This window comes from Pan paniscus, chromosome 20 (assembly GCF_029289425.2).
Source record: "Pan paniscus chromosome 20, NHGRI_mPanPan1-v2.0_pri, whole genome shotgun sequence".
In the NCBI taxonomy this organism is placed as follows: domain Eukaryota; kingdom Metazoa; phylum Chordata; class Mammalia; order Primates; family Hominidae; genus Pan; species Pan paniscus.
This window is the reverse complement of record NC_073269.2, coordinates 59192439-59336617: the sequence shown is the minus strand read 5'-3', so window position 1 is coordinate 59336617 and position 144179 is coordinate 59192439. Positions and strand designations below refer to the sequence as shown.

The 144179-nt window shown below is 43.1% G+C and overlaps 9 protein-coding genes and 1 pseudogene across 12 annotated transcripts; 6 read left to right on the top strand and 4 right to left on the bottom strand.

The window, feature by feature from the left end:
• The first annotated feature begins 9182 nt into the window (after window positions 1-9182).
• Window positions 9183-13111, top strand: LOC103786706 (protein FAM90A27P-like). The gene is given in 5 exon segments (XM_008975581.4): window positions 9183-9227; window positions 9229-9303; window positions 9757-9956; window positions 10446-10554; window positions 11331-13111. Coding segments are annotated over 5 exon segments (1377 nt in total). The 3' UTR covers window positions 12279-13111.
• Window positions 13112-20140: 7029 nt separating this feature from the next.
• On the top strand, window positions 20141-22977 carry LOC100971253 (E3 ubiquitin-protein ligase XIAP). The gene is given in 2 exon segments (XM_055102869.2): window positions 20141-20283; window positions 20285-22977. Coding segments are annotated over 2 exon segments (1479 nt in total). The 3' UTR covers window positions 21621-22977.
• A 2954-nt stretch (window positions 22978-25931) lies between these two features.
• Window positions 25932-33611, bottom strand: LOC100974478 (protein FAM90A27P). Its single transcript, XM_034944561.3, has 7 exons — window positions 33402-33611; window positions 31197-31301; window positions 30244-30416; window positions 29295-29472; window positions 28649-28848; window positions 28058-28166; window positions 25932-26970 (listed from the first exon to the last, which is right to left on the bottom strand). Exons 2-7 carry the CDS (start codon window positions 31266-31268, stop codon window positions 26023-26025), a joined length of 1680 nt encoding a protein of 559 aa, XP_034800452.3. The 5' UTR covers window positions 31269-31301; window positions 33402-33611; the 3' UTR covers window positions 25932-26022.
• Window positions 33612-41636: 8025 nt separating this feature from the next.
• LOC100971599 (vomeronasal type-1 receptor 4) lies at window positions 41637-42544 on the top strand. Its single transcript, XM_008975609.3, is given in 2 exon segments — window positions 41637-42399; window positions 42402-42544. Coding segments are annotated over 2 exon segments (906 nt in total).
• Window positions 42545-51105: 8561 nt separating this feature from the next.
• Window positions 51106-52416, bottom strand: LOC100971933 (vomeronasal type-1 receptor 2). The gene has a single exon (XM_024926667.4). It carries the CDS (start codon window positions 52330-52332, stop codon window positions 51145-51147), a length of 1188 nt encoding a protein of 395 aa, XP_024782435.3. The 5' UTR covers window positions 52333-52416; the 3' UTR covers window positions 51106-51144.
• A 3328-nt stretch (window positions 52417-55744) lies between these two features.
• On the top strand, window positions 55745-80659 carry ZNF677 (zinc finger protein 677). 4 transcript variants are annotated; one of them, XM_003805841.5, is made up of 5 exons: window positions 55745-55887; window positions 57562-57635; window positions 59111-59181; window positions 66827-66980; window positions 72180-80659. In XM_003805841.5, exons 3-5 carry the CDS (start codon window positions 59167-59169, stop codon window positions 73766-73768), a joined length of 1758 nt encoding a protein of 585 aa, XP_003805889.3. In that variant the 5' UTR covers window positions 55745-55887; window positions 57562-57635; window positions 59111-59166; the 3' UTR covers window positions 73769-80659. The 4 variants fall into 4 exon arrangements, with proteins under 4 accessions (XP_003805889.3, XP_008973869.3, XP_008973881.3 ...); XM_008975621.7 differs by having other exon boundaries at window positions 55868-56122; XM_008975633.6 differs by lacking the exon at window positions 55745-55887 and adding an exon at window positions 55898-56091.
• Window positions 80660-85651: 4992 nt separating this feature from the next.
• LOC100974806 (NADH dehydrogenase [ubiquinone] flavoprotein 2, mitochondrial-like) lies at window positions 85652-86810 on the top strand (annotated as a pseudogene).
• Window positions 86811-93156: 6346 nt separating this feature from the next.
• On the bottom strand, window positions 93157-113252 carry LOC100969194 (zinc finger protein 665-like). The gene is made up of 5 exons (XM_024926668.4): window positions 112918-113252; window positions 109459-109538; window positions 105692-105818; window positions 95597-98789; window positions 93157-95153 (listed from the first exon to the last, which is right to left on the bottom strand). The coding sequence occupies exons 2-4, from the start codon at window positions 109471-109473 to the stop codon at window positions 96757-96759; spliced, it is 2175 nt and encodes a 724-aa protein (XP_024782436.4). The 5' UTR covers window positions 109474-109538; window positions 112918-113252; the 3' UTR covers window positions 93157-95153; window positions 95597-96756.
• LOC134729647 (putative zinc finger protein 818) lies at window positions 95870-96376 on the bottom strand. The gene has a single exon (XM_063600624.1). It carries the CDS (start codon window positions 96374-96376, stop codon window positions 95870-95872), a length of 507 nt encoding a protein of 168 aa, XP_063456694.1.
• Window positions 113253-114307: 1055 nt separating the features above from the next.
• LOC100969543 (zinc finger protein 665) lies at window positions 114308-143284 on the top strand. Its single transcript, XM_055103871.2, is given in 6 exon segments — window positions 114308-117078; window positions 124666-124725; window positions 132022-132148; window positions 132960-133043; window positions 133046-133078; window positions 141242-143284. Coding segments are annotated over 5 exon segments (2274 nt in total). The 5' UTR covers window positions 114308-117078; window positions 124666-124710; the 3' UTR covers window positions 143257-143284.
• Window positions 143285-144179: the final 895 nt, after the last annotated feature.

The window sequence follows — 144179 nt, the reverse complement described above, 5'->3', positions numbered from 1 at the left end:
GGAAGTCATGGCTTAGAGGGAAGAGGGGGATTTCACAGGCGCTGCTGGCTCTGAAGAGGATAGGCAGGTAGAAATCATGAGAAGAAAAGCAGATTTGTCAGCCGCCTAAATGATTGTGGAAGCAGATTCTCCCCCGAGCTTGGAGAGAAAAGCCCAGGCAGCTGACCCCAGGATTCGGTCCTTGTGAGAGCCTGAGCGGAGGACACAGCCAAGCACTGTGGGCTTCTGACCTATGGGGAGAAAATAAATGGGTGCTGTTGTAAGGCGCTGACGTTGTGTAATGGTGGAGTCGTGGGAAACGGATATGTACAGGATCCAATTTAATGATAAAATGTTTAAACAGTTAAGTAAAGTGAGGTATAAATACCCCAGCAAAGATACAAGGCTGATCCCAGGCATAACAATTGTTACCAGTTTGAGGTGTATCCTCCTTTATATATTGATATCTCTGTATAAATAAATACATCTCTCTATGTAGATACATGTACAAAGATCTTATATATAGACAGATATAGATCTATATCTTCATATCTATATCTAAATGTAGAGTTACAGAGACACAGATCTATAGAGATAGACATAGATACAAATATAGACAAATCTCTATGTAGACACACATATATGTTTGCATAGATGGACATATAGACATAGGTCTATTTGTATATACACATACACATATACATGATTAAGGCATTTTGTCTTCCTTCAAAATTCATATAAATATGTTCATGTTGGAGTCATTGTTCGTGTTGCTTCACCCAGTCAGTGATGAGTGTGTAAGATGTTTCTATACCTCCTTCTTGGAAACACTGCATCCTATTTCCTGGTGCGTATGAATGAAGCATGTCACTGAATCGCTCCTGTTTACCCCTGTACAGAGTCGCATGTGCTTGTCTGTCTCCTGCTGTGAAACGCAGCAGGGAGTGTAGGTGGCTGAACACACTGATGTGCGAACATGCAGATTATTGGGTGGTTCTGACACGTGTACTGCTGCTCCACCGTGATTGCACGTTGTTTCTTTCTTTCTTTCTTTTCTTCTTCTTTTTTTTTTTAGATGGAGTCTTGCTCTGTCGCTCAGGCTGGAGTGCAGTGACACAATCTCGGCTCACTTCAACCTCCGCCTCTAGGGTTCAAGTGATTCATCGGCCTCAGCCTCCTGAGTAGCAGGGACTACAGGCGCCCACCACCATGCCCGGCTAATTTTTGTGTGTATTTTTTTTTCTTTGTTTTTGTTTTTGAGACAGAGTCTCGCTCTGTCGCCCAGGCTGGAGTACAATGGGGCGACCTCTGCTCACTGCAACCTCTGCCTCCTGGGTTCAAGCGATTCTTCTGCCTCAGCCTCCTGAGTAGCTGGGATTACAGGTGCGCACCACCACGCCTGGCTAATTTTTGTATTTTTTAGTAGAGACGGGGTTTCACCATGTTGGTCATGCTGGTCTTGAATTCCTGACCTCCTGATCCGCCTGCCTTGGCCTCCCAAAGTGTTGGGATTACAGGCAAGAGCCACCGCAGCCGGTCATTTTTGTGTTTTTAGTAGACATGGGGTTTCACCATGTTGGCCAGGCTGGCCTCGAACTCCTGACCTCGTGATCCGCCCACTCCGGCCTCCCGAACTGCTGGGATTACAGGCGTGAGCCACCGTGCCCGGCCGATTGCACGTTACTTCTATGGTTGGATAATTGCTAAATTGCCTTCGCCAACGGCTGTAAAACCTAATATCCCAACCAATGTGTGGCGCGGTTCTCCCACCTTTCTTTTTTTGATCTCTTTGCTCTTTCAGCGCATCAACTCGGATATTGCGGGACGTAAGGAATCTGGGAAACTCAGGTTGCAGGGGCGGGGATGAGAGGGACAGCTAACAGGATGAGTTCTGTCTTTAACGGCGCTTCTCGCGCACACCCGCACGTGGGTGCCAGACACAGGCCCAGACCTGCAGCCCTGGAGACCAGCCGTTAGGGCAACGCTTCCCACAGCGCCTGCACCGCACGAGGTCCCGCCCCAAACCCGCCCTGTGTATCTGTGTCCTACATGCATATGCAAAAATAAATGCTGTTCTAGAAATGTGGATATCGCTGAAAGCACACTCACTCATTTTCCAGTGTGCTTCTCCAGCCCCAGGAGCTGAAGTGCTGAGGAAATATTCAATGAATGACTTTGGAGTCAAGAAATTAAAAAAAATAATAATAACGGTTTCAAACTGGAGTGAAAGAGACAAAAAATTTTAACATTTACTGCATACTGGATATCATTCTAAATGCGTTTCACATATGAATGCATAAAATCACAAAAGATTATCTACATCTATCTTTGCTTTTCAAGTGAGCCCGCCACCTGGAATAAAACTCGTAAGTATTTTTTAAACACTCAGGCATGAACATCAGAGGTAAAGAAAGGGTTTTCCAGTTCTAAGAATGTGCTGGTGTTGAGTTCGCAGCCGTGGCTGCACTGCCTCCAACTCTGGGAGTTCCAGTCCAAGGAGAAGAGGGGTAAACAGGGCGTCCAACCAGGGTCATGCACCGCCCACCCCAGGAAATCGACAGGGTGCAAATCCACGCTGGGAAGCAGCCAGGAAGCCGCCGCTACAAACGCCGGGCAGGAGCGCCCTCTCCCGGAGCGGGAAGGAACCTCCTGGTCCCCGCGGGACTCCGCTCTCGGTGAACTGGGACTTGGTTAGAAATCCACCGAACTCCTCATTGGCGGCGCCTGGTGCAAGAAGTTGCTTAGGACATCTAAGCAGACCCGCGCTTCCAGAGCAGGGCTGTCGGTGCTCTGCAGGGGGTAAGTGCAGAGGATCTAAGTGGGGCTTTTGAAGTCACCGACCCCGTGCAGTCCACGCCACGTGGCTCAGTACTGCCGGGAGACGCCTCCAGAGGGCCCAGGCTGGGGAGCGCGCCTAGGAACCCACCGTGTTGTGCTCCATGGCACTGCAGAATGGCTATCGTTACCAATAACGCAGGGTTTCCAGTAGCTAGAGGGAGGAGAGGGAAAGTCCCCAACACAGAGACATGACGCAGGCTTGAGATGATGGACATGTTAATCACCCTAATCTAATCACCACGCATTAAACCTATCCTAAGGACGCCACGGACCCGTGAGTATGCATAAGAACTATTTGTCAATTAAAAGTAAATTAAATATACTTAATAAGAGACGCCTTAAAATCCTTTTTGAATCTATGAAATATTTGCAATAAAAAACAATCCACTGTAATTGGAAACATCTTTGTTTAAAAAAATACTCTTTTTCCCGTAATTGATAGTGCTAGACATGAGATTTTATTTTTGCATAGGGTCACACAGTATGTAGTGTATGATTGGGGGTGAAAGAATTGGGTGCAGAAATCAGCTACTGGCCATTTTTCCATTTTCATTTGTGTGTGAATTTAAAAAACAAATTTAATTGATAAATAATAATTGTATATATTTATGGGGTGTATTGCAGTAATTTGATAGATGTATATGCTGTGGAAATTTTAAGTCAATCAAATTAATATCTCAATTCCTCACATACTTTTTTGGTGAGGACAATTGAAATTCACTCTCTTTCTAATTTTGCATGTTAATAATATACCTTATTGTTAACCATAGTCACAATGCTATACCGTATCTCAAATAATTATTCCTCCCGTCTAACTGAATCATTGTATGTGGATTTTTAGTATAAATGTGGGGGAGGTAAATTATTAATGCAAATAAAAATGTGTCAGGAAACAAGTTCCAGCAGTTCTGCTTCATGTGGGTGAGAAACCCACCCGAATGGGATAGAGGGACCCCACATCCTGATATCGCTGTGAGAATTCTTGGGACCACTCCTGTATCAGCCTGTTCTTGCACTGCTATAAAGAAATACCTGAGGCTGGGTCATTTATAAAGAAAAGAGGATTAACTGGCTCACAGTTCGGCAGGCTGCACAGGAAGCATGGCAGCTTTTGCTTCTGAGAGGCCTCAGGAAGCTTTTACTCATGGTGGAAGGCAAAGAGGGATTAGACATTTCACATGGCAAAAGCAGGGACAAGAGAGTGAGGAGGCAGCTGCTGGACACTGTTAAATGACCAGATCTCATGAGAACTCACTCACTCTGGAAAGGACACAACCACAGGGGAGGAGCCTAAACCATTCATGAGAAAACCGCCCCCACGATCCAATCATCTCCCACCAGACCCCAGGTCTAACACTGGGGATGACAGTTCAACAGGAGATTAGGGGACACACATCCAGACTATATCAACTCCCACGTCCTGACTCAGCCCCCTCATCTAGCAGAGAGGTGAGTCTACACTCCACCCTCAATAACCAGGTGCTATCTAGACCTCAGGATCTCTTAATCCCACTCAGTCGCTGAGCTCCTGTCCACACCCTGGAGGCCTCCTTGCCTTCCTGTTCCCGTCAGGGATAAAAAAGCAAGAGCCACTGACTTTCCAGGAGCTGTCGCTGAAACTGAGCTGTTGGCTTGTTACAGTTCTCCCCGTCTGAGACTTTGGGTGACCCATCCCCTACGGCCATACAGCACAACCTCGTCTATTCCCCGACACATAGTGAACCAGGCTGTTCTTAGACCACTTATCTTTGGCCCCACAAAGGCCAGAATCTCCAGTACACATTGCCACTGAGCTCCCTGCCATGGGGAGACCGAGCTGCCCACCTCGGTGCAAAACGCAGAATGAGGCAGCCAGGCTGTTGATGTATGCCTCAATATTTGAAACAGGCAGAAAGTAGTTTGTGTTGTTCAAACCATATGCTTCTATGTTAAACTTTAAAATTTTATGAGATGAGCATACAGCAAATTATTTGTTTTAGATGTATACATCTGTGATAAAACAAAAGTGCTAGGAACAGGATCACCAAGTAAATCAAGAGAGGGAGAGGTAATTAGATCACATCGCGATTAGGTTAGCCAGGGGGAGTGGCTGCGGGGCTCTGGAGCAGTATAAATGCCAGCAGAAGGGACCTTCCCCTCAGTGAGCTTTGTTTCCTTCACCGTGGAAGCCCCAGCGTAAGGAGTGAAGTTTGCCCTGGGTCCACTTACCTGAGTTGCTGCTGGTAGGCAAGAAGAACAGGTTAGTCCATTACTATTTCGGGCGTTCATTTATCCCAATGGGAGAAATAGAATAGTGGGAAAACCCTTTAGCATGCGGTTTTAGATGTTGAGGTAAAGAATACTTAATTGTTTAACAGTATTTCTTTTTTCCTTTTGAGACAGAGTCTCGCTCTGTCACCCAGGCTGGAGTGCAGTGGCACAATCTCGGCTCACTGCAACCTCTGCCTTCCCGGTTCAAGTGATTCTCACGCCTCAGCCTCCGGAGTGGCTGGGATTACAGGCGTGAGCCACTGCGCCCAGCCATTTAACAGTATTTCTTAGGACATAGCCAGATTCAAAAAATATTTCAGAAATCCTAATGATTACATAAAGGTCAACATTTGCAAAGAATGTTCACCCAGCACCCTGAATTGTGTGGGTGCTGGATGATCAGTTATGGAGACCTGGTGCCTTTGACGAAGAAGCTATTAGATAAGAGATTTCTTCACTTATCTTTTATTCCAGTATACTCATTGACCTTTGCTAGGAGCTAGTATAAATTCAGGGCCCTGAGCCTCTACCCAAAGATTAAGGCATTCAAGACTTAAGCTGTGAGTGCCTAGTCTATAATGGTGGTGTAAAGAATGATCCTACTTAAATACGTAGTTAAAAATGCTTCTTCACTTCTCAATTTTGATTTTGAAAAGGAACGCGCACTTTATTCTAGATTTCTCAAGTGCGTTTGCTCCAGATAGCATTCCTTGATCATTTTTTTTTCTATTTTCATGGCATTATTGCCTTTTCTTTTCCCTGATATGATCTATTAAGATAAATTTTATTATCTTTCTGTGGTAACCCATGGTAATGTATCCTACCACTGCTCTCAAAGAAAGAGTACGTTTTCCTGCTGTATTCTATTTATTTTTTCATTAGCTCCAATTTATTGTTTGATTTACCATTTCCATCTTTTTATTTCTTTTGCAATCTTTCGTTGTTCTGTCTGTAAGCTGTCTCCATAGGCCTGAGTGCTTCCCCCAAATTTTATCTTTTTTCAATCATGTTGTTGTGGAAAAAAAAGAGGCCCGATCCAGACCCTGAGGGAGGGTTCTTGGATCTCATGCAGGAAGGAATTCCAGGCAAATTGCAGAGAGCAGTGTGAAGAGAGTTTATTGACAGCTACTATATTACAGAGTAGGGTGACCTCAGAACGCAACTGGAAGAATGCACCGTCTTTAAGTTTTTCTGATATAGGGGTTTTGTCCACATGAAGATTCAACTAAGCTGTGTCTACATGTGGTGGGCTGACAGCATGACAATGTTTAGTATTCTGTTGATTTAAAGAAAACTCTCCTTGACATTCTAGTGTGTAGCTCAGGAAGCATAGCTATCATTATCTTGAAGGTATCTATTGCTTTGGATATGGGGCATCTGGACATTTTGCTTTCATAGGAGTCTGTCCATCCAGGCATTGCTAAGCTGCTTCCTCAGCCACAAACGTCTTAGGACCAGGGTGGTGACTGGCCGGGACTGTGCCTCACTAGTTTTCAGATGGAGTTGATTTCTAAATGGTGTCGCCCTCACTCTCCTATGCTCCTGTTTCCCTAGCACTGTGGTCATTTAGCCAAAGACATTTCCCCTGAACCCACATTTTGCACTGCTCATCAGTTTGGACATAAAAGTGCTTTATTTTGTATTTTCTTAGCACTTGATGGTTTCCCTTGAATATCTTGTTTGATCTCAAGGAGTTTGATTTCAGAAAGTTCAAGGAATGTGCTTCATAGTTTAAAACGTCCTTAATATTAGAAAGAACTTATAAAATGTAGGTATATCTAGTTTTGACAAGGAGGGTGTACAGATGGTTAAAATATCCAGTTTTCTAATATATTGAATTTTCTTTGAGGCCAATTCCACAATCAATTTTTCCAGATGTTTGATGGTATACTATGAGGGTCTCTAGAGGAGGGACCTGCATTGCATACATATCAAACACGCTAAGTCCAGTGAACAATTCTTTTAATGGATCACCTGCTTTTCTCATTCACATTGGTGTCATGTCACTGGCAGAGGAAGGATGCGTCCATGTAGTTTGAATGACAGGATGTGTGAGTTTACTCCTAGGGACATGGTGGGCACAGCAGAGAGATGGGGCTGACTGCAGCCTGCACCTGGGAGAGTCCAGGGATAGGAAGGAACCACTGTCTCATTTTCTACCCTCCACAGGGAAAGAGAATCCCTCGGGCAGAACCAGCAGTGATGGACCCCAACACTCTCTCCATGGAACAGGGGAAGCAGTTCTTAAAGCAGTGCGGGATCCCACAAAGAGATGTGAGTACGGGAGCTGCGGGGTCACCTGGGAGGCAGGTGGAATGGGTGGAGTCCAAGTCTAGGGGGAAGGCTGAAGCAGGCTCCCCGTCCGTGACCGGCTCATATTCAGAGTTTCACACCCTCCATACACGGGCACTGACCCATTAAAATCGATACGTAATTCCTCAAAGGGACATGGGAAAATGCCACCACCACGGCCCCTTAGTTCCCACCTGGGAACAGCAGCACTTCCCAATACCCTGGGCTGTCGCTCTTGGTGCCATTTGAAGGTCATCAGCAAACTCCTCACCAGCTCTGGAGTAAAGAACTGTGAGATTGCCTTTGCATCCTCATAGCTTAGCTCCCGCACATGAGTGAGAACATAAGGTGTTTGCTTTTGCATTCCTGACTTATTCACAGAGAATAATAGTCTCCAATCCCATCCAGGTTGCTGTGAAGGCCATTAATTTCTTCCTTTTATGGCTGAGTAGTATTCCATCAGATAGATAGATATATAGATAGATAGATAGATAGATAGATAGATAGATAGATAGATAGATAGACAGACAGACAGACAGACAGACAGATAGATAGATACACACACACCATAGTCCCTTTATCCACTCGTTGATTAATGGGCATTTGGGCTGGTTCCATATTTTTGCAATTGCGAATTGTGCTGCTGTAAACATGCGTGTACAAGTATCTTTTTCACATAACGACTTCTTTAAAAAAAAGAAAAGAAAAAAAAACACCGAAATGTGAGCCTGCCCAGCATTCCCTTTAAAATCTCAGGAAGATGGGAGTTCCTCTCCTCTGCCAAGGCTTCCTCCTGCCTGCAGAACTCAGGTTGCCTCTCCATTCTCCTTTCTCTGCATTAGATTGACTTGATGACAGAGAAATGGGTTGTTCTCGCCTCTGTGGAGGTTCTTCTGCGATTTCCTCTGAAGCCAGGAGAGGATCCGACCGCCCGCTGTGTCTCAAATAAAAAGTGCCAGGCTTCAGTGGACCAGCCCCTCACAATTTCACAGAGACCTTGATACCAAGAGGAGAGGTAAGATAAGTATTAGGGAGTAAGGTAGGGACGGCATGGGGGACTCCGAAGCACACTGTGGGCTCGAGGTTTCTGCTGAACACGCCTGGAGGTTTCCGTCTTGCGTGTCCCCCCATGACACGGGCAGTGATGTGTGCGAAGCCTGGCGTGAATATGCACATACGTGTCAGCGTCGCAGGATCCTCAGAGGGCCGGTCCTCGCTTGGCTTTGTGCCTGCCTCTGTGTGAAGAGTGGCGTGTGGTCACAGGGGTCTCACGTGAAACGTCACGAGTGTCCATAGGTTGAATATGAAAACTTTGCAAAGCTTTGAGCTTCTGGTTGGTTTTCTGAGTGAGAAGCTATTCTATGAAAATAGTGGGTTTTCTGGAACTAGCTGGAAAAATATCAGTAGTTGTTGGCTGTTCATGTCTTGGCTTTGATAAATATTGTCAGAGGGTTTCAGCTCTGAGGCACTGACTGTACACAAACTGAGAGCCCAGAAAACTTTTATGCAAGGCTGCAAATCTCACTTCACCCTCTAGAAATCAAGCAGCCTTTGGTTTATAAAATCTGTGTCCTGTTCTGGGAGTAGGTCAGGCTGGGAGAGAGTCACAAAATAGCACAACTGGGACCTGGGTTCAGAGAGGACCAAGTTACAGTGGGCATGACTCAGTGGCCAGTGCATCCCTCCATCCCTACTTGGGTAAACAGGGGTAGGAGGGACTTTCGTCTGGTGTCTGTGTAATGTTTTCTCTTTTTCTTATGACTAGGAAATCCAACAACCATTTAATGAAGAAGACTGATCATAAGCTCAAGGACCTGCCACAGATGGCCGGTCATTCCGTCCATCATCAGGCTCAGAGGCCCCCCCGGAGCCAAGAACCCACAGGAGCAGCAGAGGAGACCCATGGGGCAGACGACTCCTCCAGCAGAGCCGGAGGAATCCAGGGTCAGTGGGGGCTTGAAAATGTTGGTAACCAAGGTGTCTGCATGGGCCCCAAAGAGTGGGCTTGAACATGGGAACCATGATTATGACTTAGGTGTTCCCACTGGACTCAGGCTGACAGGTCTGTGCTCTCCTCCCTAGCAGATTGGCCCATTCGGAGTCTCTGAGGAGCAGCCTCATTCTCTGTCCAGTGTCACGTCCAGCCTGGTGTTTGCCGAGTCCTCAACACTGGTTCATTATCTTCACTCTCAGACACAAGCGTCCTTCCTCCTGGGATCCCTGTTAAATGGGCTCTGGGAAGGACGATAATATCTTGAATTTCCTGGCAACCAACAGCCCATGGGCGTATGTCCCGCTTCTAAAATAATCCATCTCCAAAACCCAGGCCTTGTGTGAACCTTGCAGGTGCCTGTGATTGCTGTTGACTCACTGCTCTGTGTCCTCCTCCACCTGCAGGTGAAATGCAAGAACTGCGGGGCCTTTGGGCACTCAGCCAGGAGCAAGACCTGCCCCATTAAGAGCTGGAGTGGGGCCCTTCCTCTGCAGGCCCTGGGCTCACACAAGGAGAAGGAGAACCTGAAACCAGCAAAGGCCCAGCTACCCCAGGCTCCAGGGCCCTTTATGAGGAATGATAGAGAAAAGGAGCGAAGTCCAAGGTAAGGATTTTGCAGGGTCAAGGACGATCCGTGAGGTCGGCGCCTCAGGAGCTGCTGTCTCCCCTAGTCTTTCTGTGCAGCCTTCTCTAAGCACACAAGGAAAGCTCCAAATGGAGGTGGACGGAGGCCCCTGCCTGCCAGGGTCCGTACTGGAGCTTATTCCAGCGCTGAGAGTCTCTAGAGGGCAGGGGCTGTGGGAGACCCAGGGATGTTACCCGAAGCAGGCAGAGCAGTACCAGGGCCTGAAAGAACTTAGGGAACCTGGGGCCATGGCGTGGGTGGGGGGTGGGGGGTGGAGCTTCCTGGAAGTGGGGCTGCTTCTGAGATGAGAGAAGGGGCCATCTTGGCAGAGTTCACAGAGGCCTGAATGCCTCCCTCACCCAAAGCAAGGGCTAGGGCTGGGCTCTGGGAGGGTGCTTGGTTCCCAGTCACTGGTGTGGACAAGGAGGGTCAGGCAGGTCCAGACAGTGAACGTGATTTCTTGTGCAGTCCCCAGCAGCAGCAGAGCGAAGCTCCAAAGCAGACATTTCCCAGAACTCCCCAAGAGAAAACGCAGGAAGCCTGGAAGGAGCCAGCGGAAGCCTGTTCATTCCTGAGGGTGAGTATTCCCCCTGCCCCTGCTCTGTTTCTCCTCTGGGTCCCCTGATTCCTTCACTTCTGTGCCCCTCATGGGTGGGGGTCATGTTAAGACCTAGGCTGCCCTGCAGGAGAACTGCGCTACCCGAGGACTTCGCATACTCCAGTTTCCAGCTTCTTTGTTAAAACATTGGTTTCTGTACCTTTATTTGCAAGTTGGCCAGCAAATGCGGCTGGGCGCATTTCAGTGCCTGTGGGGACTGACTGATCAGATGCCTTCGGGATACTGGCTGCAGATAAAGCATCTCCTTCATTTTTATACATGATCTTACAACTGCTTTCAAAAGGAGCTGTGACATTTCCAGTCTCCACGTTGTGTGGGGAATTGATACTCCCTTGATATTAACAACAGACAACATAAAGACGGTTTTAATTTTCATATGTGATAGTCGCAGCAAACAGAATGGTAGGTTATCTTTCCCCAACACTATTCCTGAAGTGACAATTCTGCATATATTCAGTGACCATGTGTACGTCCTTTTCTGTGACGTTTAATTTCCTATGTCCTGTCTCTTTTGGAGGGTCTTCCCTATATTTGATCCTGATTTAGACGCAATCCCAGTGCGTGTTATTCTCCTCTGTTTCTCATGTCAGCCTGTCCCTTTTCCTCTGTCCTAGCTTGCTTCTCATTTTCACACAGTGTCTGTTGTGATGTGATTTTGCATGTGAGTTCCCTGCTTCATAGAGTTTGGAAATTCTACTGCTGAGCTGTCTCATGTGGGATGTTTTCTCCCGTAGCATCCTACCATGCCACTGCCTGTCCACACCACCAAGAAGCGATCTGTCCTGGGCCCTGTGTCCACAGGTCCACCGCCTGTCAACAAACCTGAGATGAGATTACTCTGCCCTTCGGGTCACAACGATGGACCTCAACTGAGCACCTGTGGACCCACCAAGGGACACGGCGGGGACGTTACTGCCTCCCTGCTCCCTGTTCTGCAGAGCTCCCACCAGACCCCCACTCTCAGTGCCAGGCTGCCAGCCAACAGGCCCGACGTGTCCTCCCATGGTGCTCTCCAGCCTGCCATGAAGGCACTTGCCCTGGGTCCTGGCCTTAAATCCCAGGCAGAAATCAAACATCCCGACGCAGATGCAAAGCCCAGACCACAGCAAGTCAGACAACAGCGTGGCCAGGACTCCAGAACCCAGGCACCAGACAAGGAGCCTGCCCCCGTGCCCACCCAGACTTTCCAGAACCCCACAAAGAAAGCAAGATTCAGCTCCTTCCAGACCCCTGCACTGAGAACTCAGCTCCCGGATGTGGGCGCTGTGCAGACACCCCAGCCTCCCCGCACTGCAACTGGACTTGGATCCAAACAGGCACCCGAGGCGACCACAGAGACAGCAGCCACCAAGACAGCAACCCTGCAGCCCAGAGTCAACCTCCAGCCCGCACCCAGCTCACCTTTCCTGGGCCCAGCCCAGGGCTGCCCCGTCCTCCAGCCTGGACCACCCACTCATGTTCCAGGGAGGCCCGGCAGTGTCACCTTCATGAGAGGGGACGAGGGAGAGAAGAGCCCCAGGTTCAGAACGCCTCCCACATCCCATCCTCCTGAAAACTCTGCTTCCGCTCAGAGCCCTCGCTTCTCAAGGCAGCCTGAGGGGCGGGGTCCCCAGGTCTCAACGAGTGTCCTCTATGAGGACCTTCTGGTCACTTCCTCCTCTGAGGACAGTGACAGTGACTGAGGCCCCCAAGGCAAGAAGACCCAGCTTCAAGCCCATGCGACTTGGAAGTGGCTGAAAGGCTGAGAAGGGGAGAGGCAGGAAGCAGCCCTGTGCGGGGTCAGCCCCTCCCTGGCAGCGGTGTCTGTTCAAACGTGGACCCCAGATACTATCGGGGATCAACGAACCCTGCCTATTTACATTATGTAAATTTAACCTGTATTAAAATGAGGCTGTTGAAAGTGTCCTATAGATTTCTTTTTCAATTACATATAATTATATGAGAAACTGAGTCAACATAAGCAAACAATGCTCCACTAGTGTCAATAGAAAGCTCTGAAACTCATCTGAGGGAGGGAGCAAACCACTGAAATTTGAGTAATTCTGGGCAAAGGGCCCTTCGATGCTAGTGGCAAACGTCAGTATCTTCTGACTCAAGAATATTTGACTGTGAAGGAGAGTTGTAGTGAGAAACGCTTAGCCTTGGAAAAATGGGAAATTTTTTTTTTCTTGGAAGAATGTGTTTTTTTTAAATCAGTGAATTCAAACATTTAAGAAACTGTTCTTTTTTATACGGTATACATTTTTCCAGGACATCAAACAAGGGAAATACTCCATTTATTTTATGAAGCTACCTAGACTCTGATTTCCACTGTGGTAGAGAGGGCATCTCAGCTAGCGCATGTGTAAAGTTGAGGTACCAATATTCTTAATATTGGAATTATTCAGTGGATTCAATAAGTTACGCAAAGTACGTCATGAATGGCACATGGTAAAATATATTTTACTATTATTATTATCATACCACAAGTAAACAATAGAGTAAATTCAAGTTTGTGAATGAATTTCATTTATAATGATGTACTCTATTAGCCTTGGAACTTTTGTTATTAAATGTCATTGTAAAATTCTGTTTGGTTAATTTCTTTCCATATGAATAAAATTCTTTGAACTATGACACGTCTTACTGGTGTTTTGAGTTTTCCTTTTCATCTCAGGCCAATTTCTTTACATTTCAATCATCGTGTTTCATTTACTTGAGCAAAGAGGACTGGGTGCCCAGAGTGTCACCTGCAGACCCGTAGCTTCTGAGAAACACAGACCCTCAGGCACAGCCCCACCCCCACCTGCTCAATCAGTAGCTGCAGTTGAATAACAACCCCAGGTGTTTCACATGTGGGTTAAAGTGGGAGAGGCACGAACATAGACTGACTCTCAACTTGGTTGCACATCGGAATCTCCTGGTGAGCTTCCCCCGCTGGCTGGGTCCCACCCTTGGAGAGAGTCATGTTCTAAGTCCCGTGTGAGGCTGGATATAGGGATGGGTGGACCCTTTGTGGTTAAGTCAAAATGGGTCAAGGTTAGGAAACACTGGAGGGAGAGGGCGAAGACAATGCTTCCCTAACCCGCCTCCTCCCGTTTTCACCTTGGGAGGAAACTCTCCTGAATCCAGAAAGATCAGAAGGCTCTGAGGGTGGGATTTCAGTCTCAGGAGATCGTCCCTGTCTCTCTAGGACCTGGTCCCTAAAAAGCAGTGGATGGAAGTCTCCAGGCTGCCTCGTGGATGGGGGCGGAAGCCATGAAATATAAAGAGTGATCTGGAAGCTCAGGTTGAACTCCTCCAGCGTGCTTTAGTAAGGTAATTTTTAAATATACGTTACGTGAGAGCCATCTCTTCAACTCCGGCCACCCAATTTGCTGTACAAACAGTTTCCCTGATAGAGAAATTACAGTCTAGCAGGCTGCACCACAGGATCCCAGGCAGCCTGTGGGAAATGCGGGGGTGTAGATGGGGTGAGCATGGGGCCTGCCAGGGTAGAGGGAGGTTTCATCTTTTGTTTCTTCACACTAAGTTCTGCGAAGCTTCCTTCTTCTGCTTGTACGTTCAGCAACCAGGGAGGGCCAGATACGGAGCCTTTCTTTTTCTGCCCACGCGTGCACCCATGACCCATGCTTATCCCCGGGGACTTTCAGCCTCCCCCGCACCTAGCCCACCCTCCCTGCATTGCACCACAGAGGCCAGAATGGAAACAGGGGCATGCATATCCAGCAGAGCTGTAGAAGTTTGAGTTCCCCACTTACAACAAATTCCAAGAATATTTAGTTTCTTCTTTAATGTTGACGAAGTCAGGATAGGGACAGAGGAAGAAACTGGGGTGCAGAGCAGGAGAGTGTCTGCGCTGGTACGGAAGGCAGCAGCAAAGCTCGACCCTCCCAGTGCCACCTGCCTGCTGGCTGCTTAAGGCTCAAATACAGAAGCTAGAATGCTTTCAAGTCACCCTTGAATCTTCACTGTTCTGCCAGGAGAAGAATGAATAGTAAGCAAAGCACATTCAGTTGCTTGTTTAAATCCTTCTTCCCTTACATGAGCTTCACTAGCATGGAAGAGCAGGGAGGCTTCCTATTCCTCCTTGTTTCCAGCTTAATGAACACATTTACTCCATGACCACGTGCCTTCTCTTATCCCTCAACCCGTTCTTTCCTTTTCCAGAAAATCATTTTTCTCTCAGCATCCCGCCATCATCAAGACTGTCATGAAATATGTAGGGCCTTCAAGCAGGAGGCAGAATCTTTGTTACATGGTCATGTCTGTCTTTTACCCCCAATGATGACAGTGTCAACATCTCTTAGAATGATTTCTTATACAACAATCCTTGAAAGGGTGCTTTGGAACAGGAGTGGACAAATGATGTCAAAAACATGAGGGCTACTCAAGGAAAATGACTCAAAAAGGTACACTTAGGCCGGGCGCGGTGGCTCACGCCTGTAATCCCAGCACTTTGGGAGGCCAAGGCAGGCAGATCACAGAACAGGCAGGACTATTACTTTCACTGGAAAGCTAAGGAACACGTAGATGGATAAAGCTACTGATTTGTCAAAATCCAAAATTTTAGAGCAAAGAGGGGGCTTGACCTTGGCAGGGTTGGTAAAGAGTGGTGGAGTTAAACTCTATGCAAAGGAGAATTTAACTGTCTTCTTCAAGTAATGCAGATGTATATAGAGTCATTTTAAGTCCTGTCCTCTTATTGTAGATTGGTGTTATTTTATTTCGTAACTTTGTAACAAGTTTACATTCATGGATAAAGATTTATAGAATATGCCAATACAAACTTCAAATAAAATTGAGATATCTTAACATAACATAGACGCAGAATGACCTTATAATTAAAGAATGCACAATTGCCTCTATCTTGAGATGGCAGCAGACATAAGATTTTGCTTTTATGCCAGAAATAAATTGGAATCTATCACAGAAATCACTGAACACTATGTCTTGCTCTAAACTATGGGAAATGAAACACCAATATGTGATAAAATCATACAAGGTAGAAACCTAATGTTAGTAATTTCAAATTATATACTTATCTCTATATTCATAATTGATACAAGTAAAAGTAATAGCAATAAAGCATGATTTCTGAAACATATTAAGTGGAAGCCTCTTGTACAAATGAAATCTTTAACATGTTAAATTTTGTGTATTTTACAAATCAAAATTGTACTGTGGAAATTAAAAGTTCCTCTTCAAAACTTCCCTTTTTGTTAAGAATATTAAGTTCTAAGAATGATAGTCCCACTTAAAAGCTTCTTTCAAGTTTCCTTCATGTTTCATACTATTAACAAATCTTTTACCCTACTAATAACTCTTTGTTGTGCCCCGGGCAGTTGGTAAACACAGTAAAGAAATAAGTAATCCTATATCCCTGTACTGTAAACCAAGAGGCCTAACCCATATGTTTCCTGGCCTGTCCGGACAGGCCTAGACATGCCCAGGCATGTCCCAGCTTGCAGCCCAGGCTTCTTTCCTTATTTGGAAATGTTATTGTTTTCCTAGTTTCCCACAACCAACCCCATCCCTTTCTTTGTTCCCCATTGTGCCTTTACCTATTTAGTAAAGTTTTAAGTTTTTGGCCAATCGGTATCAGTCTAGATTGTGCAGTCCAGCTCCAGCCAACAGAGATAGGACACAGCAGTAGGGGCCCAATGCGTTAGGAATAAGAATCCCTGCTTTCCTTTGTTTGGGGTGCTCTCATGGCAATCAGGCTTATAGGCAGCACCCTTCTGCAGAAGTAAAATTGCCTTGCTGAGAAAACTTTTGTTCAAGTACTCATTTTCTTTGCGACTCCCAGCTTTCATTTCCAGCAGTACACTGTGGGATTCATATGAGACTATGCTTAAACCAGAGAATACATCATTAGAAACTTTTGTGCCCAAGGGCTGCTCTCTGAAACCCAGTTTGTACTGTTACCACTTCCTTAAATGCTGATTCTTTAACTAGAAGATGGAAAACAATCTGTCAGTATGAAGAGACTATGGATGTTTTCAGGAGGAGACAATCAGTTTCCACTAAGCATTCATGCACTAAGGATGAGAGAAAACATTCATATTCCAGCAACTGCCATTTGGAGACACCCTTTCTGCACAGGATTAGGTGATTCCTCTTGACCTCTCCTATCTCTTTGAGAAGCACGGTGGTCTTGTAGTGCACTCTTAATAATTCTGAAAATTGAGTCTATAATTCTCCTAGGGTGGACTGAACAGTAGATTAATTTTGGAGCTAAAGTCCTTAAGCACATTACAAGTCAGTTTTCATTATCATTTGGATTAAACACCAACAATCAATGTCACTGTGGATTACACTAAATTGCATTATGTAACATCAGGGATTGGTGTAGGGTGTCCAAGGGAGAGGATAGAGTCCTGGGTCCTTAGTTTGTTTCTGGTTGGGCCAGTAAAGTCCCTTCCTCAACCCTCTTTTCTGCTTATCACTAGAGACGGGGTTTCACTGCATTAGCCAGGGTGGTCTTGATCTCCTGATCTCGTGATCTGCCCGCCTCGGCCTCCCAAAGTGCTGGGATTACAGGCACGAGCCACCATGCCTGGTCCATTATTTTATTTTTTTTATTTTTTGCAACAGAGTCTCGCTCTATCGCCCAGGCTGGAGTACAGTGGTGCCACCTCAATTCACTACAGCCTTCGCCTCCCAGGCTCAAGGGATTCTCCTGCCTCAGCCTCCCAAGTAGTTGGGATTCCAGGTCAGTGCCCTCACATCCAGCTAATTTTGTATTTTTGGTAGAGATAGGATTTCACCATATTGGCCAGGCTGGTCTCAAACGCCTGGCCTCAAGTCATCCACACACCTCAGCCTTCCAAAGTGCTGGGATTATAGCCGTGAGCCACCGCACCCTGCCCCCACTATTTTAAAGTGGATCGCAAGAAAATCTTCCTAACTTTTGCCTCAGTGGAAGGCATTATCTTTGTTATATTGTTCAAATAATTTATCTATCTTGTAACGCCTATGAAGACAGTACCACCATCTTTCAAGGCTGTTTTTTACACAAAATCTTTAGAGAGTCTGGAGCAGAAGCTGATAAAAGACGTAGGAAACATAAGGAATGCATGGGGAAAATATCTCTAAACACAGTGGACTTCTCCCTTTAGAATATGAAAATAGGCCGGATGCAGTGGCTCATGCCTGTAATCCCAGGACTTTGGGAAGCCAAGGCAGGTGGATCACCTGAGGTCGAGAGTTCAACACCAGCCTGACCAACATGGAAAAACCCCATCTCTACTGAAAATACAAAATTAGCCAGGCGTGGTGGCGCATGCCTGTAATCCCAGCTATTCAGGAGAGTAGGTGGGGTTATTTTGTTTTATTTTATTTTATTTGTAAAATGAATAAGCAGGAGAATAACTTGAACCTCGGGGGCGGTGGTGGGGGAGGTTGTGGTGAGCCGAGACCACACCATTGCACTCCAGCCTGGGCAACAAGAGCAAAACTTTGTCTCAAAATATATATAATATATATGAAAATAATTGATACTTTGAGAAAAAAGGCCCATTAAAGATTCTGGACGCAAAGCTTTGTTTTGTAGTGCTGTGGGATTGCTAACATGTCCAGTAGGCAGGAAGAAGGGAGAGAATGACCACAAGGCTTTACAGAAATGTGAGCTCCAGTGGTGATGAGAGAAAGAGTAGAAACCGTAATGAAACATTATGGTTTCCATCTAGTAAAAGTCATGAGGCTTAACTGAACATAGTATCAATTGTTAGTGCAATGCAACAACTTAATTCTGAATGGATATCTGATTTAAATTGTAAAGATGACTAATGAAATTTATAGAATAGATCAAAGGAGAACAAAATGATTTCTCACACAGCCCGAAAAGCATTAATGTGAAGTATAAAAGGAGAAATGACAATTCAGTTTATAAAAAATTTAAGAGCTGATATTAATAAAAAGATAAGAAAGATAGAACAAAAACCAAGGAATTACTTGTTTCCAGCATATATAGTGTACTCAAATCAATAAGAAAAAGTCAATACAACTGAAAAAAATATTATCTATCTATATGTATGCACACTCATATATGCACAAACACACACACGCACACACACACATATATCCAAAATATGTAAGGAACTCATACAACTTGATACCAAAAACATGAATAACTCATCCTAAAATGGGCAAAGGACCTAAATAGACACATCTCACAAGAAGAAATCCAAATAGTCAACAGACATGAAAAAGAGACAGCATCTCTAATCATCAGGAAATGTAAAATAAAACTGTAATGAGCTACCACTTCACACTTGATAGGATGGCTATTATCAAAAAGACAAAGATAAGTGTCAGTGAGGATGTGGGAAATCCTTACACATTGTTGATGGGAATGTAAACTGGTATAGCCATTGTGGAAACTACTATGGAGGTATCTCAAAAAACATAAAAATAGAACTGCCATTTCATCCAACAATCACATGTCTGGGTAAATATCCAAAGGAGGCAGGGGGCGGTGGTTCACACCTGTAATCCCAGCACTTTGGGAGGCCGAGGCGGGCAGATCACTTGAGGTCAGGAGTTCGAGACCAGCCTGGCCAGCATGGAGAAACCCCATCCCTACCCAAAATACAAAAATTAGCTGGGAGTGGTGCAGGCACCTGTAATCCCAGCTACTGGTGAGGCTGAGGCAGGAGAATTCCTTGAACCCGGGAGGTGGAGGTTGCAGTGAGCTGAGATCGCACCACTGCACTCCACCCTGGGTGACAGAGCAAGACTCTGCCCCCCCAAAAATATATGTATATATAATATATATTTATTTAATATATATTTATAAAAATATATTTTATAACATTTGGTATAATTTATATAATTTTATAATTTATATAATTATATTTATATGAAAAATATATATTTATACACACACATATATATAAAATCTCCAAAGGAATTTAAAACACAATCCCCAAAATATATCTTGAATTCCCATGTTTATTGGAGCATTATACAGAATAACCAAGATACGGAAATAACCTCAATGTGCTTGAACAGATAAATGGATAAAGACTTCGTGAGATACACATACAACACACACACTATATATACATATAGTGCCATGCAACCTACACACGTGTGTGTGTGCGTGTGTATAAAACACCGTGTCCTAATACTCAGCCTTTAAAAAAAATGCCACTTGCAACAACGTAGATGGAGCTGGACGATATTATGCTAAAATTATGCAAAGTGAAATAAGCACAAAAAAGAACGAGACACGGGCGTGGGGCACGAGGTGCTCACTGCGCAAGCGCCCGCTCCACCGCGTGGTTTCCAGCTGGAGGCTGGGAGCGTTCGTGGCTTCCTCTTTTCTTGCTGACCCTTCGGAGCTCTGGGAAGTGGCTGCACCTTGGCGGCTCCCCAGAGGGCGCGGTGCTAATCGTGGGTCGTCAGCCTGGGTGGCTGGGCCCGGCTTAGGGCAGGGTTTGGCATTTCCAATGGTAGGGGGCTCGGACCGTCCCTCCGCGGGACCCTCCCGTTGGGACAAGGCCGATCGCCTGGGCGGTTGGAGCCGCTATCCTGGCGCGAGACGGTGGACAAGTCCTATATGCAAGAGAAGATAACTTTGGACAGTTTCGAAGGATCTAAAACGTATTTGTCTGCAGACATCAATGAGGATGAAGAATTAGTAGAAGAGATTAATAGATCAAAAACGCTTGCTGGCTTTGCAGGTGGTGGGCCTGCCTGGGCACCGGCGCGATGGAGGAGATGCCCTGGGGGGCCTTAGCTGCCCTGAAGCGGTAGACAGGTGGCAACGTGGAGGCTCAGCAGTTGACAGACACAAGAAAGCAGCGCCGAACTGCAGGTTTATCCGCAGCTTTTATTTTGAAAACAGTGCCACGAAACCTGCAAATCCTGGTGTCCCAAATAGTCAATACCAAGTTGAAAACCATCTGGGAGAGGAAAAGCGTTGTGCTTTAGACAGGCCGTCTGAGACTCGTGCAGACCGGCTTTTGAGAGCTGGACAGGTGGTGGATAGATCAGACTCCATACACCCGAGGAGCCCCGCCATGCATAGTGAAGAAGCTAGATTACAGTCGTTTCACAACTGGCCAGCCTCTGCCCACTTGACCCCGAGAGAGCTGGCCAGTGCTGGGTTGTACTACACAGGCACTGATGACCAAGTGCAGTGCTTCTGCTGTGGCGGAAAACTGAAAAACTGGGAACCTGGTGATCGTGCCTGGTCCGAACACAGGAGACATTTTCCTAATTGCTTCTTTATTTTGGGCCACAACGTTAATATTCGAGGTGAATCTGACGTTGCGAGTTCTGATAGGAATTTCTCAAATTCAACAGGTTCTCCAAGAAATCCATCCATGACGGGTTATGAAGCCCGGCTCATTACTTTTGGGACATGGATGTACTTCGTTAACAAAGAGCAGCTTGCAAGAGCTGGATTTTATGCTATAGGTCAAGAGGATAAAGTACAGTGCTTTCACTGTGGAGGAGGGCTAGCCAACTGGAAGCCCAAGGAAGATCCTTGGGAACAACATGCTAAATGGTATCCAGGTTGCAAATATCTGCTAGAAGAGAAGGGACATGAATATATAAACAACATTCATTTAACCCGTTCACTTGAGGGAGCTCTGGTACAAACTACCAAGAAAACACCATCACTAACTAAAAGAATCAATGATACCATCTTCCCTAATCCTATGCTACAAGAAGCTATACGAATGGGATTTGATTTCAAGGACGTTAAGAAAATAATGGAGGAAAGAATTCAAACATCTGGGAGCAACTATAAAACGCTTGAGGTTCTTGTTGCAGATCTGGTGAGCGCTCAGAAAGATACTACAGAAAATGAATCGAATCAGACTTCATTGCAGAGAGAAATCAGCCCTGAAGAGCCGCTAAGGCGTCTGCAAGACGAGAAGCTTTGTAAAATCTGCATGGACAGACATATCGCTGTTGTTTTTATTCCTTGCGGACATCTGGTCACTTGTAAACAATGTGCTGAAGCAGTTGACAGATGTCCCATGTGCAGCGCAGTCATTGATTTCAAGCAAAGAGTTTTTATGTCTTAATGTAACTCTACAGTGGGTGTGCTATGTTCTTATTACCCTGATTAAATGTGTGATGTGAACCAACTTTAAGTAGTCCGCACTGAATTCCATCAGCATTTGCTGCCAAGTAGAAAAAAAAAAATGCAAGCCAGGCGTGGTGGCTCACACTTGTAATCCCAGCACTTTGGGAGGCCGAGGTGGGATCATCCTGGCCAACATGGTGAAACCCCATCTCTGCTAAAAATACAAAAATTAGCTGGGAGTGGTGGCACGTGCCTGTAGTCCCAGCTACTTGGGAGGCTGTAGCAGGGGAATCGCTTGAACCCCGGAGGCAGAGGTTGCAGTGAGCCGAGTTTGCACCACTGCACTTGACAAGAGTGAGACTCCGTCTCAAAAAAAAAAAAAAAAAAAAAGCAAAAGGAAGTGCTTTATTTGGCAAGCTAAACTTTGAATTTTTTGCATTTTTTCAGGGTATTAGCTGTAGTATTTATTCATTTTTTTCTGTTGTTTAATTGAAACCCTAGGCCAAGAAATATTGTATTATAACTGATCACAATATATATTTGTGGTATACTGACTTAGTTTCTAAGTGTAAGTGAATTAATCATCTGAATTTTTTATTCTTTTCAGAGAGGTTTAACAAATGGAGCATTCTGTATAAACATGGAGATTGGAGTTAATGCACCAATCATATAACTGATTTTGTGTGAAAAAGGAATGAACTGTTCCATACTGGTGGAAAGATACATGTTAAATTTAGATGTTTGTGTTTTAGAATTCTGTCCATTTTCTTTTAAAATTATAAACATGTACTTGCGTGAATGAATTTTTAAACGTGAAGAATAATTGTTTAGGCCAGGCTTGGTGGCTCACACCTATAATCCCAGCACTTTGAGAGGCTGAGTTGGGCAGATCACTTGAACTCAGGAGTTCAAGACCAACCTGAGTAACATAGTGAAACCCCTGTCTCTACTAAAAATACAAAACAAAACAAAAAAATTAGCCAGGTGTGGTAGCGCATATCGGTGGTCCCAGCAACTGGAGAGGCTGAGATGGGAGGATCCCATGAGCCGGGGAGGTGAAGGCTGCAGTGAGCTGAGATTACAACACTGCACTCCAGCCTGGGTAACAGAGTGAGACCTTGTCTAAAAAAATAAATAAATAAAATAAAAAAGAAGTTGTTTAAATACAATTAAAAAGAGTCAAAAATGGGTAAAACTGGAAGTTTAAAAATGCTTCATAGAACCCTCAGGGTTCACATTTCAAGATTCTCAAAACAGATGTATTGCAGATGTGAGTTACTACAGAGAATAGTTTGAAAGTCAAACTGTTAACAATTATATTTTTGTTGTATTTTCTAACAGAAAGAGTATTTTTATGGTCTCCTAAACTCTGTTGATTACTAAGTAGTAACCAACAAAGTTGATGTAAACGAATAAGTAATACTCGTTTAAAGCACTGCAAATTTAAATGAGAGTTTTAAAAATTAAATTATAACTGCCTTGTTCCTATTTTACTATGCAAATCCTTAACTCTTCACCTTAGCACTGTCTGCCACTTCAGTGTGGTTATATAAAATTGCATTTGACCTGTAATATTCAACATTTTAAAATCTTAATTTAAAGCACCCTACAAGGGAAGAAAAGAGTGACAATTTTTAAAATATGTTTTCCAGGGCACTTCAGCTCCAAGTCAGATCAGTAGTTCAATCTAGCTGTTAGCCAAGGAATCAATAATTGAATTGTTTTAACGTAAGTGTTTTCCTCTTTGGGGAACCTCCATTCAGTAAAATTTATTTTTTAAAAAGAGAAATACTGAATGATCTTACTTATGTATAGAATGCAAAATAGTCGCACTCATAGAATCAGAGAGTGGGATGGTGGTTGCCAGGGGCAGTAGGGGAGAGAAATGGGAGTAAGTTGGTCAAAGGATACAAAGAGTAATGTATGCAAGATTAATAATTTCTGGAGATCTAATGTACAGTTTAGGAATGACTGTTTAAAAATACTATATTGTTATGTGTGAAATTTTCTAAGAGGATAGATCTTAAATTTCATCTTCTCACCCCCCACACGAAGATGGTAACTATGATGAGGTGATAGGTATGTTAATGAACTGGAATATAGTAATCATTCCACAATATACCCTATGAAAACATCAAGTTCTTCTTCTTCCGTATAGGCAGTTTTGTTCATCAATGATGTCTCAATAAAACTGTTCTAAAAAAATCATCTCCCAAATTGCAGGAAGTCATTTGTTTGAAGAACATCTAAAAGAAAATATTGTGGCTGGGTGCAGTGGCTCACGCCTGTAATCCCAGCACTTTGGGAGGCCAAGGCGGGCGGATTGCTTAAGGTCAGGAGTTTGTGACCAGCCTGGCCAATATGGTGAAACCCCTTCTCTACTAAAAATACAAAAAAAAAAAAAAATGAGCCGAGCATGGTGGCGTACGCCTGTAGTCCCAGCTACTTGGGAGGCTGAGGCAAGAGAATTGCTTGAACTCAGGAAGCAGAGGTTGCACTGAGATGAGATCACGCCATTGCACTCCAGCCTGGGCGACAGAGCGAGACTCCTCAAAAACAAAGAAACAAACAAAAAAAAAAACAGTGCAGTTTCTTCAGTTCAGATCAGCACGGAGCTCATAGACAAACCAGAGTGTACTAAACACAACGTGCTGGAGTGTAACTTCTGTATCCGGGAAACCCTTTGTACAGCAAATTGGTTGCCCAACGTTGAAGAAATGACTCTCATATAACACATTTTAAAAAATCACCCCCACTAAAGCACGCTGGAGGAGTTCAACCTGAGCTTCCAGATCACTCTTTATATTTCATGGCTTCCGCCCCCATCCACGAGGCAGCCTGGAGACTTCCATCCACTGCTTTTTAGGGACCAGGTCCTAGGGAGACAGGGATGCTCTCCTGAGACTGAAATCCCACCCTCAGAGCCTTCTGATCTTTCTGAATTCAGCAGAGTTTCCTCAGGAGGCGGGTTAGGGAAGCATTGTCTTCGCCCTCTCCCTCCAGTGTTTCCTAACCTTGACCCATGTTTGACTTAACCTCAAAGGGTCCACCCATCCCTATATCCAGCCTCACACGGGACTTAGAACATGACTCTCTCCAAGGGTGGGACCCAGCCAGCGGGGGAAGCTCACCAGGAGATTCCAACGTGCAACCAAGTTGAGAGTCAGTCTATGTTCGTGCTTCTCCCACTTTAACCCACATGTGAAACACCTGGGGTTGTTATTCAACTGCAGATACTGATTTGAGCAGGTGGGGGTGGGGCTGTGCCTGAGGGTCTGTGTTTCTCAGAAGCTACAGGTCTGCGGGTGACACTCTGGGCACCCAGTCCTCTTTGCTCAAGTAAATGAAACACGATGATTGAAACGTAAAGAAATTGGCCTGAGATGAAAAGGAAAACTCAAAACACCAGTAAGACGTGTCATAGTTCAAAGAATTTTATTCATATGGAAAGAAATTAACCAAACAGAATTTTACAATGACATTTAATAACAAAAGTTCCAAGGCTAGTAGAATACATCCTTATAAGTGAAATTCGTTTCAAAACTTCAAGTTACTCTATTGTTTACTTGTGGTATGATAATAATAATAGTAAAATATATTTTATCATGTGCCATTCATGACGTGCTTTGCGTAACTTATTGAATCCACTGAATAACTCCAACATTGAGAATATTGGTACCTCAACTTTACACATGCGCTAGCTGAGATGCCCTCTCTACCACAGTGGAAATCAGAGTCTAGGTAGCTTCATAAAATAAATGGGGTATTTCCCTTGTTTTATATCCTGGAAAAATGTAGAGGGTATGAAGAACAGTTTATTACATATTTGAATGGACTGATAAAAAAAACTATAGGGTATGAAAAACAGTTTCTTAAATATTTGAATTCACTGATTTTTAAAAAAATTCTTGCAAGGCAAAAAAATATTTCCCATTTTCCAAGGCTAAGCGTTTCTCACTACAACTCTCCTTCACAGTCAAACATTCTTGACTCAGGAGACATTGATGTTTTCCACTACCACTGAAGGGCCGTTTGCCCAGAATTACTCAAATTTCAGTGGTTTGCTCCCTCCCTCAGATGAGTTTCAGAGCTTTCTATTGACACTAGTGGAGCATTGTTTGCTTATGTTGACTCAGTTTCTCATATAATTATATGTAATTGAAAAAGAAATCTATAGGACACTTTCAACAGCCCCATTTTAATACAGGTTAAATTTACATAATGTAAATAGGCAGGGTTCGTTGATCCCCGATAGTATCTGGGGTCCATGTTTGAACAGACACCACTGCCAGGGAAGGGCTGACCCCGCACAGGGCTGCTTCCTGCCTCTCCCCTTCTCAGCCTTTCAGCCACTTCCAAGTCGCATGGGCTTGAAGCTGGGTCTTCTTGCCTTGGGGGCCTCAGTCACTGTCACTGTCCTCAGAGGAGGAAGTGACCAGAAGGTCCTCAAAGAGGACACTCGTTGAGACCTGGGGACCCCGCCCCTCAGGCTGCCTTGAGAAGCAAGGGCTCTGAGCAGAAGCAGAGTTTTCAGGAGGATGGGATGTGGGAGGCGTTCTGAACCTGGGGCTCTTCTCTCCCTCGTCCCCTCTCATGAAGGTGACACTGCCGGGCCTCCCTGGAACATGAGTGGGTGGTCCAGGCTGGAGGACGGGGCAGCCCTGGGCTGGGCCCAGGAAAGGTGAGCTGGGTGCGGGCTGGAAGTTGACTCTGGGCTGCAGGGTTGCTGTCTTGGTGGCTGCTGTCTCTGTGGTCGCCTCGGGTGCCTGTTTGGATCCAAGTCCAGTTGCAGTGCCGGGAGGCTGGAGTGTCTGCACAGCGCCCACATCCGGGAGCTGAGTTCTCAGTGCAGGGGTCTGGAAGGAGCTGAATCTTGCTTTCTTTGCGGGGTTCTGGAAAGTCTGGGTGGGCACGGGGGCAGGCTCCTTGTCTGGTGCCTGGGTTCTGGAGTCCTGGCCACACTGTTGTCTGACTTGCTGTGGTCTGGGCTTTGCATCTGTGTCGGGATGTTTGATTTCTGCCTGGGATTTAAGGTCAGGACCCAGGGCAAATGCCTTCATGGCAGGCTGGAGAGCACCGTGGGAGGACACGTCGGGCCTGTTGGCTGGCAGCCTGGCACTGAGAGTGGGGGTCTGGTGGGAGCTCTGCAGAACAGGGAGCAGGGAGGCAGTAACGTCCCCGCCGTGTCCCTTGGTGGGTCCACAGGTGCTCAGTTGAGGTCCATCGTTGTGACCCGAAGGGCAGAGTAATCTCGTCTCGGGTTTGTTGACAGGCGGTGGACCTGTGGACACAGGGCCCAGGACAGGTCGCTTCTTGGTGGTGTGGACAGGCAGTGGCATGGTAGGATGCTATGGGAGAAAACATCCCACATGAGACAGCTCAGCAGTAGAATTTCCAAACTCTATGAAGCAGGGAACTCACATGCAAAATCACATCACAACAGACACTGTGTGAAAATGAGAAGCAAGCTAGGACAGAGGAAAAGGGACAGGCTGACATGAGAAACAGAGGAGAATAACACGCACTGGGATTGCGTCTAAATCAGGATCAAATATAGGGAAGACCCTCCAAAAGAGACAGGACATAGGAAATTAAACGTCACAGAAAAGGACGTACACATGGTCACTGAATATATGCAGAATTGTCACTTCAGGAATAGTGTTGGGGAAAGATAGCCTACCATTCTGTTTGCTGTGACTATCACATATGAAAATTAAAACTCTTTATGTTCTCTATTGTTAATATCAAAGGAATATCAATTCCCCACACAACGTGGAGACTGGAAATGGCACAGCTCCTTTTGAAAGCAGATGTAAGATCATGTATAAAAATGAAGGAGACGCCTTATCTGCAGCCAGTATCCCGAAGGCATCTGATCAGTCACTCCCCACAGGCACTGAAATGCGCCCAGCCGCATTTGCTGGCCAACTTGCAAATAAAGGTACAGAAACCAACTTTCAAATAAAGAACCTGAGACCGGGCGCGGTGGCTCACGCCTGTAATCCCAGCACTTTGGGAGGCCGAGACGGGCGGATCCCGAGGTGAGGAGATCGAGACCATCCTGGCTAACACGGTGAAACCCCGTCTCTACCAAAAATACTAAAAGTTAGCAGAGCGTGGTGGCGGGCGCCTGTGGTCCCAGCTACTCGGGAGGCTGAAGCAGGAGAATGGTGTGAACCCGGGAGGCGGAGCTTGCAGTGAGCCGAGATCGCGCCACTGCACTCCAGCCTGGGCGACAGAGCGAGACTCCATCTCAAAAAAAAAAAAGAAGAAGACAAAGAAGCTGGAAACTGGAGTATGCGAAGTCCTCGGGTAGCGCAGTTCTCCTGCAGGGCAGCCTAGGTCTAAAAATGACCCCCACCCATGAGGGGCACAGAAGTGAAGGAATCAGGGGACCCAGAGGAGAAACAGAGCAGGGGCCGGGGGAATACGCACCCTCAGGAACAAACAGTCTTCTGCTGGCTCCTTCCAGGCTTCCTGCGTTTTCTCTTGGGGAGTTCTGGGAAATGTCTGCGTCGGAGCTTCGCTCTGCTGCTGCTGGGGACTGCACAAGAAATCACGTTCACTGTCTGGACCCGCCTGATCCTCCAGCTCACACCAGTGACTGGGAACCAAGCACCCTCCCGGAACCCAGCCCTAGCCCTTGCTTTGGGTGAGGGAGGCATTCAGGCCTCTGTGAACTTTGCCAAGACGGCCCCTTCTCTCATCTCAGAAGCAGCCCCACTTCCAGGAAGCTCCGCCCCCCACCCCCACCATGGCCCCAGGTTCCCTAAGTTCTTTCAGGCCCTGGAACTGCTCTGCCTGCCTCGGGTAACATCCCCAGGTCTCCCACAGCCCCTGCCCTCTAGAGACTCTCAGCGCTGGAATAAGCTCGGAGTGCGGACCCTGGCAGGCAGGGGCCTCCGTCCACCTCCATTTGGAGCTTTCCTTGTGTGCTTAGAGAAGGCTGCACAGAAAGACTAGGGGAGACAGCAGCTCCTGAGGCGCCGACCTCACGGATCTTCCTTGACCCTGCAAAATCCTTACCTTGGACTTCGCTCCTTTTCTCTGTCATTCCTCATAAAGGGCCCTGGAGCCTGGGGTAGCTGGGCCTTTGCTGGTTTCAGGTTCTCCTTCTCCTTGTGTGAGCCCAGGGCCTGCAGAGGAAGGGCCCCACTCCAGCTCTTAATGGGGCAGGTCTTGCTCCTGGCTGAGTGCCCAAAGGCCCCGCAGTTCTTGCATTTCACCTGCAGGTGGAGGAGGACACAGAGCAGTGAGTCAACAGCAATCACAGGCACCTGCAAGGTTCACACAAGGCCTGGGTTTTGGAGATGGATTATTTTAGAAGCGGGACATACGCCCATGGGCTGTTGGTTGCCAGGAAATTCAAGATATTATCGTCCTTCCCAGAGCCCGTTTAACAGGGATCCCAGGAGGAAGGACGCTTGTGTCTGAGAGTGAAGATAATGAACCAGTGTTGCGGACTCGGCAAACACCAGGCTGGACATGACACTGGACGGAGAATGAGGCTGCTCCTCAGAGACTCCGAATGAGCCAATCTGCCAAGACAGGAGGCTGACCGATGTGGTCAGACTGAGACCAGTGGGAACTCTTAATTCATAATCACGGGTCCCATGTTCAAGCCCACTCTCTGGTGTCCATAGGTTACCAACATTTTCAAGCCCCCACTGACCCTGGATTCCTCCTGCTCTGCTGAGGGAGTCGTCCGCCCCATGGGTCTCCTCTGCTGCTCCTGTGGGTTTTTGGCTCTGGGGGGCCTCTGAGCCTGATGATGGACGGAATGACGGGCCATCTGTGGCAGGTCCTTGAACTTCTGATCAGTCTTCTTCATTAAATGGTTGTTGGATATCCTAGTCATAAGAAAAAGAGAAAACATTACACAGACACCAGACGAAAGTCCCTCCTACCCCTATTTACCCAAGTAGGGATGGAGGGATGCACTGGCCACTGAGTCATGCCCACTGTAACTTGGTCCTCTCTGAACCCAGGTCCCAGTTGTGCTATTTTGTGACTCTCTCCCAGCCTGGCCTACTCCCAGAACAGGACACAGATTTTATAAACCAAAGGCTGCTTGATTTCTAGAGGGCGAGGTGAGATTTGCAGCCTTGCATAAAAGTTTTCTGGGCTCTCAGTTTGTGTACAGTCAGTGCCTCAGAGCTGAAACGCTCTGACAATACTTGTCAAAGCCAAGAGATGAACAGCCAACAACTACTGATATTTTTCCAGCTACTTCCAGAAAACCCACTATTTTCATAGAATAGCTTCTCACTCAGAAAACCAACCAGAAGCTCAAAGCTTTGCAAAGTTTTCATATTCAACCTATGGACACTCGTGAGGTTTCACATGAGACCCCTGTGACCACACGCCACTCTTCACACAGAGGCAGGCACAAAGCCAAGCGAGGACCAGCCCTCTGAGGATCCTGCGACGCTGACACGTATGTGCATATTCACGCCAGGCTTCGCACACATCACTGCCCGTGTCATGGGGGGACACGCAAGACAGAAGCCTCCAGGCGTGTTCAGCAGAAACCTTGAGCCCACAACAGGAATACAACAGGAAAACAGTGCTTGGGGAGTCCCCCAGGCTGTCCCTAGCTTATTCCCTAATACTTGTCTTACCACTTGTCTTGGTATCCACGTCTCTGTGAAATTGTGGGGGGCCGGTCCACTGAAGCCTGGCATTTTTTATTCGAGACACAGCGGGCGGTTGGATCCTCTCCTGGCTTCAGAGGAAATCGCAGAAGAACCTCCACAGAGGCGAGAACAACCCATTTCTCTGTCATCAAGTCAATCTAATGCAGAGAAAGGAGAATGGAGAGGCAACCTGAGTTCTGCAGGCAGGAGGAAGCCTTGGCAGAGGAGAGGAACTCCCATCTTCCTGAGATTTTAAAGGGAATGCTGGGCAGGCTCACATTTCGGTGTTTTTTTTTTTTCTTTTCTTTTCTTTTTTTTAAAGAAGTCGTTATGTGAAAAAGATACTTGTACACGCATGTTTACAGCAGCACAATTCGCAATTGCAAAAATATGGAACCAGCCCAAATGCCCATCAATCAACCGATGGATAAAGGAACTGTTATATATATACACACACACGATGGAATACTACTCAGCCATAAAAAGGAAGAAATTAATGGCCTTCACAGCAACCTGGATGGGATTGGAGACTATTATTCTCTGTGAATAAGTCAGGAATGCGAAACCAAACACCTTATGTTCTCACTCATGTGCGGGAGCTAAGCTATGAGGATGCAAAGGCAATCTCACAGTTCTTTACTCCAGAGCTGGTGAGGAGTTTGCTGATGACCTTCAAATGGCACCAAGAGCGACAGCCCAGGGTATTGGGAAGTGCTGCTGTTCCCAGGTGGGAACTAAGGGGCCGTGGTGGTGGCATTTTCCCATGTCCCTTTGAGGAATTACGTATCGATTTTAATGGGTCAGTGCCCGTGTATGGAGGGTGTGAAACTCTGAATATGAGCCGGTCATGGACGCGGAGCCTGCTTCAGCCTTCCCCCAGGCTTGGACTCCCCCCATTCCACCTGCCCCCCAGGTGACCCCGCAGCTCCCGTACTCACATCTCTTTGTGGGATCCCGCACTGCTTTAAGAACTGCTTCCCCTGTTCCATGGAGAGAGTGTTGGGGTCCATCACTGCTGGTTCTGCCCGAGGGATTCTCTTTCCCTGTGGAGGGTAGAAAATGAGACAGTGGTTCCTTCCTATCCCTGACTCTCCCAGGTGCAGGCTGCAGTCAGCCCCATCTCTCTGCTGTGCCCACCGTGTCCCTAGGAGTAAACTCACACATCCTGTCATTCAAACTACACGGACACATCCTTCCTCTGCCAGTGACATGACACCAATGTGAATGAGAAAAGCAGGTGATCCATTAAAAGAATTGTTCACTGGACTTAGCGTGTTTGATATGTATGCAATGCAGGTCCCTCCTCTAGAGACCCTCATAGTATACCATCAAACATCTGGAAAAATTCATCGTGGAATTGGCCTCAAAGAAAATTTAATATATTAGAAAACTGGATATCTTATCAATCTGTAGTCCCTGTTTGTCAAAATTAGATATACCTACATTTTATAAATTATAAGAATGTTTTAAACTATGAAGCACAGTCTCTGAAATTTCTGCAATCAAAGTCCTTAAGTTCAAACAAGATATTCAAGTGGAAATCAGAAAGTGCGAAGAAAATGCAGGTAAAGCCCTTTCATGTCCAAACTGATGAGCAAAGCAAAACCTGGGTTCAGGGGAAATGTCTTTGTCTAAATGACCACAGTGCTAGGGAAACAGGAACATAGGAGAGTGAGGGCAACACCATTTAGAAATCAACTCCTTCTTAAAACTAGCGAGGCACAGTCCTGGCCGGTCACCACCCTGGTTCTAAGATGTTTGTGGCTGAGGAAGCAGCTTAGCAATGCTTGCAAGACAGACTCCTATGAAAGCAAAATGTCCAGATGCCCAGTATCCAAAGCAATAGATGCCTTCAACATAATGATAGCTATGCTTTCCTAAGCTACACACTGGAATGTGTCAAGGAGAGTTTTCTTTAAATCAACAGGATACTAAAGATTGTCATGCTATCAGCCCACCACATGTAGACACAGCTTAGTTAAATCTTCACATGGAAAAGACTCTATATCAGAACAACTTAAAAGGAAAAAAAAAGACGGTGCATTTTCCAGTCACATTCTGAGGTCGCCCTACTCTGTAATGTAGTAGCTTTCAGTAAACTCTCTCTTCTCACTGTTCTCTGCAACTCGCCTGGAATTCCTTCCTGTGTGAGAACAACGAACCCTCTCCTGGGGTCTCAGTCAGGCCTCTTTTTTTTTGCCACAACATGATTGAAAAAAGATAAAATTTAGGGGAAGTGCTCAGGTCCATGGAGACAGCTTAGAGACAGAAAAACATGAGATTGCAAAAATGAAAAGATGGAAATGGCAAATCAAACAATAAGTTGGAGCAGATGAAAAAATAAATAGAATACAACAGGAAAACGTGTTCTTTATTTGAAAGCAGTAGTAGGATACATTACCATGGGTGCCCATAGAAAGATAATAAAATTTATCTGCATAGATCATATTAGGAAAAAGAGATGACAATACCGCCATGAAAATTAAAAAAAAAAAAAAAGGTCAGGGAATGCTACATTGGGGACAAACACATTCGAAAATCTAGAATAAAGTGTGCTTTCCTCTTCAAAATCCAAATCGCCAAAATTGAGAGGTAAAGAAACATTTTTAACTACGTATTTAAGTAGAACCATTCTTTATACCACCATTATAGATTGGGTGCTCACAGCCTAAGTCTTGCTTGGCTTAATCTAGGTATAGAGGCTCAGGGCCCTGAATTTTTACCAGCTCCTAGCAAACGTCAATGAGTATACCGATACAAAAGATAAGTGAAGAAATCTCTTATTTAAAAGCCCTCCGTCAAAGGCACCAGGTCTCCATAACTGCTCATCCAGCACCCACACAATTCAGGGAGCTGGGTGAGCATTCCTTGCAAACGTTGATCTTTATATGATCATTAAAATTTTGTTTTTAATTTTTTTCATTTTGTTTTTTGTTTTTCTTCTTTTTGTTTTTCTTAATATATATTTTTTCGATCATTACAATTTCTGAAATGTTTTTTGAATCAGGCTCTGTCTTAAGAAACACTATTAAGCAATTAAGTAATCTTTACCTCGACATCTAAAACCACTCACTACAGAGTTTTCTCACTCTTCTATTTCTCCTGTTGGAATAAACCAAGTCCCAAAATTGTAATGTACCAACCTGTTGTCTTCCTTCCCTCTAGCAGTCGCTCAGGTAAGTGGACCCTCTGCAGACTCTACTCCTCACAGTGGGGCTTCTGCGATGAAGACAGCAAAGACCACTGAGGGGAAGATCCATTCTCCTGCTGGTATTTATACTGCCCCAGAGCCCCACGGTCACTCCCCCTGGCTAATCTAATCATGATGTAATCACATCTGATCTAATTACCTCTCCCTCTTTCTCCATGTCTTAGTTATTCTGTTCCTAGCACTTTCATTTTATCACACATGTGTACATCCGAAACAAAGAATATAATTTGCTGTTTGCCCGTCCCATAATTTGTTTAACTTAACCTAGAACTATATATTTTGAACAACATACACTATTTTCTGCATGTTTAAAATGTTCATACATAAGCCCAGGCTGTTTCATTCTGTATCTCGAAAGGGGATGAGCAGCTCAGTCTCCCATGGCAGGGAGCTCAGTGGAAACCAGGACTGGAGATTCTGGCCTCTGTGGGGCCAAGGATGAGTGAGGTCTAAGAACAGCCTGGCTCACTGTGAGTCCAGGAATGGACTAGAGTATGCGGTGTGGCTATGGGGGATGGGTCACCCAAACTCTCCATGTATCCATGGAATTTTTAAAAGCCCACCTCAGATGGGGAGAACTGCAAGAAGCCAACTCTCAGTTCCAGGGACAGCTCCTGGAAAGAGTCAGTGGCTCTGATGGGAACAGGAAGGCAGGCACAGCTCCAGGGTGTGGACAGGAGCTCAGCAACTCACCAGGATTTAAAGATCCTGAGGTCTGGGCAGCATTTGGGGATTGGGGCTGGAGTGTAGACTTGCCTCTCTGCAGAGACGAGATGGGAGTTGATATAGTTTGGATGTGTGTCCCCGCCCAAATCTCCTATTGAAATGTCATCCCCAGTGTTAGACCTGGGGCCTGGTGGGAGATGATTGGATCGTGGGGGCGGTTTTCTCATGAATGGTTTAGCCTCCTCCCCTGTGGTTGTGTCCTTTCCAGAGTGAGCAAGTTCTCATGAGATCTGGTCATTTCACAGTGTCCAGCAGCTGCCTCCACACTCTCTTGTCCCTGCTTTTGCCATGTGAAATGCCTAATCCCTCTTTGCCTTCCACCATGAGTAAAAGCTTCCTGAGGCATCCCTAGAGAAAGATGCTGCAATATTTCCCATACAGCCTGCAGAACCATGAGCATGTTCATTCTCTTTTCTTTAATATGACCGAGCCTCAGGTATTTCTTTACAGCAATGCAAGGAAGCGCCTGATAAAGGAGTGTTCCCAAGAATTCTCACAGAGATATCAGGGTGTGGGGTCTGTCTGGCCTATTCAGGTGGGTTTGTCACCCACAGGCTTCCTGAACCTCTCCTGTGACAAAGGACAGAGGGAGAGGTTGCCCTTTCTACATTTCAAGTTCCTTTTGCCCATGGGTGCAGTGGTGGTGTGGGGAAGAGAAAACCAAGTTAAAAAGGCATATTTTCAAAATTCACATGGGATTTCCCAAGATAATCTCATCTGAGGAAGAAGCTCTGGGAATAAGGAAGAGCAAGAGAAGGATTAGGAGATAGGAAAGGTGTGTTCTCAGGTAAATGTCCTGTCCTGGGTCAATTGCTGTGTTCTCTCTCTGAAAACATCATGGTTTTGTTTTGTTTTGCCATCAATAAGAAATTCACTTGCTTTCAAAAAATCCAAATGCTCATATAGTCCAGAAAACTGAAACAGGTTAAATTACCATTTTTATGAAGCAGAACTGCTAAAACTTCTTCCCTGAAACATCTTTGCTTGCATTAATCCTTTGACCTCCACTGCATTTATCTTAAAAATTCATGCACAGTGAGAAAGGAGGAATAATTTTTTAAGATCTATGGCACTGGATGATGACCGTAGTTCATAATAATGCATACTGTAAATATACACAATTACTAAGAGAGTGAATTTCAAATGTTCTTGCCAAAAAAGTGATAGCTATGTCAATAATGGGTATAAAACTGATTGACTTCATCATTCCACAACATATACATATATCAAAGCATCACAATGTACTCCGTAAATATGTACAGTTGTTATTTGTCAATTAAGTTTATGCTTTAAAAAGTCACATACCCTTTTAAAACAAAAAATTACCTGTAGCTGACCTCTGTACCCAATTCTTCCACCCTCAAGCATGTACTATGTACCTTTCGACCCCATGCAAAAATAAAATCTGACGTTTAGCATTATCAATTACAGGATAAAAGTATTGTTTTTTCAGCCACCTACACTCCCTGCAGCGTTTCACAGCAGGAGACAGACAAGCACATGCGACTCTGTACAGGGGTAAACAGGAGCGATTCAGTGACATGCTTCATGCATACGCGCCAGGAAATAGGATGCAGTGTTTCCGAGAAGGAGGTATAGAAACATCTTCCACACTCATCACTGACTGGGTGAAGCAACACGAACAGTGACTCCAACATGAACATATATTTATATGAATTTTGAAGGAAGACAAAATGCCTTATAATGTATATGTGTATGTGTATATACAAATAGACCTATGTATATGTCCATCCATGCAAACATATATGTGTGTCTACATATTTATCTATATTTGTGTCTATGTCTATCTCTATAGATCTATGTCTCTGTAACTCTACATTTAGATATAGATATGAAGATATAGATCTATATCTGTCTATATATAAGATCTTCATACATGTATCTCTCTCTATATATATAGAGAGAGATGTATTTATAGAGCTATCAATATATAAAGGAGGATACATCTCAAACTGGTAACAATTGTTATGCCTGGGATCAGCCTTGTATCTTTGCTGGGGTATTTATACCTCACTTTACTTAACTGTTTAAACATTTTATCATTAAATTGGATCCTGTACTTATCAGTTTCCCATGACTCCACCATTACACAAATTCACCGCCTTACAACAGCACCCATTTATTTTTTCCCCGTAGGTCAGAAGCCCACAGTGCTTGGCTGTGTCCTCCGCTCAGGCTCTCACAAGTTCTGAATCTTGGGGTCAGCTGCCTGGGCTTTTCTCTGCAAGCTTGGGAGAGAATCTGCTTCCACGATCATTTAGGCGGCTGACAAATCCCCTTTTCTTCTCATGATTTCCACCTGCCTATCGTCTTCAGAGCCAGCAACAGCCTGTGAAATCCCCCTCTTCCCTCCAAGCCATGACTTCCTCTTTGGCGGTGTCTCTAACTTCTTTGTCTGCTTTAAGAGCTCAGCTGATTACATTAGACTCGCCTAGATCATCCAGGATAATCTCCCGGGTTCATTTCAGCTGATTGTTAATTATACCCACAAAGTCTCTTTTGCCTACGTGGAACTTAACGTAACCACACGATAACACCAGGGGTTGGAGAACCAGCCAATGCATTTTTTGATGATAAAATATTATTGAAAAAATATTCTCAATGCATCAACAAAATGATTACCACTCTTTACCTCTTGTGATGGTTTCCAGTGACAGAAAAGCAAAAGGAAAGAGTGCTCAAATGTTGAATTCTGTATTTTATTTTCTTAATATGCTATATTTTAATGGCATATTAATATATGCTATATTTTAATGGCATATTAATATATGCTATATTTTAATGGCATATTAATATATGCTATTAATATGCATGTGTTATATTTTGGAAATAACACAATAAATAAAAGAAGCTCATACTTTTGAATTTGGGACACAAAATCAACTCAAGACATCCACAGAGCCAGGAAGGGGCCTTCTGACACCTCCTTCTATCACTGAGCACCAGGTGCCAGGAAACAGCCTCTCCTGCTGGACCCACTGCAGTCACATTCTGTACCTGGTGTCCTGAAGGAGAAGAGAAAATGCTGTGGCATGTTGCACATCCCAGATGCTCCCTGTGGCCCTCTACTGAATGCTAACTTTTAAGCATTCTCGGGGGTGTTTTACAGAATCATAATTTGCTGTTCATGAACTGAAACTAGAGTCTATCCATGACTCAGTTGTGAGTCCACTGTAAATGAGAGAGATGATGAATGGAGAATGAATTAGTGACCTCCAATCTTCCCCAGTGCCTTCCGCGACCCCAACCTCCATGTGGTTCCTCCCTCCTCCTTCATCTCCCCTGTGGCCTCCCTCTCACCGCCATTATGACCCTTAGTCGTCACCCGGGCCTCCACATCAATCCGCTCCCCCATCCTCCTGACAGCTTTAGACTTCTACATTGGACCCCACCGCTATCTCATGCCCTTCTTGGCCTCCATGCCTCCAGCACCTCTGTATCATCCATTGTGGGGAAGTCAGGCAAGCCCTCCCCACCTCCCACTGCCCCCACACTCTCCACCTTCCATGTCCTCCTTCTCCTAAGCCCTAAATCAATCCACATTCCAATGATCTCAGCCCATATTCCATAATCTCCATGCCCTTCTCCTTCAAATGTCCCAGCAATCAACCTCCCGATGTCCTCAGCTTCCCCAGCCCTCCACCCCTTCTCCCAGAACTCTCTAGTCCCTGCCCTCTTCCCCCAAACCCATTGGCTGCTCATCCCCATGACCCTTCCAGTTCCTCTGATCACCCTCCTCTTATTTTCCTCCCAGGCCTACGACATATACGTAGTTCCTTCCACCATTCCCATCCCCGTCTCCACTTTGGGTCACTGACCACTCCCAGGACCTGTGCACCCCACCTGTTACTTCCCTTCCCCCCATTTTCTTTAACCTTCCATTGACATTAAGTCGCCGGTGTCTTGAACCCTCTCCTGCTGTTTACCCACTTTCCCTCATTATCTCTACCTCCCCATCATCTCCTTTCATTCCATGACCCTGGCACCCCTTGTCCCCACAGCATCTAGTATCCCCCATATGCTTAGCTCCTTGCACGCTTTTCCCCTGTGCACCCTTAAAACCTACGGCATCGTCTACTGTCTGGAAATTAACCTCCTTGTCCCTTTTAAGCCTCTGTGCACTGTCTCCTGTTCACTGTCAATCTACATTTACAGGTGCTCTGCCTCAATAGCGTCCTTTCCATGAGCCCCCAGATTTACCCTATGTCACAAACCTGTGCAATGTCACACTCTGTCACACACCCACGCAATATCAGACCCTCTGTCACACACCCATGCAATATCAACCCCAGTACTCCAACTTTTCTACTTAATGCCTTGGACCAAAGTAGCAATGTGCACATCATTTTATACATTGCACATGGTGACGTCATCATCATGAGTGGTGCAAAGTGGGAAGAAGTGTAAAGGCTGAATCACAATAAAGGCATGACCACCGCTATTCTCCAGATAGGAACCTGGTATCAAGATACAAATGCGTGTGCTGACTCTGCGAGTGTGGTGTTTAAAGGTCAGTGGGACTGTGTGAGTCTGTGTGAGTGCTGGGCATAGTGAGTGTATTTGAATATGAGTGTGGGTTTGTGGTGGGTGTGTGGGTGGGTGTGAGCCTGTGGTGGAATATGTATGTGAGGGTGAGTGTCCAGTTGTGTATATGTATGTGATGTTCCTTTGATTTGTGCTGCTGTGCACGTATGCATGTGTTTACACCTGTGTGTGTACATCTATGTGTGAATATACATCTGTGTGTATGGTAGGGGTTGTTCACCTTATGGCTCTAATCCCTGACATGGAAACTGAGATGCATTGAATGGAGGGCCTGAATAAAGTGAACATTTGTTTGTAGGAAAAACCAAAAGATTAACTTGAGTTCACATTTTATATTTCTTAATTTATTACAAGAGCAAACAGTGATCATTACTGAACATTCAGAAACAGACACACACACACAAATGTAGAGGACCGTGGCAACCATCCAATGCTCTTGAATCTAGTAAGCAGTATTTGCTTCCCAGGATTGATCAAAGCGTGACTTTTTAGCCACCTGATCCACATCATCTAGATTCCAAATTAATTGGCATTGAGCCGTTGGCATCCTGTTTGTCCTTTTACTTGTATCCCTTTGAAAATCCTTCTCAGGCACTCTGTCTGGGTTCACTTCTCTGCACATAATCTAATGATGCTGCAGCTGAGTGGCGTGAAGATTAGGAAAGAGCTTGCTTTGGGGCAGAACCTCCCAGCAAAGCAGAGTATCCGGGGACACTCGTCCCTCACTGTGAGTGTGCCACAGGTCAGAACTCAGCGTTTCCTGCTCCCTCCATGTAAGACTGTGTCTCTCCAGGGGATGGAGACGAAAGAGCCTCTCCTAAACACTCCTCATAGTCTCTGAAGAGATGCTGGCCAGAAACTTGTCATTGCTTTTGGTGATTAGCAATTGGGAAGAAAAGTTGTTCTGAAACGTTCTCAGCTCCCCAAGGCTGCACTGTCGTTGCCACTGCAGGTGAAAAGATAGTTGCCGTTCTGAGGTCACAGAACCACAAAACCATATCTCAGGGTCTGGCTGCTTCCCTCCCACATGATCCTGGCTGTGGCAACCTTCGCACTGAGCCCACGGTCCTAGCAGCAAGATGGAGCTGGGGAGAAAGTTTCTGTTTCAGTCTGTAGGGAAGGGTGCTTCCCAGGAGCCAGGGTAAGTTATCCTATTATAATAAGAAATTGTTCTAGATTGAAAACTAGTCTAATCCCCAAGTCACCAAGAAAAGAGGAATAGTTATGAGCCATGAGCTGAGCTACTAAAGAGAAATGGGGTCCTAGCCCCACACCAATCCTTGGGCGGTCCTGATGTGATTTAGGAGAATTCACACTGACCCGCACTTTCGGTGTTTCACCAAATAACAGTGAAACCTGACTATGTTCTTAAGGACTAACATTCTTAAATCAATCTGTTGTAATAGTGAAACCTGGTTGCATTCTTAAGGACTGTGGTACTAAAATCAATCTGCTGTTCCGCCTACCCAACAGGAATCATAGACTAAAATTTCAGGATTGCTGAGGACGTGACTATAATATCACCATGCTTGTAATGAATAGACTGACTCTACAGGAGTCATGTGATTCCTTACAGAAACAGTGTATCTAAATGGTAGTTGCTGGAACAAAAATGTTTTCTCTGATTCTGAGAGTGTGCAGGGCTTAACGGGAGCATTAATTGTGTCTCCACTGAAAACTGCCATAGTCTGTTGATTATGGTGAGACTGTCTTTCCTCTTGATGTTAAGGAGGCAGCATTTAAGGAAAAGGTAACTTTATAATAACGAGCTAAAGAGAGCAGCTATCAGACTCAAATGTGTCCTCTGATGTGTTCTCTGCTTCAAACAGATTCTAACATCACCCAAACTCTCTAATTTCCGTTTACAAAGTATATATAATATACACCCACTAGAGTTTCCAATTTTCATGTTTGTCACATTTTAATTTAGTTATGCAAATATTGTCCTAAGGATAATTATTTAACTCAGTTATTAATCGATCTAGATATGTCATCTAAGATTTGTCAGAATTTGGCTATTACCTTACACTATCCCATATTGTCGTTTCATGTCCTATTGTTTTGGGTAAGACATGATGGTGGTAGGTGCCTTTATGCCTTTGTCCGTGGCACAAAAGCAAATGCTCACAATGTTTTTTACTCTCTTTCCATTCTAATATTGACCCATGCTTGCAGTCATTAAATCCAACTTGTCATGGTGCAGGTTTCTACAGTATCAAACTGTAATCCCTGCATCTCCATTTTTTAAGATTTCTAAACCTTTATTTATTCAGATATCGACAAATAGAATACATTTTTACACATAATGTAAAATCATTACAACATACAGTAACCTACTACAAGACTAAAATATAATGACAAGGAATAAAAACAAAGGTCTGTGTGTGTGTGTGTGTGTGTGTGTGTGTGTGTGTGTCTTATTCAAAGAACACAGCTATCTAGCTTTGTTAGTCAACTATAGTGGCTAAATGCACTGTCTTTGCAATAAAACCAGGCAGGTTCAAGTTCGCATTTTGCCTGTAAGTAGGGTGGAAATGTCGCCAGCCACTTCACCTCTCTGTGTGTATGTCCTTCTCATATTTACAATGAAAGTAATAGTAATGCCTGCCTCATAGCTTTGTGAAAAAAGAAGTTACCACACGTATGATCTGCACAGCACTGATTCCACATCGGAAGTGCTCTTTAAAGGTGATGCATTCAACTCTCAAAAGCCTCTTAACAGAAGAGCAACTTCAAGTATTTCTAAGGGCAGAGCAATGGGAGGTGGAGAATGCTGGGTTGCAGGTGACACTATAAACGTAGCTCATGCCTCCTATTTCCATGCAGGACCTCCCAGCCCTGAAGACAAACATCAGTGACAGACATCAGTGGCAGAATGGCCTCCCGGTATGTGGCAGTGGGAATGATCTTCTTATCACAGACCGTGGTGGGAGTCCTGGGGAGCTTCTCTCTTCTTCTCCATTATCTCTCCTTTTACTGCACTGGGTGCAGGTTAAGGTCCACAGATTTGATTGTTAAGCGCTCGATTGTAGCCAACTTCTTAGCTCTCCTCTGTAAAGGAGTCCCCCAGACAATGGCAGCTTTTGGGGTTAGATATTTTCTCAATGCTCTTGGGTGCAAACTTGTTTTCCATCTCCATAGAGTGGGCAGGGGAGTGTCCATTGGCACCACCTGCCTCTTGAGTGTCTTCCAGGTGATCACGGTCAGCTCCAGGAAATCCAGGTGGGGAAAACTTAAAGAGAAAGCCCCCAAGCATGTTGGCTTTTCTGTTCTCCTGTGCTGGATCGTGTGCATGTTGGTAAACATCATCTTTCCCACGTATGTGACTGGCAAACGGAACTACACAAACATCACAGTGAACAAGGATTTGGGATACTGTTCTAGGGGAGGCAACAACAAAATCGCACAGACACTGAGTGCAATGTTGTTATCATTCCCTGATGTGTTGTGTCTGGGGCTCATTCTCTGGGCCAGCAGCTCCATGGTTTGCATCCTGCACAGGCACAAGCAGCAGGTCCAGCACATTGATAGGAGCAATCTCTCCCCCAGAGCCTCCCCAGAGAACAGAGCTACGCAGAGCATCCTCATCCTGGTGAGCACCTTTGTGTCTTCTTACACTCTCTCCTGCCTTTTCCAAGTTTGATGGCTCTTTTGGATAATCCCAATAGTTTACTGGTGAACACTTCAGCCTTAATGAGTGTACGTTTCCCAACTCTCAGCCCCTTTGTTCTCATGAGCTGTGACCCCAGTGTATACAGGTTTTGTTTTGCCTGGAAAAGATGACAAGATCTCCTAACCTCATCATAAACATGTACATTGTATATATTTGCTCATGGTTCAGTTGATGACTTACTCTTCTGTGCAGCAATGTAATCTTAATTATGAACCTCTCCCAATTATGAGAAGGTGATGAACAAGACAGGGTGAACTTCCACCCCAATGATAAACAATAACTAGTAAGAACAATTGTAAATGAAATATGATGAAATTATTATGTAAATATTCATATTATCAAAGTTTTATTAAGGCCTGCAGTAGAGTCATTAAAGGTCTATGCAATTAAAAAAATTAGGTCCTGAATCAATCTGGCAATAATGGGGATCTCCTTGAGTGTGCAACCTTCAATCTGATATAATAAATCTATGCAGAAATTAAGTAAGCGTGGGATTGTTGAAAAAGTTACATGGGCAAGTAGCAGTGTGTGATATGACCATTCAGGAAAGTGAAGAAAAAAATGTTCTCCTGAAGTAATGAGGTCGCGTGGAGGTGAGGTTTTGGTTAATTCCAGATTTGGGTCCCAAGTTTTAAAATCTGTACGCTACATCCTCAGACAGATAATAGTAATTTAAAATATAACTATATGGAGGGAAATCAGTATATTTAAATCATTTTCACGTAGAAATGGTTACACTGATCAAGAGTGAGACAAAAAAATATATTTATGCCAAAATAAAAAACATCATATGAGTGCTGACTATTAAAAAGCAGATGCTGACTGGGCGTGCTGGCTCATGTCTGTAGTCCCAGCACTCTGGGAGGCCAAGGCAGGAAGATGGCTTGAGCCCAGCAGTTCGAGACCATCCTGGGCAACATGTCGGAACCTCATCTCTACTAAAAATATGAAAAAAATTACCTAGGCATGGTAGCACATGCCTGTAGACCCAGGTACTTGGGAGGCTGAGATGGGAGGATCACTTGAAGCCCAGGAAGTAGAGCTTGCAGTGAGCCGAGATCGCGCCACTGCACTCCAGCCTGGGCTAAGGGAGTGAGACCCGGCCTCAAAGCAAACAAACAAACAACAACAATAACAACAACACAAAACCACACACACTCTGTGAGACTGCATAGATTTGAGGATCTAGATCAGTAGATGGTAGACTCTTTTTCTTTATCATGTGAAGATGCCAGTTGGCCATGTTGGAAAGAAAGAGATTTGGGGGTTGCGTTTTCCTACCTCTAAGGTGAGCAAGTGAGCACAGACATTCATTTCCTTCAAATTTACTTGAAATAGCAGAGAAATGGCTACATTGAGGGAGAAAGTATGAATCCACTGTGTTCGTGTGGAGATTATGACAGGTAGACTTCCAAAGGAGCAAAATGCTTATGCCCCAATTATAAGAAACAATCTAACATACAGAGTCTTTATTTTCATTATGAAGCTGATGCAAAGTATTAAGATTCAATAGTTCAACAAACAAAAGAATTCGTTTGACTTAACGTATTGAACTTCATGAACGAAAATAAGGAAACATTTTTAACTTGTATGAGGCACTTAGGATTATGTACTGCACATTAGATCACAAAGCAAGATGGAACATACCTGTGTGTATGTTTATAGTAAGTGGCATTATGTTTGCTATCTACCAAGGAATATTAGAAATGTTTACATTAAGAAATGTAGAAAAATATTAATTATAATAGTGACAAGTTAAACCAACTATAAAGTCTATTTCATGTGATATTTACATAGCCATGCTAGTTGTTTAATTGGTTAAAATTACATAGAATGTATTTTTCATTATTGTATATTTTTCATAATGTTTTATGTATCTGTCTAAAATATTCCATTAATTATAGTCAAACAATGTTACTATAACAAAAATTATTTGTCTGTTTCAGTTTAATGTAATAATGGATATATTCAGGATTACGTTTACCAATTTATTCTGTGTTCTTTACACTTTCCCTATTTTCTTATTCTTTCTATTTTAACTTGTTTTTAAAACATTTTTAAAGCAATTCTACATTTTGTACTTTTGTTTAGAAGGTTTTGTACTCACTATCTTCGTTTTACATTTTGAAATTACTTCTATAAAGTAATCATAAAGCTATGTAAGTCTTTTAACTTTCACTTTGGCAATATTGGCACATTAAAACACTAACCTATTTACCATCTCCCAGTTCTCTAAATTGTAACCTATGTACCATCTCCCAGCTGTGTAAATGTGCACAGCTCTATGAAATTTTAAAACCTGAACGCATCTCCTATGCATCTTCTAGATGAAAAAACAGGCTATTCCTGGAACCCAAGGTGTCCTCACGCACTCCTTCCTGTCATGACTCCCAAGGATTCAGCACTATTCAGACATCTCATAGCATCGATCACTTTAATCTGTTTTGCACTTCCTGTAAGTGGAATCATACAAAATAACCTGTTCTGTATCTGGCATCTTGTATTGTATATGTTGTTTGTGAATATGTCTGTATTTTTGCAGGTGGTTGTGGATCATTCACTAGCATTGCTGCATAGAATTCCATTGTGTAAATATCTATTAACTTAATCATTCCATTCTCGATGTACATGTGAGTAGTTTTCAGTTTGGGGCTATTATGAATAATGCTGGTATATAAATTCTAGAACTTGTGTTTTGGTGACACATGTATGAATTTATTTGAGATATATATATATATATCTTGTGGTTTGGTGACACACGTATGAATTTATTTGAGAGAGAGAGAGATATATATATACAGTAGTAGAATTGTTAAGTTCTACTTAACATAATTTTGTGTCTGTTAAGCTGTTTCAGACACTGACAAATAGTTTTCCAACAGGTTTACACCAATTTTCACAACCCTCAGCAGTGTGAGATCATTAGTTCATCCACGTCATGGTCAACCCTTGGTATATTCTGTCATTTTCATTTTAGCCTTCTGGTTAGTGTATTTGAGTACTAGTTAGCGGTTTTATGTTTATTTCCCTGAATACTAAGGCAATTGAGCATATTTTCTTTGTTTATTAGACATTTGGTAACCCCTTTTTTCACTAATTTTTAATTTGTAATTGACACATAATAATGGTACATATTTATGGGGTATTATGTGATGTTTCAATACATGTATACATTATATAATAATCATATGCTGGTAATTACCATGTTAATTGCTTTAAACATTTATCATTTCTTTGTAGTGTTGGGGATGCAAATTAGTGAAGCCATTATGGAAAGCAGTTTGGAGATTCTTCAAAAAATTAAAAATAGAACTACCATGTAATCCAGCAATCTTCTTACTGGGTATATGTGCAAAGGAAATGAAATCAGTATGTCAAAGAGATATCTACACTCCCATGTTTATTGCAGCACTATTCACAATAGTCCACATATGAAATCAACCTAAATGCTCATACAAAGATGAACAAATAAAGAAATGTGGTATATATACACAATGAAATACTATTCAGCCATAAAACAAAATAAAATCCTGTCATTTGTGGCAACATGCATGAACTTGGAGGACATTATGTTCACTGAAATAAGCCAGACATAGAAAGACAAATACTGCATGATCTCACTCATGTGAAATCTAAAAAAGTTGATTTCATAGAAGTAGAGGGTAGAATAGTGGTTACCAGAGGCCTGGGAGGGAAGGGGTGAGGGGACTGGTGCTGGGAGATGTTCATCAATTGGTACGAAGTTAATTAGACAAGAAGAATAGTTTCTACTACACAGTGAGATGACTATAGCAAATCACAATGTCATGTATATTTCAAGATAGCTAGAAGAGAAGACTTTGAGTGATAACCTCTTTTTTGAAGACTTTATTAGTTTACTTTCCAATTTTATTCTTTTTTGTTTTGTTTTTTTTGTTTTTTTATTATTATACTTTAAGTTTTAGGGTACATGTGCACATTGTGCAGGTTAGTTACATATGTATACATGTGCCATGCTGGTGTGCTGCACCCACTAACTCGTCATCTAGCATTAGGTATATCTCCCAGTGCTATCCCTCCCCCCTCCCCCCACCCCACAACAGTCCCCAGAGTGTGATGTTCCCCTTCCTGTGTCCATGTGATCTCATTGTTCAATTCCCACCTGTGAGTGAGAATATGCGGTGTTCGGTTTTTTGTTCTTGCAATAGTTTACTGAGAATGATGATTTCCAATTTCATCCATGTCCCTACAAAGGACATGAACTCATCATTTTTTACGGCTGCATAGTATTCCATGGTGTATATGTGCCACATTTTCTTAATCCAGTCTATCATTGTTGGACATTTGGGTTGGTTCCAAGTCTTTGCTATTGTGAATAATGCCGCAATAAACATACGTGTGCATGTGTCTTTATAGCAGCATGATTTATAGTCCTTTGGGTATATACCCAGTAATGGGATGGCTGGGTCAAATGGTATTTCTAGTTCTAGATCCCTGAGGAATCGCCACACTGACTTCCACAATGGTTGAACTAGTTTACAGTCCCACCAACAGTGTAAAAGTGTTCCTATTTCTCCACATCCTCTCCAGCACCTGTTGTTTCCTGACTTTTTAATGATTGCCATTCTAACTGGTGTGAGATGGTATCTGATTGTGGTTTTGATTTGCATTGCTCTGATGGCCAGTGATGGTGAGCATTTTTTCATGTGTTTTTTGGCTGCATAAATGTCTTCTTTCGAGAAGTGTCTGTTCATGTCCTTCGCCCACTTTTTGATGGGGTTGTTTGTTTTTTTCTTGTAAATTTGTTTGAGTTCATTGTAGATTCTGGATATTAGCCCCTTGTCAGATGAGTAGGTTGCAAAAATTTTCTCCCATTTTTTAGGTTGCCTGTTCACTCTGATGGTAGTTTCTTTTGCTGTGCAGAAGCTCTTTAGTTTAATTAGATCCCATTTGTCAATTTTGTCTTTTGTTGCCATTGTTTTTGGTGTTTTAGACATGAAGTCCTTGCCCATGCCTATGTCCTGAATGGCAATGCCTAGGTTTTCTTCTAGGGTTTGTATGGTTTTAGGTCTAACGTTTAAGTCTTTAATCCATCTTGAATTGATTTTTGTATAAGGTGTAAGGAAGGGATCCAGTTTCAGCTTTCTACCTATGGCTAGCCAGTTTTCCCAGCACCATTTATTAAATAGGGAATCCTTTCTCCATTGCTTGTTTTTCTCAGGTTTGTCAAAGATCAGATAGTTGGAGATATGCGGCATTATTTCTGAGGGCTCTGTTCTGTTCCATTGATCTATATCTCTGTTTTGGTGCAATTTTATTTTCTATTATGTGGTTTGTCCCATGCCAGAAAGCTCCCCCAAGCCTTCATGTCTGAATTTTTTATCAGGGTTTAATTACCTAGGCATGGTTGATTAATTCAACGGCCATGAGCTTGAACTCAATCTCTAGCCTCTTCCCTTTCCAGTGGTCTGGTGGCTGAAAGTTCTTACTTCTAATTACATAATTGGTCTTTCTGGTGACCAGTCCTCACTGTAAAGCTATGTAGGGACCCGTGCCACAAGTCACCTTGTGAATATGACAAAGGCATTCATCATTCAGGAAATTCAAAAAGATTATGAAGCTCTGGGCCAGTCACGGTGGCTCACACCTGTAATCTCAGCACTTCGGGAGGCCATGGCAGGTGGATCGCCGGAGGTCCAGAGTTTAAGACCAGGCTGGCCAACATGGCAAAACCCCGTCTCTACTAAAAATACAAAAATTAGTCAGGTGTGGTGCTGTGCACCTGTAATCCCAGCTACTTGGGAGGCTGAGGCAGGGGAATTGCTTGAACCCGGAAGGTGGAGGTTGCAGTGAGCCGAGATCACGCCACGGCACTCCAGCCCGGGCAACAGAGCAAAACTCCATCTCAAAAAAAAAAAAAAAAAGATTTTGAAGCTCTGTAACAGGAACCAGGATGAAGACCAGATATATATTTTTTATTATTCCACAACTCCCAGTGACCAAAGCTGCAAAAACTTAAGTAACAAAATTAATTCCTTAGCATTGAATTATATAACAAAATATAAATATCAATGAGTTCATGTTGATATGAATAAATAATTGAACAAACAAATAAATGAAGGAGAAAAGACATATCTTCCTTACAGAAGGATGGCAAATAATCTATGTGGATACCTCCCAGCAGGTGAAGGTTAATTCAATGCCCCTTTCACACAAACACACATACTCACTTTAAGTGTGTGTGATGGGCTTAGAAACTCCCTTTCAAAGATTAGAGTGTGGAAAGGAAAACACAGTAACCATATAGTGAAGAAACTTGACAAACACTATCTTAACTAACTGATCAAGATTAACATCACCGGAGATAGCTCATCCAAATTTCTTTAGACTTCTGACAGTATATGATGTGACAAGTGTGGTCTTCTTCCCCAAAACCCATAAAACTAGTCTATCCATGAGAAAAACAACAGACAAATTCAATTTTAGTGACATTCTAAAAGTAAAACGATGCTCTTCAAAGTTGTCAAGATCATGAAAAACAAAAACACAGAGCAAAACAGGCTGGGGAGGCAGGATGACTAAACGCAATGTGATGTCCTGGACTGGACCCTGAAAGAGAAAAAAGACTGTGTTAAAACCGGTGAAATATAAATCAAGTCAGTTAAGAGGAATGAACCAACGTTCGTTTCCTAGTCTTGACAAATGTTTCATGGCAACATGTTTACATGAGGGACACTGGGTGACGGATATTTCAGAACTCTCTGTGTTATACTTGCAAATTTTCTCCAGATCTAAAATTATTCTAAAATAAAATGTTTAATTTAAAAAATTATAACCATTTATAATTTACAGAGGATCATATTAAAATATTTCCTATGTTTGAATTAATATCCTTTTTATTTTTTATTTTTTGAGAGGGAGTCTCGCTGTGTTGCCCAGGCTGGAGTGCAGTGGTGCAATCTCCGCTCACTGCAAGCTCCGCCTCCCGGGTTCACGCCATTCTCCTGTCTCAGCCTCCCCACTAGCTGGGACTACAGGTGCCCGCCACCATGCCTGGCTAATTTTTTTGTATTTTTAGTAGAGACTGTGTTTCACCGTGTTATCCAGGATGGTCTCAATCTCCTGACCTTGTGCTCCACCCGCTTGGCCTCCCAAAGTGCTGGGATTACAGGTGTGAGCCACTGCGCCCGGCCTTATCCTTTTTATTTCTTTTGAAGGTGTTCATTTTGCTTTCTTGGTGACTTCAAAATCAATATAAAACTCTGCATTAGGCCAGACACAGTGGCTCACACCTGTAATCCCAGCACTTTGGGAGGCCTTGGCGGGCGGATCACTTGAGGTCAGGGGTTTGAGAACAGCCTGGCCAACATGGTGAAACGCTGTCGCTACTAAAAATACAAAAATTAGCCAGGCATGGTGGTGCGCACCTATAATCCCAGCTATTCGGGAGGCTGAGGCAAGAGAATCACTTGAACCCAGGAGGCAGAGGTTGCCTGCCTCAGTGTGCTGAGATCGTGCCACTACACTCCAGCCTGGGTAACAGGGAGACTCTGTCTCAAAAAAAGAAAAAAAAAGTTCTGCATTAAACAAAACAAATTCATGTATTTTGGCTCCAAATTGGTATTTATCTGCTACTCCAAGGCTGATGAAGTTTATTCCAAAAACTTGTCTCAAGTTGGAAATGAAAAAGTCCATCCTGAAACCTACTTCTTGCCACTATAGCCAGCTCTATCAAGGCTTACCTAGAACAATCTACCTTTTGAATATCTCAAAAATCCATTCAATTTCTTTCCCACCTGCCAAATCTCTATTTACTTGTTGTCTCCTATGTGCACGCTTTGTTTGTTTTTGAGACAGTCTCACTCTGTCACCCAGGCTGGGGTGCAGTGGTACAATCTTGGCTCACTGCAACCTCTGCCTCCTGGGTTCAAGTGATTCTCCTGCCTTAGCCTTGCGAGTAGCTGGGTTTACAGGTGCCCGCCATCATACCAGGCTAAATTTTGTATTTTAGTAAAGACAGGGTTTTGCCATGTTGGCCAGGCTGGTCTTGAACTCCTGACCTCAGGTGATCCGCCCACCTCAGCCTCCCAAAGTGCTGGGATTACAGGTGTGAGCCACCATGCCTGGCCCCATCTGCACCCTTTGTAAAAGTGAGCTGACACAGCTCCCTATATTCCTTTTTGTCTCTTATGGATCATTCTTCAAATGTTTACCTGGAAATATTTTAATATACTAATCTTTCTCAATAAACATTATCGTATTTCAAATGTCCACAGTTTTTTATGGGATGTAAGGCATAATTTCAAAATAAGATTTCAAGAGGTCAAATACCCAAACCATAACAACCACCCACATGCTATGCCCATTTAGGCAACTGCTGTGCCCATTTATACAATTCCAAGCTCTAGTACATCTTAGGAAAATTTAATATCTCAGATTGGACATTACACATTTAAAGATGTTTTCAGTATCTATACATTATTTCAGGACTATTTTATGGAATCTGAAGTTCTTCACTGCAATCATTAATAAAAAATACAACTATATAAGTACTCACATGTTAATTACATAAGATTTCATTTACTATGGCTATTATTATTTAGTATTTCACATTGGATAAGTCTCTGTCTTATTCACCCCTCTCTCTGCAGTGAAATTGGCTGATAATCATTCTTAAGATCCCTTGAGGTCTGAGTGCATCAGTGGCCAAACATAAACCAAGACAGCCAATTCACATTTTCCTGAAATCATGAAAGAATAGTCTATTTCTTCTGCAGCAGATACTGCAGAGCCTGGATCTGCTGGGGTCACAGCACATGAGAACAAAAGGGCTAATAGTTGGAAAACAGGCAATGATTAGTGCAGCAGTGTTCACTAGCCACCAACTGGAATTATCGAAGAGAGCTAAATAAACGTAGGTGATGAAGGAAAGGGCGTAACATAATGCAAAGGTGCTCACCAATGCAAGGATGCTTTGGATGGCTCTGTTCCCAGGAGAAGAGATGGGGTAGATATTGTTCCTACAGATGTGTTGTACCTGCTGTTTGTGCCTGTACAAGACCAAAACGATGGAGCTGCTGGCCCAGAGCATGACCCCCAGACACAAAACATCATGGAAGGATGTCAATGCTGCATATACTGACTTTGTGACTTCATCACTAAGTGGGGCAGAACAATATCCCAAATCTCCTTTCTTTGTGATGTTGTTGTTGCTCCATTTGCCAGTTGTATAAACAGGAAAAATGGCATTTACCAGCATGTGGAAGGCCCAGCACAGGATATTGGAGAGACCAATGTATGTCGGGGCTTTTACTTTCATCTCTGCCCACCTGGAGTTCCTAGGGTTGATGGTGATCACCTGGAAGACACTCAAGAGGCAGATGCTTCCAATGGACACACCCCTGCCTACCCTGTGTGCATACAAAAGAAATTTGCATCCAAAATAATTGTCAAAATGTTTCAACCCAAAAGTTGCCATGGTCTCTGGGATTCTTCTAGAGAGGATAACCAAGGAGTCAGCTACAGTCAGGTGCCTGAGAATCAAATCTGTGGATCTTGGCTTGTATCTCCTAAAGTAAAGGAACATATAATAATATAAGAGTGAAAAATTCCCCAGGATTCCAACAACTACCTGGAATAGTGTAGGGTCCAGCCCCACAGGGTTGGTGGGTTTCTCCCCGTGTGCAGAGACGAGAGAGTGTAGAAATAAAGACACAAGACAAAGAGATGAAAGAAAAGACTGCTGTGTCTGGGGGACCACTACCACCAAGACGCAGAGACCGGTAGTGGCCCCGAATGCCAGGCTGCGCTGATATTTATTGGATACAAAGCAGGAGACTGGTAGTGGCCCCAAATGCCAGGCTGCGCTGATATTTATTGGATACAAAGCAAAAGGGGTAGGGTAAAGAGTGTGAGTCATCTCCAATGATAGGTAAGGTCACGTGGGTCACGTGTCCACTGGACAGGGGGCCCTTCCCTGCCTGGCAGCCAAGGCAGAGAGAGAGAGACAGCTTACGCCATTATTTTTGCATATCAGAGACTTTTAGTACTTTCACTAATTTTGCTACTGCTATCTAGAAGGCAGAGCCAGGTGTACAAGATGGAACATGAAGGCAGACCAGGAGCGTGACCGCTGAAGCACAGCATCACAGGGAGACAGGCCTCTGGATAACTGCAGGTGGGCCTGAGTCAGGCCCTCCACAAGAGGTGGAGGAGTAGAGTCTTCTCTAAACTCCCCCAGGGAAAGGGAGACTCCCTTTCCTGGTCTGCTAAATAGCGGGTGTTTTTCCCTGACACTAACGCTACCGCTATACCACGGCCCACTTGGCAACGGGCGTCTTCCCACATGCTGGGGTTACCCCTAGACCAAGGAGCCCTCTGGTGGCCCTGTCTGGGCATAACATAAGGCTCGCACTCTTGTCTTCTGGTCCTTTTCACTATGTCTCCTCAGCTCCTATCTCTGTATGGCCTGGCTTTTCCTAGGTTATGATTATACAGCGAGGATTATTATAATATTGAAATAAAGAGTAATTGCTACCAACTAATGATTAATGATATTCATATATAATCATGTCTATGATCTAGATCTAATATAACTCTTGTTGTTTTATATATTTATTATACTGGAACAGCTTGTGCCCTCGGTCTCTTGCCTCGGCACCTGGGTGGCTTGCCGCCCACAAATAGGAAGATCATTCCAATTTTCAGATCCACAGAGGCCATTCTGTCATTTTCCAGCACTCAATATTCAGTAAGCAGAAGGTTCTGAATGGCAACATGAGTTGTGGGCCACATTTTCCTGGAAAATAACCTTTCACTTATGACGATTTCTTCCCCCTGAATATTAAAAGTGAAATATATAGAGAGATATATTGTTAACAAATTTCCCGTTTCGTGTATTTCTTTTTACAGCACCTACAATGTATGAGTGACTTTTATAAATGCTGTACCTATTCTAACATTTAATATTCACAACTCCATGAGTTAGGAATTCATATTATTCTCCTTTCACCAACTCTAAAAGAGTTTAAGCACAAGGAGGTTAGGTGACTCATTTAAATACCAGAGGAGTGAAGATTTGAACGTGAGTAGCCTGGTTGCAGTAACATTGGTGTTCACTACTACGCTATATTATAATAGTTGCCTAGTTGTGTTCTTTATATATCTATACACACATATATATACATATATACACACACATACATACACGCACACCTACATATGTATAAATATTTGTCATGTTCACTTTATAAATTTGGTTCGATAATTTCCTATTTTTGTCAAAGTATTTATTCTACCTATCAATATAACTTATGAGTGAATATTCATAGGTCTTGATAAGTTATAATAGGCACTAAATCATTTCATATGACCCAATGTATTTAATGGGAGTAGATGTTAAGATACCAGCAGAAACACTCATTTCACTGTCTGCAAAGACTAAAAATACTATGGCACCCACCACGGAAATTAATGTACAACATTAGGTAGGGTGTGCACTAAAATATGAGACATGAAACATAAAAGGTGATAAAGCATTTTAGGCTAGAAAACAAATGAATCATTTTAAAGATTATGTAACTATATATTTATTATTTTAAAACAACTAACTGAAACTTGAATTAATATTTGATTTGGGAAACCTATGAAAATATAATAATTCTGCAAAATGGAATTTGAAAGTATGGAATCTTGTGCATTTAATACATTGAAAAGAGAAAGAGGCTGGGCGCTGTGGCTCACACCCGTAATCCCAGCACTTTGGGAGGCCAAGATGGGTGGATCACAAGGTCAAAAGATCGAGACCATAGTAGCTAATACGGTGAAACCCCGTCTGTACGGGTGAGACTCCGTCTCAAAAAAAAAATTTAAATACATACACGTATTTTTATATGTAAAATAAATAGAATTTTTTATGTGTATGTTTATATGTAAATAACATACATGTATTTTTATGCTAAAATGCACTCTCATTTTTTTTCACCCTTCACCTGTTATCACATGTAGTTCCCAGTTACAAAAACAGAGACCCAAAGAGACAGTGGATAGACCTTGATTTACTCAGATACCCCCATATGGGCTCATCTTCTCTTGGGGAGCCTCCAGTCAATAAGTTTCCTCCCTGGGCCCAAGAGAAATCAATTCAGTTGGCCAGGAGAATTGCCAAGCACATATTATGTTAAAAATACTCTTCCAAATAACTGAGAATAAAGACTTTACAGACTAAAGGCCAGGAGCGGTGGCTCACGCCTATAACCCCAGCACTTCATGAGGCCCAGGTGGGCGGATCACATGAGCTCAGGGGTCCCAGACCAACCTGGCTAACATGGTGAAACCCCGTCTCTACAAAAAATGCAAAAATTAGCCAGGCATGGTGGCACACGCCTGTAGTCCCAGATACTCGGGAGGCTGAGGCAGGAAAATCGCTTGACCCAGGAGGCGCAGGTTGCCGTGAGCCGAGATCGCGCCATTACAATCCAGCCTGGGAAACAGAGACTCCATCTCAAAATAATAATAAAAATAATAATGATAGTATATTAGTAATTAATAACTTAGGCAAAACACAAGATACCAACTCCAATAAATTCAGCACTTGGATTTGTGATTTATCTCAAGAAATGTGCATTAGCATAATAAAGAAAGGAAAATAAATTTAGATCGATACAAGCAGAACTTTGCGTTCTTTTAAAGCCAAGCCTCAGCCTTCCACCCCCCACAGCCCAGGGTCTGACCCCATAAATTCTCTGGAACTCAGCCCATGGTGCATCTCTGCCTCCTGGGTGACTGGGGAGCAGAAATAAAAATTACATTCCAGTGAAAGTCAATATAAAATTGTACACTCCGCACAGACACAAAAATGCATCTCATTCCAGTTTCCATCATCTACGCAGACAACTCCAGCTTTCGCTTAATTAAATAAAAATTTTAATCGTCCGGATTTCAGAAGTTCCTGGATCCAAGCGCTTCCTTATACCGTCGCCCTCTCCCATCCACCAGGTCCCAGCGCTCCTCCCGCCTCATCGCAGGACGCGCCTCCATCGCTCGCAGAAACGTTTTCAAGCAAACCTTTCCCATCTTAAGCTCCGATTCCAATATAAGGGGCCCACAGGTCTCTAATTTTTTACTTAGCTAGGCTCCAAAGGACACCATAGAGATTCAAGGGAATCCAAAAGTGAAGAATCGAGTACTGCTGGGCGACAAACAGACCTAAAAAAGTCGCTGGGACGCGCCGAGGGGAGGTCCGGCAGTCCGACCCCTAGGCCCCGCCCATCCCGCCATTGCCCCCGCCCATCCCGCCATTGTCCCCGCCCATCCCCGCCATTTGCCCGCCCATTCCCGCCATTTGCCCGCCCATCCCCACAGTTGTCCGCGCCCTGCCCCTGCCCTTGCCCCTTGCGCCGCCCCAGTGCACTCGCGCACGCGCAGGTTCCTGCCGACCCGGAAGCGGATCTCGCGGGGCTACTGGCGCTCTCGGGTGAGTCTCCGTCTTTCGGGTTCAAGCCTGCGCCTCGCGGGCCACAGGTTCCCACGCTCCGCTGTCGGGTTTTGGGGTCGCCCTGTAGGTTAAAACCCCGAACGTGCTCATTCCTCTCGCGGCGTGGCCCTAAGACGTTCCCAGTCCCGTCGCTCCGAGAGGGTCTAGAGATCTGCGTCCATTTCGGATTAAGATCGTTCTGAAGTGGGTACTGGCCCCGACCTTTTTGCTTTAGGTCAGTGTGGACACCGACCGCCCACCGCGTCGTTTCTCTGCTTAAAACTCTTCTCTGACTCCCTCTTCCCTCCCGCTGGTAAAGCCCTCACTCGGGGTGGATACACACCCTTCGCCCTCCTCCGGGGAGAACAGAGGGGAAGCAGAAATGGAGGATAAAGAGAGAGAAATGCGCGAAATTAGAGAACCATCAGAAACAATAGCAGGGACTGAAAAAAAGGATGCTACCAGGATGGGGCCAAACACTGTCAGAGAAGGAGAGGAAGGGAAGCCAAATGAGCAGAAAGGGACAGGAAAACGCCGAAATGGGAAAAAGAAAAGGAAAGAAACAGAAGGTGGAAGAGAGACGTTTATAGAGGGGGGGGAAAAAATCACATAATGGTGGAGAAAGGGGGGGCACCCAAATCCATGCGAGTGTGGAGTTGATTTAATATGGAACATTAAGTTGTGAAGTACTGATGTATGGCTCTATAATTAATTTAAAATTTGTCTCATTGTTTGTGCAGAAGAGAATGAAAATTGCAAAACTAGGGTGAGGCTTCTGCGTTTTCTAATTATTACATCAGAAGCAACCCTTATTCAGCCAGAGGGTTAACTGACTTAGCTCAGTTAATTCCAGCTCACCCTCTTCCCTTTCTCTGATCTTGAGGAGAGTCAAGAAATGGGAAGAAACTGTGACACCATATGCTGCTTTTACAAACAGACATTAACAATATTATTCCCTCCATTTTTTGTGTGTGGCTTGTGTCATTTTCTAAATTTGACGTGTATTCAACTTGTCGTAAATGTAATTCCATAATTTATTGGATTTAAAAAATTTTTTCAAATTATTTTCTCTTAAATGTATTGTTCAGCTTATGAGGTTTAAATGCTTTCTTTTTCTTTCTTTTATTTATTTATTTATTTTTTTGAGACGGAGTCTCACTCTGTCACCCAGGCTGGAGTGCAGTGGCTTGATCTCGGCTCACTGCAACTTCCGCCTCCAGGGTTCAAGCGATTTTCCTGCCTTAGCCTCCCGAGTGGCTGGGATTAAAGGCATGCGCCACCATGCCCGGTGAATTTGTATTTTTAGCAGAGACGGGATTTTCACCTTGTTAGCCAGGCTGGTCTCGAACTCCTGACCTCAGGTGATCTGTCTCCGCCTCTCAAAGCACTGGGATTACAGGCGTGAACCACCGCGCCTGGCCTCAATGCTTTCTACTTTTTATCATATATTGGAACTATTCTTTTATGTCTGGTACTTGATTTCACAGTGTTTCACTCTAAGGTGTTGATAATCTTTTACCACTTAAAATCTGGTTTAACCAGTTAGTTTAATACAGTTGACCTTGAACAACACCAGTTTGAGCTAAGCAGGTACAACTATACAGGGGATTTTCTTCTACCCCTGCCACTCCTGACACAGCAAAATGAACCTCTTCTCTTCCTTTTCCACTGCAGCCCACACAATACGACCTCGGGGAGGATGTGAGGAAGATGAAGAACTGTGATGATCCACTTCTTCTTAATGAATGGTAAATATATTTTCCCTTTTTTATGATTTTCTTAATCACATGTTTTCTCTAGCTTACTTTTTTATAAGAATACAGTATATAATACATGTAACATACAAAATATGTGTTAATCAACTGTTTATGTTTTCAGTAGACTTCTGGTCAACAATGGGTTATCAGTAGTTAAGTTTTTGGGAAATCAAAAGTTATACCTGGATTTTTGACTGGAGGTGGGGGGCGATTAGCACCCCATCACTACTGGTGTTGCTCAAGGCTCAGCTGTATTCAGTTTCTTTACTCCCTTATGTCATCTAAAAGCCTCCCACTAAGTAGATGTTCCTCCAGGTCCCCTTTGTCCTTTCTCTGCAAGATGTTGAAGAATGGCCTGGATTGGTGTGGAATTTTGTTCCAACAGAGCCCGTCTGTTCATAATGAAGAGATTACTCAGCACTAATCTCCACAGCTGACCCCCTTTCATGCTTTCCAAGAGCTATTTGTAATTTCATATTTTTGAATATTTTTCTGGAAAAGAATTAAATCCTTGGGATCAATTAAACCCATGAAATAGAAGTTTCTACTCAGGAATGTGAATGGTGATCTGGAAATAAGGACAAACCTTTGCTACTGCCCTATCCAGGCCACCATTTCAACATTCATTTACAACTGAGTTCTGCTCACTCAACTCAGACCTTTTCCAGGTAACTTGGTGAAATATCTCCTCTCTCTGAGGCTCAGTGTGCCCACCTGTAACGTGGAGATGATGGGTATACCAGAAATTCTGAATCTGAGCCGATGGGATCCCTGAAATGATTTTCAGGATTGAGCATGTGTCTGCATGTGGCAATTTTTTGAGAGAGGGTGCCCAGTTACAGTTAGTCTTAAATGACTCTGAGACCTCCAAAAATGATGGAAACTACTAGGAAAGGGGTCGGGGCATAGGGTTAGAGATAGGAGAGCTGCTTCTCTCTCAGCTTTTTATTCTTTCTCCCTATCTCTACATCAGAAGTAAGTCTTAAGTTTTATTATGTCATCTCCTGGCATTAAATCTTTTTATGCTTTCCCCCTGCCTGTGGGACAAAAGTCTAAACTACTTAGTATGGCTACAGCAGGGATTCGTGGAGCTATGGTGGCTCTTCACCTGTTCCAATTTTAGGCTTTTATATCCTGCATTGACTGACAGTCATTGGATACTGGCCATGAACTTGGACACAACAGTTTTTCTTGGCTGAGTGTCAGGTGGACAAAGGACAATGCAATTGATGCAGAATGTGTGGGTTTCAGCAAGAAGGGAGAACTTTTTGAAGACATAGGTGGAATAACTCACTTCTTAGTCTCTGTTTAGGAGTTTATTTTTTTCATGAGTTTATTTTCACTCTTGTTGCAATTGGAAGCTAAGGACCATCTTTTTTCTATATCAAGCCTCTTCCTGTGTGTGTGTGGTAGAGGAAGGGGGTGTGTTGATTTTAAGCATTAAACAACATATTTTTGACATACAGACTGACTTACCTGAGAAAGAGAACTCAGAGGAAGAGGAAAGAAAGAAGAGGAGGGAATGGCTCTTTCTCAGGTAAAAGTTATATTCTTGGTTCATTGTTTTGTCCTCTCCTTCCTGAAATGCCATATTTTGGACTTGCTAATTTTATCTGGCTCTGAAGTGTCCTGACTAATGTGTATATTCACACCCAGGGCTTTCCCTCAATTCCATCTCCACATAGATTCCATCTCACTGTGACCCAGTAACACGGAACTTTGGAAAAGGCTCCGTTCAGATGATTGTTCTGGAAAGGGTTTTATGCCTAGGCATGGATTGGGTATGGGGGGCAGGCTCCATGGTGTCAGTGAGGTTGGGTGGTAGTGACTGTTTAGAGACTTCATTTGGATACCCTTTCAGCTCTTTATAAACCAGGATTAAAGAAGCTGCATATGGAAGTGATATATTAATGTGCACAAATACCTGGAAAACTTTGAAAAAGAAGACTGATGGGGGAAACTTGCTTAGCTTGAGTTTATAATACATTTGTAGCTAAACAATTGAATCAGTGTGTTTCTGGCTCTAAAATATTAATTTGAAATAGAATGGGAAGTTCAGAAGTAGACATTGGGGATGGAGAAGGTAGTCTTTTTTCATAATTGGTTTTAAAATATTAAATCAACATAGTTGTCTTAACAGCAGGAGGTTCTTTAAATTCTTCACAGTGCATCCATCTCATGAAGACTCTCCTGTTCATTTGGGAATTCTCATGCAGTGGGTGTTTAGATAAAAATGTCTATAATTTATTATTTTTCTTAATTTTAGTCCAGGGGTAGGTTTGTTATATAGCTAAACTTGTGTCATGGGAGTTTGTTGGACAGATTATTTCATCATCCAGATATTAAACCTCGTACCCATTAGTTATTTTTCCTGATCCTCTCCCTCCTCCCACCCTCCATCCCTGATAGGCTCCAGTGTGTGTTGTTTCCCTCTATGTGTCCATGTGTTCTCATCATTTAGCTCCCACTTGTGAGAACATGCAGCATTTAGTTTTCTGTTCCTGTGTTAGTTTGCTAAAGATAGTGGGCTCAAGCTCTGTCCATGTCCCTGCAGAGGACATGATCTCTTTTTTTATGGCTACATAGTATTCCATGGTGTATGTGTACCACATTTTCTTTATTCAGTCCACCATTGGTGGGCATTTAGGTTGATTCCATGTCTTCGCTATTGTGACTAGTGCTGCAGTGAACATATGCACGTATGTGTATGTTCGTGCACGCGTGATGGGATTGCTGGGTTGAATGGTAATTCTGTTTTTCGATCTTTGAGGAATCACCACACTGTCTTCCAGGATGGTTGAACTAATTTACACTTCCACCAACGGTGTGTAAGTGTTCCTTTTTCTCCACAACCTCACCAGCATCTGTTATTTTTTTGACTTTTTAATAATAGCCAAAAGGGGCTGGGTGCAGTGGCTCACACCTGTAATCCCAGCACTTTGGGAGGCTGAGGCAGGTGGATCACCTGAGGTCAGGAGTTCGAGACCAGCCTGACCAACATGGTGAAATCCCGTCTCTACTAAAAATACAAAATTAGCTGGGCATGGTGGCACATGCCTGTAATCCCAGCTACTCGAGAGGCTGAGGCAGGAGAATCGCTTGAACCCGGGAGGCAGAGGTTGCAGTGAACCAAGATCGTGCCGTTGCACTCCAGCCTGGGCAACAAGAGCAAAACTCCATCTCAAAAAAAAAATAATAATAATTAAAAAATAATAGCCAAAAGATGGCTATAATATAGCTAAGACCTGTGAGCAGAACTTTCTGTCATCAGAGAGGCAGGGGCCAAATTCTGATTACACTACTTGTTAAATACTACATTTCTTTTGTAGTAAACATCACATGATATATATATTTTTTATGATAAAATGTCATGCAGTGATGCTTAGGGACTAAAAAGTAAAACATTATGTTGTCCAGTCCACCATCACCCACTATCTCCATCAGGAACTACTGTTCATTCTTTTCAATGGAAGAGAAGTCGTAAAAATCATAATTTAATTTTAGAAAATGTTTAGTGAATATTTTGTTGTGATATTCTGTTTTGCAAAATTGTATATTTGTATACTGCATGTCTTTGTTTTGGTTTTTTGCTGGTAAACAGAGACAACTTGAGTTTTTACTTTCTCATTGGAGCATTCTCTTACTGAAGACACATTGGTTGTTTACAGTTTTTCTCCGTTATAAAGAATCCGCATTGGCTGCCTCTGAGCAGGCCAACTGTACTACAGCTGTGTGAGGATTCCTCCAGGTTGGGCAATTTGAAGCATGATTACTGGCTTAATAATGATGCTTCTGAGGAAGCTCAGACATTACACTTACTAAAAAATACTTTAAATCAACTATCTTAACCATGCTTAGAGAGCTGAAGTAAACGGTGGACAAAGAACTAAAGGAAAGTAGGACAACAGTGTTTCAACGAATATCAGTAAAAACATAGAAATTATTAAAAAGAAGTGAAATAGAAGTTTTGGAGCTGAAAAGTATAACGTGAAAATTTCAACTATAAAGTTTCAAGAGTAGAGTGACAGAATACAGAATCAGCTAACCTAAACTTTAGGTTAATTGAAATTATTTAATCTGAGCAGAAGAAAGGGAAGAAAAATACAATATAAGAAAGCTTTGGGACACCATGAAGCATATGTATGTATGCTTAATAAGAATTTTCCAAGAAAAGGAGAAAGCAAAAGGCAGAAAGAATATTTGAAGAAATAAGAACTGAAACCTCCCAAATATATAAAGAACATGAACCTGTATACCTAGGAAACTCAGTGAACTTTAATTGTGATAAACTTATAGAGATCCACAGCAAGACACATAATCAAACTGTGGAAGGAAAAGAGAATCATGATAGTAGCAACATAGAAATAATTTGTCATGTACAGTGATCCTCAAAAAGATTAAGAGCCAAATTCTCATCAGAAACTATGGAGGCTAGACATTAGTGGAATGACATATTCAAAGTTTGAAATGAAAGAACTATCCAGCAGGAATTCAGTATCAGGCAAATTATCCTTCAGAATTGACAGTGAAATTGAGATCCCCAGATAAACAAGAGCTGAGGGAGTTTGCATTAGTGGACTTACCCTGCATGAAATGTTAAGCAAAGTCTTTTAGGCTGAAGTAAAAGGACACCAGCAGTACCTTAAAGCCATAAAAACAAATTAATACAGGTAAAACACCTACGTAGGTACAAATACAAAAGCCAATATTACTGGTTTTTTAAAAACTTTTTTTCTATATGATTTAAAAATGTATAAAACAGTAATTGTAAATCTGTTACTGGCTATAAAATGCATAGAGAAGTAATTTTTGACATTATAAAGAGAACCAGCCAGAGCTATATAGAAACAGAAGTTGTTATGCAATTGAAGCCAACTTAGCATCGATTGAAACTTAATTATTATCAGCTTCTGATGGAAATTTTAATTCCCAGGGCAACCGTTAAGAAAATAACAAAAATGTAAAGAAGGGAACCGAAATGATATGCACACACAAACTTATACACACAAAGAAGCAAGTAAGGGAATAATTACAAAACAAAAAAGATAGGCATGTGAAAAACAAGTAGCAAAATGGTAAAAGTGGTTCTTTTATCAGTAGTTACTTTAAATGTAAGTGGATTAAATTCTCCTTTAAAAGGCACTTATTGGAGGAATAATTTTTTAAAACTATGATTTCACTATATAATGTTTATAAAAGACTTCCTTTAGAGCTAAACACAAATAGCCTGGAAAGCATAATAAAAGGATGTAAAAAGGTATTTCATGCAAATATTAAACCTAGCTGGATAGCTATATAGATAGCAGACCAAATAAACTTTAAGTCAAAAATTGATACCAGAGATGTTGAAGGACAGTAAATATTGGGGTTAATCCATCAAGAACATGTAACTGCTATAAAAAATATGGATCAAATATCAACACCCCAAATATTTTGGAACAAAAATTACAAGGAGATACAGTCCTACTATAATAGTTGGAGAATTCTATGCTCTCTGTTTAATAATGGATAGAACAGCCAGACAGAAGATTAGTAAGGAAATAAAGGGCTTGAGCAACACTTTAAACCAAGATTATCTAACCCATGGACCACAGACTGCATGTGGCTCAGGATGGCTTTGAATGTGACACAACACAAATTTTTAAACTTTCTTAAAACATGAGATTTTTTTGTGATTTTTTTTTTTTAAGGTCATCAGCTGTCATTAGTGTTAGTGTATTTTATGTGTGGCCCAAAACAATTCTTCCTCTTCCAGTGTGGCCCAGGGAAGCCAAAAGGTTGGACACTGCTGCTGTAAACTACACCAAACAAGCACGGAAAGAAAACTGCACTCAGCAAAAACAGAATCTGCACTCTTGTCTAGTGCACATAGCATATTCTCCAGGATGGACCACATGTCAGGCCACAGAACAAGTCTCGATACATTTTAAAAAGCTACAACTTATAAAACTATTCTCACACCACAATCGAGTGAAATTGGAAATCAATAAAAGGAAAACTGAAAAATTCAGTTTTAAATGAATTTTAACTTCCTTATTGAGGTATGATTGACATAAAAACCTATACATATGTAATGTATACAATTTGATGAGTTTGGAGATCAGTATATACCTCTGACACCACCACTACAATCTGTCATAAACATATCCATTGCCTCAGAAAGTTTTTTTCTTGCCATCTTTATTATTTCATATTTTTATAAGAATACAACCTAAGAACTACCGTCTTAACAAATTTTTAAGTATACAATACAGAATTAACTATAAGCACTGTGTTATTCAGGAGATCTCTAGGACTTTTTCATCTTGTGTAACTGAAACTGATTACTACCTCACCATTTCCCCACTCAGCACCTAGCAACCACCATTCTATTCTCTGTTTCTATGAGTTTTACTGTTTTCAGTTCCTCATATAAGTGGAGTCATGTATTTGTTCTCTGTGTGGCCTATTTCACTTACATAACATACTCCATTTTCATTCAGGTAGTCTATAGCAAATAGCAGGATTTCCTTCTTTTTTAAGGCTGAATAATATTCGTGTGTGTGTGAGAGTGTGTGTGTGTGTGTGTGTGTGTGTGTGTACGTTTTCTTTATTCAGTCATTCCTTGATGGATATTTAGCCATGACTTGGCTATTAAGAATAAAGCTGCAATAGATATGGAAGTACCTATCTCTCTTCAAGATCCTGATTTTAATTCTTTTGGATATATACCCAGAAGTGGAATTACTAGATCATGGTCGTTTTTTTTTTTTTTTTTTTTTTTTTTTTGAGACGGAGTCTCGCTCTGTCACCCAGGCTGGAGTGCAGTGGCACGATCTTGGCTCACTGCAAGCTCCGCCTCCCGGGTTCCCACCATTCTCCTGCCTCAGCCTCCCAAGTAGCTAGGACTACAGGCGCCCACCACCATGCCTGGCTAATTTTTTGTGTTTTTAGTAGAGACGGGGTTTCACCATGTTAGCCAGGATGGTCTCAATCTCCTGACCGTGTGATCCATCCGCCTTGGCCTCCCGAAGTGCTGGGATTACAGGCGTGAGCCACTGCGCCCAGCCGGTCATTTTATTTTTATTTTTTCCTGAGATGGAGTCTTCCTCTGTTGCCCAGGCTGGAATGCAGTGGCACAGTCTTGGCTCACTGCAACTGCTACCTCCCCGGTTCAAACAATTCTCCTGCCTCAGCCTCCTGAGTAGCTGGGATTACAGGCGCCCACCACCACGTCCGGCTAATTTTTATGTTTTTAATAGAGATGAGGTTTCACCATGTTGGCCAGGCTGGTCTTGAACTCCTGATCTCATGATCTGCCCACCTCGGCCTCCCAAAGTGCTGGGATTACAGGTGTGAGCCACCGCACCCAGCCTATTTTTAATTTTTGAGGAACCTCCATACTGTTTCCATAGTGGCTGCACTAATTCATATTCTGACCAACATTGTACAACAGTTCCCTTTTCTCCACATCCTAGACATTGCTTGTCCTTTTTTTTCTTTAGTGGTCATCCTAATAGATGTGAGATCATATTATGTTGTTGATTTGCATTTTCCTGGTGATTAGTGATATTGAGCCCCTTTTCATGTACCTAATGGCCATTTTTATATTCTCTTTGGAAAAAATGTCTGTTCAGCTCTTTTGCCCATTTTTTATTGGGTAATTAGTTTTTTTGGCTCTTGAGTTGTAGGAGTTACTTATATTTTTTGGATATTAACCCCTTTTCAGATATATAGTTTGCAAATATTTTCCCATTCCATAAGTTGCCTTTTTGTTCTGTTGGTTGTTTCTTTTGGTATGCACAAGTGTTTTGGTTTGATGTAGTCCCACTGGTCTATTTTTCCTTTTCTTGCCTGCGCTTTTGGTGTTATATCCAAGAAATCATTGCCAAGATAATGTCAAGAACATTTTCCCTATGTTTTCTTCTAGGAGTTTTACAATTTCAGGTAAAACTAAAGACGCAAGGTAAATTGAGTAAATTTACCTTGAGTCTTTAGTCAGTTTTGAGTTTATTTGTGGCATAAGATAAGCATCCAGTTTCATTCTTTTGCATTTGGGTGTACAGATTTCCCAGCACTATTTACTGAAGACAGCATCTTTTCTCCATTATGTATTCTTGACACACTTGTCAAATATCAGTTGATTGTATATGTGTGAGTTTATTTCTGGGCTTTGTATTCTAGTCCTTTTGTTTTGTGTGTCTATTTTATGCCAGTACCATACTGTTTTGATTACCATACCTTTGTAATATACTTTGAAATCAGGAAGTGTGATACTCCAGCTTTGATATTCTTGCTTAAAATTGCTTTGGCTCTTTTGGGTCTTTATAGTTCTATATGAATTTTAGGATTATTTCTTATATTTTTGTAAAAAGTGTCACTGTGATTTTGATAGGGATTGCATTGACTGTAGATTGCTTTGGATAATATGGACATTTTCATAGTATTAATTTTCTAAGTTCTTGAACATAGAATATCTTTCCATTTATTTGTTTTGTCTGCTTTAATTTCCTTCATTAGTATTTCATAGTTTGCAGCATGCAAGTCACTTACCTATTTGGTTAAGCCTATTTCATGTTAAAGTCACATGGGGAGTGACTGCTTAATGGGTACGGCATTTCTTTTGGAGTTGATAAAAATGTTTTTGAGCTAGACAGAGGTGGTGGTGTATAACTTTGTGAATGTACTAAATGCCACTGAATTGTACTTTAAAATGGCTAATTTATTTGTTTTATTTTGAGGTGAAGTCTTGCTCTGTCTCCCAGACTGGGGTGCAGTGGCATGATCACTGCCCACTGCAGTCTCCACCTCCCAGGTGCAAGTGATCCTCCCACCTCAGCCTTCTGAGTAGCTGGGACCACAGGCCCATGCCACTGTGCCCAGCTAATTTTTTAAATGTTTTAGTAGAGATGGAGTCTCACTTCGTTGTCCAGACTGTTTCAAACTCCTGAGCTCAAGCAGTCCTCCCACCTCAGCCTCTCAAGGTGCTGAAATTACAGGTGTGAGCCACTGCACCCAGCCTAAAATAGCTAATTTTATGTTATGTAATTTCATCTCCGTTTAAAAAAAATAAAATTAGGGATATATAAGTTGCTTGCATTAACTCACATAAATCAGTGAATATGTACACCTCTTTTCTGTCATTTTGTGTGAAAATAAGAAATTTTCCTGTGTCCACTTGGTGAAGTGTGTTTTTATTTCAGGGACTGTTTACATTCAAGGATGTGGCCATAGAATTCTCTCAAGAGGAGTGGGAGTGCCTGGACCCTGCCCAGAGGGCCTTGTACAGGGACGTGATGTTGGAGAACTACAGGAACCTGCTTTCTCTCGATGAGGATAACATCCCTCCAGAAAACGGTAACCACCCTTGTACATCTTTACATTTTTCCTTGTGAGTCTCTTGGGAGGCCCTGATATGCTTGTCTGAATCCGATCCCTGTTCTAACAGGGGAGATTGAAACTTTTTGATTGAGAGTGGAAAGGCTTCATAATGTAGCATATAGACTTTAAACTTCCCCTTTCTTCAGAAGTTCTGCGCATAATCAGGTTTGACGAGTGGTGGTTCCAGAATATCAGTACTTACAAAACCTTATGGAAAACGTTTTAAAGTATCTGGTATCATGGTTTTATCCCTGTGCCTTTGATTCAGTACTTTTTTCAGAGTCTGCATATTTAAAATAATCCCTAAGCATTCAGAAGAAGGCAGTCCGTTGACTAATTTATGAAATTGTTTTGGGAAATAGTTTTGCAGACCCATGTGTAATGTCCTCTCTTCGTAGCTGAACAAAGGGCTGGGAATGTATCCAGGAAAAGCAGAGCATACCATGTTCCTTTTTTTCTTTATAAGTTGAAATCTTTCCTGAGCTGAATATTATGTTCATTTTGGAGCATAGGAAAGAGTCCTAGACTATGGAAAGTGAAGTGAAAATAGGGAAAAAATCAGGTAGGTAGGAATGTGAGCACAAATAAGTGCTCAGATGGCCACAGAGTAAGCTACTCCATTGAGTATTGTTTGGGAAACTCTGCAAATGGGAAAGATCAGTGGGAAAACAAAAGTTTATTTCTTATGAGCTCTCAAAGCAAAGTCCACACCCCCTCCTACTGTCCCCCAACATACTGTTATTCAAATGTGTAAAAGGTTGAACTCCCACTCTCCCGTGATGCCCCAACTCATACAGACACAAAAGCAAAGGTGCTATCATGACCTACAATACTGTTTGGCCCCTCTGACCATTTTGGTCTCTTGGTTTTGAGAGGGACCGAAATGACTGTTTTTAAGGACTCTCTTTTTGTGTATATAATTTCATCTGATGTGTGGTTTTCAGTCTATACAGATCAGAGCTGGGGCCTTTGTAGCCCTGGCTCCAGAACCTATTCAATTTCTATTCCTATTTCTTATACCTGCAAGAACTTTTCAGGAAAATGGGAAAACAATGGCTCCCCCAAAATGTATCTGGGGTTCCGTGAAATTTCAAAGACTGTCGGTCTCTCTACTTGTTCAAGCCCCTTGGCCATTCCTTCAGTTCTGCTTTTGCCACATGTGTCTAAAGGGGAATGGGCAGGCTTTTGAGATTGTTACTCAGCATTAATATAAAGACTTGACAGAGAGATCCTCTTTTTGATTGCCATTCCAAAATGGGAATATATCTCATTCTTTTAGGTTCTCACCTTGCAGTCTGTGGACAGAGCACACTGCCTCTTCCTAAGAATCCTACAAAATCCGACCCTTTTATTTTACTCCCATATCTTTTATTTCTCTCCCTTTTCTAGCTTTCTACTCTATCCAGGAACTTAGGGAGACCTTAGTCTTCCTGATTCCATATTCTTCTAAGATTTGCCTCTGAAAGTTGCTTTTGAAATACACATTCCGGATGGGCGTGGTGCCTCACGCCTATAATCCCAGCACTTTGGGAGGCCGAGGTGGGCGGATCACCTGAGGTCGGGAGTTCGAGACCAGCCTGACCAACATGGAAAAACCCCGTCTCTACTAAAAATACAAAAATTAGCCGGGTGTGTAGGCGCATGCCTGTAATACCAGCTGCTCGGGAGGCTGAGGCAGGAGAATCGCTTGAACCCGAGAGGCAGAGGTTGTGGTGAGCCGAGATCACGCCATTGCACTCCAGCCTGGGCAACAAGAGTGAAACTCCATCTCAAAAAAAAAAAAAAGAAAAAGAAAAAGAAAAATACACATTCCTAGAGTCTGAAATTTCCTCTCTTTCTGCTGTGATAACCCACCAATAGGCGATGGACAACTTTTGGTGGACTCTCCCATGGAAGAGGTTTCCTTGGTGACAGAACATTCTTGAAAGAGAACATTAATTAATCTGTCACAGTATCATTCTGCTACATAGAGGTGCCTCTTGAAGCCACTGAGTAGAGTAGCCTGCATGTCCCAGTATGCTGAGAGAGAATCAGGACAGCCGGAGGGATAAGTGCTTCTGACCTTCTGGTTTCTGTGGAGTTTCCAGTGTCTCCCAAGGGCAGTGTGACAGCGCTGGTTAGATATATGCTGATCATCCCCTTGGAGCCGGCAGTACAAGGTGTAGGAGTTTCTCCTGGGAAGAGCATTCTCCAAGTTCTCAACCTCATATCTGCGAACATGTTGACCAAACTGTTGCTCATACCACATTATTCATCCCATAACGTGCAGTTGTACATTTTCTTCAGTATGATTTTTATGCCTTTATTGAGGGAGCTTATAAAGTTGAATTAGGCATACATTTTTAAAGTTCAGTATAATTTGTTTAAGCCACTGACACTTTCATTTTGCCAATGTCATTGGTATAAATGAACTTGTATTTATTTAATCAGCCGTTACATGTTTTCATGATACTCTTAGTGTTTTTTGTTTTATATGTACAGTGTGTGGGGCCATGAGATGCATGAATATTGTTTTATTGTATATATTTTTTTCTGCTTCATATACTTTCATGATGTTTTATGTGTTTTACCAGAAGATTTCTTCCTTGAGTGTTTATGTCTGAGTATTAGTTTCCTCAAAACATATATAACCTCCAAAACTTTGTTAAAGGATAGTATTAGTTATTCCTTTTACTTCTGTTTCCTGTAACTTTATATCAACTCTTAGCTTATACTTTTTAAAAATAGACTTTCTATTTTTTAGCAATTTTATGTTCACAGCAAACTTGATGGAAGGTACTAGATTTCCTGTATACTCTGTGCCCCCACACGTGCACAGCGTCTTCCCCCATTATCACCATCCCCCATCACAGTGGTACATTTGTTACAATTGATAAACCTACATTGACACATCATTATCACCCAAAGTCCATAGTCGATGTTGGGGTTCACTCTATGTATATGCTTTGGGCAAATATATAATAGACATATATCCTCCATAATAGTATCTTACAGAATAATTACACTGCCCTAAAAAATCTGTGCTCTGTCTGTTCATCTCTCCCTCCCCCCAGCACCTGGCAACCACTGATCTCTTTACTGTCTCCATAGATTTGCCTTTTTCAGAATGTCATAGAGTTGGAACCATATAGTATATGGCCTTTTCGCATTGGCTTCTTTCACTTAATAATATGCATTTAAATTTCTAGGGCCGGGCGCGGTGGCTCCCGCCTGTAATCCCAGCACTTTGGGAGGCCGAGGCGGGCGGATCACGAGGTCAGGAGATCAAGACGATCCTGGCTAACACGGTGAAACCCCGTCTCTACTAAAAATACAAAAAATAAGCCAGGCGTGGTGGCGGGCGCCTGTAGTTCCAGCTACTCAGGAGGCTGAGGCAGGAGAATGGCGTGAACCTGGGAGGCAGAGGTTGTGATGAGCCGAGACCACGCCACTGCACTCCAGCCTGGGCGACAGAGCGAGACTCCATCTCAAAAAATAGATAAATAAAATAAATTTCTTCCATGTCTTTTTATAGCTTGACAGCTCATTTCTTTTTAGCACAGAATAACATCCCTTCATTGCACACACTGTGTAAAGAATGACTCCTGCTTATACACAGGACAGCTTACTCAGGACAGCAGCATGATCTGGTCACTGTCTAAACAACTTGTGCAAGATAAGGTGACTTAAATGCTATCTGAGAGCAGTGGTGCTGTCACACTATAGGTGACACAGCTCAGGTCCCATATCTGCCTTGAAACATTTCTTCCTACACTCCTCGTATTTGCTGTGACTTATAATCCGTGCTGCCCTGGGTGGCCAGTGGTGCTTAATGCTGTGAACATGGCATCTTAGCCCGCACACACAGGTTCAGATTCTGGCTTTCAGATGTGCTTTCTCTGTGAGTTAGGGATAGATATGTAAACCTCTTCAGCCCTTTGTTTTGGTATGAAAAGGTGCGATAATTTACCTCAAGAGGATTTACATCAATTAGTGCTGTTAGAGACCTTAGTAACTTGCATAGCATTTAGTATGCTTTGAAAAGTTACCTTTATGAATAAGATATGTCAAGTGTCTGTCATGTTTCTTATGAGATTGACCTTTGCCTGCATTATATCTTACATATTTTCTTTTTTGTAATTTTTTTTTTTCATATCAACATTTTCTCTGACTCTACATAATAAAATGTTAAAGCACACAGCTTTCATTATATGTATTTTTTGGCCGTAGAACTGGAAAACTAGATGACATTTCCTAGTCAGGGAGTTTCTCTATATACTGCTGTCATATAACTGCAGGCATGAAATTATTTCAGACTCCCCTCCTAATTCTTCATCTTTATAGTAATGTGCATTTACCTGAAGCTGATATTTCAAAATTTAGTGATTCTCAACATATTATTTTTCCTATTGTGTGTCCCTTCTGTTTTTTCTGTTGTTCATAAGCAGTAATTCTTTAGAATTTCACTGACAATTTTGTAATTGTGGTTGTTCATTAACTTGCCTGTTAGATTTTCACAGGTTACTAAAGTGTTTTATTTATTTTTATAATGATTTACAGATGATGGTTTTTCAGTATATATTATGCGATAGAACCACCATGCACAAATTGTTAATGCTGCAAAATGCACATTCTACATGGGTGTAAGTAGTTTTATAACAAGTACTCACATTTGCAATTTGTAAATATTCAAAATTTTATTAAATTCTTCCGAATTTTTTCTTTCAGTGTTTTGTTTGCAATTATGAATTGTCTTTTTTAAATATTTTTTATTAGATAAGCTTGAGCTGTGCCTTACCTTTTGTGTGTAATAATTATGTACTAAATAATGCATTACTATTTGTTTATCTTCAAATATGAGACTACCATATAGCTATGCCAACTTACGTGTTCCTTGGAGTGGTGGTGGAAAAATACCTCTTCTTTCAGAGTTTATGTGGATTTACATAGTATGAGTGTTTTAGCTATAGGGTGTTTTAAACTGTGCTTAAAATAATTTGTTACATGTTTTGTTACCATGTTACTTTATTGAGGACAGCTAGTCCCTTTGTGTTGTTAAACGTTTAAAGACAGTTGAGAAGCTTCATAACTCTGTTCATTGTAAATCTTAGCTTTCTTGTAATATGTATTTTAATAAAATATTTACCTTGCAACTCCATTTGATGGAAAGCCTGTGGTTTTTTTAATATCTTTCAGATATTTCCGTTGGATTTACAAGCAAGGGATTATCACCAAAGGAAAATAATAAAGAGGAATTATACCATCTGGTGATATTAGAAAGAAAGGAAAGCCATGGCATCAACAATTTTGACCTCAAGGAAGTCTGGGAAAATATGCCTAAGTTTGACAGCCTGTGGGACTATGATGCAAAAAATTACAAAGGAATGCCTTTGACCTGTAACAAAAATCTCACTCACAGAAAAGATCAACAACATAATAAATCCTCAATATATTTCTCTGTAAAGCAGAGTGTTTCTATAAGAGATAGTGCACACCAGTATTTCATCCATGACAAGCCATTTATAAGGAATTTGTTAAAACTGAAAAATAACATAAGGTATGCTGGAAACAAATACGTGAAGTGTTTTGAAAATAAAATTGGATTAAGCTTACAGGCACAGCTGGCTGAACTACAGAGATTTCAAACTGGGGAGAAAATGTATGAATGTAATCCAGTTGAGAAGTCTATCAATAGTTCTTCAGTTTCACCACTTCCTCCTTGTGTCAAAAACATTTGTAATAAATATAGGAAGATTTTGAAATACCCTTTGTTACATACACAGTATGGGAGAACACACATTAGAGAAAAGTCATACAAATGTAATGACTGTGGAAAGGCTTTTAGCAAAAGTTCGAACCTCACTAATCATCAGAGAATTCACTCTGGGCAGAGACCTTACAAATGTAACAAGTGTGGCAAAGCCTTTAACCAGTGTTCGAACCTCACTAGGCATCAGAGAGTCCATACAGGAGAGAAACCATATCAATGTAATATATGTGGCAAGGTCTGTAGTCAAAATTCAAATCTTGCAAGTCATCAGAGGATGCATACTGGAGAGAAACCTTACAAGTGTAATGAATGTGGTAAGGCATTTATCCAGCGTTCACACCTTTGGGGTCATGAAAGAATTCATACTGGAGAGAAACCTTACAAATGTAATGAATGTGACAAAGCCTTTGCTGAGCGTTCAAGCCTTACCCAACATAAGAGAATCCATACTGGAGAGAAGCCTTACATATGTAATGAGTGTGGCAAAGCTTTTAAGCAGTGCTCACATCTCACTAGGCATCAGAATATACATCCTGGAGAGAAACCACACAAATGTAATGTGTGTGGCAGGGCTTTTATCCAAAGTTCAAGTCTTGTGGAACATCAGAGAATTCACACTGGAGAAAAACCTTACAAATGTAATAAATGTGATAAAGCTTTTATCAAACGTTCACACCTTTGGGGTCATCAGAGAACTCATACTGGAGAGAAACCTTACAAATGTACTGAATGTGGCAAAGCCTTTACTGAACGTTCAAATCTTACTCAGCATAAGAAAATCCATACTGGAGAGAAACCTTACAAATGTGCTGAATGTGGCAAAGCTTTTACCCAATTTGCAAACCTCACTAGACATCAGAAAATACACATTGAAAAGAAACATTGTAAACATAATAATATACATGGTAATGCTTTATTCCAAAGTTCAAACCTTGGAGATCATCAAAAAAGTTATAATAGAGAAAAACATATCAAATATAATGAGACAAAAATTAAGTATTCAAGCTGTACTTAGCATCAGGGGCTCCATTGTGAAAAGAAACCATATAAAACGAAAATGTGGTAAAGCCTTTAGCTATGGCTTATGTCTCACTTGATACCAGAATATACATCTTTGAGATAAACCACACAAAGATAACATGTATGGCAAGGCTTATCCAAAGTTCAAGCCTTGTGGAACATCATAGAATTCTTACTGTAGAGAAGCCTGACCAATATAATGAATGTGAACAGCTTTATAAAAATATTTACCCTATTATGGTTATAACAGAAGACATTCAGGATGGAAACCATACAAATGTGGCAAGTCCTTTAAGCAATGTTCTGACTTCAGGATACACCATTCATATTGGAGAGAAGCATTACAAGTGAAGGTGGTAAATTATTTTAAATTTCTCGATGGAAATTCATCCTTATATGCAAGCATTTTGTCATACAAAAATTCAGGCTAGAGGGAACTAAGTCTTTATTCCGTCTTGAAGATTAAGTGATCGATGTTAAATTCACAGACAATTTTAAAAAGTCACAAACTCATGGTGTGTGTCAGAGGAGCAAGGACATCTGTGGAAAGATGTAACTTCAGTGTTAAAAATTTTTTATTCAGTTATTTCATATTTTTTAAAGTATGAAATCTGTTGCTGTTAAATCTTCATGGCATGCTTTTCATTTATCATGATTGTCTCAAGGAATGGATGTAAGATGGAAGAGACCACTTCCTTAGGTGTGGCTTCTTTATATTACTGAAACCTGGAAAAAGCAAGAACACTAATTTTTTCTGTTTTTGGAGACAGAGTCTTGCTGTGTCACCCAGGCAGGAGTGCAGTGGCACGATCTCAGCTCACTGCAACCTCTGTCTCCCGGGTTCAAGCAATTCTCCTGCCTCAGCCTCACGAGTAGCTGGGATTACAGGCATGCGCCATCATGCCTGGCTAGTTTTTTTTTTTTTCTTTTTTCTTTTTTTTTTTTGTATTTTTAGTAGAGATGGGGTTTCGCCATGTTGGCCAGGCTGATCTTGAACTCCTGACCTCAGGTGATCCACCTGCCTTGGCCTCCCAAAGTGCTGGGATTACAGGCATGAGCCACCGTGCCCAGCCAAGAACACTAATATACTATAAGAGCATGGGGGTTTGTGCCAGAAGAGAGGTAAAACTATTGTCTAACACATATGCTTTATGTGGTCAGGACCCCTTAGAATTGTTGATGTGACTGGGGACCTTTGTCGATTATAGGAGAGGTTGGTGACAGTACAAGATGACCATGAAACAAGAAGAGTACAGTGGGACATTGAGAGATTTTCATGGAAGTAAAATGGTCGGTTACTAGAGACTGCATATGTGGTAGAAAGAAATGGAGGGGGAATGATAGTTACCCTCTCTTGAAAGGTAGTTACTGTTGCATATCACAGATTATTGAACATAGGTCTTATTTTTGGAAACTGAAGAGAGAATGGTTACCATAGAGGACAGTTCCATCAAAAGAACCAGAGTAGTGTTCTTATAGGGGATTCACATTTGGCCCCTGAGATTGCATTTGATACCATTTTATTTAGAATATATTATACTTCTTATGTCTTAATTAGTAAAATATAATCATTTTTAGTAACCCTGAATGAATCATGTGCCTTCCGTCAACCCAAGCATATCCCACCTCATTGGGACACTTAATATCAAACACTATAATACATCATTAGACTCTCAAGGTTGAATGTCATCTATAACAATTTCTATCCATGTTATGCTCAAACAGTATACAATTTAAGAAGTATATATTCATAATTTGCACTTGAAATATTTTCTCCAGACTCTGCCCTAGATGACTTCTATGGCTATAATGAAAATGCCATGCCATAGTGGGACAATATCAGACCCCCTGAAACCTGTCTTCCTGTTCATGAATATGCACTGTGCAGTTATATTTCTACATGCCTTTTTTTCTACATAACTTTATTTCTGCATGCCTTTTACCTGAGAGGAAAATAACAAATGTAAGCCTATGAAAATTATTAGTAAATGAAATTTCTGAAATAATAACACAACTTCTTTTTTTGTACTTGGAGCACTCCGCAAAATAATTTGAAAAAAATTAGTGTTCATGAGTTTCCCCTTAATAATGAACATAGGCAATGGATTTTTTTTTTAAAGAAACTAGAAACCTCATGTATTTACCCCCAAAACATTTTTTTTTACTGATTTGCACTTGTCGCCACTCCATTGGAACAGGAGGGAACCCCGTGCAAAGTTTGGTTTAGATTTCAGGATTCGTGGTACTCTACATCAAAATATTATAAGAATGTTTATTACGAAAGGCTTTCTGGAGAGAACAGGGTAGACTTCCCAAGCTGGTTCAAAAATGGCTAGAGAAGGCAGTGAAAGATGATCGACTTGGGGTGTTACGATGTTTATCTGGTGGGGCTGGAGTGAATACTCATCTGTGGTTTAAATTTTCAGCTAGCCGGCTGGGCAGGGAGGCTGACATCTGTAATGTCAGCACTTTGAGAGGCCCAGGCGAGGAGATTGCTTGAGCCCAGGAGTTTGAGACTAGCATAGGCAATATGTCAAGACCCTGTCTGCAAATTTAGAAGTTAGTTGGGCATGGTGGCACATTTCTATAGTCCCAGCTACTCAGGAGGCTGAAGCAGGAGAATTCCTTGAGCTCAGGAGTTGGAGGTTACAGTGAACTAGGATCATACCACTGCACTCCAGCCTAGGTGACAGAGCAAGGCCCTGTCCAAAAAAAAATCAATTTCTAGGCCAGGCACAGTGGCTCATGTCTGTAATTCTAACACTTTGGAAGGCCAAGATGGGCGGATCGCTTAAGCCCAGGAATTCGAGACTAGCCTGGGCAAACTGTCACTATAAAAAATACCACCCACCCAAAATTAATATTTGTTAGTACCTCATAACTTTTTTTTTTTTTTTTTGAGACAGAGTCTAACTCTGGTGCCTAGTCTGGAGTGCAGTGGCACAATCTCAGCTCACTGCAACCTCCACCTCCCAGGCTCAAGCGGTTCTCCTGCCTCAGCCTCTCGAGTAGCTGGGACTACAGGCATGCACCACCATGCCCAGCTAATTTTTGTATTTTTAATAGACACAAGGTTTCACCATATTGGCCAGGCTGATCTCGAACTCCTGACCTCAAGTGATCTGCCTGCCTAGGCCTCCCAAAGTGCTGGGATTACAGGTGTGAGCCACCATACCCAGCCTAGTACCTCATCACTTTTTGTTGCTGAATAATATTCTACAGTTTGTCTGTCCATTCATTATTTGATGGAGATTTGAACTCTTTCTACTGTTTGAAATTAGGCTATTATGGGCCGGGTGCAGTGGCTGATGCCTGTAATCCCAGCACTTTGGGAGACCGAGACGGGCGGATCACGAGGTCAGGAGATCGAGGCCATCCTGGCTAACACGGCAAAACCCCGTCTCTACTAAAAATACAAAAAATTAGCTCACCTGGTGGCGGGCATCTGTAGTCTCAGCTACTCGGAAGGCTGAGGCAGGAGAATGGCATGAATCCGGGAGGCGGAGCGTGCAGTGAGCCCAGATCACGCCACTGCACTCCAGCCTGGGCGACAGAGTGAGACTCTGTCTCAAAAAAAAAGAAATTAGGCTATTATGGAAAATGCTGCTATGAACAACTTTTTACAAGATGTTTTTGCACATACATGTTTTCACTTCTCTTGGGTATGTCTGTAAACATGGAATTTCTGGGTCATATAGTAATTATCAGTGATTATCTTTTTGTGGATTTGCCAAACTGTTTTCGAAGGCAGCTGCACCATTTTACTTTTCTACCAGCAATGTTCCAGTGTTCCATTTTCTGCACTTCCTATCGATTATTGATGTTTTTAGTTGTTGGGTTAGCAGTAGTAGTATATAGCCTTCTAGTCACTTACAAGTGATATTTCATTGTGGTTGGATTTCCTTAATGATGAATGTTGAGCATCTGTTCCTATGCTTATTAGCCATGTGCATCTTCATTGGAGAAATATCTACTCAAACATTTAATGTTTTAAAAATTAGATTGTGTATTTTTGGTTCAGTTGTAAGAGTTATTTTATATTCTGAATACTACACCCTTATGAGATTTGCCAATACTTTTTCCACTTCTGTGTACTGTTTTTCCACTTTCTTGATAGCATTCTGGATTTCGGCAAAGTTGGCAATGTTCTATGGCTCATACCTGTAGTCTGAGCACTTTGAGAGGCTCAGGAGAGAGGACCACCTGTGTCCAGGAGTTCGAGGCTAGCCTGGGCAACATAGTGAGACCACATCTCTACAAAAAATAAAAAATTAGCTGGGTGTCATGGCATGCACCTGTAGTCCCAGCTACTCGGGAGGTTGAGGTGAAAGGATAGCTTGAGACAGGGAGGTTGAGGCTGCAGTGAGCCATGACTGACACTGCACTCAGCCTGAGTGACAGAGTGAGACTCAGGACCAATACAGTAATACAGATTGTGATGAATAAACTTTGAAAACATGGAATTAGCTTTATTCTGAATGATTGTATTAGTCTGTGTTTAGGAAAACGTATACAATTATTTCAAGAATAAGAATAGTTATATGTTAAGAATTTTTGCTGGGCGCGGTGGCTCACGCCTGTAATCCCAGCACTTTGGGAGGCTGAGGTGGGCGGATCACGAGGTCAGGAGATCGAGACCATCCTGGCTAACACGGTGAAACCCCGTCTCTACTAAAAATACAAAAAATTATCGGGGCGTGGTAGTGGGGGGCCTGCAGTCCCAGCTACTCAGGAGGCCGAGGCAGGAGAATGGCGTGAACCCAGGAGGCGGAGCTTGCAGTGAGCTGAGATCGTGCCACTGCACTCCAGCCTGGGCCACAGAGCGAGACTCCGTCTCAAAAAAAAAAAAAAAAAAGTATTTTGGAGGTGCTTGAGCAGTGAAAGGTGTGGAAGACTCCAGCAGGAATATCAAAGAAAAATAGTCACTGGCAGCTTCAGTGAGAAACCAGAGCTCATAGAGATGTCTTAGAAGTTACTGCTTCTGGCTGCTTGATTGGGATTAGAGATGGTGAGGTCTGTGCAGTATTCATCTGAGATTAATGGCTTAGTGCTTCACTTCTGCCTTTCCTATTCCATTCAGGTTTTCCTTTTTTTTTTTTTAACAGCATTTAAAATTTTTTTTTATTTTTAATTTATTATCTATTTATTTTGAGACCGGGTTAAGAGATGGTCTAATTTTTGTATTTTTGGTAGAGACAGGTTTTCGCCATGTTGCCCAGGCTGGTTTTGAACTCCTGACCTCAAGCAGTCCACCCACCTCAGCCTCCCATAGTGCTGGGATTACAGTTGTGAGCCACTGCGCCTGGCCCATTCAGGTTTTTCTCATTGGCAAAGTTTAGCAAGAACCATACAGGAAACGCCTTCTGGAAAACAGTTCTGAGCACCAGATTGCAGTGGTGGTACTGTTAAGTGGACAAAGGACATTGCAGTATAGAAAAGTAGCTGAGACATATTGACCTCAAAACTGGAGATGGTTTTAGAAACTTTGAGAGGGAATGCAAATGGTGCCTAATGTCTTTGTTCAGTTGTTTTGGGTACCTGCAGTATTATTCTTTTAGGAAATGGTGACTGGGTGCCATGTTCAAATGTATTCCCCAAAAGTTCATGTTGGAAATTGAATCCTCAAATCCATATGTTGATGGCATTTAGAGGTGGGAGCCTTTGGGAGGTAATTAGGGATAGATGAAGTTATGGGGGTGGCTCCCTATGTTGGGATTAGTAGCCATGTAAGAAGAGGAAAAGAGAGCTGAGCTGGCATGCTTCCTCCTCACCATGTGATGACTTCTGTTATGATGCAGCAAGAAGGCCCTCACCACATGTGGCCGCTCAGCCTTGGACTTCCCAGCCTCCAGAGCTGGAAGAAATAAATTATATATATACACATACATAAATTATATACATACATATAAATTACCCAGGTCAGGTTTTCTGTTACAGCCACAAAAAATGGACTAAGACACAGGATAGGTTGGGGTTTGGGGGCTGTATTGTGAATATCTAAAAAAATTGGCAGTGGAAACATGACACAGTGATTGATAGCAATTTGATGAGCATCATTGAGAAGCAAATGATGTAGAAAGACAGACTTTATTGTCCTTTCCTTGCCCTTCAGGCCTAGATCTCTAACAGTTTGTCAAGAAAGAAGGTATTGCTAAAGCTGTCTAGGCTTTGCTTTTAAAAGTCTTGTAAGGAATGGCATGTCCTGGGGTGCCCGGAGATACAAAACCTTTTTTGTTAAATCCTGGAAGCTTACTGTATAAAATGAGTCTTTTCTGTCAATTGCACCACTGGGATAGTTGACCCTGTAGGGCAACTGATGCTTATGTGGTAACTCAGAGACGGAGGGGCTTCCATATTATGGTTTCTCCATCTCAAAAATGGGCCTCTGATTATTGCAAAGGAAACAAGCAAGAAGGTCACACTTAGTTTTAAGTGGTTTGGCCTGAAAGTGATACATTACACTTACACCCTGTTTGGCAAAACCGGTCTCATGGTTTTAACTTGAGGCAAGCTGGCTGAGAAATTAGGGGAATGTTGGCTATGTATGTGAAGCTGTTAAAAGAATGAGGAAAGTCAGGGCTGGGCGCGGTGGCTCATGCCTGTAATCCCAGCACTTTGGGAGGCAGAGGTGGGCAGATCACAACAAGGTCAGGAGTTTGAGACCAACCTGACCAACATGGTGAAATCCCGTCTCTACTAAAAATAGAAAAATTAGCTGGGCATGGTGGCGCATGCCTGTAATCCCAGCTACTCTGGTGGCTGAGGCAGGAGAATCGCTTGAACCCGGGAGGCAGAGGTTGCATGAGCTGAGATTGCGCCACTGCACTCCAGCCTGGGCAACGGAGCGAGACTCCATCTCAAAAAAAAAAAAAAGAAAAAAAAAGAATGAGGAAAGTCATATTGGAGTGATCGCCACCATACCTAAAAAACAAGGTATAGAATATCATATATGGTATTCTCTTTGTGATAAAAAAATCTGAAATTAATATCAAGAAACCTATTTAAGAAAATAAAAAGTTTGAGAAGGCAAAACAGAATAGGGATTTTCATATATTTGTAATATAATTTTGACTTTAGAGACAAAAATATTTTACATGTGGAAAAGCAACGAATAAAAAGGGAAACTAAACAAATTGAAAACTAAAACAAGATGGGATTATTCATTTTTTGGAACAAATATAGCCTTAAACATTTTAAATGTTCACCCTCAATTGAGTATATTCTATATATGCAAGGAAATCCTGTGAAGGTCTTTAATGTTTCATTGGAAATACAGGCTCCCTCTGAAAATCCCCGAGTTATGATATAACAGATTACCTTTCGGTTATAGTCTAATATGAAAATACATTTGGAAGTGTTTACCTCTCTCACTTTAAGGTAAGAGGGCATGAATTTTTTTTTAAATCTCAAATTCATTTTCCTACCTTGATAGTGGAATTAGAATATATTAAAACTTGGAGAAATATTTTCATTTAGATACAAATAGAGCTCAATAGAAGTAAATCTGTAAGTTAAAAAAAAACAGTAAGGACAGTTTAATAATTTTTGTCTTTCTTTTCAAACACCCAAAAGACAGGCGATAGGCTATATATAATATTAGACTCTCAGGATAAAGAACAAAGTCAGTTGATGTAATCTGGCTCTTCCCAAAATTATGGTGACCACGTTGTCATTAATATAATTGGTAACAGGTATTTGGTCTGCAACATGTTTGTGGGTTTTGTTGTTGCTGTTGTTTGAGAAAGGGTGTCCCTCTGTCCAGCCCAGGCTGCAGTGCAGTCGTGTGATCACAGCTTGTTGTAGCCTCAACCTCCTGGGCTCAAATGATCCTCCCACCTCAGCCTCCCGAGTACCTGGGACCACAGGTGTTGCCACTACACCTGGCTAACTTTTTGATTTTTTTGTAGAGATGAGGTCTCACTGTGTTGCTCAGGCTGGTCTTGAACTCCTGTGCTCAAGCTCAAACGATCCTCCAACCTCAGCCTCCCAAAGTGCTGGGATTACAGGCATGAGCCACTGTTCCTGGCTTTCTAACTTAATTGTTTCTTTCTCTTCCTCTGTTTTTGATCTGTGAATATGAAATTTGAAAATCCCCATTCTTCATTAAAATTATAGTAGCCATTTAACAAAATTAATATTCTTTGGGAAAAAAATATGGAAATATTGCTTTCAGGTAAACACGACAAAGCCTCAAAATGAAAATGGTTTTGCCCCTTATCCTATACCCTTCTCAGTCATACACCAGCCATCTGCATTCTCCTCAAGGAGAAGGAAGGCTGAGTGCTGATAGAGGTAGAGTAGGCAGAATGGACTTCTCAAGAGGACCTGCCACATCCCAAACTGCAGCCTCCGGACTTGCTATTATGTGTGAAAGATAAACTTCCTACCTGTTTTTTAGTCCCTGTTTTTCAGATTGTCGTTACAAAAATTTTTCTACCTGACAAATAAGATTGTTATTTTTCACTGGGAATAGAATGCAGCATTTGAGAGTGAATCTTCCATTTTCATGGCTTAGAAAAACTTCATGAAAACCTTTTTCCACTGCTGAGGTGGATCTATTTAGTTCATGTTGCCTGAGATACAAAATGTGGGAATAAAAGTAGAATTATGACCTGCTAATCTACGAGCCTATGCATTGCAGTAACTTTCTTCTTTGCATCGAAAAAAGTGCATTCGTTCATTCGTTCATTCATTCATTCAATACAAATGCACAGAGTCCCTGCTCTCAGGGATTATTCTAATCATTGATGATCTAGCAAGAAACTGAACCAGTTCCCTGCTCTCAAGTATCTTATGTTCCATACGGGTAAGTCAGCAATAATTATAATAGGAGGATAAGTTCAACAAAATGTACATGTAGTGACAGAATGACAGGGTGTCCTAATTTAAACTGTTCAGGAAATACCCATAGGATAAGATGATATTTGAGCAAAATCAGTAATTGGACTCTGTCATATAGATACAAATGGGGAAAAATAATTGGGCAGAGGAAATGGAGAAAATTGTCAGGATGGGAACATGTTTATAATGATTGAGGAATATCCACAATCAGCGCGTGGCTTGGTGAGGCGTGTGAGCATATCTGTTGGAGACATTTAAAATTTGAGACTTCTTATGGTTCACAATTTTTTTATTTCGGGGGACCTAAAAGTCAAAACACCTATATAAACTGTGTATATTTTTGCACGTTGATTCTTGTAACAATTCTTTTCCTAGAGGGGTTAAGATACAAGTGTGGATCCAGAATCATGATGACCTATTTGTGGAATGCACAGACAAATTTATTTACAGGAGCCTCGCAGCTGCTGGGGAGACGTGGGGGTAGGGTGAGGTAATGAGTTAATGAAAAGATAGTAAATACCATTTGTCAAAACTGTCTGAGAGATTTGATGATACCAGTTCTGCAAAGACTTGTTAGGATACACACCTCTGCCATCTACCCCTGGGGCCACTTAGGGGTATATTGCTACTTCCACTTATGAATGCATGTCAAGTAAAATTAGTGCTTTTTTTAAGCCCCAGTTTATATCTTTACTGTCAATGTCATCAAAAATTATTTTCACATAAAATACTGTAGTTTCTTTCTTTCTTTTTTTTTCTTTTTTTTTTTTTTTTTGAGATGGAGTTTCGCTCTTGTTGCCCATGCTGGAGTGCAATGGTGCGATCTCGGCTCACCGCAACCTCCGCCTCCCAGGTTCAAGCAATTCTCTGAGTAGCTGGGGTTACAGGCATGCACCACCACGCCCGGCTAATTTTTTGTATTTTTAGTAGAAATGGGGTTTCCCCATGTTGGTTGGGCTGGTCTCGAACTCCTGACCTCAGGTGATCCACCCGCCTCGGCCTCCCAAAGTGCCAGGATTACAGGCCTGAGCCACTGCACCCAGCCATTACTGTAGTTTCAAATCAAATAGCAACACAATCACGTATTTCCTATGTTTTCCCTGGTATAAGGGAAAAGACCTACCAGTTATTCTTTTCCAATTAGGAGAAACCTTGTGTTCCCCTTACACTGGACTACAAAACTGACTGTACGCTTTATTGCCCCAACTTTATTGTAATTCAGATATGTGATGAAAATATGACTCTCAGCCAGGCGCGGTGGCTCACGCCTGCAATCCCAGCACTTTGGGAGGCCGAGGCAGGTGGATCACCTGAGGTCAGGAGTTCGAGACTAGCCTGGCCAACATAGTGAAATCCCATGTCTACTAAAAATACAAAAATTAGCCGGGAGTTCTGGTGAGCACCCGTAATCCCAGCTACTCGGGAGGCTGAGGCAGGAGAATCACTTGAACCCAGGAGATGGAGGTTGCAGTGAGCCGAGATCACACCACTGCACTCCAGTCTGGGCGACAAAAGCAAGACTCGGTCTCAAAAGAAAAAAGAGAATATGACTCTACATGAGAAATCGACAAACTTTAAAGGGCCAAGTGGTATTTTATTCTTTGCAGGCTATACGGTTGCAAATACCCTACTCTGCCTTTAATGGATCAATAGTACCTACACGTGGGTTTGGCCATGTTCCAAGTAAACATTATTTAAAAACAGATGGTGATGATGCAGGGCAGGTGAGCCCCCAGACTGGGGATTAGCTCAGGAAATTATTCAAGGGTGAACTGGTAGTGGGTAGCACCTTTTTTTTTTTTTTTTCCCGAGACGGAGTTTTGCTCTTGTTGCCCAGCCTGGAGTGCAATGGCGCTACCTCAGCTCACTGCAACCTCCGCCTTCCAGGTTCAGGCGATTCTCCTGCCTCAGCCTCTTGAGTAGCTGGGATCACAGGCTTGTGCCACCACGCCCAGCTAATTTTTGCATATTTAGTAGAGATGGGGGCGGGCCTTCACCATGTTGGTCAGGCTAGTCTCAAACTCCTGACCTCAGGTGATCCACCCGCCCCAGCCTCCCAAAGTGGGGTAGCAACTTTTATTGGAGCGGCGGCAACAGCAGCAGCAGATGAACGGCTCCTTGCAGGGCACGGCTACCCCAAAAGGAGTGTGCTCAAAGTAGCAGCTCAGAGGCAGGTCTGCAGTCATATTTATGCCCACTTTTAATTACATGCAAACTAAGGGGTAGGTTATTCAGAAATTTCTAGAAAGGGTGTGGTCACTTCCAGGTCATTGCGGTGGAAAGGGGTGGTCACTTCCAGGTGTTGCGATGGCAGTGGTAAACTGACATGGCAATGGGGGGCGTGTCTTATGGAGAGGTGCTTTTGCCTCTTCCCTGTTTCAGCTAGTTTTCAATCTGGTCTGGAGTCCAAGCCCTGCCTCCTCTCTCAGTAATTCATATTTGACTTGTGTTTCGTAACACATGATCTACACAAAAGAATGAGGAGTGCCGGAAATAGTAACCACATGGGTAATTTTTTTGTTTGTTTTTTGTTTGTTTGTTTTTGTTTTTCGTTTTTTTGTTTTTGAGACGGAGTTTCACTTTTGCTGCCCAGGCTGGAATGGAACGGTGCGGTCTCGGCTCACCGCAACCTCCGCCTCCCGGGTTCCAGCGATTCTCCTGCCTCAGCCTCCCAAGTAGCTGGGATTACAGGCCTGCGCCAGCATGCCCGGCTAATTTTGTATTTTTAGTAGAGACAGGGTTTCTCCTTGTTGGTCAGGCTGGTCTCAAACTCCTGACCTCACGTGATCCGCCCGCCTCGGCCTCCCAAAGTGCTGGGATTACAGGCGTGAGCCACCGCGCCCGGCCCCACATGGGTAATTTTTAAACGTGTTTCTTCCTTTTAAATCTCTTTAAAATGTAACTGTTTAGAAAATAACAATCTGCCTCGGGAGCATGATCCATGAGTTGCTGCCCTGGAGCCGCTTGTAGGTTATCTAAAAGTTAGATGTATGATAATGACAGCACACACACCAACAGTTGTGAAATGAAAGTATACATGGGTAAGGATCTGATGCTCTACATGAAGTCGTATGGAATCACTGGAAGGTAGGCTGTGATAAGCTGTATAGTATAAGCCCCGTAAAGCAAATGCTAAAAATTTGGTTATCGTTAACACTAAAGCCAAAAAAGGAATTGAAAGAGAGCCACTTAAAAACCCAAAGGCCTTCTCCGCGGCGCCCCGGGCCCGGGCGGCTGGCCTCACCGCCCACTGGGTAAGGAGGCTCAAGCTGAGCCCGGCGCTGCCGCCGCTCTTCTCTTGCTCTCCGTGTCTCCCTTAGTTTTGGGCTCAGGAGAGCCCTGGGCTCTGCACGGGCCTGCAGGCGGCGGCAAGGACACTACGGCCTTAGCCCTCTTAGGGAGGCCGCTGCAGCCCCACCGGAAGACATGTAAGGAATTTGCATAAGACAGCTATGCAAAATGGAGCTGGAGGAGCTTTATTTGTGCACAGAGATACTCCTGAGAATAACCCTGATACTCCATTTGATTTCACACCAGAAAACTATAAGAGGATAGAGGCAATTGTAAAAAAACTATCCAGAAGGCCATAAAGCAGCAGCAGCTGTTCTTCCAGTCCTGGATTTAGCCCAAAGGCAGAATGGGTGGTTGCCCATCTCTGCTATGAACAAGGTTGCAGAAGTTTTACAAGTACCTCCAATGAAAGTATATGAAGTAGCAACTTTTTATACAATGTATAATCGAAAGCCAGTTGGAAAGTATCACATTCGGGTCTGCACTACTACACCCTGCAAGCTTCGAAACTCTGACAGCATACTGGAGGCCATTCAGAAAAAGCTTGGAATAAAGCTTGGGGAGACTACACCTGACAAACTTTTCACTCTTATAGAAGTGGAATGTTTAGGGACCTGTGTGAACGCACCAATGGTTCAAATAAATGACAATTACTATGAGGATTTGACAGCTAAGGATATTGAAGAAATTATTGATGAGCTCAAGGCTGGCAAAATCCCAAAACCTGGGCCAAGGAGTGGACGCTTCTCTGGTGAGCCAGCTGGAGGTCTTACCTCTTTGACTGAACCACCCAAGGGACCTGGATTTGGCATACAAGCAGGCCTTTAATTTATATTGAACTGTAAATATGTCACTAGAGAAATAAAATATGGCCTTCCAGTCTACATAAACAAAACAAAACAAAACCCAAGGCAACGAAAGAAAAGAGAAGAAAGAACAAAGGCAAAAACATAAAACCAATACCAAGACAGTTTAACCATATAATAATCACTTTAAAAGGAAGTGGTCTAAACACCCCAGTTGGAAGAAATTTTCTGTTGCCGTATGACACATTGGGAAACAGCACCCTTGGATGAAGGTCGGCAATTTTATTTTAACTCGCATTTAACACAAAGCCCCTAAGCCTACAGGTTTTTTTTAATTTGTTTGTTTGCTTGGGGTTTTCTTTTTGTTTTTGTTTTGTCATCAATGTGAACTTCCTGGTTGTAAGGGGACCATAGTCAGTAACTGAGCATATCTGATTCTGATGATTAGTAAGGTGAAGGAGGCAGGGTGAAAGAGGGCAAGTTTCTTGAAGATATTTACAAATATCTGATGATGATAAACCAATTGGGTAAAGTTATAAGTGAGAGAACAAATAGTTCATTGAGGGTGGTCACATAATAAAAGGTAATATATTTCTAGATGAATTAAAAATAAATGTTTTTTTTTTTCTTTTTTTGAGACGTCTCGCACTGTCACCCAGGGTGGAGTGCAATGGTGCCATCTTGGCTCACTGCAACCTCTGCTTCCCGGGTTCAAGTGATTCTTCTGCCCCAGCCTCCGGAGTAGCTGGGATTATAGGCGCGTGCCACCATGCCCAGCTAATTTTTTGTATCTTTAATAGAGACAGGGTTTCACCATGTTAGCCAGGCTGGTCTTGAACTCCTGACCTTGTAATCTGCCCGCCGAAGCACAAATCCAAAGCGCTGGGATTACAGGTGTGAGCCACTGCGCCCAGCCTAAAATAAATGGTTATTCTAATGGAAGTAAAACATATAAAACGGAAAGGAAGAAAGTAATCATATGAAGAGAATTCTCAAATGCAGATTTCAAAGTTCGTACAATTAGTGGAGATAATGAGCTACTGTCTGTAACTGTGGATTTGGAAGGTTAAGGTGAGTAAAGAAAAAAACAGGTCATTGAAAGTGTACTTTCAGCTTTCTGGAAGTTGTAAAGTGGTAGCAAATATCTTTGAATTCTCAGAGGCTTGCAAGAACAAACGTTTATTTCTTCCTCAGAACTATTATTATTCAGCACTTAGTTCCACAATGCGACGCTGGGATTCAGGGTAAAATTCAGTCTCTGTCAGGACATACCATATTAGTAGCAGAGAAAAGAGAGGGTTAGAAGAAGCAAATGAAGCCTCTTCTAGCTTCCATTTAAATTCAAACAGGCAAGTTTCTCTCACCAGGCCTCGGGAGCATGATCCACGAGTTGCTGCCCTGGAGCCGCACAATTTTGTAGCTTTCTTGGCAGAACCGGGTACTCAAAGGGTTGCGCACAGCAGGGAGTAGAGATGACTCTTGAGTTTTCCCTGCCTAAGGATAGATGCACATAGCTGAGGGGTGCCAGCTGTCTGGGTAGAGCCTGCCCCCTGAGCAAGTGGGGCCCCAAGCTGACCTCACCCTCAATATGTGCAGCCTTTTATAGCACAGTCATGGGTCACCTAATGATGAGGATGTGTGCTGAGAAATTTGTTGATTTCATCATTGTGCTAACATCATAGGGTGTACTTACACAAAGCTACATGGGATCGCCTACTACACAGCTAGGCTAAACCATATAGACTTTTTACAATAATTTACAATAGACTCGGCTCACTGCAACCTCCACTTCCCAGGTTGGATTCTCCTGCCTCAGCCTCCCGAGCAGCTGGGACTACAGGCACGCACCACTATGCCCTAAAAATTTTTGTATTTTTAGTAGAGACAGAGTTTCACCATATAGACTGTTGATCCTAGGCTACAAATGGGGACAGCATGTTATCATAGGCAACTGTAACACAATGGTATTTGTGTATCTAAACATGTCCAAACATGGAAATGGTATGGTAAAAATACAGTATTCTAATGGGACCACCATTATATATGCAGTCCTTTATTGACCAAAATATTGTTATGCGGTGCATAACTATGTATCAGCTGCACCTCAGTAAAACTGTTGAAAACAAAAACACTGTCCAGATGAATTCAGCTGGGCTTGATGCGGCCTGGGAATCTGCATTTTACCGATTTCCAAGTCATTCGAGAACTCTGGTGAGTCAACTGCCTTTGGGGGAGTTTTAGTTATTTTCTCTGAGCAAAGAAGAATTTTATATCATTCCTGCAATAAGCCTAAGAATAAATAAAAAAGCTACAAGAATGACATTGAGCTACTTGAGGAAGGTGGCTTATATCAACCAAAGGACATACCCATGATAAACAATTTTTTAAGGAGCTGAAAATAGTCTAAATGATTATAAATTAATTAGAGAAAATTGACAGGGACAATCAACAAATAAATTGACAGTTTCTCCAACTTATTGATAGTTTCTCATTTAAAAAAATTTTTTTTTAAATTTAAACATGTCATCTCTACTCACACCAAATTGGCCAAGGAATTCACAAAGCCAAGCCTATCATAAATTGGGCAAGGAATTTCAATCCTTGACTTGAAGCGTTGCCTCAAGTCAAGGGCCATGCCTGATATCAAAGGGCAGAGATGTATAATTTCATAGGAGGGTGATAATTAATTGGGAATAATTGACAATATAGGACAGAGAGCTGCAAAACGTGTGAAACAAGTGATAGAACTGAAAGAAGGAAGACAATCTAGGTGGAGCACAGAGGATTTTGAGGACAGTAAAAGTACCTTATATGATACCATGATGGTGAATACATGGCTTCATACATTTGTCCAGACTCAGACTATACAACACAAAAGTGAACCTTAATGTAAACATGAACTTTGGGTGATAATGATATGTCAATGTAGGTTCATTGATTGTAACAAATGTACCACTCTGGTGGGTTGTTAATAATGGGGGAGGCTGTCCTTGTGTGGGGGTACAGTGTATATGGGAAATCTCTACCTTCCACTTAATTTTGTTGTAAACCTAAAACTGCTGTTTAAAAAGTCTATTAAAAATGAGTTAGAAAAAGGCAAAGACATTTAAGAACATTTCACTGAAGCAGATCCACAAACCCAATAGGCAAATACAAAGATTTTCAGCATTACTGTCCATCAGGTGTTCAGACCTCAGCATTTTCTGCTTCCTCCATAAGAGCCACAGTCTGTCTTCACGGATCTTGGAAATAGAACGGCCTCTACAAAACATTCCAAATATCTCTTTGGTGATGTTCATTAGGAACTTGAAGTTGTTTCTGATAATTGGTAATGAAAAGTTTTTCAGAAGTATTGTCACCTCACCAAGCATGCACTCATGGTGAATTGTCCATTGTAGTTCTATGAAAAGATGGTATCTCAAATGACAAACTCATACCTCAGAGACTGGCTGGCTCCTTCCCCCCACACACACTAGGACATCATACTAAGCCCAAAGTCCTGGCAGTAAGAAGAAATCAGATGAGTATTTTCTATTTTAGAATGTGAGGCAGCATCTTTATGTAAGGGAAACAGGAGTATGCTGGGTCTCTGTGAGTGCTCACATCTGAAAAAGGAGATTCCTCTGGAGTAGAAACTATTCCTGTGGCAAAGATACAAAAGTAGGAGAAATAATTTCTGAGATACAGACTGAGTCTGTGGAGACAGACTAGAGGTCCTATCCCCCACACCCATCCCTGATGGTGACTTGATATTTTATCTATGTAGCATTCAATGTGAGATTAAACTTTTCTGTGGTTTTAAACTCTGATTTAGCTGCCATACAAGAGTCCCTGATATTATTTTCAGGATAATAGAGTAATTATTGTAAAATCTCTATGCATACAATGACGTTAAAAATGGAATACAGTGATCTCATTATTACAGAAACTATGTGTCTGGGTGAACGTGGCTAGAATATGCGTCTTTTCTCCAATGCTAGCCTTACCATGTGCTAAACGGAGACAATAATTGCATTTAAACAGGACATCTCTATTGTCTGGTGACTACAGTGAGAGTAACTTCCCTCCGGAGTTCACAAAAGAAACATTTTAGAAAACGTTAATGTCACCAGTGTGGCTTTCATACCAATATAACTTCAGCAGTTTACACATTCAAATATATCATGTGATATTTTTCTTTTTTTTTGTTAAAAAATATCTTTTCGGGGGCAGCTGATAGAAATGTTCTAAGATTTGAATGTGGGGATGGTTTCACAACTTATAGCAAGTGTATTAAAAGTCATTGAATTATATACTTAAAATGAAACAATTTTATGGATATAAATTAGATCTCAACAAACCTGTTTTTTAAATTCCACTGTTAACTCTGAACTCACTACAAATCTAACTATATCAATTTACTTAATGAACACATTTCCGTATCTTCCAGGTACAATTTTACATCTTTTGAGTATATTTCAATTATTACATTAATTATAATAAAGTTGCTGTTAGTAGCCATCCCTTAGTGAACAAATAATTATATTATCTAAAATCAATAATTTAGTCTGTACGCTAAAATTTTTTTTTTTTACTTATTTATTTTTTCAGATGGAGTCTCACTCTGTTGCCCAGGCTGGAGTGCAGTGGCACAATCTTGGCTTATTGCAAACTCTGCCTCCCAGATTCAAGTGATTCTCCCACCTCGGCCTTGTGAATAGCTGGGACTACAGGCATGTGCCACCATACCCAGATAATTTTTTGTATTTTTAGTAGAGAGGGGGTTTCACTGTGTTTGCCAGGATGGTCTCGATCTCCTGACCTTGTGATCCACCCACCTTGGCCTCCCAAAGTGCTGGGATTACAGGCTTGAGCCACCACGCCTGGCCAATGTTTTATGTCTTACATTTCAGATTCTATAGCTTAGCTCACAATATTGTGCAATTATTTCAACAGCTGGTATCATTTGAATCTTGTTCCTTGCTTGAGGAAAATCTCTCTCCATCATAAATAGTGAACCATTCTTGGGTCAATAAATGCAATTTCATCTTGGACAGTCTTTCTTCTGGGATTATGTGGTAATCAGTGTATTTATATGTTATTTAAGTATGTATTTATAGTAATTTGGCCCATGAAATAAAAATATAGATGTAATACTTACTACAGTCACAATTACGTGTGAAGATAAACCACTATGACAAAAGATACTAACAAAATTAAGTCAAGATGTCAAGTACATGAAAGATAGAAATAACTAGCCATGCTGGGCATGGTGGCTCACACCTGTAATCCCAGCACTTTGGGAGGCCGAGGCAGGTGGATCATCTGAGGTCAGAAGTTCAAGACCAGCCTGACCAACATGGTGAAACCCCGTCTCTATTAAAAATACAAAATTAGCCGGGGTTGGTGGTGCACACCTGTAATCCCAGCTGCTCGGGAGGCTGAGGCAGGAGAATTGCTTGAACCCAGGAGGCAGAAGTTGCAGTGAGCCAAGGTCGCACCATTGCACTCCAGCCTGGGCAACAAGAGCAAAACTCCATCTCAAAAAAAAAAAAAAAAAAAAGAAAGAAAAGAAAAGAAAAATAACTAGCCATGTTAGTGGATCGCCATGGTTAACACATTCATTGTATTGGTCCATTCTTGCACTGCTATGAAGAAATACCTGATATTGGGTAAATACCTGATATTGGGTAATTTATGAAGAAAAGAGGTTTAATTGGCTCACAGTTCTGCATGCTGTACAGGAAGTATGATGCTGGCATCTGCTCAGCTTCTGAGTAGGCCTCAGGAAACTTATAATGATTGCGGAAGGCAAAGTGGGAGCAGGCACTTCACATGACCAGAGCAGGAGGAAGAGAGAGAGAGGGAGGTGCCACACACTTTTACACAACCAGATCTCATGAGAACTCACCATCACAAGAACGGCACCACAGGGGAATCTGCCCCCATGATCCAATCACCTCCCATCACGCCCCACCTCCAACACTGGGGATTACAATTTGACAGGAAATCTGGGGAGGGACACAGATCCAAACTATATCACTCATCTTTGCAGCCAAACGTGAATCCTGATTGACCCACTTACAGGGATGTGGATGAGTCCTTAAAGCATCTTGGCCCTCAGTTTCCTCGTTTGTGATATGTGAATAACATCAGTACTTATCTCACAGGTTGTTATTACACATAAAGCACTAATAACAGTGACTCTTACTTAAAGTGTAATGTAAAGGAAAAAGTAAGTGCAAACTTGAAAAATCACTTATTAAAGAAAAATAGATGGATTAGTTTTGGATGAGAACAAATTAAAGGGGAGGATACTGGATATCAGTTGCCACAGTTAAAGCACAAACCTCACGTTCCCCTGCAAGACTCCTTCAACCTAGAGAGCCTAATGGTGCACTATTACTGTCTGTAATGAAATACCCAACTGAGGTGAGATAAAACTCTGGTGGCAGCAGAAACATGATTCATTAGAAGTTATGATTAAATTTTATTAATTAAAGCATAAAACTTGTGATACATTGTAAATAAAACAGTAGCAAAACATAATGCCAGTTGTGAAACGTCTGTGTACACGTGCACATGCTATTCTGGTTCTTTGGTTTGGTTTGGTTTTTGTTTGAGGCAGAGTCTCACTCTGTTGCCCAGGCTGGCGAGCAGTGGTGCGATCTCAGCTCACTGCAACCTCCGTCTCCCGGGTTCAAGTGATTCTCCCCTCGGTCTCCCGAATATCTGAGATTACAGGCATCCACCACGATGTCCGGCTAATTTTTGTATTTTTTGTAGAGACACGGTTTTGCCATGTTGGTCAGGCTGGTCTCGAACTCCTGGCCTCAAGAGATCCATCTGCCTTGGCCTCCCAAAGTACAGGGATTGCAGAACGTGAGCCACCACACCCAGCCCTGGTTCTTTTACTTGAACTACCCTCTATGATAACCATTCTTTCTTCAATTTACAAGAATAACTAATTTTTCATTTATCATTGATATACAACAGCTATTGCTTTTAAAGATAATCACCATTTCCCCTACATTACTTCTACCACATAATGAGGTCCTAGTAATCTGTCACTCTCATAAAAAGCCCAGTGTCGGCCGGGCACACTGGCTCACGCCTGTAATCCCAGCACTTTGGAAGGCGGAGGCGGGCGGATCATGAGGTCAAGAGATTGAGACCATCCTGGCTAACATGGTGAAACCCTGTCTCTACTAAAAATACAAAAGTTAGCTGGGGGTGGTGGCACACGCCTGTAGTCCCAGCTACTCGGGAGGCTGAGGCAGGAGAATCACTTGAACCCGGGAGGCGGAGGTTGCAGTGAGCTGAGATCGCACCACTGTACTCCAGCCTGTCAAGAGAGCGAGACTCCATCTCAAAAACAAAACAAAACAAAACAAAACAGAACTCCAGTGTCTTAATGTCCTGGCGTGCCATCTCCTGGTCAACTGGTAGAGCAGCAATCCTTTCCTATAAGCCAGTGGCCCTCTGGAAGGGCACACTGAACACAATAAGCATGACTTTTAGTTTTGTATTTTTCTCCACCTCTCCCTGATGCTAATTCATACAATATTAAATTTCAAAATTCAGCATTCTTGTTCTTCCAGGGAGCATGAATAGGAATGAACCACACCTAATGAAGTAGGCCCTATCATTTTATTGATTCCTTCCCAAAGATCATAATGAAAGGCCTGTAAGAAAAGCATAAAATCAACAGATCTCAAACATCAGACGGAAACCAGTAATAGTAGTGTAGCCTTTCCAAGAAACTTCACATAAATGAATATTTTACACACTGAAGATAATGTGTCATTTCCACATGTCCTTTTTTCCTTTGATATACATCATGTTATGAATTTAACATATTTTGGCCTGGAATTATTCTGCAGTTTGTAATATTTCCAGTTAACTTTGGAAATTTAGAGAATTTGTGATTCCTGGTATGAATTCTATGGTGTGTAGACTCTTATCGGAGTTCATTTAAAAAACTACTACCTTCATCACATCACTGTTGCTTAAAGGTCTTTCCATGTTTAGTACATTTTTAGTAGATTCTGTATAAATTTTCTCATGACCCCAAAGACAAGGACATTTGATAAAAAGCCTTACCACTTTCATTACATTTGTGAGGTTGCTCTCCAGTATAAATCCTGTGTTGTGCCAGTTTTGACCACTGGGTAAAAGACTTAGCATGGGCTGGGCGCAGGAGCTCAAGCCTGTAATCCCAGCACTTTGGGAGGCTGAGGCAGGCAGATCACGAGGTCAGGAGTTCGAGACCAGCCTGGCCGATATGGTGAAACCCCGTATCTACTTAAAAATACAAAAATTAACCGGGTGTGGTGGCACGCGCCTGTAGTCCCGGCTACTTGGGAGGCTGAGGCAGAATTGCTGGAATCCAGGAGGCGGAGGTTGTGGTGAGCCAAGATCGGGCCAATGCACTCCAACCTGGGCGACAGTGCAAGACTCCATCTCAAAAAAAAAAAAAAAAAAAAAAAAGCTTTAGCATGCATGTTACTTTGATTTCTCTAAAAGATGTATACTCTGTTTTTTTGTTTTGTTTTGTTTTTTGAGACGGAGTCTTCCTCTGTCACCCAGGCTGGCGTGCAGTGGCATGATCTCAGCTCACTGCAACCTCCATCTCCCAGGTTCAAGCAATTCTCGTGCCTCAGCCTCCTGAGTAGCTGGGATTACAGGCACCTACCACCACGCCCAGCTAATTTTTGTATTTTTAATAGAGACAGGGTTTCGCCATGTTGGCCAGGGTGGTTTCAAACTCCTGACCTCAGGTGATCCACCCACCTCAGCCTCCCGAAAGTGCTGGGATTACAGGTGTGAGCCACCGCGCCCGGCAAAAGATGTATACTCTGATGTCCAGTGCACTGTGAAACCTGAAAAGAGCCTCTGCCACATACCTTATATTTACATGGTTTCTCTTCAATATGAACTCTCTGATGTCATGTAGTACTTGAACTCATGGTAAAGTTTTTCCCATGCTCATTGGATTTCTAAGGTTTCTCCCCAGTACGAATTATTCTGTTCCCCAACTTTTGATCCTCAGATAAAATCCTTGTCACAGACATTGCATTTGTGTGCCTTTGCCCCAAGATATATTAGATACTCTTATCTAATGAGTAGCGAGCACTACTTTAAAACACTGCTACATTCATTGCATTTACAAGTGTGATCTATTTGGTGAGTCCTGAGTTTAGGGCCATTCTTAAAAGCCTTGCTACATTCAGTACATTTGGAAAGTTCTCTCCAGTATGAACTATCTGATGATTAATGAAGCGTGAGCCTCGAGTAAAGGCTTTGCCACATTCATGACATCTGTAGGATTTCTCTCCAGTATGAATTCTCTGATGATTTACAAGGCGTGAATTTTGACTGAGGACCTTGCCACCCACATTTGTAAGGCTTCTCTTCAGTACAAATCCTACGATAACTTTTGAAATGTGAATTTTGACTGAAGACTTTGCCATATATGTCATATTCATACGGTTTCTCTCCAGTATGGATAATCTGATGTATAGTGAGGTGAGAGGCCTGGGTAAAGGTTCTTCCACACTCATCATACTTGTGAGGTTTCTCTCCAGCATAGATTTTTTGGTGAATCCTGATGTCCGCCCATTGTCTAAAGGCCTTGCCGCATTTGGTACATCTGTATGGCTTCTCTCCAGTTTGAATACTCTCATGATGTCTAAGGTGGGACCACTTCATATAAGCCTTTCCACACTCATTACATTTGTAAGGTTTCTCTCCAGTATGAATTACCTGATGGTTAGTTAGGCTTGAATGCCCAATAAAGGTTTTACCACACTCATTACACTTGTAAGGTTTCTCTCCAGTGTGAGTTCTCTGATGGTCCACCAGACTTGAATTTTGAATAAATGCCTTACTACATTCATTACATTTGTTTTGTTTCTCTCCAGAATGAATCCTGTGATATTTTACAATTTTGAACTCTGAAAAAAAAGCCTTGTCCCACTCATTACATTTATAAGGTCTCTCTCCATTATGGATGACCTGATGTTTAGTTAGGTTTGAGCGCACGCTAAAGGCTTTGCCACACTAATTACAACTTGTAAGTTTTCTCTCCAGTGTGAATTCTCTGATGATTTTCAAGGTATGAATTTTGACTGAAACTTTTGCCACATATATCACATTTATATGGTTTCTGTCCAGTATGGATTCTCTGATGTCTTGTAAGGTGGGACCTGTAATTAAAGGTCTTGCCACAATCACTACATTTGTAAGGTTTCTCTCCAGTATGAATTCTATGATGACTTGCTAGGTTTGCAATTTGCCTGAAACCTTTGCCACATGTATCACATTTATACGGTTTCTGTCCAGTATGGATTCTCTGATGTCTAGTAAGGTGGAACATCCTGTTAAAGGTCTTGCCACACTCGTTACATCTGTAAGGTTTCTCTCCAGTATGAATTCTATGATGACTTGCTAGGTTTCCAATTTGCCTGAAACCTTTGCCACATATATCACATTTATATAGTTTCTGTCCAGTATGGATTCTCTGATGTGTAGTAAGGTTGAACGTCTGATTGAAGGTCTTGCCACACTCATTACATCTGTAAGGTTTCTCTCCAGTATGAATTCTATGATGACTTGCTAGGTTTGCAATTCGCCTGAAACCTTTGCCACATATATCACATTTATATAGTTTCTGTCCAGTATGGATTCTCTGATGTGTAGTAAGGTTGAACGTCTGATTGAAGGTCTTGCCACACTCATTACATCTGTAAGGTTTCTCTCCAGTATGAATTCTATGATGACTTGCTAGGTTTCCAATTTGCCTGAAACCTTTGCCACATATATCACATTTATATAGTTTCTGTCCAGTATGGATTCTCTGATGTGTAGTAAGGTTGAACGTCTGATTGAAGGTCTTGCCACACTCATTACATCTGTAAGGTTTCTCTCCAGTATGAATTCTATGATGACTTGCTAGGTTTCCAATTTGCCTGAAACCTTTGCCACATATATCACATTTATATAGTTTCTGTCCAGTATGGATTCTCTGATGTGTAGTAAGGTTGAACGTCTGATTGAAGGTCTTGCCACACTCATTACATCTGTAAGGTTTCTCTCCAGTATGAATTCTATGATGACTTGCTAGGTTTGCAATTCGCCTGAAACCTTTGCCACATATATCACATTTATATAGTTTCTGTCCAGTATGGATTCTCTGATGTGTAGTAAGGTTGAACGTCTGATTGAAGGTCTTGCCACACTCATTACATCTGTAAGGTTTCTCTCCAGTATGAATTCTATGATGACTTGCTAGGTTTCCAATTTGCCTGAAACCTTTGCCACATATATCACATTTATATAGTTTCTGTCCAGTATGGATTCTCTGATGTGTAGTAAGGTTGAACGTCTGATTGAAGGTCTTGCCACACTCATTACATCTGTAAGGTTTCTCTCCAGTATGAATTCTATGATGACTTGCTAGGTTTGCAATTCGCCTGAAACCTTTGCCACATATGTCACATTTATGTGGTTTCTGTCCAGTATGGATTCTCTGATGTGCAGTAAGGTTGGACCTCTGATTAAAGGCCTTGCCACAATCACTACATTTGTAAGGTTTTTCCCTAATGTATGCTTTCTGGTCTTGTGTGAGTAATGAAGGATGTATAAAATCATTCCTATATATATTAGAAATGCTGGTGTTGACACGAGGAAGATTTGTTTGAAGTAATGAAACTGAGGACCCACGGGTGACAGACTTCTCAATTTGATTACATTCATAAATTTTCCTTTCAATTTGAAATCCCTGCAGTTCAGCCAGATGCAACCAAAAGCTTAGTTCAAGCTGATTTTCAACTGGCTTATTTCCTGCATTCCTTCCATCACCTTGATCTCTTCCTCCAGTGATGTTTTTAATTTTAATTGCAGGTATTTCTCTGTAATTTCTCTCATCATTGTGACACTGACACTCAAAGTCATGAATATTTTGCTGCATTTCTCTGAAGTAAAAATCTTGGATGTCATGGATTTCATGTCTTTCCAACATCACTGCTTGGAATACTTTTCCTGTGCTATTGTTCTCTTTTGGTGGTAATTCCTTGATCATATGTGTAGGAGAGACATCTACAAGATATTTAAAAAACAGGTTTTCTATTAACTACAGTTGGCAAATCAGTAGTTCATATTGAAAAATATATCGGCCGGGCGCAGTGGCTCACGCCTGTAATCCCAGCACTTTGGGAGGCCAAGGCAGGCAGATCACCTGAGGTTAGGAGTTCCAGACCAGGTGGCCAACATGGTGAAACCTCATCTCCATTAAAAATACAAAAATTAGGGATTTGCTGGCAAGATGGCCAAATAGGAACAGCTCTGGCCTGCAGCTCCCAGCGAGATCGACACAGAAGGCAGGTGATTTCTGCATTTCCAACTGAGGTACCCACTTCATCTCACTGGAATTGGTTGGATAGTGGGTGCAGCCTACAGAGGGCAAGCCAAAGCAGGGTGGGGCGTCACCTCACCAGGGAAGTGCAAGGGGTTGGGGGATTTCCCTCCCTAGCCAAGGGAAGCTGTGAGGGACTGTGCCATGAGGAATGGTGCACTCTGGCCCAGATGCTGTGCTTTTCCCACAGTCTTCACAACCGGCAGACCAGGAGATTCCCTCCAGTGCCTATGCCACCAGGGCCCTGGGTTTCAAGCACAAAACTGGGTGGACGTTTAGGCAGACACCGAGCTAGCTGCAGGAGTTTTTTTTTCATACCCCAGTGGCACCTGGAACACCCGTAAGACGGAACTGTTCACTCCCCTAGAAAGGGGGCTGAAGCCAGGGAGCCAAGTGGTCTGGCTTGGGGGGTCCCACCCCCATGGAGCCCACCAAGCTAAGATCCATGGACTTGAAATTCTCACTGCCAGCACAGCGGTCTGAGGTCGACCTGGGACACTTGAGCTTGGTGGGGGGAGGGGCATCCGCCATTGCTGAGGCTTGAGTAGGCGGTTTTACCCTCACAATGTAAACAAAGCTGCCGGAAAGTTTGAACTGGGCAAAGCCCACCACAGCTCCGCAAGGCCACTGCGGCCAGACTGCCTCTCTAGATTCCTCCTCTCTAGGCTGGGCATCTCTGAAAAAAAGGCAGCAGCCCCAGTCAGGGACTTACAGATAAAACCCCCATCTCCCTGGGACAGAGCACCTGGGGGAAGGGGCAGCTGTGGGAGCAGCTTCAGCAGACTTAACCGTCCCTGCTGATAGCTCTGAAGAGAGCAGCGGATCTCCCAGCACGGTGTTTGAGCTCTGATAAAGGACAGACTGCCTCCTCAAGTGGGTCTTTGGCCCTCCATGTATCCTCACTGAGAGATACCTCCCAGTAGGGGGCCGACAGACACCTCGTACAGGAGAGCTCTGGCTGGCACCTGGCGGGTGCCCCTCTGGGATGAAGCTTCCAGAGGAAGGAACAGGCAGCAATCTTTGCTGTTCTGCAGTCTCTGCTGGTGATACCCAGGCAAACAGGGTCTGGAGTAGACCCCCAGCAAACTCTAGCAGACGTGGAGCAGAGGGGCCTGACTGTTAGAAGGAAAACTAACAAACAGGAATAGTATCAACATCAACTAAAAGGACATCCACTCAGAGACCCCATCTGAAGGTCACCAATATCAAAGACCAAAGGTAGATAAATCCACAAAGATGGGGAGAAACCAGCACAAAAAGAACCAGAATGCCTCTTCTGTTCCAAAGAATCACAACTCCTCACCAGCAAGGGAACAAAACTAGGAGAATGAGTTTGACGAATTGACAGAAGTAGGCCTCAGAAGGTGGGTAATAACAAACTCCTCTGAGCTAAAGGAGCATGTTCTAACCCAATGCAAGGAAGAAAAGAACCTTGAAAAAAGATTAAATGAATTGCTAACTAGAATAACCACTTTAGAGAAGAACATAAATGACCTGATGGAGCTGAAAAATGCAGCATGAGAACTCCATGAGGCATACATAAGTATCAATAACTGAATTGATCAAGCAGCAGAAAGGATATCAGAGATTGAAGATCAACTTAATGAAATAAAGTGAGAAGACAAGATTAGAGAAAAAAGAGTGAAAAGAAATGAACAAAGCCTCCAAGATATATGGGACTGTGTGAAAAGACCAAATCTACATTTGATTGGTGTACCTGAAAGTGATGGGGAGAATGGAACCAAGTTGGAAAATACCCTTCAGGATATTATTATAGGAGAACTTACCCAACCTAGCAAGACAGGCCAACATTCAAATTCAGGAAATACAGACAACACCACAAAGATACTCCTCAAGGAGAGCAACCCCAAGATACATAATCGTCAGATTCACCAAGGTTGAAATGAAGGAAAAAATGTTAACGGCAGCCAGAGAGAAAGGTCAGGTTACCCACAAAGGGAAGCCCTAAGACTAACAGCAGATCTCTTGGCAGAAACTCTACAAGCCAGAAGAGGGTGGGGGCCAATATTCAACATTCTTAAAGAAAAGAATTTTCAGCCTGGAGTTTCATATCCAGCCAAACTAAGCTTCGTAAGTGAAGGAGAAATCAAATCCTTTACAGACAAGCTAATGCTGAGATATTTTGTCACCACCAGGCCTGCCTTATAAGGAAGGAAGCACTAAACATGGAAAGGAACAACTGGTACCAGCCACTGCAAAAACATACCATATTGTAAAGACCATCGACACTATGAAGAAACTGCATCAACTAATGAGCAAAATAACCAGCTAGCATCATAATGACAGGATCAAATTCACACGTAACAATATTAACCTTAAATGTAAATGGGCTAAATGCCCCAATTAAAAGACACAGACTGGCAAATTGGATAAAGAGTCAAGACCCATCGGTGTGCTGTATTCAGGAGACCCATCTCACGTGCAAAGACACACATATACTCAAAATAAAGGGATGGAGGAATATCTACCAAGCAAATGGAAAGCAAAAAAAGCAGGGGTTGCAATCCTAGTCTCTGATAGAACAGACTTTAAACCAACAAAGATCAAAAGAGACAAAGAGGGGCATTACATGATGGTAAAGGATCAATGCAACCAGAAGAGCTAAATATATATGCACCCAATACAGGAGCACCCAGATTCATAAAGCAAGTTCTTGGAGACCTACAAAGAGACTTAGACTCCCACACAATAATAGTGGGAGACTTTAACACCCCACTGTCAATATTAAACAGATCAATGAGACAGAAAACTAACAAGGATATCCAGGACTTGAACTCAACTCTGGACCAAGCAGGCCTAATAGACATCTACAGAACTCTCCACCCCAAATCAACAGAATATACATTCTTCTCAGCACCACATCGCACTTATTCTAAAATTGACCACATAATTGGAAGTAAAACACTTCTCAGCAAATGCAAAAGAATGGAAATCATAACAAACCGTCTCTCAGACCACAGTGCAATCAAATTAGAACTCAGGATTAAGAAACTCATTCAAAACTGCACAACTACATGGAAACTGAACAACCTTCTCCTGAATGACTACTGGGTAAATAATGAAATGAAGGCAGTCTTTGAAACCAATGAGAACAAAGACACAACATACCAGAATCTCTGGGACACATTTAAAGCAATGTGTAGAGGGAAATTTATAGCACTAACTGCCCACAAGAGAAAGCGTGAAAGATCTAAAATCAACACCCTAACATCACAATTAAAAGAACTAGAGAAGCAAGAGCAAATAAATTCAAAAGCTAGCAGAAGACAAGAAGTAACTAAGATCAGCGCAGAAGTGAAAGAGATAGAGACACGAAAAATCCATCAAAAAATAGACGAATCCAGAAGCTGGTTTTCTGAAAAGATCAACAAAATAGATAGACCACTAGCCAGACTAATACAGAAGAAAAGAGAGAAGAATCAAATAGATGCAATAAAAATTATAAAGGGGATATCACCACCAATCCCACAGAAATACAAACTACCATCAGAGAATACTATAAACACCTCTACACAAATAAACTAGAAAATCCAGAAGAAATGGATAAATTCCTGGATACATACACCCTCCCAAGACTAAACCAGGAAGAAGTCGAATCCCTGAATAGACCAATAACAAGTTCTGAAATTGAGGCGGTAATTAATAGCCTACCAACCAAAAAAAGTCCAGGACCAGACAGATTCACAGCTGAATTCTACCAGAGGTACAAAGAGGAGCTGGTACCATTCCTTCTGAAACTATTCCAAACAGAAAAAGAGGGAATCCTCCCTAATTCATTTTAATGAGGCCAACATCATCCTGATACCAAAACCTGGCAGACACACAACAAAAAAAGAAAATTTCAGGCCAATATCCCTCCTGAACATCTATGCGAAGGATATGAACAGACACTTCTCAAAAGAAGACATTTATGTGGCCAAGAAACATATGAAAAAAAGCTCATCATCACTGGTCATTAGAGAAACACAAATCAAAACCACAATGAGAAAGCATCTCATGCCAGTTAGAATGCTGATCATTAAAATGTCAGGAAACAACAGATGCTGGAGAGGATGTGGAGAAATAGGAATGCTTTTACACTGTTGGTGGGAGTGTAAATTAGTTCAACCATTGTGGAAGACAGTGTGGCAATTCCTCAAGGATGTAGAACTAGAAATACCATTTGACCCAGCAATCCCATTACTGGGCATATACCCAAAGGGTTATAAATCATTCTATGACAAAGACACATGCACACGTATGTTTATTGTGGCACTATTTACAACAGCAAAGACTTGGAACCAACCCAAATGCCCATTATCCAGAAATATTAGTTTCTGGATAATGAAAATATGGCACATATACACCATGGAATACTATGCAGCCATAAAGAAGGATAAGTCCATGTCCTTTGCAGGGACATGGATGAAGCTGGAAACCATCATTCTCAGCAAACTAACACAACAGAAAACCAAACACTGCATGTTCTCACTCATAAGTGGGAGTTGAACAATGAGAACACATGGACACAGGGAGGGGGAACATCACATACCAGGGCCTGTCGAGGGGATGGGGAGGTAGGGGAGGGATAGCATTAGGAGAAATACCTAATATAGATGACGGGTTGGTAGGTGCAGCAAACCTCCATGGCACATGTATACCTATGTAACAAACCTGCACGTTCTGCACATGTACGCCAAAACTTAAAATATAATAATTTTTTTAAAAATACAAAAATTAGCCAGGTGTGGTGACATGTGCCTGTAGTTCCAGCTACTCAGGAGGCTGAGGGAAGAGAATTACTTGAACCTGGGAGGCAGAGGTTCCAGTGAGTTGAGATCTCACCACTGCATCACAGCCTGGGCAAGACAGCCAGACTCTGTCTCGAAAAAAAAAAAAAAAGAGGACCTCTCCGTCTAGTGCCATTCCAGACCTGAGTAAACAATCTCAGAAAACCCCGTGTACTCCCCTGTAGCGCACACTGCAATCTGTGGCAAAAGCAGAACAGAAGAAATGACTGAGGCTGAAAGACTTCGACAGACAGAGAGGGCTGGAGACAGCACCATGAGGTTTCCGGAGCCCCAGATGCAAAGGAGGAGCTGCCAATGTTTTCCCGTCACCTGATTAGGTCTCCCAAGTACAGGAAATGGGGCAGAACCTGAATAGGTCAAGGGGGCAGGTCCATGGAGGCCTCAGCTCTGATCTGTATAGACAGAGAACTGAGCATCAGACGCAGTCAGGTACAGGAGAGATCACAGGATACCTCTTGGACACAACCCTCCCTGTGCCCCTCAGAGTGAAGAAACCAAAGAGGTCACAGAAGCCACACGACAGGGTGTTGTTCATCATGATAAAGACTTTGCCTTTGTCACTGTTGGAGCTGCAGCGCCATGGGAGTGTGAAAGGAGAAACTACTACACGTCAGAAGAGCAGAGGGATAAATGAGGGCAAAGAAGGGTTTCCATTGAGAGCTCACAGGACTTAAACCCTTTTTGTTCCACAGAACTCTTCAACTCGGAAGGAGTTACCTGAATACTAATGGTGCAGCGTCCTCTCTGTCCATTTGAGCTCTTACCTGTGTTCACACCTTTGATGCATTCCCAACCATTTGATGTTTTTGTTATTTTCACTTCACTCTCCACAGTCCAGGGCTCTTTCCCTTGCCCCAACATGGAGGTAATAACTCATTTCAGAAAGAGAGATTCCTGCTTAGAAAAAGAAAGGAATGTAACGTGCTGTGGCTTTTACAGAATCGCAGCCCTTTGTTTAGAGGAGGAAAGAGGACATTACAAATGGATCTAGAAAAATATTTCACAAATCCACCCACTGAATATGCCTCCTTCTGAATGTTTAGGGAACGTGGCGGGATGAATGCCTCCTTCTGAATGTTTAGGGAACGTGGCGGGATGAATGCCTCCTTCTGAATGTTTAGGGAACGTGGTAGGATACGAACATCGAACTGTCCTCTAGGAAGTACTGAATCACAAGCAAAGGGGTAGAAAAGAGCAAAGTGGATTTTTTTACTTTTTCTTTTTCTTTTTTTTGAGATGGAGTTTCGCTCTTGCTGCCCAGGCTGGAGTGCAGTGGCACGATCTCGGTTTACTGCAACCTCCGCCTCCTGGGTTCAAGTGATTCTCCTGCCTCGGCCTCCCAAGTAGCTGGGATTACAAGCGCTCGGCACCACACCTGGCTAATTTTTTGTATTTTTAGCAGAGATGGGGTTTCACCATGTTGGCCAGGCTAGTCTCAAACTCCTGACCTCAGGTGATCCACCCGCCTTGGCCTCCCAAAGTGCTGGGATTACAGGCGTGAGCCACCACGCTGGCCCAAAGTAGATATTTTTAAAGTCTACCGTAGGGTTTATTTCTACTTAAGCTCTGGAACCACCAATGATATATCTTGAAGGAGGTAGATCATTTGAAAATGGGATAATTAAGTCCAGATGCTGCACTATTAAGCTTTTCATCTGAGAATTAACATAGCTTCAGTCTTAATTGAGCAATGCAGGGGCTCCCAAGAGGCACACAGGGAACATGCAGAGATACAGCAGAGCAGATCCCAGCTTCTGGAGGGGCATTATCCTCACCCAGGGAGACCAGGTTCCTGTAGTTCTCCAACATCACGTCCCTGTACAAAGCCCTCTGAGCAGAGTCCAGGTATTTCCACTCCTCCTGAGAGAATTCGATGGCCACATCCCTGAATGTCAACCTTCCCTGATATGAAAAAACACATTTCACCAAGAAGTCATGGGGAGAGCTATTATCTTCACACAAAATGACAAAAAGAGAGGTATAAGTCAATTTAGTTTAAATGAACGTTCTGGGAAATCCATGGAAAGGTATTTTCAGGCAAGCTGTGTCTGAAAAACACATTTTACCAAGCACATGGGGGAGAGTTATCATCTTTACATAAAATGAGAAAAAGAGAGAATTGTATTGATTTACTGAAGGGAGAGTTCTGGCAGATCCATGCTACGGTATTTTGGGGCATTTAGGGATGTTAGGAAGAATATTAGGTATGTCTCCCTAATTGCATTTTATTATACTCTTCTGTAAGAGCTTATGATATCTTCTAAATAAATGTGGATTTCTCTTTCTGTAGACAATGGAAGAAACGTAGAAATAAACAGTCAACACACAGCTATCTCTATAGAAGTGCTAGACATTATGTTTGACACACAAAGTGATATTCAGTATCTGGAGGAGCCGGAAGAAGTGTGTTGTCTTCAGAGATGACAATGTCCATGGTGTCTTTAAAGAAAGAAAGGTCAGAATCTAAAAAGTGTGGCCGGACGTGGTGGCTCACGTCTGTAATCCCAGCACGTTGGGAGGCCAAGGCTGGTGATCACGAGGTCAAGAGATTGATATCATACTGGCCAACATGGTGAAACCCCGTCTCTACTAAAAATACAAAAATTAGCTGGGCGTGGTGGTGCACGCCTGTAATCTCAGGTACTCGGGAGGCTGAGGCAGGAGAATCACTTGAACCAGCAGGTAGAGGTTGCAGTGAGCCGAGATCGCGCCACTGCACTCCAGCCTGGGCAACACAGTAAGACTCTGTCTCAAAAAAATAAATAAATAAATTAAATTAAATAAAAAAATAAAAATACAGAACTGATTTATGAAATGGTGATGTTTCGTCTATAAAAGCCATAGGATAGTTCATCCATACATTCATGCACACATATATACATAAATGTAAATTAACAAAGAGAAAACATGCCTCTCAATGACATACTTTTTATGACTTTTTCATTATCATTTTTCCTCATGTGCATTTCAGCATCTTGGGGACAGTAAAGTGTATAAGTTGTATTTAACTTAGTTTGTCAACATTATGTTATATAATGCCAATAAAAGAATGGTAAAAACATGAAAAAAATATTTAAAACTTTAACTCCAATCCCTATGACATAGTTATAGTCAAACTACAAATAAAATTCTATCCATTTAAATTTAAATATTTAGGCTGGGCGCAGTGGCTCACGCCTGTAATCCCAGCACTTTGGGAGGCTGAGGCGGGAGGATCACCTGAGGTCAAGAGTTCGAGACCTTGGGGCCGGGCGCGGTGGCTCACGCCTGTAATCCCAGCACTTTGGGAGGCCGAGGCGGGCGGATCACGAGGTCAGGAGATCGAGACCATCCTGGCTAACACGGTGAAACCCCGTCTCTACTAAAAATACAAAAAATTAGCCGGGCGTGGTAGCGGGCGCCTGTAGTCCCAGCTACTCGGGAGGCTGAGGCAGGAGAATGGCGTGAACCCGGGAGGCGGAGCTTGCAGTGAGCCGAGATCGCGCCACTGCACTCCAGCCTGGGCGACAGAGCAAGACTCCGTCTCAAAAAAAAAAAAAAAAAAAAAAAGAGTTCGAGACCAGCCTGGGCAACGTGGTGAAATGGCGGGCACCTGTAGTCCCAGCTACTCGGGAGGCTGAGGCAGGAAAATCACTTGAACCCGGGAGGCAGAGGCTGCAGTGAGCCAAGATCGCACTACTGTACTCCAGCCTGGGTAACAAAAAAAACAAAAAACAAAAACAAACAACAAAAAAAAGAAAAATGAATTAAAAGCCTCAACATATGACCTAACATGATAAAACTCCTAGAAGAAAGTGTAGGAGAAAAGGTTTGCGAAACTGAATTTCGCAGTCATTTCTAAGATATGACACCAAAGACACAGGCAAGAAAAGCAAAAATATACAAATGGGACTACATCAAACTTACAAACATCTCTGCATCAAAAGAAAGAATCAAGAGACTGAAAAGCAACCTCCAAGGATGTGCTGAAAATGACGTAAAGAATCTCCTTCTGTTAGAGATTTAGATTGTTTTCTGGCCGGGTGCGGTGGCTCACACCTGTAATCCCAGCACTTTGGGAGGCCAAGGCAGGTGGATCACCTCAGGTCAGGAGTTCAAGACCAGCCTGGCCAACATGGTAAAACCCCATCTCTACTAAAAATACAAAAATTAGCCCGGTGTGGTGGCAAGCACCTGTAATCCCAGCTACTGAGGGGTCCCAGGCAGGAGAATCGCTTGAACCCAGGAGACGGAAGTTGCAGTGAGCCAACATCGCACCATCGCACTCCAGCCTAGGGGACAAGAGTGAGACTTTGTCTCAAAAAAAAAAGAGATTTGGATTGATTTCATATTTTAAAATTGGTGGAGCCAGGCGTGGTGGCTCACGCCGGTAATCCCAGCACTTTGGAAGGACGAGGCGGATGGATCACCTGAGTTTGGGAGTTTGAGACCAGCCTGACCAACAGGGAGAAACCCCGTCTCTCCTAAAAATACAAAATTAGCCGGGCATGGTGACACATGCCTGTAATCCCAGCTACTTGGGAGGCTGAGGCAGGAGAATCGCTTGAACCTGGGAGGCAGAGGTTACAGTGAGCAAAGATCACACCATCGCACTCTAACCCAGGCAACAAGAGTGAAACTCCATCTCAAAAAAGAAAACAAATCAGTGCTAGAATAAAACACCCTCACCTCACTAAGGTGTTTCTGAACTTTCCATTCCATTCCAAATCATAACAATTCTGGAGCCAAAAACATACAGATTCATGTATTTATCTTCGAATGTATTCTTAAATCAGACAGACAATGTGCCAGAATTCCCCTCATCAGCCTCCTTTCCTGGAATTAGCAGGTACTTGTGCACATTAGTTCATGACTTCCATGTGCAGCTTGTCTACTCGTGGTCCACAGAGACCTCACAGTGCATCCAGATGTGGCCGCTAAACAATCCCTGTTGCCTAACAGTCCTGACACTACGGGGCTCACATGCCGTGTCCATCCATGTATGGGTGTGAGCCCTTCCCAGGACCATGCCCAGTGGGGCCTCTTCCCAAGTTCATATCAGTGGGTCACAGGCAATGGAATCTAAGTGAAATGAGAGGGACTGAGGGAAGGCACGGGTGAGTGCGAGCAAACGTGTCAGGCAGGATGCTTCAGACTCAAAGAAGATTTGCAACTCCAAAGAATGAAATTTCAGAAAGGAAAGAGAAACAGAACAAGCTGGGCACGGTGGCTCCCGCCTGTAATCCCAGCAGTTTGGGAGGCCGAGGCAGGTGAATCATGAGGTCAGGAGTTGGAGACCAGCTTGGCCAACATAGTGAAACCCTGTCTCTACTAAAAATACAAAAAATTAGCTGGGCATGGTGGTGGGTACCTGTAATTGCAGCTACTTGGGAAGCTGAGGTAGGAGACTCGCTTGAACCCAGGAGGTGGAGGTTGCAGTGAGCCAAGATCACACCACTGCCTTTCAGCCCAGGCGATAGTGCAAGACTCTGTCTCCAAAAAAAAAAAAAAAAAAAAAAGGGGGGGGGGGAAACAGAACAATCCACCAAGAATATCACTTTACTTGAGAAAGAGCCATCCCTGTCTCCTCTTTCTTCTCTTCTGGACTTCTTCCTCAGGCCACATGAGTCTTTAAAGGTTAATCTGGAATGTGAAGAAGAAGTTATTTAATGCCTAGAATTAACACACCCCCTTCCTGTGCCACGACCACACACACAGGGAAGACACCCGTGCAAGGACAGTCCTCTGCCACCGACTGCACCAGGAGGAAAAAGAAACTTGTAGGAAGAAGAAACTTGTAGGAAAAAGAAACTTGTAGGAAGACCAACAGGTGAGTCTGTAACCCCTTTCTTCAGAACCCATTCCCCTCCTAGAGAGGCCCACACGCACGCTGCAGCGGTGGGGAGCTGGGCTGGACTGAGCTCCCCTTCAGGGTGCACACCTGGCCTTGAGCAAACCTCATGCAGAGCACAGCCACCCTCACATCCCTATGGATCCCAGGCTGAGCTTAGGCCTCAGAAATGGAGGAAACAGTCTGTAATCCCAGCACTTTGGGAGGCCGAGATAGGCGGATCACCTGAAGTCAGGAGTTCGATACCAGCCTGGCCAACATGGTGAAACCCCGTTTCTACTAAAAATACAAAAATTAGCCGGGTATGGTGGTGCGTGCCTGTAGTCCCAGCTACTAGGGAGGCTGAGGCAGAAGAATCGCTTGAACCCAGGAGGTGGAGGTTGCAGTGAGCTGAGATTGCCCCATTGCACTCCAGGCTGGGCGACAGAGTGAGACTCCATCTAAAAATTTTTAAAAAAAGAAATGGAGGACACAGAGCCTCAGTATCAATGCCGGACAGATTAGAAACAGCTGGGGTAACATAACTACTATCAAGGCTGGACTCCAACCCCATTACATGAATGGAAAACTCAGGTAAAGAGGCACAAGAGTTTTATTTGCAAAACGACTCAGTACTCTCAAGTCAAACCAGGATTGAGCTCCACTCAGAGGGAGTGTGAAATAACAAGAAATATATTTTTGGTCTCTGCCCCTGGTTCCTGGGACATAGATCCTAAACCCCTCACAGAAAGGGGGGTTAGGAGAATCTTTGGTTCTCATATTTGGTCTTTGACCCCGGGTCCTTGTGCAAAGCTCCTAAATCCCTTGGAATTTCCTACATGATAGGAGTGTTTTTGTTCTAATGAGGCAAGTCTTGGTGGGCTCCTGGATAGAGCCAGTTGCCAGAAAGACTAAGCCATGATTAGAAGCTTGGAGATTTCAGCTCCATCACTTATTTCCCAAAGAGTGGAGCATGCTGAAGACTGAGTTAATAATCTCTCATGCCTACAGGATGAAGCCTCGATAAAAGTTCCTGATCTATAGACTTCGGAGAGCTTTCTGGTTGATAAACACATCTGAATGCCAGGAGGGTGGGTGCACCCAAATCCACAAGGACAGAAGCTCCTGTGCTTAGAACATTCTCAGACCTCACCATACATATCTCTTCATCTGGCTGCTCATGGGTATCTTTTATGATATCCTTTATTAATACACCAAATCCTCACTTGATGTTATCAATAGATTCTTGGAAACCGGAACTTTAAGTGAAATGGCAACCTTTTTCCTCATCTACATAAAAAATGACATCGAATGGCCAAGTGCGGTGGCTCACACTGTAATCTCAGCACTTTGGGAGGCCAAGGTGGGCAGGTCAAGAGGTCAGGAGATCGAGACCATCCTGGCCAACATGGCGAAACCCTGTCTCTACTACAAATACAAAAATTAGCTGGGCATGGCAGCACATGCCTGTAATGCCAGCTACTAAGGAGGCTGAGGCAGGAGAATCACTTGAACCCGGGAAGTGGAGGTTGCAACGAGCAGAGACGGCACCACTGCACTCCAGCCTGGTGACAGAGCTAGACTCCATCTCAAAATAATAATAATAATAATAATGATAATGATGACATTGAACAAAACAACGTTATTTGAGGACCTGCTGTATATCATTTCATTCATGACCCGGTTTCCAAGAACCTGTAGAAAACATGAGGTGAGAAATGACTGCACAAAAAATCCGTAAACATAAGTAAGTGCTTCCAGCAGTCCTGAGAGCTGTCCTCACAAGTTAAACCCAAAGAGGGAGTCATGGGAGCCCCAATATATAGGTCAGTTTTAAGGACAGGTGACAACCTATTACTTTTGACTGACGTCTGAAGTGGCGGCGGGGGGGGGGGGGTGGGCAGGGGGTTGGCCTTGTGGGACTAAGACCTTAACCTGTTGGATCTGACTCTAACTCCAGGCGCACAGTGTCAGAATTGAATTGAGTTATAGGACACGCAACTGGTGTATACTGGAGAATCGCCTAGTGTGTGGGAAAAAAACTCCCACACATTTGCTGTCAGAAGTGTTATATGTTGGCTGGGCGCGGTGGCTCATGCCTGTAATCCCAGCCCTTTGGGAGGCCCAGGCGGGCGGATAACCTGAGGTCAGGGGTTGGAGACCAGCCTGGCCAACATGGTGGCCCCGACTCTACTGAAAATACAAAAATTAGCCGGGCGTGGTGGCACATGCCTGTAATCAGAGCTACTCCGGAGGCTGAGGCAGGAAAATCGCTTGAACCTGGGAGGTGGAGGTTGCAGTGAACTGAGGTTGCGCCACTGCACTCCAGCCTGGGTAACAGAGGGGGAGACTCATTCTCAAAAAAAAAAAAAAAAAAAAAGCATACTGGGTGTCACCGAACAGGCCCAGGTCACCTCCTCCACCATGAGTGTCACAGGACAAGCCCAGCTCACCTTCCCACCACGGGAGGTGACTGCCTAGAGGGGCTTGGGAGCTGAAGGCCTTTCCTGAGAAAGATTTCAGGTGAGAAAGACAAAGGTGGCACCTTAGGACAGGGGTGGGGTCTGCAGAATCCCAGAACCAAGTAAGGACGCGGCCCCTCCGGACTGAGGCTGCAGCGCTGCGCACCAGGGGCCGACAAGGGCAGGTCTTGGAGAACCGGATAGACCTGAATCCACCTTGCAGGTGAGGGCTCTAAAAAGTGCTCTCCCGGCCGGGCGCGGTGGCTCACGCCTGTAATCTCAGCACTTTGGGAGGCCGAGGCGGGCGGATCACGAGGTCAGGAGAAGGAGACCATCCTGGCTAACACGGGTGAAACCCCGTCTCTACTAAAAAAAATACAACAAAATTAGCTGGGCGTGGTGGCGGGCGCCTGTAGTCCCAGCTACTTGGGAGGCTGAGGCAGGAAAATGGCGTGAACCCGGGAAGCAGAGCTTGCAGTGAGCCGAGATCGCGCCACTGCGCTCCAGCCTGGGCGACACAGCGAGACTCCGTCTTAGAAAAAAAAAAAAAAAAGTGCCCTCCCGCGTGGCGGGAAGAAAAATCGGTAAAGGATTTTAGGCAGCAAAAGACACGAAAGGCCATGTTTACCTAGCGCAAAGCAGTAAGACCAGATTCAGGAAGTAGCCTTAGAGCGATTTTAACCCAAAGGGAAAGCGATCTCCGCATTCTCACAGCAACGTCAGAATTTACCTGGGGTGGAGGGCGCGGTGTGGTCATTTTAAGATCTGTAGGGACCCCTCCAGACCCGGGGGATGGAAGAAGGGGGACTGCGAAGCGCAGATTTAATCTAGAGAGAGCGAAACTCAGGCTCGGCGGCGCAGCCTTCACTCCCCGCGATCCGCTTCCGGGTCTACAGAAAACCGCTCGCAGCGGAGACTGGGAGGCCTGGGGGCGGGGAAGGGGCGGGGCCTGGCCCGGGAGAGACCGGCAGGGGGCGGGGCCGGGGGGGAACTGAGGCGGCCTAGGGGCGGGGCCTAGGCGGGGCGCGACCGGCACAGGGAGTGGGCCGGGGAGAAAACGTGAAGGGTGGGGCGGGGCCTGGACAGGCAGGGGGCGGGGCCGGGAGGGACCTAAGGAAGGCGGGTGGGAACCTGCGTTTCCAGCCACCTGGTTCCCAGAGCGTCCCTATTTTCTGGGTTTGGGAACACAAGTCTATTTCGTGTCCTGCGGAGCAGTTTTGCTTTCTGCTTATTTTAAGTTAATGTTTCAATTTTAAGGTAAACCCTTAGAGTTATGTGGGCCATCTCTGTTGGAAACTAAGACGTTTTCCTAAGTTGCAAACTTAAGTTGCTCAACTATTTTTAAAAAGTTACTGCTTTTTCTAAAGCAAGAGTTAATGTCACCGGTATTAGCCCTCCTCGCTCCACACCCCAGGTATTTACCATATGAAAATCTCTGCAACTGTGCACAGGGCTGACTCTCTCCCTCCATGGTCAATGGGTGTAGAATGGGGAGGGGATTGCATTAAGTTCTGTTGCGAGGTGACTTGAAATTACTTACACATTCTGCCCAGGCAGAGTTTTGCATTTCACATTCTAGTTTGCATACCCTTCACAGACATTTTCAGGGCTTTTTAGTTAAGTTGCTTAAATTAATTCAAATTGCAGAAACTTTCCTGGATTCAATCTACCCCAAACCGACACCCCCAGAGATGCCAGATCCCCACCCAGAGTTGCTTCAGTCTCACTAGCAGCTCTTCTGTCCTACCTGCTGGCAGAAATAACCATTTCAACGTGAACCATTTCAACTTCTGTCCCATTCGCTGGCAAAAATACCTTTTAACGTATTTTACCGTATTAACGTATAAGTTTAACCATTTCAACTTTCTTTTGCCCAAGATTCCTATTCCCATGGTCAGGTTGGGATCTACCCTCAATAATAACTATGGTGGCCCAGGGCGTTGTAATCTGTGTGCAGCGTTGAGCACCAAGGCTCTGTGTTCTGCGTTTCTGATTACATTTTTTAGCTCTAAAATTTCTCTGTTTCTCCTTTATAGCTTCTGTCTCTATATTGATAGTCTCATTTTGCTCATATCTTGTTTTCCTGATTTCCTGTGGTTGTCTTTGTGTGCTCGCCTCTTAATTCATTGACCATCTTGTGACTCTTATTTTCAATTCTTTGTCTGATAATTCACACGTCTTCATTTCTTTAGTGTCAGTTTGTGGTGGTTTCATTTGTTCCTTTGTGTGGATCATGTTTCCTTTTCTCCTTGAATGTCTTGTTATCTTGGCACCTCAGCATTTCACTATCAGCCAGTCCTACTTTTTTATTTCTGGCTTCCTTCAGGGAGGACCCTCTCTATTCAGCCTGACTAGAGATTCTGGAAACCTCTGAAGCCTTTTCTGGGAATGTGTCGTCTCTGGGCTTTTGCTTGTAGTTACCTGAGAAGGTTTGCCGGTTTTTCTTCAGGAGAGCTCCTGTTGACAGTCTGCAATTCTGCAGTCCCTGTGTTTTCATGGTAAGCTGTGGTCTGGTTCTCCACCTAGTGTCTGCCTGCGTTACTGCAGACTCTCGTTTATGTTGCTTGCCTTTGTTCTCAATGGTTTCCCTGACCTGGCATCCTGTCACTTTTGATGGTACTTCTGTTACTTAACTGATTCTTTAGGTTTAATTGTAATTGTTGAGGGGTTTTTTGTTTTTGTTTTGTCTTTATTTTGTTGAGATGGGGTTTCACTATATTGCCCAGGCTGGTCTTGAACTCCTGGGCTCAAGCACCCCTCCTGTCTCAGGCTCTCAAAGTGCTGGGATTACAGGTGTGAGCCACTGCTCTCAGCCTAACTGTAATTCTTAGATGCCTGGGTTCGGGGCTTGCTCTGTCATTTCTAGCTCTTGGACCTTAGGCCAGTTTCTTAGCGTATCTGTGACACAGTTTCTTTTTTTTTTTTTTTTTTTTTTTTTTTTTTTTTGAGACGGAGTCTTGCTCTCGCCCAGCCTGGAGTGCAGGGGCGCGATCTCGGCTCACTGCAAGCTCCGCCTCCCGGGTTCACGCCATTCTCCTGCCTCAGCCTCCCGAGTAGCGTAGCTGGGACTACAGGCGCCCGCCACCACGCCTGGCTAATTTTTTTGTATTATCATTAGAGACGGGGTTTCACCGTGTTAGCCAGGATGGTCTCCTGGTGACCATCGTGATCCGCCCGGCTCGTGATCCGGTCCTGACCTCGTGATCCGCCCAGCTCGGCCTCCCAAAGTGCTGGGATTACAGGCGTGAGCCACAGCGCCCGGCCGACACAGTTGTTTCCTAGTAAGATAGGAAAAGCTCTTTTTCTCATGGGCTATTATGTTGTTATTTGAGTTAATACAGGTAAAGTATTCCGAATAATGCCTTGCACATAGTGTTCAGAAAAGTCAGTCATTGCTATTGCCATTATCATCACAGTTTTTACTTCTGGCCAGTGTTTCTGTAAAGCCACTGTGGACCTTGTCACCTCAGAAGACATCATTCGTGCTTTAGCTTATCTAGATACTGAATATCACTTAGTGTGTTGAAAATAATATCTAACACTTCTATAGAGATCAGCTTGTGTTTGGGTTTTTATTTGTCTATTTATTGTATTGTCCACAAAACTGAAAACTCCACACAGATTTAGAGGCTATTATAACTACTTAGGGAAAAGTACAATAAAACAGAATTAGGGAGACATAACTTGCTCAAAAATGCCTTCACGCCGGGCGCGGTGGCTCACGCCTGAGATCCCAGCACTTTGGGAGGCCGAGACGGGCAGATCACGAGGTCAGGAGTTCGAGACCAGCCTGGCCAACATGGCAAAACCCCATCTCTACTAAAAATACAAAAATTGGCCGGGCGTGGTGACAGGCACCTGTAATCCCAGCTACTCGGGAAGCTGAGGCAGGAGAATCGCTTGAACCCGGGAGGCGGAGGTTGCAGTGAGCCGAGATCATGCCATTGCATTCCAGCCTGGGCGACAAGAGCTAGACTCTTGTCTAAAAAAAAAAAAAAAAAAAAAAAACCTCACATATTCGTATTTAAGAATATAGGAAACACTGATTCAGTTTCTTCTACTGTTCTCTCACAACACAGAATGCTACCGTTAGCCCAGAGGTACTGGGTTTTCCCACACACACCAAGCAAGCAATCCTGCCACAGACACCAGGTGCGTGTTCTCTCATTCCGTTCCATTTTGCCGGGACATGGCATCAGATCCCACACGTTGAGGGCTCAGTCCCACAATAGTGCACACATTTCAATGCCAGTCTCAAGCACAGGTTGTGACTTGTGCTTACAGATCAGATATAAATCCAGGAGTCCCTTGACCCCCTCCTCAGGTTCAACGAAGTTGCTAGAGTGGCTCACAAAATACAGGGAAACACTTTACATAGATTTACGTATTATAAAGGATATTACAAAGTTGACAGAAGAACAGCCAGATGGAAGGGATCAGTGAGGTGAGGCATGGGAGAAGGGGCGTTGAGCCTTGGTGCCCTCCCTGGGTGCACCACGCTGCAGGAGCCTCCCAGTGTTCACCTATCCAGAAGCTCCGCTGAATCCTCTCCTTTTGGGTTGTTATGGAGCCTTCATTACATATGCATGATTGCTTATATTACTGGCCATTGGTTAAACTTTTAGATAGCCTAAGTTTTTTTTTTTTTTTTTTTTAGGAGAGACGAAGTCTCACTCTGTCACCCAGGCTGGAGTGCAATGGCGCGATATCGGCTCATTGCAACCTCCGCCTCCTGGGTTCAGGCCCCGCCCCGGCCCCGCCCACCCTATGCTCTCAGTCCCTCCCAACGCCCGGCCTTTCCCCACCGCAACCCGCCCCTTTGCCTACTGCGCGGGCAGTTTCTTGCAAACCCGGAAGCAGATCTCTTGGAGTGAAGGCTGTTAGTCGCCGCGTGAGTTTCCCTCTATCTAGATTAAACCTGCGTTTCGGAGTCCCCTGCTCCTCCGTACCCGATGTCCGGGGGTTCCTATAGCCCTTAAAGTCCCCGCACGGCTCCCTCCATTCCATGTAAATTCAGACGTTGCCGCGAGACTCTGGGGGTCGCATCGCTTTGGGTTAAAATCACACAGGCTGGTCCTGCCCGCGGTCTTTCGGCCTTCAGACCATGCAGACACCTCCTTTCCTGCGCCGTTTCCTGCTTAAAACCCTTTACTTAAAACCCTGCGCCCTGTGAAGTCCTCATCTGCGAAGTGGGTGCAGGATTTTACCGTCCCCTAACCTCGCCGTAGTCGGCTACTGGAGCGTTAGCGCCGCAGCCCCAGTCCCGGGGAGGCCGCGCCTCTGCCTGGTTCTGGGATCCTGCAGACCCCACCCCTCTCCTAAGGCGCCGTCGCCCCCCACCTCTCTCCTCTTCGTGCGGGGCCCTGCTGCTCCCTAGGCCTCCCCTTCGCAGTCACCGTTTCCCCTGAGCCCGCGCTGGGGAGGTGCCCGGGGCTTGTCCTGTGATACCCGGTGTTCTTGCCTGCCCAGCTCCACCCGCTGGAAAATGTGCTCCTCCAGGATCCAGGTGTCTTACTCCAAACCCTCCCTGTGAATGTGTGGGCCAAGGGGATCAGGAGACAGAGAGAGGGGCTGAGAGAGAAGTAGAAAAACGGAGACAGAGGAAAGAATGAGGGGAACCAATAAACATGGCAAAGTAGAGGATGGGTCAGGATTTGCAGAGACAGTAAGGGCGAAAGAGGTCGCTGAGAAAGTAACAGGATGGAGAAACAACTGGAGAAATGTAGAGAAAAGCTCGATGTCTAGAGAGATGAAGGACAGCAAGGTAGGGAGAGGGGCAGCTCCTCAGACAGAGAGTTAGGGAGAGGAGCGGGTATTTGGAGCCAGGACAGACAGAGCAGCGTGGTGCTGGGACAGCAAGAAGGGGCAGCCCGTGACAAGGAGAGCAGAGGGAGAACCACAGCAGGGGGAGACCTGGGATCTGGGGGTGCCAAAGAGTGGGGACAAGGAAGTGAAACAGGGAAGAGGGGATTTAACAGGGAGAGCAGAGATAAGGGAAGAAAGAGGCAGAAATATATGGAGATTGGGGACAACCAAAAGACTGGGGTGAAAGAGGAATAAGAGGTGAAACAAGTTGCAAGAATGGAGCAGAACAAGTGGAAGAGAAGGAATAGAGGGAAGGAGAAACAGCAGGAGAAGAGAGGGGCTCAAAATGAGGAGCAGAGACCCAGGCTGAAACACAGAAAAGAAACAAGGAGAGAGAAGAAGAGAATGAGAGAGATGTACAGAATGAGGGAGGGAAACACACAGGAAGGAAGAAAGAGGGGGACTATGGCCCAGATGCATGGTGGTTTCATTGGATATGGATAATTACATCGTGATATATTGATTTCTGTATCCGTAATCTAACAAATTTTTTTTTTCTTAAGACAGAATCTCACTCTATTTCCCAGACTGGCATGCAATGGCACGATCTTGACTCACTGTAACTCCGCCTCCTGTGTTCAAGCGATTCTCTGGCTTCAGCCTCCCGAGTAGCTGGGATTACAGGCATGCACCACCACACCTGGCTAACTTTTGTATTTTTAGTAGAGATGGGGTTTCACTATGTTGACCAGGCTGGTCTCGAACTCCTGACCTCAGGTGATCTACCCACCTCAGCTTCCCAAAGTGCTGGGATTACAGGCATGAGCCACTGTGCCCAGCCCCTAATAATCTAACAAATTTTATATGTATATATTTTATTTCTGTTATGGAGATGCTGGTGAGAATCACAAAAGTTTTGTCTATAAGACATGTGCATTTTATACTTCCTGGCATCAGAGGTTAGCTTCTATTTGCAATCTCTGTTCTACCAGAGGGCAGTGACTTGACTCATTCAGTTATGGGTCACCCTCTTTCCTTTTCCCAGGATGGGGTAATGTGTAGGCAAGTGTAGAGTGAGGAGGAAAAACCAAAGTGTTTTTCCCACTCTCATAATCAAGTAATGAACGCTCAACAAAGAATGCATCGCCTCTCATCACCAAAACGTGTGGGGTGGGGATTTCTCCTCACCAACACGCAGTTCTTCAACAAACACTACCTGACTGTCCAATAATTTAATTCAATTCGGACACTATCTACCCAGAGTTAGCATTAGATCCCACTAGTTGAGGGTTCCCACTTCAGATACCAGCCCCAAGTCCCAGATTCGGAGCTTCGGATCCATTGAGTATAAATTTGGGATTCTCCTCATCCCTTCCTGAGGTGCTATTAATTTGCCCAAGCAGCTCATAGAACTCAGGGAAACATTTTCCTTGGTTTACCCAATTGTTTTTTGTTTGTTGGTCTGTTTTTGAGACGGAGTCTTGCTCTGTCACCCAGGCTGGAGTGCAGTGGCACGATCTTGGCTCACTGCAACCTCCGCTTCCCGGGCTCAAGCAATTCTCCTGCCTCAGCCTCCCAAGTAGCTGGGATTACAGGCGTCCACCACCACGCCCAGATAATTTTTGTATTTTTAGTAGAGAAGGGGGTTCACCATGTTGGCCAGGCTGGTCTTGAACTCCTGATCTCAGGTAACCCACCCACCTTGGCCTCCCAAAGTGCCGGGATTACAGGCATGAGCTACCGCACCCAGCCTACCTAATTGTTATAAAGGATACTACGAAGCATACAGATGAATGGTTTTAGCAAGTTAATTGAATCCAAGGAAGGGGTTGAGAGAATCACGGTATTTATCTGGTGAGAGTGTAGCCAACAGCTACTAGTAGCATGTAGCACACTGAGATCTTCACCTGGGAGAACTGACAGTGTCAGAGTGGAGTGAAATTGTAGGACCCACCACTGGGCGTGCACTGCACAACTGGTCATTGTGGGAAAAACTGCACACATTTTGGTGACTACAGGTGAAGTATTCTGGGTTGAGTGTGACAATAGTATGAACAGTTTAATTTTTTCCTGTCTCAAACAGTAAAGGGAAGAGCTCTCCAACGGGCCCACCCACCTGTCTTAAGGCCTGCGATCTCAACTCAGGAGGTACTGGGAATGGTCTGTCCCTGCTCTGGGCTGTTGCTGGCTGTGGGTGGCAAGCCACCCAGGCGCCAAGGCAAGAGACAGAGAACACGAGCTGTTCCAGTATAATAAAATATAAAACAAGAATAGTTATACCAGATATAGATCTTAGATATGATTATATATGAATATCATTAATCATTAGTTTGTAGCAATTACTTTTTATTCCAATATTATAATAATCCTCGCTCTATAATCATAGCCTAGGAAAAACCAGGCCATACAGAGATAGGAGCTGAGGGGACATAGTGAGGTGTGACCAGAAGACAAGAGTGCGAGCCTTCTGTTATGCCCGGACAGGGCCACCAGAGGGCTCCTTGGTCTAGCGGTGACGCCAGCGTCTGGGAAGACGCCCGTTGCCAGGCGGACCGTGGTCTAGCAGTAGCATAAGTGTCAAATGAAAACACCCGCTACTTAGCAGACCGGGGAAGGGAGTCTCCCTTTCCCCGGGGGAGTTTAGAGATGACTCTACTCCTCCACCTCTTGTGGAGGGCCTGACATCAGTCAGGCTTGCCCGCAGTTATCCAGAGGCCTAACCGTCTCCCTGTGATGCTGTGCTTCAGTGGTCACGCTCCTAGTCCGCCTTCATGTTCCATCCTGTACACCTGGCTCTGCCTTCTAGATAGCAGCAGTAAATTAGTGAAAGTACTAATAGTCCCTGATATGCAGAAATAATGGCGTAAGCTGTCTCTCTCTCTGTCTCCTCTCCCTCTCTGCGTCGGCTGCCAGGCAGGGAAGGGCCCCCTGTCCAGTGGACACGTGACCCACGTGACCTTACCTATCATTGGAGATGACTCACATGCTTTACCCTGCCCCTTCTGCCTTGTATCCAATAAATAACAGCACAGCCTGACATTCGGGGCCACTACCGGTCTCCGCGCATTGGTGGTAGTGGTCCCCCAGGCCCAGCTGCCTTTTCTTTTATCTCTTTGTCTTGTGTCTTTATTTCTACACTCTCTCGTCGCTGCACACGGGGAGAGACCCACCGACCCTGTGGGGCTGGTCCCTACAGCTGGCTCTTCAGTTTTGCACCACAGTCTCAGGACGGTGTGGCTCCCTCCTCCACTGCGTCAACTTTTACTTCAAGGGAATTATTTTGATGAGCATATCCAGATTAGTGGTCTTGTCTATTCACACACACACACACACACACACACACACACACAGAAAATAAAGCCTTTCTTTCTCATCTACTCTTTCAACTTTAAAACAAAAAATAAGGCTGGGCATGGTGGCTCACGCCTGCAATCCCAGCACTTTGGGAGGCTGAGGCAGGCAGATCACCTGAGGTCAGGAGTTTGAGACCAGCCTGGCCAACATGATGAAACCTCTTCTCTACTAAAAATACAAAAATTAGCTGGCTGTGGTGATGTGTACTTTTAATCCCAGTTACTTGGGAGGCTGAGGCAGGAGAATCGCTTGAACCCAGGAGGCGGAGCTTGCAGTGAGCTGAGATCACACCACTGCACTCCAGCCTGGGTGACACAGTGAGACTCCATCTCAAAAAAAACAAAAACCCTCAACTACTTTTCCTTCTGTAGTAAGTTCCCCTCTTCTATGCTCTATTTAAGAGAATAGTACACAAAAACTTCCTTGTGTTCTTTTTTTTTCTTTTCTCACTTTCTCTTCTGTTTTCCTGGCTTTAAGGACATACCATTAACCTTTTTAAACTGTTTGTTTTCAAGTTTTTGATACCTCGCTGATCACGTCACGCTTTCCTCTTCTGGTGTCTCTTGATTTTTCTGTTCCCTAAATGTGGACTATACACGGCTTACTCCCTGAGCTTCTTGGTTCCTGTCCACACCCACTGTGGGTGGCAAGCCACCCAGGTGCTGAGGCAAGAGACCGAGGACACAAGCTGTTTCAGTATAATAAAATATAAAACAAGAATAGTTATACCAGATATAGATCATAGACATGATTATATATGAATATCATTAATCATTAGTTTGTAGCAATTACCCTTTATCCCAATATTATAATAATCCTCCCTCTGTAATCATAACCTAGGAAAAACCAGGCCATACAGAGATAGGAGCTGAGGGGACATAGTAAGGTGTGACCAGAAGACAAGAGTGCGAGCCCTCTGTCATGCCCGGACAGGGCCACCAGAGGGCTCCTTGGTCTAGCGGCGACGCCAGCGTCTGGGAACATGTCCGTTGCCAAGTGGACCGTGGTCTAGCAGTAGCGTAAGTGTCAAGGAACAACACCCGCTACTTAGCAGACCGGGGAAGGGAGTCTCCCTTTCCCTGGGGGAGTTTAGAGAAGACTCTACTCCTCCACCTCTTGTGGAGGGCCTGACATCAGTCAGGCTCGCCCGCAGTTATCCGGAGGCCTAACCGTCTCCCTGTGATGCTGTGCTTCAGTGGTCACGCTCCTAGTCCGCCTTCATGTTCCATCCTGTGCACCTGGCTCTGCCTTTTAGATAACAGTAGCAAATTAGGGAAAGTACAAAAAGTCTCTGATAAGCAGAAATAATAGTGTAAGCTGTTTCTCTCTCCCTCTCTCTCTCTGCCTTGGCTGCCAGGCAGGAAAGGGCCCTCTGTCCAGTGGACACGTGACCCACGTGACCTTACCTATCATTGGAGATGACTCACTCTCCTTATCCTGCCCCTTTGTCTTGTATCCAATAAATATCAGCGCAGCCTGGCATTCGGGGCCACTACCGGTCTCCACGTCTTGGTGGTAGTGGTCCCCCGGGCCCAGCTGCCTTTTCTTTTATCTCTTTGTCTTGTGTCTTTATTTCTAAGCTCTCTCGTCTCCACACACGAGGAGAAAACCCACCAATCCTGTGGGGCCGGACCCTACAACCCATGCCCTTCCTTATCATCTCATCTCACAGCTTTAAACCCACCTACACGGCTCCCTGTTCCCTGCAGACTTCTCCCTTGAACACTGGAATCCTTTGTCCAGTTGTCTCCTCAACACTCTTCTGGGAGGTGGAACAGGCATCTCCACCTTCGTATGTCCAAAAGGGTCATCCTGAATTCCCCCAAAGGTGTTCCCCAGCAGACCCAGGGTGGATGGGGGCCACCCTGTACTTCCTGGGGCTTAGCTGAACATGTCAGCATGTATTTAAAATAGAGAAGATATGACATTATTTGTGAGTTAAAAATAAGATAAGTGGATTAAAGAAATACACTGTTTTAAAAATTATTTTTTATTTCTTCTAGTCTTTTTTTTTGAGACAGGGTCTCGCCCTGTTGCCCAGGCTGGAGTGCAGTGGTGTGATCTTGGCTCACTGCAACCTCCACCTCCTCTGCTCAAGCCATCCTCCTACCTCAGCCTCCCAAGTAGCTGGGACTGCAGGCCCGCACCAACACACCTGACTAAATTTTGTACCTTTTTTAGAGATGGGGTTTTGCCATGTTGCCCAGGTTGGTCTCAAACTCCTGAGCTCAAGCAGTCCACCCACCTCTGCCTCCCAAAGTGCTGAGATTACAGGCAAGAGCCACTGCGCCCAGCCTAAACATTGTTTGGAGGTGTGGGAGAAAAACTGTTTGAAGACCTCAGCCCTCCCGGACCTGCTCCCCCAGGACCTGTCTGACCTCGTCTCCTGCCTGTGCCTCCTCGCTCCCTCTGCTCCAGCCACTCAGGCCCCTTTCCTTTTCCGGGGTCCCCAAGTTGCTCCTGCCTCAGGGCCTTCACATGGGTGGTCCCTCTGCCTAGGACTCTGGCCCCTGAGGTGCAGGTGCAAACACCCTTCCTAACCCAGGTCTTTGTTCTGATATCACTTCCTCAGTGGGGACTTCTGTGACCCTCTCCCTGAGCCCCGCTTCAGCATTCCATCCCCACCCCCACCCTCACCTCTTGTCTGTATTGGCTGTTCTGCGTGTTTCCCTGTGCCGCTTCACCTTCTACTGTCTGGATCCTGATGACAAGGCCCCCAGGGAAAGTACAGCCAGAAGGTGGCGGGGCTGTGCTGGGCTTGGCCCCTCTCAGTGGAGCTCAAGAATGCTGAGGCATTTTGCAAATACATCTCTTATGCCCCCTTAGCAGAGATTTTCATTCAGATAAATTGCAGCCCAGTTTCAATGACATTTAAGATTGGTTCTGTTCTGTGATTCTGTATCTACCATTGAGCACCAGGGCACTGCTGATCGTTTCTGAAGGCTGAGCTCAGCCTGTGACTCACAGAGGGGAGAGGGGCTGTGCTCACATGGGGTTTGGTCAGGGCTGGGTCTGTGCCCCGAACGGAAGCTCATTCCAGCCCAGCTCCCCACTGCTGCAGCCTGTGTGGGGGCTTCTCCAGGAGGGGAGTGGGTTCTAAAGAAAGAGGTCAGAAACTCACTTGTTTTTCCTGTAGGAGTTTTTTATCCCTGCATCTTTTCTGGTGCAGTGGGCAGCAGAGGACTATCTTTCCTATGTATAAGGTCTTCCCTGTGTATAAGGTTATGGCCCAGGGAGGGGGTGTGTTGATTCTAACCAACAAACAGCGTATTTTTGACATTCAGGATTGAATTCTAAAGTCTCTTTCATGTTACCCAAGGTAGAACCCTGGAACAAGAGGAAGAGGAAAGCAAAGGAGTCAGGGATGGCTCTTCCTCAGGTGAGACGATATTCTCGGTGGATTGTTCTGTCTCCTTCGTTTCAGAAACCCTGGACCTTGGAGTTGGGAATCTTCTCTGAGTCTGAAGCATCCTGCCTGACAGGTTTGCTCGCACTCACTCGTGCCTTCCCTCAGTCCCTCTCACCTCACTTACATTCCATCTCTGGTGACCCAGTGACATGAACTTGGGAAGAGGCTGCACGGGGCATGGGCCTGGGAAGGGCTCACACCCAGACATGGATGGAGACGGGGTGAGGGTCCCGTGGTGTCAGTGCTGTTGGGCAGCAGGGATTGTTCAGGCCATGTTTGAATATATTGCCAGCTCTGTGTAAACTGTGATAAGAGAAGCTGGTTATGAAGTCAGATGTTAGTGTGTACAAGCACCCACGAAATGCTGTAAAATGAGAGGACTGTGGGGAAAGCTTTGTCACCTCATTTATATTTGCATTTGATGCCGAACAGGTGAGTCACTGTGTTTCTGACTCCAAACTCCTTTTTTTTTTTTTTTTTTTTTGTTTAGACAGAGTCTCGCTCTGTCGCCTAGGCTGGAGTGCAGTGACGCGATCTCAGCTCACTGCAACCTCCGCCTCCTGGGCTCAAGTGATTCTCTCGCCATGGCCCCCCGAGTAGCTGGGACTACAGGCGTGCATCACCATGCCCGGCTATTTTTTTTGTATTTTTAATAGAGATGGGGTTTCACCGTGTTGCCCAGGCCGGTCTCCAATTCGTGAGCTCAAGCGATCCACCCGCCTCGGCCTCCCAAAGTGCTGGGATTACAGGCGTGAACTACCGCGCCCGGCCTTCATTACTTACATTCAACCAAGAGAGAAACTTATCCCTCACGCAGCGCCCTGAAAAGACAGAATATTGGATGAATGTTTTCATACTTTTCCTCTCCCAGGAGAAATGGGAAATTGGTGTTTTTCTTGCAGTGACACTGCATCATGCCAGGGTAAGGCCTCTGTGAGCAGATGTCCTGTATTTTCCTACTAGACTTCTGTTAAGAGTTCCAACCTCTTAAATGACCACTGGGTTTCTCACAAAGCAATTGGTTCATATATTGCTACTACATTTGTGTCGCCATGGTGGAGGTAGTGTTTGGGAATTCTAGTCCTCTATTTTATTGACATCATCACTTTAGTACAGTCTTATAATTTCTTTAAATAGGTCTGGAAACATTTTAATAGGTAGCATTGTATAATTCCTAATGTACTCGTGAGATGCATTGTGTGTTTGTGTCTAATGAGAGCTGCTAAAGAAAGAATGAAGATTGTTTTCACAGTATTGTTATTAGTTCTTAAACTTCAATGCATTCTTCTGGGTTGTGAGTATGTCATCTGTTAGTTTTGACAGATCCAGCTCCTACTTTACCTTTTTCTTGGTCTCAGCTCAGGCATGCTCTGAAGTGGGCTTTAGCTGGAGCCTTGGTGAGCCCCATTTTCTCCTTTTTTTTTTTTCGTTACAAGGTCCGGCCCTGTCGCCCATTCTGGAGTGCAGTGGTGCAATCTCGGCTCACTGCAACCTCCACCTCCTGGGCTCAAGCCAACCTCCCACCTCAGCCTCTCAAGTAGCTGGGACTACACGTGCATGCCACCACACCCAGCTAATTTTTATATTTTTTTGTAAAGATGGGGTTCTCACTATTTTGCCGAGGATCGTCTCGAATTCCTGAGCTCAAGCAATCCACCCGCCTTGGCCTCCCAAGGTGTTAGGATTACAGGCATGAGCCATCATGCCCAGCCCATTTTCTCCATTTTAATTTAGACCAAATGCATCCAGCATTTACTGCTTGATTATGATGTTTGGTGAAATTTTCTTGTTTAATATTAGCTTTTGGGTGTTTTTGAAATTTCCTTTTTGGACTGATTTTCAATTATCCAATAATTTCTTTGAGTAAGTATTGTTGCAATATGTACTTCTTAAATCTATTAATTTAAAAATGTCCTAATCTTAGGATTTCATGAGTAAAATAAACTAAAACCTCCATTGGGCTTTTGTTAATGCCTAAATATCTAAATTTAACTGGAAAAAAATGGTATCTGTACTTTTAATATTTGTATTTAATACCAATTGGAGTACAAGTTCTTACATATTTTTGTTTTAGCGTTTTTACAGCTTAATTTACAAAAATGTTTGTAAACTAAATTAAGTACAATTCATGCATTTCAATTGTCCCAGACTTTCTGAAAAGCACATGAGCAAAAAAGACAACTAAAGAGGTCATCAAAAAAAATACATCATTGAGACACATCTCCTTATTTCACTTAATTTAACTGGTATATGTGATGTGCACACATGAATATGTAGATGCATACGCCCATGGTTTTATAAAAGACATACCATCATTTAAATAAATTGTATGTGTTTTATCATTTGAAATCGTATTTTAAATATTTTCTGTGGCCTTAAATTTGTTCTCCACTGTCTTTTTTTTTTTTTTGAGATGGAGTTTCACTCTTTTGCCCAGGCTGGAGTGAAGGGGCGCAATCTCGGCTCACTGCAACCTCCGCTTCCTAGGTTCAAGCAATTCTCCTGCCTCAGCCTCCCGAGTAGCTGGGATTACAGGTGTCTGCCACCACACCTGGCTAATTTTTGTATTTTTAGTAGAGACGGGGTTTTACCATGTTGGCCAGGCTGGTCTCGAACTCCTGACCTCAGGTGATCCATCTAACTCGGCCTCCCAAAGTGCTGGGATTACAGGTGTGAGCCACCACACCCAGCCTGTTCTCTACTATCTATTAATGAACTAATAGGATAGTAATATATGGACATAAATGCGTTTGTGTATATAATGACCTTTGGTGAAGTTCCATATTGTTAGCCTTGAACTTGTTTCAGTTTTTCTCAGTTAGGTGACCTCATGTCAATTTACTTTTGGTGCTGTTTAGGAAAAACAACTCAAAAACCATGTTTTCCTCTGCTCTCACACCAACACCACAATCCACACAGAAGACTTCTGTGGCCAAATGCGAGGGATTTCTCCCCACCAGCAAACAGCAAGCAACCAACTGGCTGTCCTCCAGTTCAGTTCCAACACTGTCTGCATGAAGATAGTGTCAGATCTCACAGATTGATGGCTCAGTTCCCAATTGCATGTCCAGGCCTCTGAAACTTCTGACCGACCAACTTCAAGTTGAGGTTCCCATGAACCCTTCTTTGGGTTGGATTAATTTGCTGGAGCAACTCTTAGAGGTCAGAGAAACACTCAGTTTTACTGGTTGATTATAAATACTATTACAGAAGATACCAGTGAAGAGATGCATAAGGTGAGGTATGGGGAAAGGGGCACAGAGCTTCCCTGCCCTCCTTGGGTAGGCTGTCCTCCAGGAACCTCCACGTGTCAGCCCTCTGGAAGCTCCCTGAACCCACTGCACTCCAGCCTGGGTGACAAAGCAAAACTCCATCTCAAAAAAAAACAAAAAAAAGAAAGAAATTTACATATTTATACAAAACTCATAGCCACTTTTTTTTTTTTTTTTTTTTTTTTTTTTTTGAGACGGAATCTCGCTCTGTGTCACCGAGGCTGGAGTGCAGTGGTGCGATCTCGGCTCACTGCAAGCTCTGCCTCCCAGGTTCATGGCATTCTCCTGCCTCAGCCTCCCGAGTAGCTGGGACTACAGGCGTCCGCCACCACGCCCGGCTAATTTATTTTTGTATTTTTAGTAGAGACGGGGTTTCACCGTGTTAGCCAGGATGGTCTCGATCTCCTGACCTCGTGATCCACCCGCCTTGGCCTCCCAAAGTGCTGGGATTACAGGCGTGAGCCACTGTGCTCAGCCAAAACTCATAGCCACTTTTATCTTTGTTTTCTCTTTTGATTCTACCCAAATTTCCAGTGAGAAAGTCCTGAATTCAGTGCTGAAATTAGGTTTTTACGTGTGCTTTTTTCTATAAGTGTGATCTTGTAATAAAGGAAGTGGTTTGTTGTCCTTGATAATCTCATTTGGCTCCTGTGTAGTTCTTTGAGATAATTCCCTTGCCAGCTGGTTGTCTTCCAAATGCGTGCAAACTATATTATACTACTTTATGCAAACTATATTATACTACTTTATGCAAAGAGACAGACACTACTTTTTACTGTATCTTTCTAGGACTTTTTATTCTGTTTTCAGTTTAAATTTGCTTACCCCTGAGATTTTAAAGTCTCTTTCTTCATAAAACACTATTTGAACTTGAATATATTAACACATTCTGTGGCCAGTTTTGCTCGACATCATTTTACCCTTCATTCTCCAACATTCTCTCATTTCTTGTACTTCTTTATTTATTTGTATTTATTTATTTTTTCTTTTATTATTATTTTTACTTTTTTGTAGAAACAAGGTCTTGCTATGTTGCCAGGCTGGTCTCAAACTCCTGGGCTCAAACAATCTGCCTGCCTTGGCCTCCCAAAGTGCTGGGACTACAGGCATGAGCCACCATGCCTGGCCAATTTCTTTATTTTGTAAACCTCATTTTCACAGTAGTTCAGAGGATTTCAGCCACAGTGTAGCATCTAAAAGACTGGGAAAGTTCTTTTCTAACCAGTTTAATGACCAAGAAACTATTGAGACCAATCTACATGTCAGCCATTCACAGTAGAATGTGAGCAGCTGCTGATAGATGTTGCACAAAAGGATGTTGGGAATCTATTAGACATTGGTACACATCGTTACATAAATGAATTCTTCCAAAATGACCACCCTTTCAGAACCTTGGACAGATATATTGACTCCTTTGTACTGATCTCAGACACTGAGATTCTAAAATGAAAACTCTGAAGGCTCTTCTTGACTATGTAGCCTTCCTTAATGCTTTAGCATTCCAAACCGCCTACTTACCCTCTTTGGAAGATTATTCAGGGCATTGCGAGCTGCTCTTTCAGGTAGCTTGCCTGTTGCTTAACTGATTGCTTAGGTTTAATTTTAATTCCTAGACACCTGGGTACAGGTACTTGCTCTGTCATTTTTAGTCCTTTGACCTGAGACAGGTTTCTCAGCGTGTCTGTGAAACAGTTGTCCCCACAGTAAAATGGGAGCAGATCTTTCTCTCATGGGCTACAGTGTTGTATGTGTTAGTACACGTAAAGGATTTAAAATACTACCTTGCATATGGGCATTGTTCTTAAATCCCTGTCATTGCTATTGCTCTCATCATAGTTTTAAGGTTCTGACTTGTTTTTTCTTCAAAGCCACTGTGGATATTATCATCATTGAAGACACCACTCATTCTCTAGGTCATCTAGATGCTGAATATTGCTTGATGTGTCCGACATAATATCTATCTAACACTGGTAGAGATAAACTTGTGCTGGACTTTTTTGTTTTGTTTTGTTTTGTTTTGTTTGTCTCCCTGTTGCCCAGGCTGGAGTGCAGTGGCACAATCTTGGCTCACTGCAACCTCTGCCTCCCAGGTTCAAGCAATTTCCGGCTAATTTTTGTATTTTTAGTAGAGACAGCGTTTCACTATGTTGGCCAGGTTGGTCTCGAACTCCTGACCTCAAGTGATTACCCCACCTTGGCCTCCCAAAGTGCTAGGATTACAGGCATGAGCCACTGCGCCCAGCTGATTTTGTATCTGTATATTTATTTATTGTCCACAAAACAAATCCACACTAATTTAGAGGATATCATAACCTCTTAGGGAAAAGAATAATGAAACGATTAAACAGACATAACTTGCTCAAATAAACCTTAGTCCGTGAGAATATGGGAAAAACTGGTTCAGTTTTTTTCTTTTTTTTTTTTTGTTTGTTTGTTTGTTTTTGTTTGAGATAGAATCTCGCTCTGTTGCCCAGGCTGGAGTGCAATGGTGTGATCTCAGCTCACCACAACCTCCACCTCCCGGCTTCAAATGATTCTCCGGCTTCAGCTTCCCAAGTAACTGGGATCACAGGTGCCTGCCACCACACCTGGCTATTTTTGTATTTTTAGTAGAGACGGGGTTTTGCCATGTTGGCCAGGCTCGTCTCGAACTCCTGACCTCAGGTGATCCACCCGCCTTGGCCTCCCAAAGTGCTGGGATTACAGGCGTGAGCCACCATGCCCAGCCAGATTCAGTTTCTTCTACTATACTCTTGCAACACAGAATGCTTCCGTTCTCCCAGATGTGTTGGGTTTTCCATCACATCAATCAAGCAGTTCTGCAGTGGATATATGACCTGGGTGTCCTCCCATTCAGTTCAATTCTTACGCTGTCTGGATATAGCATCACATTCCACAGGTGTAGGGCTCAGTCCCACAAGGGTGCAGCCACCTCATTGCCATTCACAAACACAGACTGTGGCTTGGGTTTCTCACTAACTGGCTTAAGTTGTAAATTCTCATCACCTTTTCGTTGGGATCAATTAATTTGTTAGAGTGGCTCGCAGAATTCAGGGGAACACTTGATTCATATTGATTCATTTATTGCTGAGGATATAACAAAGAATGCAGGTGGAAGCGATCTATTGGGTGAGATAGGGAGAAGGGGCTCTGAGCTTCCATGCCCTCTGTGGGTGCACCACTCAAGGAGCCTCCATGTTATCATCTGTCCCAGATGCTCCTCAGAACCTTAATTTTTTGCATTTTTATGGAAGCTTCATTACATAGGCATAACTGTTTACATTATTGGCCATGGATGTTCAACTGAACCTTCAGCCCTTCTTCCCTTTTGCAGTGTTGGAGATTGAGCCTGGAAGTCCCAACCCTGTAATCTTTTATTTATTTTTATTTTTATTTATTTATTTTGGGACAGAGTCTCACTCTGTCGCCCAGGCTGGAGTGTGGTGCTGTGATCTCGGCTCACTGCAACCTCTGCCTCCCAGGTTCAAGTGATTCTCCTGCCTCAGCCTCCTGAGTAGCTGGGATTACAGGTAGGCACCACCATGCCCGGCTAATTTTTGTATTTTTAGTAGAGACAGGGTTTCACTGTGTTGGCCAGGCTGGTCTCAAACTCCTGACCTCAAGTGATCCACTGGCCTTGGCCTCCCAAAGTGCTGGGATTACAGGCATGAGCCATGGCTCCCGGCCTAACCCTGTAATCTTGCCTTGGTCTTTCCAGTGTCCAGCCCACACCCTGAAGCTATCTAGCGGCCTTCAGCCACCAGTTAGTCTCATTGACATACAAAAAGATACTTATCACCTCACAGATTTCAAGTGAGTTCTTTTCAGGAAAAGGGGATGAAGATCAAATCTGTATGTACCGTGATCACAGCCTGGATGTGTCAGTCTGCTTCCTTGAATTGAACCTATTCTTACAGCTCTCTCCTCTTCTTGTTTTATGTGAAGATTCAAATTTTCCTCATAGTCACTTGGTGAAATGTGTTTTTCATTTTAGGGACAGCTGACATTCAAGGATGTGGCCATAGAATTCTCTCAGGAGGAGTGGACATGCCTGGACCCTGCTCAGAAGACTTTGTACAGGGACGTCATGTTGGAGAATTATAGGAACCTGGTCTCCCTGGGTGAGGATGACTTTCTTTTAGAAGTCAGGGTCTGTTCTCGTGTATGTTTTCATTTTCCCTTGTGAGTCTCTTGAGAGCCCCTGCATTGCTTGATGAGGATTGATGTCCTGTTGACTCATAAATGAAAAGCCTAATCATGCAGAATCTGGACTTCAATCTTGCTGTTTCTCAAGATGGTCTGCCCACTTTGTGGAGAGTTTTAGAGCTTTGTATGCATAATACCTTGTACTAGACTTTTAAAATGTTTGATTTTCTGTTTTCTACTTCTGTGCTTTTGATTGAGTGGTTCATGGAAGAAAGCTAGATATCTGCGTAGTGTGGTGTTTCCTAACCACTCAGGAGGCATTCCGTGGATCAACTGTTGAAATGTTTTTCCAAATCCGTCTGCAGTTTCCTCTCTTCTCATGTAAACCTAAGGGTGCAATTCTGGAAAAGCCACAGCACATTATATTTCTTTTTTCTTTCTTTCTTTCTTTCTTTTCTTTCTTTTTTTTTTTTTTTTTTTGAGACGGAGTTTCACACTTGTCACCCGGGCTGGAGTGCAATGGCACGATCTCGGATCACTGCAACCGCAACTACCGCCTCCTGAGTTCAAGCAATTCTCCTGCCTCAGCCTTCCGAGTAGCTGGGATTACAGGCTTTAGCCACCATGCTGAGCTAATTTTTGTATTTTTAATAGAGACAAGGTTTCACCATGTTGGCCAGGCTAGTCCCGAACTCCTGACCTCAGGTGATCTGCCCAACTCAGCCTCCCAGAGTGCTGGGATTACAGGCGTGAGCCACCATGCCTGGCCTTCTTTCTTCTCATAAGCAGGAATCTCTCCTTTTGATCTGAGTATTATCTCCTTGTTGGAATAAGGGAAGGAGCCCTGGAATGTGGAGAACCAAGAGACAATAGAAACTGGGAGTGGATCAGAGGTGTGATCACAGGTCAGAATTCAGATGGGCAGGGAGAAAGCATCTCATTAGACAGTGTTTGAGAAACACCCTGCAAATGGGAGAGTTTTTTGGGAAAATAAAAGTTTATATCCTGTGATCACTGATAAGAATTTTTTTCCCTACCACTTAATTCCCTGTTCTTTAGATGTGTAAAACTTTATCCTTCCAACCTGCAGTGGTGCTACAGCCCAAACAGCAACACATGCAAAGTCTTGGTCATGATCTACAACCGTCTGTTACTGGCTTTCTATGAACTCTTAGTCCCTTTCAAAAGGGTTGCTCTCCTCCTTAGTCTCTCCTTCTGTGCTTGATTCAATCAAAAATCCTTATTTTTCTGTCCACAGAGACAGACGTGAGGCCTCCATAGTTTTGGCAATTGCCCCTATCCATATTTTATCCCATTTCATGAGCTTGGAAGACCTACTTCCAAGAGATAGAAAACACTGGCTGCTTCTCCTTTGCACCTGGGGCCCCGGAAACTTCACGGAGCTGTCTTAAGCTTTCCTTGCCTGTTGAGGTCTCAGCTACTTCTTCTCTTCCACTTTGTGACAGTTTGTGGGTGTGGGTGACAAGGGGAGTGGGTTGGATCTTCTGAGATGGTTAGCCAAATTGTTAAGTACAGTGGACAGAAATGTCCTCTCTTTGATCCCAGTCCTACATGGGGCGTGTATCCTATTTTTTTCACACTTGAGCATGGGATTCATTGAACAAAACAAACCTGGAGGCATCACACTACCTTACTTCAAACTGTATTATGAAGATATAGTAATTAAAACAGGATAGTACTTCCTTAAAAATAGACACATCAGCCAGTGGAACAGAATAAAAAGAGTAAAAAATGCTGGATGCGGTGGCTCTCCCCTGTAATCCCAGCACTTTGGGAGGCTGAGGTGGGTGGATCACGAGGTCAGGAGTTTGAGACCAGCCTGTCCAATATGGTGAAATGCTGTCTCTACTAAAAATACAAAAATTAGCCAGGCATGGTGGTGCACACCTGTAGTCCCAGCTACTTGGGAGGCTAAGGCAGAAGAATCACCTGAACCCGGGAGGCAGAGGTTGCAGCGAGCTGAGATTGTGCCACTGCACTCCAGCCTGGCGACAGAGCGAGACTCCATCTCAAAAAAAAAAAAAAAAAAGTGAAAAAAAAAAATGATGGATATATGGCCAGTTGCCTTTTGACAGAGGTACCAAGAACACACAATGAAAAAAGGACAGTTTTTTCAATAAGTATTGCTAGAAAAAAGCAATATCCACACACAGGAGAATGAAATGGATGTTAATCTCACACCAGATACCAAAATTGCTTCAAAATGTATTAAATACTTAAACGTAAGACCTGATAATGTAAAACTACTAGAAGTAATCATAGGGGAAAACCTACATGACGTTATCAATGATTTTTTGGGCTTGACCCCAGAAGCTTGTGCAACAAAAGCAAAAATGGGGTAGCATCTACTGAAAATGCTTCTGCACTGCAAAGGGAACAATTAACATAATGAAGAGACAACCTACGGATTGTGAGAAAGTATTTGCAATTTGTATATTTGACACCAATTTAATGTCCAAAATGTATGAGAAATCGAAACTACGCAATAGCATGAAAACAAACCAATTTAAAAAATGGCCAAAGGACCTCAATATACATTTTATTTCCTTTTTTTTTTCTTTTTTTTGAGACAGAATCTCGCTCTGTCACCCAGGCTGGAGTGCAGTGGCGTGATCTCGGCTCACTGCAATCTCCGCCTCCCAGGTTCAAGTGATTCTCCTGCCTCAGCCTCCCAAGTAGCTGGGACTACAGGCATGCACCACCACGCCTGGCTAATTTTTGCGTTTTTGGTAGAGACAGGGTTTCACCACATTGGCCAGGCTGGTCTCAAACCCCTGGTCTCACGTGATCCACCCACCTTGGCCTCCCAAAGTGCTGAGATTACAGGTGTGAGCCTCAATATACAGTTCTTGAAGGAAGACAGACAAACAGCCAACATCACTACTTGCAGAGATGCCAATTTAAAGCAGCATAAAATATCACATAGTTGTCAGAATGGCTACTGTCAGAAGGACAAAAGATATGTGTTAGCAAAGATATGGAGACTGGGGGTTCTCATACACTATTGGTTGAATGTAAATTAGTCCAGGCGTTATGAAAAATTATATGGAAATTTCTCAAAAAAATAAAAATAAAAGTACTATATTATCCAGCAATCCCACTTCTGGGTATACAGTTGGCCCTTGAACAGCACAGGTTTGAATTCCATGGGTCGTCTTATATATGGGTTTTATTCCAGTAAATATATTGGAAATTTTTAAAGACATTTCCAACAATTTGAAAAAGCAGACAAATTGCATAACCTAAAAATATTATAAAAATTAAGAAAAAATTAGGTATGTCATGAATGCATAAATTATTACTCTATTATTTACCACCATAAAAAATACACAAATCTGGCCGGGTGCGGTGGCTCACGCCTGTAATCCCAGCACTTTGGGAGGCCAAGGTGTGTGGATCACCTGAGGTCAGGATTTTGAGACCAACTGGCCAACATGGTGAAACCCTGTTTCTACTAAACATACAAAAAGTAGCTAGGTGTGGTGGCACATGCCTGTAATCCCAGCTAGGTGGGAGGCAGAGGCTGGAGAATCACTTGAACCAGGGAAACAGAAGTTGCAGTGAGCCAAGATCGCACCACTGCCCTCTAGCTTGGGCATCAGAATGAGACTCTCTTTCAAAATAAAAACACAAATCTATCATAAAAAATTAAAACTTATACACACACTTACTGCATGTGACATACAGTACAAAAATCAGCTGGGCGTGGTGGCAGGCACCTGTAATCCCAGCTACTCGGGAGGCTGAGGCAGAGAATTGTTTGAACCTGGGAGGCAGAGGTTGCAGTGAGCCGAAATCACGCCACTGCACTCCAGCCTGGGTGACACAGCGAGACTCCGTCTAAAAAAAAAAAAAAAAAAAAAAAATATATATATATATATATACACACACACACACACACACACAAATATAAAGATATAATAATCATAATTGTATAGAACTAATTTTAGTACATAGTGTACTGCCATACAATTTCATAGCCACCTCCTATTGCTATTACATGGAGCTCAAGTGTTGCAAGTATTTGCTTAATACACTCTGTAACGCTAATCATCTTTAAGTAGTTCATCTCTCCAGTAAATTGCATATCATAATAAAAAGTGATCTCTTGCCACGTGCGGTGGCTCACGCCTGTAATCCCAGCATTTTGGGAGGCCAAGGTGGGCAGATCATCTGAGGCCAGGAGTTCGAGACCAGCCTGGCCAACATGGTGAAACCCCGTCTCTACTAAAAATATAAAAAATTAGCTGGGCATGATGGTGGGCGCCTGTAATCCCAGCTACTTGGGAGGCTGAGGCAGGAAAATTGCTTCAACCCGGGAGGTGGAGGTTGCAGTGAGCTGAGATTGTGCCACTGCACTCCAGCCTGGTGACAGAGCAAGACTCCGTCTCAAAACAAACAAACAAACAAACAAAAAAGGAATACAGTATATAATACATATAACATAAAAAATACAAGATACATTCTAATCGACATTATATGTTTATTAGTAAGGCTTCCAGTCAATCGTAGGCTATTAGTGGGATTGACTGGAAGTTTTTGGGGAGTCAAAAGTTATACACAGATTTTCAACTGAGTGAAGGGTTGGCATTCTTAACCCTTACATTGTTCAAGGGTCAACTATAGATCCAAAGGATTTAAATCAGCATATCTATGACGTATCTGCATTCCATGTTTAATGCAGCATTGTTCACAATAGTCGAGTTATGAAATCAAACTACGTGTTCATTAACAGATGAATGGATAAAGAAAATGATGGAACACTGTGTAGCCTTTAAAAGAAGGAAGTTCTGTCTGCCAGAACATGGATGGACCCCGAGGATATTTTGCTAACTGAAATAATCTAGGCACAGAAATACAAGTACTGCACCTTCTTACCTATGTGTGGAATCCAAACCTCTTGAACTCATAGAAAGAAGAACGTTGCTTACAAGAGGGTGGGGTTGGGGAGATTAGGAAGATGTTTGTCGTTTCAACACAAAGGTTCAATTAAACGAGTAAATGACACATTTTTCACATGATGGATGTGGTAATAAGCGTGATTCCATCATTCCACATTGTATATATGCATCATGACATCATTTTGTTCCCCATAAATATATACACCTGTAGTTTGCCATTATACAATAAAAGTTTTTTAAAAAAAGTTATATTCCATTCCTTGCACCAGTTAGAATGGCAATCATTAAAAAGTCAGGAAACTTTAACAGGTGCTGGAGAGGATGTGGAGAAATAGGAACACTTTTACACTGTTGGTGGGACTGTAAACTAGTTCAATCATTGTGGAAGTCGGTGTGGCGATTCCTCAGGGATCTAGAACTAGAAATACCATTTGACCCAGCCATCCCATTACTGGGTATATACCCAAAGGACTATAAATCATGCTGCTATAAAGACACACGCACATGTATGTTTATTGCAGCACTATTCACAATAGCAAAGACTTGGAACCAACCCAAATGTCCAACAATGATAGACTGGATTAAGAAAATGTGGCACATATACACCATGGAATACTATGCAACCGTAAAAAATGATGAGTTCATGTCCTTTGTAGGGACATGGATGAAATTGGAAATCATCATTCTCAGTAAACTATTGCAAGAACAAAAAACCAAACACCACATATTCTCACTCATAGGTGAGAATTGAACAATAAGAACACATGGACACAGGAAGGGGAACATCACACTCTGGGGACTGTTGTGGGGTGGGGGGAAGGGGGAGGGATAGCTTTAGGAGACATACCTAATGCTAAATGACAAGTTAATGGGTGCAGCACACCAGCATGGCACAGGTATACATATGTAACTAACCTGCACATTATGCACATGTAACCTAAAACTTAAAGTATAGTAATAATAAAAAAAAAATATTTCCATTAAAAAAAAATTTTTTTAAAGCCATCCAACCTATTTTCCAAAGTGGTTGTAGCCTTTTACATTCCCACTACCAGTGTGTGAGAATTTTAGTTTTTTCACATCCTTGTTAACACTTGGTATTGCTAGTTTTAAATTCCAGCCTTTCTAATCAACATTTAGTAGTTTAATTTGTATTTTCCTAATGACTATGATGTTGAATATCTTTTAATGTGCTTATTATCTATATATATTAATATTTTCTTTTGTGCAGTGTATGTTCAAATCATTTTCCAACGTTTAAAATTGGGCTTTTTGTTTTCTTAATATTGAATTTTGAGAGTTCTTCGTATATTCCAGATACAAAGTCTTTATCAGATTTGTGCTTTGTGAATATTTTCCCTCAGTCTGAGTCTTCATTCTTTTAACAGTGTGTCTTTATAAATTAATTATTTTTTTTCTTTTATGTATCATGATTGTGGTATCATATCTAGGAAATCTTTGCTTGATCCGAGGGCTGCACAGATTTTTCCTCATGTTGGTTTTCTAAAAGTTTTATGGTTTAGATTTTACATTAGGTTTTCATCTGATCTATTTGAGTATATTTTTCTATATGGAATGAGGTATAAACAAAAGTTTTTTTTTGCATATGAATATCTAATTGTTTCAGCACCATTTTTTAAAAAGACTTTCTTTTCTCCATGGAATTGCCATTTATTCTTTGTCAAAAATCAGTTGTCTATATAACGTGAGTCTATTTCAGTATTCTCTATTTCATTCCATTGATCTATTTGATATTTGTCTAATCAACAATAATCACACTGTCTTGATGACTACACTTTTATAATGAAAGCAGGTAGTGATAGTGTTACAACTTTCTTCTTTATCAAAATTGTTTTAATTATGCTAGATCCTTTCCATTTTCCTATGAATTTTAGAAAGCCTGTTAATTTCTCAAAAAATACATGCTGGAATTTTGGTTGGGATTGTGTTGAATCAATAGGCTAAATGGGGAGTGTTGCTGTTTTAACAATATTGAGTCTTCTAAATGCTGAACAAGATATATTTAGCTTTTCATTTATTTAGGTCTTCTTTAATTCCTGTCTGCAATATTTTATAGTTTTTAGTGTATAGGTTCTTCATATCTGCTGTCGGACTTTTCTCTAAGTATTTAATGTTTTTAAAGCTATTGCAAACTGCATTTTAGAAAACTTTCTGATTATTCATTGCTAGTATATAGAAATAAAATTGATTCTTTGGGGTATTGATAATGTATTCTTCAACCTTGCTAAACTCACTAGTTCTAGCAGCATTTTTGTAGAGTATATTGAATTTTCTCAAGGATGATTATGTTATCTGCAAATAAAGACAGTTTTATTTCATAAAAAAAAAAAATTATATTCCAGTTCTTGTATCCTGTGCTGGTTCTGAAGTAGAACTCCTCTTTTCTTTCTTTCTTTTTTTTTTTTTTTTTTTTGAGAGGGAGTCAGGCTGTGTCACCCAGGCTGGAGTGCAATGGCGTGATCTCGGCTCACTGCAAGCTCCACCTCCTGGATTCACGCCATTCTCCTGCCTCAGCCTCCCGAGTAGCTGGGACTGCAGGTGCCCGCCACAACGCATGGCGAATTTTTTGTATTTTTAGTAGAGACGAGGTTTCATCGTGTTAGCCAGGATGGTCTCGATCTCCTGACCTCGTGATCCACCCGCCTCGGCCTCCCAAAGTGCTGGGATTACAGGCGGGAGCCACCGGCGCCCGGCGGACTCCTCTTTTCTCAAGAGAAATTGTTGGCCGAGCACCCTGGCTTACGCCTGTAATCCCAGCACTTTAGGAGGCTGAGGTGGGTGGATCACGAGGTCAGGAGATTGAGACCATCCTGGCTAACACGGTGAAACCCCGTCTCTACTAAACAAAATACAAAAAATTAGCCGGGTGTGGTGGCGGGCGCCTGTAGTCCCAGCTACTCGGGAGGCTGAGGCAGGAGAATGGCGTGAACCCGGGAAGCAGAGCTTGCAGTGAGCCGAGATTGCGCCACTGCCTGGGTGACAAAGCGAGACTCTGTCTCCAAAAAAAAAAAGAGAGAAATTGTTGACAATCCACAGACTATAACTTCCTGTAAACACGGTTACTAATTCTTGCCTACTGCTTATATCCTGAGTTGCTAAAATATTTTCTTAATTTCGATTATTATTGATAGAGGATGGTTTTTTACCATGTGTAAGAAATACAACTGTTGGGGCCGGGCGCAGTGGCTCACGCCTGTAATCACAGCACTTTGGGAGGCTGAGGTGGGTGGATCACCTGAGGTTGGGAGTTCGAGACCAGCCTGACCAACATGGAGAAACCCTGTCTCTACTAAAAATACAAAATTAGGCTGGCGTGGTGGTGCATGCCTGTAATCCCAAGTACTCAGGAGGCTGAGGCAGGAGAATCACTTGAACCCGGGAGGCGGAGGTTGCAGTGAGCCAAGATTGCACCACTCACTCCAGCCTGGGCAACAAGAGCAAAAGTCCTTCTCAAAAAAAAAGAAAGAAAGAAAGAAAGAAATATAACTGTTATATACCACTTGTTAATGTTGCAAAATGTTTGCTCTGTGTGGGTATATAGGGGTATGTAGTTTTATAACAGGTATTCAGAAAAATAGTTTTTTCTGACATTTTAAAATTGAATTCCTCCTCGTTTTTTCAGTGCTATTATTGTTTTCCAGTTCAAAGTTACTAATTCTTTAATTATTCATTACATATGTTTGCTGTGAGTTATTTACCATTAGAGCATATCATGTTATGCTTCAGCGTTTACTTATGAGTAACAAATATGCTTTAAATAGGCACGATCTAAGAATTATTTCTCTTGAATTCTGCGACAGACATGTAAAATATACTGCCAATTGGTAGCCTTGGGTCATGGTTGAAAAATACTCCTTTCAGGGCTAATATGGGTTTGCACAATATGCGTGTTTTGTTCACAGAATGTTTAAAACTAGGATCCCCTACTATTTGAATTACATGTTACCACCTTTTCTTTGATAAGGAATCCTGTTCCTTTTGTGTTCTGGAAAATTATGGTTCTGAAGAATCGTAAGTCTGTTCAACATAACTATTACTTTTGGTGTAACATTAGGTTTTTCAATGGGAAATAATTATTTACCTACTATAGTTAACTGGAAATCTATGGTTGTTTATATCTTACAGATATCTCTTGTAAATGTGTAAACACGGATTTGCCACCAAAGGGGAAGAACAATATGGGAGAAGCGTTCTACACGGTGAAGTTGGAGAGACTTGAAAGCTGTGACACTGCAGGCTTGTCCTTCCAGGAAGTTCAGAAAAATACATACGACTTTGAGTGTCAGTGGAAAGATGATGAAGGAAATTATAAAACAGTACTTATGTTGCAAAAAGAAAATCTCCCTGGTAGAAGAGCTCAACGTGATAGAAGGGCTGCAGGAAACAGGCATATTGAAAATCAGCTTGCAGTAAGCTTTCAATCACATCTCCCTGAACTGCAGCAATTTCAAGGTGAAGGGAAAATTTATGAATACAATCAAGTTGAGAAGTCTCTTAATAATCGAGGAAAACATTATAAATGTGATGAATGTGGCAAGGTCTTCAATCAAAACTCACAGCTAACAAGTCATAAGAGAATTCATACTGGAGAGAAGCCTTAGCAGTGTAATGAGTGTGGCAAAGCCTTTACTGTTCATTCAAACCTAACAATCCATCAGGTCATCCATACTGGAGAAAAACCTTACAAATGTAATCAATGTGGAAAGGTCTTCAGTCAACCTTCAAACCTTGCAGGTTATCAGAGAATTCATACTGGAGAGAAACCTTACAAGTGTAATGAGTGTGGCAAAGCCTTTAGAGCACATTCAAAACTAACTACACATCAGGTCATCCATACTGGTGAAAAACCTTACAAATGTAAGGAATGTGGCAAGTGCTTCACTCAAAATTCACACCTTGCAAGTCATCGAAGAATTCATACTGGGGAGAAGCCTTACAAGTGTAATGAGTGTGGCAAAGCCTTTAGTGTTCGCTCAAGCCTGACTACCCATCAGACAATCCACACTGGAGGAAAACCTTACAAATGTAATGAATGTGGCAAGGTCTTCAGGCACAATTCATACCTTGCAAAGCATCGGCGAATTCATACTGGTGAGAAACCTTACAAGTGTAATGAGTGTGGGAAAGCCTTCAGTATGCATTCAAACTTAACTAAGCATCAGATCATCCATACCGGAGAAAAACCTTTCAAATGTAATGAATGTGTCAAGGTTTTCACTCAGTATTCACACTTAGCAAATCATCGAAGAATTCATACTGGAGAGAAACCTTACAGGTGTGATGAGTGTGGCAAAGCCTTTAGTGTGCGATCAAGCCTAACTACCCATCAGGCAATTCATACTGGAGAAAAGCCTTACAAATGTAATGACTGCGGTAAGGTCTTCACACAAAATTCACACCTTGCAAGTCATCAGGGAATTCATTCTGGAGAGAAACCTTACAAGTGTGATGAATGTGGTAAAGCCTTCAGTCAAACATCACAACTTGCGAGGCATTGGAGAGTTCATACTGGAGAGAAACCTTACAGGTGTGATGAGTGTGGCAAAGCCTTTAGTGTTCATTCAAGCCTAACTATACATCAGACAATACATACTGGACAAAAACCATACAAATGTAATGATTGCGGCAAGGTCTTCAGACACAATTCGTACCTTGCAATTCATCAGAGAATTCACATTGGTGAGAAACCTTATAAGTGTAATGAGTGCGGCAAAGCATTTAGTGTACATTCAAACCTAGCTACCCATCAGGTCATCCATACTGGAGAAAAACCTTACAAATGTAACGAATGTGGCAAGGTCTTCACTCAAAATTCACATCTTGCAAATCATAGAAGAATTCACACTGGAGAAAAACCTTATAGGTGTAATGAGTGTGGGAAAGCCTTTAGTGTTCGCTCAACCCTAACTACCCATATGGCAATCCATACTGGAGACAAACCTTACAAATGTAACCAATGTGGCAAGGTCTTTACTCAAAATTCAAACCTTGCAAAACATCGAAGAATTCATAGTGGATAGAAACCTTACAAAGGACGCCGGGCGTGGTGGCTCATGCCTGTAATCCCAGCACTTTGGGAGGCCGAGGCGGGGGGATCACCTGAGGTCTCGAGTTCGAGACCGGGCTGGCCAACACGGTGAAACGCTGTCTCTACTAAAAATACAAAAATTAGCTGGGTGTGGTGGTGCACACCTGTAATCCCAGCTACTCGGGAGGCTGAGGCAGGAGAATTACTTGAACCTGGGAGGCGGAGATTGCAGTGAGCGAGATCATGCCATTGCACTCCAGCCTGGGCAACAAGAGTGAAACTCCATCTCCAAAAAAAAAAAAAAAAAAAAAAAGTAACCTTACAAAGGAGTGCGGCCAGTTTTTCAGCCACAAATTCTTTCACAACATCAGAGAATTCATTCTTGAGACAATTCTTACAAATACAGTGACTGTGGCAAACTCCTGATGAGTTTAAGCATTAACAGACATCAGAGTTCAAATCCTGTGAATATACTATGTATGACAGAAGCTTTATCCAGGTCTCAGAGCTCAATAGGCATCAAAAGATACATCTTTGATGAAGTCACACAAACGTAACATGCATGCTGAGACTATTACTCCTGGACCACAACTGTAGGTGAGGATTCATAGGAAGAGTAGAACTCAGTCTCTAGTTTCCTCATAACCCTCTGCTATTATATACTTCAGCATAATCAGAAGTCCAAATGTGTTAAAACTCATTACATGATACATATCAAAGGTTGTAGGATGTTTGGAAATGGCCAATTACTTTCAGCTTATAAAATGTTTTGTTGAAGTATTTAAGATTTATTGAAAAGGCTACTATTTATAACTTCCAACCAGAACTTTGCAATGTGCTGATTTTATACATGATTATACGCCTAACATGGTGTTGTTCGGGAAAGAATCAAAGGATGGAAGCGCTCACTCACTTCATTAGGTGAGGATTATTTCTCTCCAAGCTCCTGAAGAAGAAAGACTCTGCCTTTTAAAATTAAATATAGTCTGAATTAGAGAGCACTTGGAAAGGGCAGAGGATGATGAACTATGATGT

Coding starts and splice junctions, on each gene's coding strand:
- LOC134729647 (XM_063600624.1), bottom strand. CDS start 96,376: ATGAGAGTATTCAAACTGGAGAGAAGCCATACAGATGTACCAAATGCG.
- LOC100971933 (XM_024926667.4), bottom strand. CDS start 52,332: ATGACTCACACTCTTTACCCTACCCCTTTTGCTTTGTATCCAATAAAT.
- ZNF677 (XM_003805841.5), top strand. Junction 66,981..72,179: donor TAACATCCCTCCAGAAAACG/GTAACCACCCTT, acceptor AATATCTTTCAG/ATATTTCCGTTGGATTTACA.
- LOC100974478 (XM_034944561.3), bottom strand. CDS start 31,268: ATGGACCCCAACACTCTCTCCATGGAACAGGGGAAGCAGTTCTTAAAG. Junction 30,417..31,196: donor GCGGGATCCCACAAAGAGAT/GTGAGTACGGGA, acceptor TCTCTGCATTAG/ATTGACTTGATGACAGAGAA. Junction 28,849..29,294: donor CAGAGCAGGAGGAATCCAGG/GTCAGTGGGGGC, acceptor CTCCACCTGCAG/GTGAAATGCAAGAACTGCGG.
- LOC100969194 (XM_024926668.4), bottom strand. Junction 98,790..105,691: donor CAGGAACCTGGTCTCCCTGG/GTGAGGATAATG, acceptor AATATCTTGTAG/ATGTCTCTCCTACACATATG.